Genomic DNA, 141212 nt, shown 5'->3' on the forward strand with positions numbered 1-141212 from the left:
TGTGAGCTTGTTTCTCTTGAACCCATTCTGCAGACAATGCAACTGAGGCTCGGGAGCCCTCAAGACTGGCCTGCACTCGCCTGCTGTGGGGCAGCCGTTAATATTTTACACCATTGATGTTTCCATAAAGGATGAAGACAGCGTGGAATGTGAAGAGAAAGGACTGATAAAAAAGCAAAGAGCCACTTTGGACTGCTCAGAGGCGGAGAGGAGGAAGGTAAGCTTACCAGAAATTCAAAATACTGTCGCCCACAGACCTGAACATAACTTGCTTCTGAGCTTCCAGCAGCTCTCGCAAAAAAGGGAAGCGTGGAAAGTTCCCTGAGGACCCGACAGGCAGTGCCAGTTCCCCAGGCACGCCACAGAAGGCCGTCTGTCACTCGCATCCTTGCTTATGGGTCACAGAGGAACAGAACGGCCGGGGACTTCTCTGTAGGAAGAAGCTTCCACCCCATGGAAGCCTCGGCCTGGCGCTGGCTGGGGGTAGAGCAGGCCCGGGAGGTGACCTCACAGAGCACAAGGACACCAGACGTCTCTGGGACAGGCGTGTGCATGAGGGCACCTTCCGAACCCCTCTCCCTTCGCCTGTTGCCCGTCGCCCAGCCCCCTCCTCCCGGCCACGTCTTCAGGAGCAGCCAAGGGTGCAGAAAGAGGAGGCGGGGAACCTTGTCATTGGGACCAAGTTCTGTGGCCCAGCAGACAGTGTGGTGCCTTCAGAAGGCGCCAGCACCACTCCCCAGGGCCCGCGTCAGGCGAGGGAGCCTGCATTTTGGGAGATGTCTCTCTCTCGAGGGTCCTGTGAGGTGAACATTCGCCGAGTGACCACAGCACTGGGGGCTGTGGACCCCAAGGCTGAGCAGGTGAGGCCCTGCCCTCAGCGCCAGGCCTGCGGGGAGGTGCGGCCATGGGCCCCAGAAGGGAGGGCTCAGATAGTCTGGGGGGAGGGAAGGGCAGCCCAGGGAGGAACAGGCACCAGGCAGGCAGGTGCGAGCACCTGTGGGTCCCGCAGCCTGACCCCCTGTGCCCGTCCCTACCCTCCACCTGGATCTGTGCCTGCCTCTGTGCCTCTGCTAGGGCTGTTCCCTGCCTGGAACACGCCCCCCACCACCACCATGGATTCCTCATTTGAGACCCCCTCAGGTGTCTCCTCCTCCCATCTCCCTGCCTCCTCAGCAGGCCCAGCGCCTCCTCTGAGACCCCCAGAATCTGTGCCTTCCTCTCTCACGGTGCAGTGCACAGGCACGGCTGAGGTCCCGCTGGGCTCAGGGTCCTCAAGGTCCAGGCCAGGTGTGAGGCCCCCCGTGTCCCCAGCACCAAGCCTGGCCCAAGGCGGCAGGGAGTGTGGGCTGACTTCCCTCCTGGGTGGAGAGCTCTGAGCGTCTCAGGCGGATAGAGATGGGTCTGCCCTCCCGCACACCAGGGTCTGCACCAGGGGGACCCTGCAAGTCTCTCGCCTCCACGTTGCAGGCGTTATCATCCTGATTTTACAGAGGGGAAACTGAGGCTCCCATCACCTGCCTGAGGTCACACAGCTCCAAAGAGGCTGAGGCCACATTCCCACCCAGGTCTGTTTGGGCTGGTTTTGTTGCTCCCCCAACCCTGAGTCAGCTGTCTCCTGGCACCCTGCGTGGTCCAGGGGGTGAGTGTCACAGTCTGAGTGGCAGGACCGAGGGAGGGGCCCCGCAAGGGGAGATGGGGCCCTGGGCCCTGAGTACTGAGAACCAATGCCCACTGAACTCACGGGAGCCAGGGCCCGGGGCGGCCACGTGGGCTGGAAGCACCTGCCTGAGGCTGGCATCTGAGGTGGCCCCTCTTCTTACCCAGCAGCCACATTCCCAGCCCTGACCCCTCACTCAGGGCCTGGCCCAGGCCTAGCAGCTCCCAGGAAGGGGGTCCGCAGGGCGGGAAGAATGCTGAGTCCAGGCCTTAGGACCTGCGGGGACCGCTCTGACATGGCAAGTCCCCGCCCCCTTCTGCCTGTGTCAGCAGCAGTGGTCCTGGCTGAGAGCCCCAACTTTTAAGAGGAATTCAACAAGTTCACCCCTCGGGATTTCTGAATCATCCATAGGAACACTTGCATTTCTTGACTATTTCTATTAAACAAAAAATCCATATTCTTAAAGAATGAGCAAAAAAAAATATTAGCTCTGGAAAGGAAATTTGTTCAAGAACTAAACCCTCCTGATGGCTGTAAGGATTTCCCGAGACTAAAACACTGACTACAAAGCTACGTACTAGGGCAGAGAAGAATCCGACGGCAGCAGTGCGGACATGCCCAGGCACCTGAGTTCTACTCAGCGGACAGTCAGAGCACCTGAAATAGCCTGACCCCAGCCAGATCCCAGAGACAACGGGAGGACCAGGGTCTCTCCCACCCCGAGGAACTCCCAGGGGAACAGACCCCTACACGAGGGATGGCAACCCGGTGTAACGGCGCCATCCTAACAGTTCAGCAAAGGAGCCGAGGGAGAGAGGCCTCCCAGAGCGCTGGCCTCATCTGGATTTGGGACAACAGGAACGCGCCACACGGAGAAGCAGCGTCTTCCAGACAGAGGGAAGAGCAGATGAAAAGGCTCGGAGGCGGGAAGTGCACCAGAGCAGCACCTCTCCAACTTCAGCACCCACAGATGCCACCTGGGGAGCAAGGAAACACAGCGGGCTGCAGCGGGCTGGGCCCAGCTCAGGGATTCGGATCAGCAGGTCTGGGGGAGCGGCGGGGGCCAAGAGTGTGCATTTCTAACAAACCCCCAGGCGAGGCTGACACTGTCAGACCACACTCTAGCAGCAAAGGTCTGGAGCTCTCTGTCCAATGTGTTTAGCCACCAGCCATGTGTGGCTATCTACATTTAAATTAGACTTACATAAAATTAAAATTCAGTTCCTCAGTCTCGACAGCCACATTTCAGTGGCTGGTGACCAGCGGCTGTCATGCTGGCAGTGCAGATCTGGAACACTTCCATCATTGCACAAGGTTCTACCGGGCTGCGCAGGTCTGGAGAGGTCAGGAATAGGCAGTGGTCTGAGCTGACGTCTCGAGGGGTAAGACCAAGTGGGGCGAGATGAGCTTGAGAGCTAGCCTGACTTGGGGGCGGCTCAGCCGGCCAGCCAGGGGAAGGAGTTTAGATTCATTAGTGCGTCTGAGGAAGATTTTCAGGTTTTAAGCTGTGGAAGTTGGCCACCAAGATGGGAGAACAGATATGGTAATTGTTTCCTTCAAAGCTCATAGCACAGGATTCCGGCTTCCAGTGCTCGTGGAGTAGCTTGTATAGGACAAACTCTTTGTTAATAACAACTACAAACCTGGACAAAAAGAAGGTTGAAAGCCCTAGAGAACGCTCAAACACTGGTACGAACTGGAGGGGAGTCTTCCCTGAGAGAAGGGTGCACACAGGTGTGATCTGCACATGCACAGCTCTCCCCGGAGGATACTGCTGACTGTGCAGTGCACGGAGAAGGGGGGTCAAGCCGAAAGCTGCTGGCTCATCACCTGAGGAGTCAGTGGATAGAGTTCAGGGCTAGGGCTGCCAAAACAACCAGAAATTGAGGGGAAAATCCTGGAGGGGGAGACACAAAGAGGGAGGCACTCCAAAATCCGCAAATAAATCCCCCTGAAATTCTTGGCTGACTCCTAAATTGCACAGGAGTGGCTGAGAGTCCAAAGGGCCTAGGGCAAGAGCCAGAAGGACAGCTGAGCACAGCGTGCAGTGCTGCGTGCCACAGGGGGACAGAGTTTGGAATTCAAGTTCTGCAAAGTTAGAAAAACTGGGGAAAACGTTGGCTTCCCATGAAAGCCCAGAGAGCCCACCTTAGAAGTAAGGACCTGTCCAGGACTGCAGGGACATGGAATAAGAAGTCGGAATAAAGGCAAAACAGAGACAGATCTGCCTCAACAGAGCCCAATGCCAAGCCTCCGCCAAGCCAAGTGATTCGCTGATAATTAAATGAGCACTAAAACAAAACTCAGCAATCTTCGTGGGAAAATAACAGAATTTAGAACCTCTACAACATCTGGATATCCGCCACAATATCCAGAATACAACACCAAAATCTAATCATATGAAGAAACAGGAACATGTGACTCTCAGTCAAGACAAAAACAGTCAATAGAAATAGACCCACAGGTGACCCAAACGTTGGAGCTGGCAGAAAAGGACTTGAAACTTGAGGGATAATGACTGAAGAGATGGAAAATTTCTGGAGAAAGTACCTGTAAAAAAATAACCAAATGAAAATCCTAGAAAGGAAAACTACAATATCTGAAATTTTAAAAAAATATATCATTGAATAGGATTAACAGTAGATTGGATGAAACAGAAGACTAATGAACTTAGAGACAAGTCAAAACAGAAATTATCCAAACTGAGGCACAGAGATAAAAAAAAGACTGAAAAATAAATGGAGCCCCAGTGATCTGTGGGATGGGGTCAAATGACCTGGGATATGGATAATTGGAAGCCTACAAGGAGAGGAGAGAATGGAGCAGAAAAAAAATATTTATGGAATAGTGGCTGATTTTTTTCCAAATTTGATCAAAAACGGTAACCCAGAGATTTACAAAGTTCAGCAAACCAAGCAAGATAAAAAGAAAATCACCTCTTATGAATAATATACAAAACTGCTGAAAACTAAAGACGAAAAAAAATTCTCAAAATCAGCCAGAGAAAAAGCATACACTGCATAGAGGGTATAACAACAAAAATCATGATTAACTTCTTATCAGAAACAATGGAGTTCAGAAGACAATGGAGTAACAACTGTAAAGAGCTAAAAGAAAAATACAGTCAAGCCAGAATTTTATAAGCAACTAAAATGTCTTTCAAAAATGAAGACAAAACAAAGACATTTTCCACACAAACAGAAGATAGGAGATTATAATGCCAGGAGACTCACACCACAAGACATGCCAGAGGAAGAGCTTCAGGCCGAGGCAAAATGACACCAGACGGAAATTCACACGCACAGGAAGCAGCGGAGAATACAGAAAATGGTAAATATGTGGGTAAATATGAAATTTTTTCTTTTAACATTTAAAAGTCAATGGACCGTTTCAAGCAAAAGCAACAACGTGCTCTTAGGTTGCTTTCGGGTTCTCTGCGAAGCGGTCTTAACATCCATCCACGGTAGACGCTGATACACAAAGGGCGCATTCGGAAACCCTGCACAACCACCAGAAACCCAAGTACAAGGAGGGACAGCGATCATACCTCAACTTAGGGTTGGTTGTATCACCTTTTCTTTCTCTCCAAAGCCCCAGCCACCCAGGACACCCCTCTGTCCCTGTACTCTGGCCTGGCACAGCTAGGCCCTGGGCCCTGCGCCACCACTACTGCCCACCTGTCGTGATGCCCGGTGCCCGCTGGGCATTCTGGAGGGCACCAACACGTTCCCAGCCACACGGTGCTCAGCCCACTCCAGGTGCTTAGTAAGTATTTGTTGAACGCATGAACCAAGGTGATGCTTTTAGCTCCAACCGAGCGTGCAGTTCCTCCTCCCTGCCCCCAAGGAGTCCCTGGCCACTCCAGCAGCACCCCCAGCCCTGCCCGCCATCCTGGCCGCAAAGCTCCCATTCTCCGTGCTGTACAGATGGCTTGGAGGGGTAAAGAGCAGAAAAGCCCGAGTGAGCAAACGCTGAGCCGCCCCTCCCTGGGACAAATCATCTGATGAGAAGGGGCTGGAGCCCCACGCAAAGGCCCACTGCGGCCTCTCTGGATTAAAAATCACTAGACTCCAAATTACCCAGGCAGTGGAAATCTCCTGGCTGCCCTGGAGGCCACATCCTCAAGCAGCAACAGAGGCTGCAGGAATTAGTACGTGGTTTTGATTCACCTCTGCTCCTCACAGAGGAGCTGCCTGGGAGGAGCAGCCCCGAGGTCCTCTCTGGAGTCAGAGCACAGTCAACCACACAGCTGAGCCCCCAAAACCCAAACCGGGGAAGCTAAGGCGCTGCCACTGCGGCCCACAGCGGGATGACAACAAGATCACTGGTTTCTGTGTGCAAAACGGTGAGAGAGGTGGATGCTGCCTGACCTTCATTCTGAAAGAAGTCAGAGGGCAGTGATTTCCAAACTGGGGTCATTCGAGGACCACCTTTGTGATGCTGGCCCCATCCATGCACCAAGTCAAGAAGTAAACCATCATCTATTTAATATTTTGTACTAAATTCACTTGCTTTTTTATTGAAATGGATTCATTTTGAAAGTACACTTCACGTCACTACCGACGATCGGCGGCCAGGACCAGGTGCCCACCTGCAGGATGAGAAATAAACACACGCCCAAATTAACCCCCATGTGTTCCCTCTGGTCAAGGGCCTCGCCAGGAAAGAGCCTCCTGGGAGGTGGCGGTGCCAGGTGTGAATCCTGACTCTGGCAGTTGCTAACTGTGTGACTTTGGGCAAGTCACTCAACCTCTCTGAGCCTCGGCTTGCTTTCTGTGGCACCAGATCACCGACACCCCACAAAGTGGTGAGATTTAAATATGACACTGGATATACACTGTCAAACGGAACAGGCCTGAGGGACTGACAGGCAGCACTCACCTCCCGTCCGGATGGGGGCAATCTCTCTGCAGGCCAACCCAGCCTCCCCCGGTCCAGGGCCTCCCAAAAGTTCAGTCTCCCTGATGGGACCGAGCTATGGTAAAAAAATCCCATGTTGACAAGAGGGCAGCCAGGAGATGGGAAACCCCCTGTTCATCCATTCTTAATGCACTTTCTTGTGAGCAGCCTCTCCCCCTAACGACAGAACCCACAAGAAAAACCAGAAATGAGCTGGATGAAGGTTAAGGAGTGCTCTTGGCCTCTGTGCTGGCTCTCCCCAACACGGGGTCTTCCTGCAGGGGCCGGGTTTGTTTGCTCTGTCTGTGGCAGCTGCGGCCCTGCATGGTGACCCTCGGTGGGCGGCCACCCCAGGAGCAGGGCCAAGAGGAAAGGCGCAGCACAGCCTTAGCTCCTCACCCCCTTTGAGGTGACAGGGAGGTCTTTCACAGGAGAGGCAGGTGGGGGGTCACATCTGAGGTGGGAGTGGACCCCTGCCAGCAGGAGACAGAGCAGCGTGGAGAGGCGGGCACATGGAAGATGTGCCACAGGACTTGAGGTCACTCCCCTCCCCATCCCCCAGGACCCTCTCCTCTGGGTCTCTCCTGCCCTCCTAGCACCAGACACTGACTCACACATGGCCTCTAAACGTACCTAGCAGGCTGCTTCCCACCCGCCACCAGGAGAACGTCTGCACAGCCCTTAGGACACTCCATGATCACCTCCCACCTTGCCAACCCTGACCAGCCCCAGCTGGTGTCAGTCTGGTCACTACGGTAACCACTCCGTGCTCCCCGAAGAGTGCCTCCTCTGCGGCAGACGGGGTGAGCTGGGCTCTGGGAAGGGGCAAGGGCTGCCCGGGCGGTACAACTACGAGCCCACAGGGCTCCCTGGGTTTTTGGAGGAAATGCAACTTCAGGCCAGGCTGCCTGGGCACAAAGGCTGTCTTTCGTGAGCCCTGCTGCCCGCTAGGCAGGGGCTGGACTGCTGCGTGCCTGGCTTAGTTCACCTCACAACCACCTATGAGGTTCCCATGAGGTCCCACTTTCCACACAACACGCCCAGGCTTAGAGCTGCCACCTGGCGAGTTCTCAGGGCAGGCCAGAGCCACACTGCCGTGGTCAGCGATCATCTGGCCGTGTACCACAGACACGTGGTGCGCTGCTACGAGGCTACAGGGTGTGTGATGCCTGATGTTACCCTGACCTCTGGGCAGGGGGCACAGTGGTGCTGGGGGCCAGTGAGAAACGGTGCCTGGAACCCAGAGGGGGGATCCAGCAACACGGCCCACCAAGGCCGTCTCTGCAACACTGGTTGGCGTAGAGGCGAGTCTCCTCTCAGCACAGCTCTCAGCCTGGCAGGACCCCACCAGGAAGGGAAAGACCATGGCCACTGGCTAGGGCAGGTGTCTCCCAGGGGCACCTGGGAGAGCTGAGGTCATCCAACACCCTCTGCTGACCCCAACTAGGACGAATCCTTGGGGCTCTTCACGGCAAACCGCCCGTCCCAAGACTCAGGGGGCAGCTCATTTCCCAAGGGCCACCCCATGCCCCAGGACAGGCAGCTCTGGAGCTCTGGGTTCTGAGTCCAGGAGCATGGACCACAGACCCAAGCCTCTGTGGCTGCCACAGCCCGTCTCCCTCACAGTGGAAAATGAAAGCAGGTGCTAGTGGGCTCAGGCCAGGCCAAGTGCCTGGAGTAACCCTGGGTCTGGCTGGGCTGCACATCCTTGCACATGCGCAGGCCCAGGGCAGCCTCGGGGCTCACACCTTACCCCTTAGGAGACACTCCCCTTCCAAGAAGAGGAAGAGGGAGGCTTCGAGGGCTGCTCTCAGGGCAGGGAGGCCAGGGGGCTTGTCTTGAAGGGATCATCCCAGATGTGCTAGGCACCAAGTAACAGGAAACCTCGGCCCACTGGCTTCACCAGTGAAGACACTTCTCTGTGAACGACAGAGGTCAGAGGTGGGGAGGCGCAGCTCCAGCGCTGGCTAACCCAGCGACTCGGAGACATCATGGGAACCTGGGCTCCTTCCACCTTGCTGCTCTGCCACTCTCATGGCTTCCTACACCAGGCATCCCTGCAACGGCAGCAGCCAGGGCAGAAGGGAGGCTCCGCAGCAAGGAGATTGTCCCCAGGAGCCCCAGCAGTCCCCTCGCGCCTCACTGGTCAGAACAGCTCCATCTGCACACAAGCCAACTGTGGCCAGAGTGGCATCTCTGTGGCCACCCAGACCAACCAGGACTTCCTCCCAGGGGCCTCATGCAAGGGAGAGGCTGGGCGAGTGGGAAACACATCTATCACAGGGGGTTTGGGAGGGAGGCACAGCCCCTGCGCTCCCACCCAGACGCTGGCCAGGCGCCTCCTGGCCCATCCCTGGCCTGGGGTCTGGGGCCCCCGGCAGGGCTGCACTGAGCTGAGGCGCCTCCTAGAGCAAGGGATGAGGTTGTTCTCACTACTCATGAGTGAACCAAGAAGCCCCACACCACGCGATACTACACAGGAAAGGTCGCCTGGATGCAGCCCACGGAAACCCACAGGCAAAACTGTCTATCGAGGCAATGTTCCGGGTAAAAGTGTAAAAATAATTTTAAATAGAAATACATTAGGATTTTTTTTTTCTGGAATCAAAAGAACTAACAGTGCTTGCGGGGAGATCCGGAGGAGAAGGCAGGAGAGAGGGAGGTCAGCACCCAGAGCAGCGGAACTCCGCTCAGCCAGCTGCTGGCAGGAACGGCTCACCGCTCGGGGTCCCCTGCTCTTCTCACACCCCGACGCGACGAGTCAGGCGAGCCAGATGGTGCCCAAAAGGGCTGGCTCAAGCACTTCCCACGTGTTCTGGACTCCAAGACACTGCGAGAACTTTCAGACTCACTTTCTAGGAGTGACAAGGAGTGACTCTAGCTTCCCATGAACATGTCACGTAACTACGTTACCACGGAGATCAGAGGACAATAGGACCGTCCAACTGTGACCACCACCAGCACAGCAGCTGCAGGGCTCAGAGGAGCCAGGACATCTCTCTTGACGTGGCCTCCCTGCACCAGGGCAGGCCTCCACTCGCAGGACAGAGCAGCTCACAAAACCCGCTCTTTCTTCCTGGTAGCCGGGGACGGCCGCAGCTCCCCAGGCCCGTGGGCAAACGGGCAGCAGTGTGAAGGCAGAACACAACCATCAGGGTGATGAGTGAAAAACCAACAGATGCGGGTTTTGAAAGCTTCAGGAACCAGTCTCCGTTTTGCTTCTGGTTGCCTTTTCTTCTGTAGCCTCTCTTCTCTCCAGTCGCGAATGTGAACTCTCCCATCCAGAACTGTGGTTTGGAACAGAGAAAAGACACAGCCAAGAAGTTAACCTGCAAGTTTATTAACTCACCAGGATCTGGGGGAGGCAGCTGTCCAGGGCTGGGGATGCAGCGACACAAGACCAGAGTCCCCACGGCAAGCTGGCGCCCAGAGGGAAGGAGACGAGGTGCTGAGACCTCAAGCAGTGGCCAGTGGCCACCACCCGCCCCAAGGCTGGCAGTCCCCACCTAAAGGGTGAAGTGACAGAGGCACAGGGCTGGGCGGGCAGGGGAGCAGGCAAGGAGCGGGGGCAGGCATCCTGGGGTGAGGGAGTGTGGAGGGGCTAGCACCAGCTGGGCTGGGAGCCGTCAGAAGTGGGCTGGACACTAGGGGAGGGGTGAAGAGCCCAGTGTCTGAAGCTGAGGTTCTGGGGATGACAAGGTCCAGGGAGGGACCACAGGACACAGTGGCTGGGACAGCCTGGGGGATGGGCTTGTAGGAAACAAAGCTGAGGCCCTGGAGACCAGAGCATAAGAACGTAAACGTGGTCCCTGATTCGGGACGTGTCGGAGACTGTGCTCTGCATCACAGGGAGAAAACAGAGTGAGGCACCAGAGGTCATTTCCAGGCAGGCAAAGATGAGGGGCTGCTGGCTTTAGGCACCCCCACAACCAGGGCCCCCCAAATGTAAACAGGGGTGGGGGCTCAAGGATTCACAGCCACCCGCCTGGAGCAGAGGGAGGCTGAGAGATGCAGTGGGAGGGATCGGGGTGGCCGGAGTGACCTCAGAGCTGGGTAGCTGGAGGACCCCAGAGCAGCAGAGGAGTGGGCAGTGTTCCCATCAGCGGACTGGGCCCCCCACCCAGCTGCCTCCTGAGCCGGTCACCCCTACTCAGCTGAGACCCCCTGCCCCCGCTCCCAGAGCTTCCACTTGGCCGTTCCATCCCAAGGAGCCAACTCCATGTGAAACGCGGCCAAAGCAACCAAATCCATCCTGGCTTTCCCGGGAAGCCGTGAAACCACCTGGAGACAGAGAGGCTCGGGGAGACATGCAGGAAGCTTACTGAATAAACCTGGCTCTCCGACTTCTAAGGAGAACTTGAAAGGGTGAATTAAAGCTTGAATTCCGCTTTCAAATTGCCTTGTGTTATGGCAGTTAACAAGACTGTTTGTCTTCGCAGGCCGACATTAAATACTTTCCCTTGAAACTGGAGAAAAGGGCTGCAGAGGCGCCTCACCGCACGGAGGGACACAAAGGCAGGATTCATCCTCACGAGGCAGACGAGAAGCACCTACTAACGGCCAGGCCCGGTTCTGTCCCTTCCACGGAGCCAGCCTCCTGCACTGCCCCCCCAAACATGATGACACTCAGCTTTCTTAGCCCGAAAGCCCGGGTCAGGGAAACTTCGCTGTGTTCCACAGGATAGTCCCACAGCAGCACCTCCTGGTGCCGCACAGGACGACACGGCCCAGCCAGTGGGGTGGGGAGCTAGACTGGGGGTATGTGTAGAAGGAGCCTCGGAGCAAGACTCCCACCAGACTCCTGGAGTGTGCTCCCCAGAAAGGTGAGGAGCCCTGGCCCGGAGGAAGTCCTGGACGGTTCAAGGGAAATCTCGGGGACAGGGGAGGGGGCTCGCCGGGCCTAACCTGGGCATGGACCACCCCCCTCCAGAGAGGCCAGGCCAGGTCCCCTCCCTCAGGACAGCCTGGCTTGCAGCAGGCCCTTCAGGGCAGTTTTGTAAAATATGACATCTAGCCACATTCTGCAGCAATACCACAAGGTTGAGGAGGGCCGCCAGGATCTCTAAGGCCTGGGGAGTGGGTGCTAACGACAGAGGGGCGACCCTGGATATGGCAGAGGCCGGGGCGCCCTGAGGCTGGCCAGGACGGCCGACATGCGCCCTCCCCCTCAGGACACAGGGCAGATCTCTCCCATCCCCCTCCTCACACCCCTGGCTCCCATCCTAGGCAGGCCTGTGCCAGGCACACAAGGGCATCAGCCTCCAGGGGCGCACACTCCAGCCCCAGGGTGCAAGACGCTCCTCGTGTAGAAATATGTCCTGATTTTACAATGGAATTATAGAAACAACATACGCTCTCCCAAAGTTCACCTCTCACCCGACGTTTCTGAACAAGGTTCCTCCCGCACGTGAGCGCTCCCTCGGACCTGATGAACACAGCACACGAAACCTCCTGTTGCATCTCCTCCTGCTTCTGACAGCAGATGTCACCTTAACCAAGGTGTTCTGAGGAACTGGTTGAAGATTCTTCCAGAAAATCACTATGGACAATTTACCAGAATGGTGCTGTACACCCAGGAGCGCTTGTTCTGGTCAGATGCAGCCTGGGTTGCCAGCCCAGCCCCTCCACCCGATGGAGACCTTGGGCAAGTCACCGACCTCTCTGAGCTGCATCCGAACCATCAAGGCCATGAATGCAGGCATCAGAGAGACCACACTCACAGACCACTCAGCACAGTGCGGGCACCCACGCACCCCACTGGCCAAAACCTCCTGACCATGTGCACATGCCAGGCCGTGCAGACCCTGGGGCGGGGTAGGCCACGAGAGCGGGTGCCGTGCTCACGGCCTCCGTGTGGCAGCCCCGGCGATGCCCGGCACACAAGGCGCTCAGCGCTAGCTGAACTGCAGGCATCCGAAATCACCTTTACTTCCTCGCTCTTGCAAACATTACTAGAGACTGGCTACGGTAGTGTAAAAACCCCTCACACAAAGAAAGACCCAGCTTCAGTGCATATTTTTTGCATGACTGGAAGCAGAATGTTTACTTGGAGCTCAACCCACAAGCCTCCTACTCCAAAGCGTTTCCAAGAATCAATGTGCCCTCTGACAGAAAAGCAATCACAGACATGCATATTTATAACGGGAAAAAAGATACTATTTCATGAAGTCACACCAAAAAACGTGCTGGGAAAAACAGAAAGAAGAGCAGCCCCTGGGCTGCAGTCAGGATTGTAACCGACAAAGCTTCGTGAGACGGAGAGGGACTGCAGGCAGCCCGCGCCAGAGCCGAGCTGCAGCGGGACCTTTCGGTTCAGGAAGGCCGCCCTCCTCCGCTTCTCCACTCACCCGGGCCTCCGCTTCCGCAACCACCCCCAAATATGGAGGCTCCAGCGCTGCTTACGGGCTTACTGCCACCATAACAGCAGCGTTTACCCAAATGAACTCAAGTTTAAATGAAAGCCAAGTGCAGCTACACAAGGGCAACAAGGCCACCCAGAGGCACCGCAGGCGTGAACGCCCGAGCCCTGGCGCGCACGCGTGGGGGAGGCGGTGCGCACCCGGGCCCTCGTGTGCACGCGTGGGGGAGGTAGTGCAGGCACGCATACGTGGAGGCAGGCAAGAGAAGGTGGCAGCTCTCAACACCCTTAGGAGGTTTACAAGCTGAGGGAGTGGACAGACGTGCCTCCTCCAGCCGCATGGCCCTGTGGAAGCCTCCTTCCCTACCACCTGCCCTGCTGACTCACTGCCTGACCACCCTACTCGGCAGCAGCACACTGATGAGGGTGGGGGGACTGGCTCAAATCCTGGGGTCCAGATAGCTGCCCATGTCCCTAGACAAGGCCTTCGGGCCCAGTGTGTGCCCACGCCCCCGTGTTGGGCCTGGCACGTGCGCGCATTCCTCCTGTGGGGCCTGGCAGGTGCCAGTATCCTCGGGTTGGACTTCAATTCTGTGCTTCCATGAAGGCTTCCCTCACCACTAGAAAGGCCCCCAGCCCAGCAGGGCCAGTTACCTCCTGCCCCACACAGACCCCATCAAGGCACCTGTCCTGCTGTGCTGGACTCATGGCTTGGTGTGCCCATTTCCCCTGCCAGGTCCTGAGGCAGGGAGAAAGAGGCCGTCATCTGTGTGCAGCCTCCAGCAGAGAGCACACACGTGGAGAGCCGTGCCCACAGATGGCATCTTGTGGGTCGGGGACCCTGGGACCCAACAGTCTTCCCCCCTGTGAAGAGGGGTCAGGTGACTGTGCCCTCCCCACTGGGCCACTCATTTCTTCATCCTGTGACACATGCTAGCACCAAAGCAGTGGGCTCCGGGATGGTCTCTGGCTGCAAAGCCAGACCCGACCCCACCCCAAGGAGCTCACTGTCTAGTAGGGGCAGTGACGTGACTGGTGCAGGTCATGTGACAGACGCAGGTGCAGAGACTGGGGGCCCAGAGAAGGCAGAACTGGGGAGGGGAGTGGACGGGAAGCTGTTTAGGAAAGGTTTCTTGGAGGAGACAGCCCCTGAGCGACATCATCAGAGAGACCAGGGCACTGAGGTGGAGGCAGGAGCAAGCAGGAAGCCTTGGGGGACACGATGTAGGCCCCACAGAACACAAGCCAGCGGGCCATGCAGGACGAACTGAGGGGTTAAGTCTGGCAGAAGTGGGTGCGCTGGGCTGGGGTGGGTGGAAGGAAGGCAGGTAGCATATGCAGGGCCCCTGAGCCAGGCCAGCATGCATCCCACCCTCGCAGAAGCCCACAGTCTCAGTGGATCAAGGGTGGGCCACGGGGCCTGCTGGCAGCCCCTGCTAGCCTGGTCTTCTCTGGAGCCATGTCCTCAGCACATCTTCACACACCATCCTGCTCGTCTACCATCTGCCCTCCCAGCACCACCCCCCAGCCCCCCGCCTCCAGGAAAGAAGAGCTGGTTGAAGTACACAGCTCTAGCCCAAACCCAGCCTTCATGGGACATTTCACAGCAGAAACAGCATCAAAATTGCTTCCACTTCTTAAGTACCACGGGAGCCAGACGCCGTGCTGTGGGGGACTTGAACACGGCACTTGACCCTCATGGACCCAACATGGGAGAGAACAGGCAGCCTGGTGACTTATGGGTTCAGCAGGTCACACGGATGGTGACAGTGCAGCCAGAGTGGAAGCCAGTTTTGCTCCTCCCCACGGTCACATTGACGTCATCACTCCCCTGCTGGTCAGAGCCCCGAAGCCTTCTCACAGCCGCGCCCACCTTCACCTCCTGCTCATCAAGCCTCCACTCCTCCTTCCCAACTCAGACCCTTTACACCCCCCGTTCTCTCTGCCTGACATGCTTTTCCTTGTCCTCTTCACCTAGCTAACTCCTACTGTTTTCAAGTCCCAAGCCAAATACCATTTCCTAAGTGAAGCCTTCCTGAGTCCTCTCCAGCACTAGGCTAGTCTCCCTGCACGCCACGACTCCAGGGACACATGTGCCTGTGATGCTATTGTGATGCCAGAAGACACCCGCTAGTTTTAAAGATGCACACCGAAGTGCGCAGGGGTGAAACAGCACGCTAGCTGGGATGTGCTTTCAAATACTTCCATAAAAAAAGGTGGAAAAGCTTCAAGAAGCAAATATGACGAATTATTGACCATCTGGACTATGGGTAGACAGGAGCTCCTTTGTGTGTGCTTGAAAATGTCAACTAACGGAACTTCTTTTAAACCTCAGGTGCCCGTGTAAACCTCTGTGACACTTCCCCCTCCCGGTCACTGTAGACTCCAGGGGGGCAGGGACAGCGCTGCCTCGCTCTGCAGACTGAGTGAGAGCACACGCAGGCGCCTGGGCCCTTCCACCCCCGCAGTCCTGGAATCAGAGCACCAGTGCAGGAGGGCAGTGTGCGCCTAAGTGCAGACTCACGGAGGCCCAGTGCAGGCACACAGGGTGGGGGAGCCGGCAGGAATCTGGGGCTCCCTCCTCTAAACTGCCCAGGGCCTGGCTGCGAGCTCAGGATGCTCCTAGTTTGCAGGCAGCCAAAGCAAAGCAAATCAGGAACCCTCACCCAGGAAAGCTCTCCAGGCAACAGGAGGCACCCAGCCGGTAGCTTTCGGACTCACTCTTCCTTCTGTGTGAGGAGCGAGCACATCACAGAAGGGTGACACCAGGCCTGGGGGCACCGAGCCAGAGGAGATGTCGGAGAGAATCAAAGGGCAAGTGTGCCCAATGTCCTATCCTGAGGTGAGAGGCTCACAAGCGGAAACTGGGTGGGGGACAGACGGGAACTCTGGTCTCTCTTCCCAACTCTTCTCTAAGTCTAAAACTACTCTAAAAGAGTTTATTAGTAAAAAAAAAAAAAAAAATGCGGCAGGGGGAGAGTGATACCAAGATGTGTAGCAAAGACAATGCTCACTGACTCAGGGAAGGTGGAGCTGGCATCACACGCGGTGAGAAACACGCACACTGCAAGGCTCACCCCCTTACCTTCAAACACCTGATGGTTGTTTTTAAGCAGCGTCTGCAAGCCTCCACATTCTCGCTTCAGTCTCCGCAGAGTCTCCCTGCCCAGCTCACCAGCTACTTCAGCCAAGGAAAGGCTCTCTGTTGAAAATGGGGTTTTCCCCCCAAAACAACAAAAAGGCTATTACGAACCTGTTAAACTCTAGTTCTATAAATTCAAATCCCTTACGTACGTCGGCAGGAAAGATCCCGAATATTTAACGTAAATGTCATTTAATTCAGTCTGCAGCTCCAAAAGCTGGAACTGCGCAGGCAGAGCTGTCACCACCTGAGATTCACCACCACCAACTTCCACCTGCCGGGCCCTGCACTGCGGGTCCCACTCACGCCGCCCAGCCAGCCTGCAGGTGAGCGAGGCTGACCACGCCCCCGGCCACGCAGAGTCAGCGTGCCCAGCCCTGGAGACCCAGTCAGGCAGCTGCTCCTGCAGCGATGCTGCAATTCCATCTACCAAGGCCCAGACCACCTCAAGGTCCACCTCTCCGCTGCCTCTAACTCGTTCCGAGAGGAAGCAGGAAGACTAAGGAAAAAGTTAAATATTGGCCCAGAAAGCCTTCCCTGTCCCTGCCCAGGTTCCGGCCCCCATGACTCCTTGACGCTGACTCACACACCAGCCTGGCCGCCGCCTCTTAGCTGCTCATCCCTCGATATGTGAGTGTCCTGATCCCACGGCGAGGGAGGGACTACCTCCTCTCACCTTGTGTCCCCCAGCCATGCCTCTCAGAGGGTAGACGCCCAGGCCTGAGATTAGTCAGGTCATGAGGACAGACCCACTCACGCATCATGTAGGGCTCAGAAACACGGAGGGTCCTGTGCCTAGAGGCAGGCTGGGGAGGGAGTCACTAACTCCAGTGACCGAGGGAGCAGACCACCTGTGGGTGGAACCTCTGGCTGAGAGGCCAAGAACACACCTCCACCTCACTGGAGCACACCTCACACGCAGTAGGGCAGCTGGAGAGCCTCAGACAAGCCCCAGACGGAGGGAGACCAACCTGGAGAGGACAGCACCCCGGCCCCCAGACGTCTCCACCAATGGTTGGGCAGGCCTGAGACCCGATAATCAGAGCCACCCCACTATCTCCCTCTGAGCCTAGAAAAAGATCCAGCCTTTGCTCACTAACAGGGTACTCCAGCCCAGGCAGACTAGCAACCCCTGCACTCAATCATCCCCCAAGGCCCCAGTAGCAGAAAGGGCTGTCCTGGGAATTAAAGGTCAAACTCCATATTTTTAGATTCACCCGAATGTCTCTGAGACTCTGTGCCCTTCGAGAACCCACTAGGAGCCCCCACCGAGCTTTCCTTCCTCTCCACTCTGGCCTTGCCTTAACAGGGCACACCTAGGAAATGGGGTGCCAGCCCACAGCACACCCCTTGGGCCTTGGGGATGGTCCACAGTTACACGGATGGTCAGCCACCTGAACCAGGGCCATGGTGGCCAGGGCTGCCACCAGGTCCCTAGAGAGGCTCTCCAGATCAGACCCTAACAGGCTGGGGTTTTTCCTGGAGATGGGAGACACGCTTAACAGCGCTGCCACATCTCAGGCACACGAGAGACGGAAGGGGTGTAAAAAGATGAAGACAGTAACTAGAGCATGACAGCTTCATGGAGGAGGAAGACCAGGCTCGGAGAGGTGGACCCATCGCTGCCTCCTCCCTGGCCCCTCCCACCCACAGGGCCAGCCAGGCCACAGTCCCTGACAGGCCGAGGGAGGGGTCCTTAACTTCCTCCAATGATCCAAAACCTCAGAGAGGCAAGTCCCCAGCTCTGCCCAAACGCAGACAGCTCCCAGTGCCCTCTGGCCGCTGACCGACGTGGGCGCTGACGAGAAGCAGAGGCAGGAAAGAAACAAGTTCTTCATCCAGTAGCCCCAGGAGCTTTCCACACTCATAATAACCCATAAAAATAGTAAAACTCATGCTTTGATGCCTAGCTCTCTTGAGTGCCACTAATTTCAACACATTACTCGTCCTATGAGAACAATCAGATACAAATGTCTCCCTTTTATCTTGTCTGATTTTTGCATTTTGGAGATTTCGAAGAAAATGAAATTATCAAATCACGACATCTCTAAAATCTTACCATATATTTAAGGCAACAGTGCACTTTTCTGGCATTCAGTAACCTGCTTTCTGTTTAGATAATTTCTATAGACTGAAATGAGTAGCTCTAGACCCTGAAGCCTGACTGTTTCTGGAAAAGTTAATTAAAGGCCCAAACGTTACCACTCTGACCTCAGTTTTCTCCTCTGAGGAAACAAAGTCCAGTATGTTAATAGGAACTGTAAAGAAAATTTTAAAGAATGAGCTTATAAGTAGCCATTTATTACCACGGTTTCTTTAGAACATATTTAATTAACAACGACCACGCCATTTTAAATTGCTCATAAAGGAGAACTGAGTCACTGCCCGAAACCCAGCAAGTACTCAGCACCCCTGGGATGGTGGATAGTTACCTCCTCGATTCCAGGTCTTCAGACTGCCACCTGGAGAACTTCCTGTGGTTAACTGCTTCCCACCTAATAACAAATCTGCCACTTGCAAAACCACTTGGTCAATAAAGTCTCGAGGGAGGGCAGCACAGTTCCTTACGCGTTGAGCTTTTTCTCTGGGGTGAAATCCAGGCAGCCAGAGTCCTGCGGCCTGGGCCTGGGGCCTGTGCCCAGCCTCAGCGTCCAAGGCTCTGTGACCACCAGGGTGATGGGCACCGCCGGCAGCAACCCTGGGGGGACCAGGGGCAGGCTCCTCACCAGGTGGGCCCACAGGGCAGCCCCGCCTGCTGCTGATGTACTGGGTTCTCTGCTCATCGAGGGAAACTTCTCCGGAGGGCGGGTATGTTCTAGACTTCCCAATGAGACAAACCTGCATTTGCGGAGAGCAGAGGAAGTATTTTAGCAGGCTCCTGCAGTATATCTCAATGTTCTCCACAGAATTCTCTTGTTCTGGAGTACAAATTACATAAAAGTTTTGATATTTGTTATGAAGAAAATCCTTATTTTAAAAACTAATACCGACATCAATGACTTAAAAATAAACAACTAACAGCAAAAGCCAGGGAAAAATCCCACCACTCAGATTTCCAGAGCTCTAACAAACGTACAAATCAGAGGCCACCTTTACCGGACTCCCAGCGTGCCCCATAATCGTGTCAGCCCTCCTGCAACCCCGCCTCTGTCCCACGCGCAGACCCTGATGGGAACCCAACGAGCTCTGAGATGAGACTTGAAAAGAATGAGGCGTCTTTCCATCAACCTCGCCAGAGGGAGGGCAGGCATGTGCGGACCAGCAAAGCACTTGGCAGAGCACAGATGCTCAGTTCACACCATCCCCTTCCTTCGTCGTACACCCAGACAAAGGACCCCTTCCAGAGCCCCCGGGAGAGCCAGGCCCAGGCCACCAATGCTGCCGTGAGCACAGCATCTCAGAACTTCCTCCTTGGGCATTAACTACAGAGCCAGGTAAGAGGCGAGGAAAGAACGCAAATCTACTTACACCAGAGCTACCCCTTATGACTCTCCATCTCTGCCACCTGCTAAATGTGTGACCCTGGGCAGGGGACTTGACTTCTCTATACAGGGACCAAGAGGGCCTGGCATGTGATCAGTCCTCATTAAACATCCACTACGTGTGGACATCCCTTTGCATCTGACCCCCAAACCACTCAGTTATAAGAAAGCTGGGGCTCAGAGAAATCAAGCAATAGTCCATGGCTCCAACAGCTAGTGATGGAATGACAAATCAAAGAAATCAAAACTGCGGGGCCCACGTGCCCACCTACATGACCTGAACTCTAGCAGTTTCCGAAAATCAATTCCAACCTCAGAAAACTATGACTTGCCAAAATAGAGGGCATTTAAGAGCATGACATGAAGGCTCTGAAGATGAGTCCTAAAGGACATTTTCAACATGATTTTGAGCAGTGTCAGTACTGACAGCAATGATGTCCCTGAAGCCCACCGCGGGGCCCAGTCACTGTCAGTACGTGAGCGCCTGGGGCGAAGACACTGTGTTGTCTGGTCCTCAACGCAAGCCGCGGAGAGCTGCTTCTCCCCACCTGACCGACGGGGACACGGGCTGGGGCATCTGCGATCTGCCCGCGAGTGCACTGCTGGAAGGTAGCAGAGCCGAAAGTGGAGCCCAAATCTGTCTTGGATCCTTTTCACCACATGAAGCAATCAAGCTCTGTGACTGCTATGAAGATATGAAGGATTCCTGTGTTTTCTTTTTTCAAAAAAAAAGCACAATCACAGCCATAGTCTTGTAAAAGAAAGTTATCAGAGATTAATACAAATTGATGTCAATACCGCCTCCTTTCAAAGCGTCAAGCCCTTGGAGCAGTAACCACCCGGCAGGGTCACAGAGAGGGGGCTGCTGTTTTCACAGACGGTGCAAGGACCAATTTCTGCCTGGACAAATTGCATTTCAGGTAAATCTGACTTAGCCTTTTAATAAAAAAATCTGAAATCATTTTGAACTTCTGAAACAACTTTTAATTTCAGCCAATTATTTGGGAATCCGAGTAGTCGAACTTAGAGCGTTGCAGCTCAGACAACACTAGTCAGAAATCTCTACACAAGTTAAGCTGACGCCTACTCTGGGAAGGTCCCCTAGGGCCACTCATGGTTTCTGGAAAGAAAACGAAGACCTGGTGAGGGTTCTTGCAGAGCTGCTACAGGCCTGGAGAAGGAAGTGCCAAAACGTCTCCAAAGGAGGGGGCTGTATGGACAGAACAAGCCCTCTGAACCCCATCAACGACTGAGATGTTGGAACTGGCACAGACACCTTCTGGAACATTCACACTTTCAAACACCACACTGTTGTTTTTGGTTCTGTGACACGGCCCTAAGCTTTCCATCTAAAGGCCAACACGTCGCCAAGATCACCCAAGGTGGTCAGGACGTACTCTCTTGGTAGAAGGAATTCTCAGGCAGTCCTCCTCTACGTGAAATCCACAGGCCGACCCCACTTCTCTAATGAAATCAAGGTATCCCCGGTACTGAGTCTTCTCACTCTGCCTCCGCTGGTACTTTCCAACAAAGTCAAAGAAGCAGCAGGGAAGGACGAAGAAGCAGCAGCTGTAGGAGGACCTGCAAAAATAATCAACAAGCACAGAAACCAAGTCTTGAACAGACTCATTAAAGAAAATTCAGCAGAAAGCCACACGGCAATAGTGTATCAGGGTAAAACATAAACATTAGCTGCTGGCTAATTTTGTTGTTTACATAAAAAAGGAATTATAGCCTTCCCCAATTTAATTTCTAGAAACAACTCAGCACAGTACATCTTTTCAATAAAATAGGAATCTAATTACTTTTCTAAAAAATATTCTTCCATTGCAGTTATTCTTGTCAACTGGAATCTAAAACTTTCTGAAGTGCTTTGAGATTTCAGCTGTGAATGAGAAATTTCAGAGGCAGGCACAACCAAGATTAAGTTAAAATTTGCACCTTGACCTGTGTTATTCCTTGAGAGCTAAAATAGCTCAAAAGAACCCTGGGTGAAGGAGACGTGGCGACAGCAAGATAACTGGCATCCTGATGACGTCTCCTTCCGATTCAGAGGCATAAGCCATCTCCGACAGATGCATAGAGTGCCTACTTTGAAGAGACAGATATTGCTGTAAAGCGTCTTTATATTGACAGATTTTCCCTTTGAAGACAAACCTTCCTGTTACTAGAAAAAAACTTCCAAAGAATGGCACATCTTTCAACACCGGATAAAAATATCGTAGAAGTAATCACAGTTTCGATCAGCACTGTCCAACGGAAACAATGTGAAACATAAACGTAATTTTATACTTTCCAGTAGCCATATTTTAAACAGTAAAATAAAACAGGTGGAATTTACTTTAAATTTAACCCAACATACTCAATATTTCATCATTTCAACACTTTGAAGCAGCTACATTTGAAGTGCTCAACAGCCACACGCAGCTAGTGGCTCCTGTGCTAGAGAGCGAGACTTAGGCAACAAGATTCCCAGCCATTCACCACGCCACATCTCTACTTACTCACCTGGCTGCCATGACAGGTATCCATGGTGTTAGTTCATCGGAATGGTTACCAATTAACCAATCAACGTCAGGGAAAAGGGTCTTATCATTTGGTGTGATCGCACCTTCCTAAAAGAAAAACACAAAACAGGGCTAAATGTTTAGTAAATAAATGCAGACTCATGAGGTAGCAAGACACAGTGGGAGGGTAGAGGCCCTGCGGAAGCACAGCTGCTGTGGGCCTGATCTTAGCCCCTCTGGGCCTCCTGTGTAAAAGGTGAAACCAGGAGAGAGGAAAGGAACGTCCCTGGCCCTGCATCTGCCCAGAGCACACGGAGTACTAGCAACTCTTGGCGTCAAGACTGGAGAAACTAATGACACTTTTCTGAGCGCTGATGTCCTTTCGATAATTAAAAATGTGTTTCTTTACAAAAACATAAAAAGGAGCTACAGTAGAGATGGGCCATAGGAACTGCTTCATCTTTGGCAGAATATGGAGGAAGAAATGGCCTTAAGAGTGGGTAAGTGGAGAGCAGCTGGGTCCGAAGTTGATTTAAGTGTATAACACAACGCACTCACACAACCTGGAAAGTCTACGCTTCATTCCGCGTAATGAAGCATCTACAAAAGGATAAAAGATGGGAAGAATTTACATATATAAGTATGCATTAATTCTTTGATAATATGCCATTATCTTTTGTAAACTCTCAGACAGCAAGTAAAAACCGCATGTTAATCATTATGATAATTTCTGTAGTTAAGCTAGAAACAGCTTGCTTTTATGATTTAAGAAATTTAAATAAAAACCCTATCCTTTCTGCTAAATAGCAGGCCATCATTAATTATTGAAATCAACAGCCTTAACTGTGAATCTGTCAGTAAAAACTGGAAAGAGAAAAGACACTATATAACCACTCAAAATCCTCTTAAATTTAAAACTGAAGAATGAATCCCCAAGGGAGGTAAGCATTAAAGTGTTATTCCCTGATCAGAACAAACGGGGAAGACGTTATGACAACACTCACTTTTCAAGGCCGTTCCTTACAACAACAAAACACAACACAAGAGTCCTGTAGATATAATGTATACAAAAGCAGAATTTAAATTCTACAATCTTTCTGGGTCTTAAATAAGCATATGTGCTTCTATCTACAAACATACTAAAATACTGGAAATAGCACTGCTCACCTTGAATAAGCATAATCGAAAAACAAACCTATGATATTATTTATTCTTTATTCCCACCCACTCTAGATTTAAATTTGCCTATTTGTCTCTTTAAACGGCTTGTATTAATAAAAACATAATTTACACTTAGTGATTACCACAACAACAATCACAGTTATCTTGCCAACAACAGCACACTAGACAACAAAGCCCCACCTGTTTTATGAAAACTTTTAAGTGACATTTTGAATATAGCAAATTGCAATATTCCTATTTCATATACAGCTTCACAAACAAAATTAAGACACTTTGTGATCATCACAATGCTGTTATTAGAAACACACTTTTTTTCCTAACAGGCTCTTACTTATAAGGAAACGAGGTTTTTGAAAGAATGGAAAGAAGCTGTATCCCACTCGGCCTTCGAACGTCCAGATTGTGCGTGGAAATGACTAACTTACTAGGCAACACACAAGCACCGTGCACTTGCCAACAAAACACGCTCATTTCTGGCATGTTCTTCTAGGGCAGAAGGCCTAACAGAAATGTGGTCAGCTTCTACCCTCGTACTTAATACCCAAACAAGCAAGACTATTCTAGCACTAAGACTGAGGTCCAGGTGCAATGAGAAGAAAATACACATCAGAACACAGAACTCTTACTAACTAGCAGGCCTTGACAAGGGGTTGGGTAGGGTCTCTCCCACTCCACAGAAAGTCTATGGCAGGTTGCTGGGGAACCTCAAATAAAGCACTAGAACCTTCTACCTATTCTCTAAGAGGCTCCTCACGCCAGGCAGCTCTTCCTTAGGGTCTCAACTTAAACAGAGGGTTCATTCAACTGCTGTTTGAACTTCCTACCCAAAGAAATTATTTTGCTTTTTCACAAAACACAGGGACACAGAAAATTTTGAAATCAACATGTTATTCCTTTTGCTTAAATCATCAACCTCATACCTAAATTTAGAGCCCAATTTTAACTGTGTAGTAATATATGGTCTGCATGGATGTCTGCAGAGCCTCCCTGGTACATCGTCTGGCTTACCAACATATTCTTCAAACTTGAGCTTTCTAAAATGTTTTAATTTACTATAACGTATGAATATATAAGCAAATGCAAATCCTTGTAGCATAAAGCAAAGCATAAATATATAATGAAAAAAATAAGCAAATAAAGAGCTGTCAGGCAGCTGCAATGAACTTCCCTTCCTCCAATCTTTTATTTTTTGAAATATCATTCTCAACTTTAAAAGAAAGTGAGGCAGAGAGAAAATATAAAAATAGTCTCAAAAATTTTATTTTCTATTTAGAGATGAAATGATACACCTGAGAATTGTTTCAAAGTACCAGCAGAGCTAATGTTTGGGGGGGAAGGGGGTTGTGAGACAAAAGAGTCATCGCTGAAGCTGGCTGATGAGTTTCTGGGGTTCGTTACACTCTTCTCTCTATGTCTGTATATTCTTGACCTTCTCCATGATGAAAAATAAACACTCTTTTCATTTCTCAAGTCAGCATTCTGCCCTCTGGTGGATGAGAATATGTCCTATCACACTCATGCACTTTAACTCCAGGCCTAAAGTCTTGAGGCGATCCGGACAACTGGGCAGCGGAAGCCGCGTGGAGGGAAGGGTCGCCACGCGCCCAGTGCCCCAGAGCCAAGTACTGGACCCCACTGCTGAGTGCTCCTGGCTGCTTGGAGACCTCCACTAGGGACCAACACTCGAAAACATGTGACAAGGGCCCTGCTGTAGGAGTGCTGCTGAGGAGGAACCCATCACTTCCCTCCCTTAGGGGACATTCCTCTCTGACAGGCAGCAGGACAAGCGAGCGCGTCTGGACCGAGGCTGGACTGACCCGGTTCCCTCTAGCCCCACAGTCATGGGCTGAGACCAGGCTGCCAGCCAGCTCAGAGCAAACACGCTGTCCCTCTCCGCAGCTCCACGAGGCGTGTGCACACCTGCAGCCAGGCCAGCTCCACCTCACTCTCCTTCACCTGACTCCTCACCACCCTGCCCTCTTGCTGGGGGGCTGCCCCAGCCACTCTACCTACAGAGCAGGACCTGCCGGCCCGCAGCGGCAGCACCCCACCCCAAGCCCCATCTCTCCCTAGCACTTGCCACCACCTGGCACGCCACGTGCCCACTCGTGTGTCTGTGGGCTGTCTGTCCCACAGCCCCACCCCCACGAAGGCAGGAAGTTTTTGTCACTGTTAAATCGTCAGCACCTAAAAGAATGCCTGGCAGGTAGCAAGCACTCAAATATTTGGCAAATACGTGAATCCCTTTATTGTTTCTCCTGTTTTTTTGGATACATCTCTCACAGCATTCAAGATCCTTCCTGAAATGAAAGTATATTTGAAGTAAACCTTTCTGAAAAGCATCATGGCAATATTATCAAAAATCTTTTGAAGTCCAGCCTTTGAAAAAGATTTTTCTTAAAGGGGACTAGGATTTATACACAAAGATCGAGGCAGTGTAATTTGTAATTTGACAGCAGATGGTCCAGACAATGAGAAGAGGAAATAACCACGCTGTCGTCACCTGCTGTGTATGTGAGCTAACCTCCCCAGCATGGGTTCCTCATCTGTAAAATGGGCGCAAAATGGAGGACCGACCGCCTGGGCCTGCGTGAGGATGACAGTGAGTTCAGACAGAGAGAGCTCTTGGAAAGAGCACACGGCACTCAGGGGGTCACCATCATTACCAGACTCGGTGCACGGCTGTCACGTGCAACTCGACGGAACGTAATTCAACCACTAACAACGTTTACAAGTAAGTGTTAAAGGCTTTGGAAAATGCCAAGAATGAGATGCCAATGAACAAAACCCAGAGTCAAAATTCTATATATAACATGGTCACAAGTGTAATTTCTGAAAGTGTATATATTTATATCCTTAAATAAAAAATAGTGATTATCTCTGGGTAGGGGTATTAAGAAAAATGAGAATGGGCCATTTCAAGGAAATGTGAAGGGTAAAAAAATATACATATGTGAGAAATCGCCTGGGACCACATGGTCCACTCTACCCCTCACCTCCTGCGTATCAGAGTCAGGAGGTGACGTCGCCAGGTGGGCATCTCAACTCTGTGCTGAGCACCTAGCTACGCCCCTCTCACCCCTGAGGATAACACTCCAGGAGGGCTCTCCAGGAAGCACTCTTGGAGTTTCAAGGTGGGGGTGACTCCCTCCTCCAAGTCCCTTGGCCCCTAAATCTCCTCTGTATCAGCCCCAACACAGCACTCTTATTTCACGACTCATCTGTGTGGGCCCCATGATGTGTGCTCCTTAAAGGTACCCACAGTGCCCCCATCACTGGCTGGGAATGGCAGGGTGGGCAGCCACTGCTAAGTGGATGTCTGAACAAGTAGCCTGTCACAGGCATCAGAGAAGATGCAGAGAAGCTTGAGGGTCTGTCTTCTGCCCCCAAAGCAGCACCCGAGCACCCACACAAGATGCAAACCGCCTGCGGCAGACCCAGGGGAGGAAACAGCACCTCCAGCTCCAGAGGTCAGCAGCCGTCCTTCAACTGAACCAGAAGGCTTTGGCAAGCCTACAGGGTCACCCTGTCTTCACACCTCAGAGCACTTAGACTAACATGGATTGTTACAGCTAACATTTCTGATTGGCGTACACACAGAAACATACCCACGGAAACAACCGCCACCAGGGAAACCACGCTGAGATCAAACGAACAAAGCAAGCCAGTACCTCCAAGCAAGTCTGTGGTCCATAAAGGTCCCAGATTTTTCTTCTTCGGACATCAATCCCTCTGCCTGGATGCTAAAATGATAAATTTCAGAAATCAAAGGTTACGTTCAGCACATCATAACAAATTAGCGAGAACCAGTTACACTCTGCAGGTATTGCCCGCAGTGTGAAGTGCAAGGACCCTCAGCATTCACGGATGGTGCCAGCACAGCTTCTCAGCCATCTAGACACTCACGCTCCTACAAGGCGCAGATAAGAACCCGTGCTGCACTAGTGGTTGCTGTGAGTCTTCAGGAAGGGGAAGCGCAGTCAAGCTGGGAACAGCCCGGGGCTGGAGCCCCAGGAAGCACACCTGGGAAGGGGGCCGGCCCTCCTGGTGCTCAAGCAAGCTCAGGTGTGGGGCACGTCTGCCCTTCCAGCCTGCCAAGCGAGACCTGACTTGTCCCGTGAGGGCACGCCCTACCCAGTGCAGTGCACCGTGACAGCATGTCAGCTTTCACAGGCAACCGCACTGACTGCACAAGGCACCCCTCCCCAGCCCCACCATGGCTACCTGCCAGCCTCCAGGTCTCCACCCGATGTGCTAACACTCCACAGCCAACCTGTTTACAGGTACTGCAGTTACAGGCTCGTTCTTTCATAAAGCAATTCAACAAGTACATTTCAACAACTCCTTTCCAAGTTCCCAGCTGAAGACAAATATGTCGATCCCATAAGGGAGAAAGCCATGGTCAGAAGAAAATCAGCCTGGGGTCACCACGACTGGGCTTCAAATCCCAGCGGTCACCCTCAAGCGTGAAGTTGCTGAGCTCCAGTCAGTTTGCTCAGCCCGGTGAGGGGGTAACAGCACCTAACGTACTGGATTTGCCGGGAAGGCTGAGACGATGGTGGAAAGCTCCAGGCACGCCAGGGACACCATGGCTTACATTTACTGTACTGCCCTGAGGGCCCAGGTGCTGTTTAAGCTCTTACTGCCTCTACTTGACCAATCCAGAAAACGGCTGCAAAAACTAGCATCACCGTTTTACACTGTGGCATATGTGTACGGGACTGTCCTCTGAGCTAGAATTTAAGCTTCTTGAGGGCAAACCCACCCTGCCCTTTATTCCCCCTGCAGTGCCTTGAAATGGTGGGTTTCCCAAACAAAATTATTTGACAGCAAAAACCCACGTGCTTTTGAAAGTCTGGTTTTACAGGTACACATCACGTGTCCCCGAGAACCCCTCTTCTAGTCTAATGAGATCGCTGTCTTTCCTTCCTGTTTTACAAGCTGCCCGTTCTACAGAGCAACAGAGCCTATAATCAGTCACTATTCCAACAGCCAGGCTGACCCTGAACCCAGGTCACACCAGCAGAAAAAGATCTCAATGAACCTTGCGCTGGCCTTGAAGACACTCTAGAGAAGATACTAGGAATGGCCATGAACCATGCTTTACCCCCTCACTGCTCAGTATATGGACCAGGAGACCATTTCCACATCCTAAGTCAACAAAGGACTGCTTAGCTGTCACTCCCCGCTCAGCTCTTTCTTCTTCCCATAGAATCTAAGTAAACAGAAAAAAACAAAACAAAGTCAGTTTGTAATTCACTCTATCCCAGAATAATTCAGATACAAACCCCACGAGACTACAAATCACACTCCCAAACAGGTGGAGAGGCCTCATCTGAGGCCCTGGGCTTCCATGCAGATGACACATAGGTAAGCACAGGGTGGTTAGACTCGGCCCACTGCTCTTGTCTGATGCTGCACGGAGCAGCAAAGCTGTCTTCTTCCATCAAGAGTCCACATTAAAGTGGTCATCTCTGGGCAAGAGCTTTACAGGTTATTGTTAGTTTCTTCTTGCTTTCTCTATATTCTTTAAGTTTTATACACTTTGATAATCAAAATATGCTATTTCTAAAAAGACAAGAGAATTGCAATTGAAAGGAAATTGGAAATTATCTAGTCTAAACATTTTATATTTAATATGTTAACACCTTAAGGGGCAGTTGGGGCGAGTCTTCTATGAATAGAGTCTATCGATCCCAACTGACTCTGTTCGCGGAAGACTCACCCTAAACTGTTCAGAGAAAATTGAGAACAAGGGAGTGCTACAGAGGGATAAGTTTGGGAGGGTCGGGGTGGAGGGGGGCCAGGTGGGGACATGTGTGTGCACCTTGATAGCTGTTTCGCGCCATAAAATGTAACTGTCTGAATGTTTTGAATTAACCAATCATGTAAAACCGCGCCAACCTTTTCCCGCTTTATGCTCCCAAATCCTATAAAAGAACTTGCCCCCTAAGGCTCGGGGTCGACCCCTCTGTCTCCTGCGAGGGACACGAGTCGACCCGGAGCTCCGCTCAATAAACCTCTTGCGTTTGCATCAAGTTCGGTCTTCTGTGTCTGTGGGCCCGCGTCATCCCGAGACCTGGTGAGTTGGGATTTCCCTCCCCTTCCCCTTGGGAATCCAACATTTGGGGGCTCGTCCGGGATCTGCGCGGTCACCCCAGACTCCGAAGACCCCTTGGAGGTAAGCCTGAGTGACTGGGTGTGTGAGTGTGTGCGGCGCCGCAAAGTATTGTTTTGGTTTCAGTATCGGGCAGCCGCCGCTTCGGCCCGTGAGGACCGAGCGGCTGCAGTGGCAGACGTGCTGGGAACTGCAGGCTGCAACCCTGGGGGACGCCCCAAGGGACAAGGGGAGTCAGGAAAGCCTGACTACCCCCTTTCAGGTAGAAAAAGAAATGGCACTCTTTTTCCCAGGGAGGACACGAAAACCCCTCCCGTCTGAAACCGCCTTCGGTTGGCTTGTACAGACACCAACCGGGCAAAGTTGTTTTTGTCTTGCTGTGTTTTTGATGTTCATTGTTCTGTTTTCGTTCGTTACGTGGACCTCATTTGACGGGATGGGACAGACTATGACGACCCCCCTCTCTTTGACCTTAGACCACTGGACTGAAGTGAGAGCGAGAGTGCACGAATTGTCGGTAGAAATAAAAAAAGGGCGTTGGCAGACTTTTTGCACCTCTGAGTGGCCCTCCCTCAATGTGGGTTGGCCCCCTGAGGGGACGTTTAATCTAACTGTTATCCTTGCGGTGAGGGCTATTGTTTTCCAGGAGAGACCGGGGTCCCATCCTGACCAACGACCATATATTACAGTGTGGCAGGATCTGGTGCAGAACCCACTCCCGTGGGTTAAGCCATGGGTAAAAGCAGAAAAACTAAGCCCCCGAGTCCTGGCGCTGCAGGATGCGGAGACACGGCAAAAATCGAAATCAACTCGAACAGCGGAGTCGGAGACCCCTTCGGCCCCCCCCGGGGTCTACCCTGAGATTGAGCCTCCTCCCGAATGGCCCCCTTTCTCGCCTCCCCCTTACCCCTCCCCCGCTCCAGGATCGCAATCAGGACGGAGAGCGACTGGCTCGGGTCCCTCCGCTGGAACCCGAAGCCGCCGCGGAGCCACTCCGGACGGGCCTGATACCACGGTGGCGCTCCCGCTAAGAGAGTATGGAGCTCCTGCGGGGCCCAACCAGCTGTCACCCCTCCAGTACTGGCCTTTCTCTTCCTCAGACCTGTATAACTGGAAAAATAACCATCCCCCCTTTTCAGAAAACCCCGCCGGATTAACCGCCCTGATAGAGTCCCTAATGTTTTCCCATCAGCCCACTTGGGATGACTGTCAACAGCTCTTACAGGCACTCTTCACCACGGAGGAGAGAGAAAGAATCACACAGGAAGCAAGAAAGAATATCCGAGGCACCAACGGGCAGCCGGCAACGATAGCTGAGGCGGAAGAAGGGTTTCCGCACAACCGACCCAACTGGGACTATAACACGGCTGAAGGTAGGGGGTCGCTGTCCGTTTATCGCCGGGCTCTAGTGGCGGGTCTCCGAGGGGCCGCAAGGCGGCCCACCAATTTGGCTAAGGTAAGAGAGATCCAGCAGGGGCCCACTGAACCTCCCTCCGTTTTCCTAGAACGATTGATGGAGGCTTACCGCAGGTATACGCCCTTCGACCCATCCTCGGAAGGGCAAAAGGCCTCTGTCATTATGGCCTTTATTGGACAGTCTGCCCCAGATATAAAAAGGAGATTACAAAGGCTAGAGGGGCTGCAGGACTACGACTTGCGGGACGTGGTAAAGGAGGCTGAAAAGGTGTATCATAAAAGAGAGAGTGAGGAAGAAAAGCGAGAGAGAGAGAGAAGGGAGGCTGAAGAGAGGGAAGATAAGAGAGATAGGAGACAAGAGAAGAAACTGACCAAAATACTGGCCGCAGTGATAAAGGCGACAGGGCCAGATCATAGGCAGTCAGGGAACCTGGGCAACGCCCCACGACCAGGCTCGCGCAGACGACAGCCCTTGGACAAGGACCAATGTGCCTATTGTAAGGAGAGAGGACACTGGGCAAGGGAATGCCCCAAGAAAAGGGCCACACCCAAGGTGTTGTCTTTAGGAGAGGACGAAGAATAGCGGGGACGGGGCTCGGGCCCCCTCCCCGAGCCTAGGGTAACCCTAACTGTTGAGGGGACCCCTATGAGTTTTCTGATTGATACTGGGGCTGAATATTCAGTACTGAAGCAACCTTTGGGGAAATTAAAAACTAAAAAAACTCTGGTTGTTGGAGCCACTGGGCAGAAACAATACTCATGGACTACTTCCCGGACAGTGGACTTGGGAAAAGGAAGGGTGTCCCATTCCTTCCTAGTGATTCCTGAATGCCCGACCCCGTTGCTAGGTCGAGACCTTTTAACCAAACTAAAAGCCCAAATAGATTTTGCTCAACCTCGGCCTACAGTATCCTGGTCCGCACCTACTACTATGATATTGGCCTTGGAGCTAGAAGAAGAATACCGGCTCCACCAGCAGCCTAAACCTAGAGCTCGGCTTGATGCCGATAAGTGGCTGATCAAATTTCCAACGGCATGGGCTGAAACCGGGGGACTAGGGACGGCTACGAGAATTCCCCCAGTCGTAATAGATCTTAAGGCCGGAGCCCTCCCGATAAGGGTGCGTCAATACCCAATAAGTAAAGAGGCCAGAGAAGGAATCCGCCCCCATATCCAGAGGCTGCTCCAACAAGGAATCCTGGTTCCTTGCCAGTCTCCTTGGAACACCCCCCTCCTGCCTGTAAAAAAGCCTGGAACTAATGATTATAGGCCGGTCCAGGATTTGAGAGAAGTAAATAAGAGAGTGCAGGATTTACACCCTACCGTGCCAAACCCATATAACCTACTCAGCTCCCTCCCCCCATCACGAAAATGGTATACTGTCCTGGACCTGAAAGATGCATTCTTCTGTCTGCGGCTGCACCCAAAGAGCCAATTACTTTTTGCTTTCGAGTGGCGCGACCCTGATATGGGGATCGCTGGACAACTGACTTGGACAAGACTGCCTCAAGGGTTTAAAAACTCCCCCACCCTGTTCGATGAGGCCCTCCACAGGGATTTGACTGACTATAGGGTTAAAAACCCTCAAGTGACTCTTTTACAGTATGTAGATGATCTACTGTTGGCGGTGGAAACCCCGGAAGACTGTGAAGAAGGGACCAAGCGCCTCCTGGCCGAGTTGGGTGAGTTGGGGTACCGGGCGTCGAGGAAGAAGGCACAGCTGTGCCAGGAAAAAGTAGTCTATTTAGGCTACACACTAAAGGACGGCCACAGGTGGTTAACCGACGCACGGAAAAAGACTGTGACCCAGATTCCGGCCCCAACCTCCGCTCGCCAGGTAAGGGAATTCCTGGGGACAGCCGGCTTCTGCCGATTGTGGATCCCTGGGTTTGCTACCCTGGCTGCTCCACTGTACCCATTGACTAAGGAAAGTGGGAACTTTGTCTGGACTCTAGAGCACCAAAAGGCTTTTGAGACTCTAAAACGGGCATTATTAGAGGCGCCCGCGTTGGCCCTACCAGATTTGACTAAGCCCTTCACCTTGTATGTAGATGAAAGAAAGGGAATCGCCCGGGGAGTCCTAACTCAAGCCCTTGGGCCCTGGAAGCGCCCAGTCGCATATCTATCAAAAAAACTGGACCCGGTAGCCAGTGGATGGCCCTCCTGCTTAAGGGCGATCGCGGCCACCGCCCAGCTGGTAAAAGATGCAGATAAGTTAACTCTGGGTCAACAGATAACCGTAGTAGCCCCCCATGCCTTAGAAAGCATTATCAGACAGCCTCCAGATCGATGGATGACTAACGCCCGGATGACTCACTACCAAAGTCTGCTCCTAACTGAGAGAATTACCTTCGCCCCACCGGCCATCTTAAACCCGGCCACACTACTGCCCGAAGCAGATGATGAAATACCTGTTCACCAATGCGGCGACATCTTGGCATCAGAAACGGGGACCCGACCCGATCTGCCGGATGAGCCATGGGCTGGGGCCCCTAATTGGTACACCGACGGCAGCAGCTTTATGGCAGAAGGTAAGAGGATGGCTGGGGCTGCTGTGGTAGACGGGAAAAAGACTCTGTGGGCAAGCAGCTTGCCGGAAGGGACTTCTGCACAAAAGGCTGAGCTTATCGCCCTGACACAGGCGTTAAGGTTAGCTGAAAATAAGACTGTGAATATATACACGGACAGCAGGTATGCCTTTGCTACTGCCCATGTTCATGGGGCTATTTATAAACAAAGAGGGCTGCTTACCTCGGCCGGAAAAGATATCAAAAATAAAAAAGAGATTCTGGGCCTCCTAGAGGCTATACACTTGCCTAAAAAGGTGGCAATCATCCATTGCCCAGGTCATCAGAAAGGCGCCGACCCCATAGCTCAAGGGAACCGCCTCGCGGACTTGGAAGCCAAGCTGGCGGCACTAGGACCTATGGTCCTGACTCTCCAGGGAGCTAAGGTCAACAAAACTGTCTCCGGTGGGGAACTAACTAAAGAAGAGAAAGTCCTTTCCGTAGCAGAAGGGCGAGAATATCTATCACATCTACACCGGCTAACCCACTTAAGCCCCCAGAAACTAATTAAAATTATTGAGGCCTCCCTGTACCAGGTGCCAGACTTGAGAAAGGCGGCTGAGGAAATTTATAAGGATTGTAGAGCTTGCGCTCTCACAAATGCTGCAGTTACCAAATACCGCACTGGACAGAGACTCCGGGGAGATAGGCCCGGAACCTTTTGGGAGATAGACTTTACTGAAATCAAACCGGCCCGGTATGGAAATAAATATCTTCTAGTATTTGTAGATACCTTCTCGGGATGGGTAGAGGCTTTCCCCACCCGAAAGGAGACTGCTTCTGTAGTAGCCAAGAAGATATTAGAAGAAATCCTCCCAAGATTCGGAATCCCAAAGGTAATTGGATCTGACAACGGTCCTGCATTCGTTGCCCAGGTAAGTCAGGGATTGGCCAGTCAACTGGGGATCAATTGGAAATTACATTGTGCTTATAGACCCCAGAGTTCAGGCCAGGTAGAGAGGATGAATAGAACAATTAAAGAGACCCTAACTAAATTGTCTATGGAGACCGGCGATAGTGACTGGACAGCCCTCCTGCCCTTTGCCCTGTTCCGCGTCCGGAACACCCCACAGGGACCCTTAAAACTTACACCCTTTGAAATCCTCTATGGGACCCCTCCCCCTTTGGCACAAATAGGGATACATGACCCTGACATTATACCCTCTATACCCTTGTTAGCCCGCTTGAAAGCACTCGAAGCTGTCAGGCGCGACATCTGGAGCCAACTAAAGGAAGCCTACCAGCCTGGTGACCTGCTCATACCGCACCAGTTCCAGGTTGGGGACTCTGTCCTTGTGAGACGACATCGGACGGGGTCGCTAGAACCACGCTGGAAAGGGCCCTACGTGGTGCTCCTCACTACGCCTACAGCAGTTAAAGTGGACGGTATAACTTCTTGGGTTCACGCCACACACGTGAAGAAGGCACCCCAGAATGCAGCAGATCTTTGGAAGGTGGAAAAGACTGATAACCCTCTTAAGCTGCGTTTGCGTCGTGGGGACGGCAGACAGACCGTCCAATCCTAACCCCCACGCTCCTCAACTGCTCACGTGGCAAGTCGTCTCCCAGGTAGGAGATATAACCTGGTCAATCCAAAAAACTGCTTCCCCTTGGACATGGTGGCCAGACTTACACCCTGACCTTTGTAAACTGGCTATAGGAACCCCCGACTGGGATTTCATGGGTCGACGAGGGGGGGCAAAACAAGCCGGAGGATGCCACTCCCCCCATCGCAAGGGTAAACTAAAGGCATACCCCTTTTACGTGTGCCCCGGTCACCACAGACCTCGTTCAATTGACTCCTGGTGCGGGGGCAAAGAAGACTTCTACTGTAAAAACTGGGGATGTGAAACCAGTGGGACTACTTATTGGGAACCCTCCTCTTCTTGGGATTTAATCAGGGTTAGAGCAAATTATAGCCACCAGATGAGTCGGGGCTCAGAATGCAATACCTGGTGCCACCCCTTAACCATTCAGTTCACAGGGAAGGGAAAAACAATTAAAACCTGGATCGGGAATGGTCATTCATGGGGAATAAGATTGTACAAAGAACGGTACGATGATGGCCTGACCTTCTCTATTAGATTAAAAATAGAACCCCTCGCCAGCAGACCAATAGGGCCAAACGGGATCCTAGCCGATCAGAGGTCCCCTCTGCCCCAAAAATCCCCCGCCAGCAGACCGATAGGGTTAAATAGCCCCAAACCCCCCCAGAACGAATCCAGATCCCTAAATGGGACTGTAAAGATGGTCACCCGGTCTGCTCTGCGGCCGCCATCCACACCACCTCCCGCAGTACCTACTGGGCAAAGATGGCACAGACTGTTTAACTTAGTATGGGGAGCTTACTACGCCTTGAATGATTCCAACCCTGAAATGACTGAATCATGCTGGCTATGCCTAGCGGTCAGCCCCCCTTATTATGAAGGAATTGCCACCATGGGGGTCTATAATAACACCCCAGACCACACGACTTGTCTTTGGGGCAAAGAAGGGCGGCTAACCCTAACGGATGTGTCGGGGACCGGTTCAGGACTATGCTTAGGAAAAATTCCCCCAGGCTACCAGGCTCTATGTAATAAGATTGAAGTCAGCCTTCCGACTACTCCTGGTCATTTTTTGGTACCAGGACCCAATAGGTGGTGGGCCTGCACCACGGGCCTAACCCCCTGCATCTCAACTAGCGTATTCAATTCGTCACAAGATTTTTGCGTGCTTGTGCAGTTGGTGCCTAGAATTTATTACCATACTGCCAATAGCTTCGAGGATGAATTTGACCAGAGATCCAGACTATGGAAAAGAGAACCAGTATCCCTTACCCTAGCGGCACTCCTGGGACTGGGAGTTGCCGCGCGCGTAGGGACTGGCACTGCAGCCTTAGTTGCAGGAGAAAGGGGATTAACTGCCTTGAGCAGTGCTATAGATGAAGACCTCAGGACTTTAGAACAGTCCATCTCTAAATTAGAAGAGTCCCTCACCTCCCTGTCTGAAGTAGTGCTCCAGAATAGAAGAGGATTAGATCTGCTGTTTTTAAGAGAGGGAGGACTCTGTGCAGCTCTTAGAGAAGACTGTTGTTTCTATGCAGACCACACAGGGGTGGTCCGAGATTCAATGCAAAAGTTAAAGAAGAGATTGGACATGAGGCAGCGAAGCAGGGAGGCCCAACAAAGCTGGTTTGAATCCTGGTTCACTAAGTCCCCCTGGATGACGACCTTACTATCCTCCCTAGCAGGACCCTTGCTGATTCTTTTTCTACTTTTGGTTTTTGGACCGTGTGTTTTCAATAGAATTACTGCTTTCATAAGAAAAAGAGTCAATGCAGTGCATGCTATGATGCTCCAACGCCATTACCAAGCTCTCCCACGCAATGAGCCACTAATAGTAGACACCGAAAACTAAGTTCTAAGATTAGAACTAGGGACAAAAGAAGAAGTGGGGAATGAAGGATGTAAATTATGTTAAAAATTTAATATGTTAACACCTTAAGGGGCAGTTGGGGCGAGTCTTCTATGAATAGAGTCTATCGATCCCAACTGACTCTGTTCGCGGAAGACTCACCCTAAACTGTTCAGAGAAAATTGAGAACAAGGGAGTGCTACAGAGGGATAAGTTTGGGAGGGTCGGGGTGGAGGGGGGCCAGGTGGGGACATGTGTGTGCACCTTGATAGCTGTTTCGCGCCGTAGCAATTCGCGCCATAAAATGTAACTGTCTGAATGTTTTGAATTAACCAATCATGTAAAACCGCGCCAACCTTTTCCCGCTTTATGCTCCCAAATCCTATAAAAGAACTTGCCCCCTAAGGCTCGGGGTCGACCCCTCTGTCTCCTGCGAGGGACACGAGTCGACCCGGAGCTCCGCTCAATAAACCTCTTGCGTTTGCATCAAGTTCGGTCTTCTGTGTCTGTGGGCCCGCGTCATCCCGAGACCTGGTGAGTTGGGATTTCCCTCCCCTTCCCCTTGGGAATCCAACATTATAGATAAGAAAAATGAAGACTACTGAGTTAAAGGGCATGTCCAAATTTAGGTGGCTAGCAAGCTAGCTAAGGAAAGATCTAAAACTAGATATACCAAATGCTGGGAATGGAAGGCATGTGCTAATCAGATGCACTCCCAGTTGCCAACCAGTGTCTCCATGTTGACCATTAATTATGAAAGAACTGGTTTAGTTGAATTCCTGCCGTTAATTTCACAATTCAAACTCGTTCTACACTCATGCAAAAGCACCATGCAAAGTTAAAAAACCATTACATGTGTAACAACCTTGGCAAAGAGAACTATCAAGACCGTAGTGATGAATTTGGTCAATGTCGCTCACTAGCAGTAGCATCTGCCGGCAGCAACCTCCCCCCACTCCACACAAGCTCAGATTATACACATTCTCACCAGCAGGTAGGCCGCAATAGCCACATCTTCATAAACAAACTTCTCAGGATCAGTTACTTCAGGCCACACCTAAAACATTTTCAAGAGCATTCGTAAATTACTCTCCATCTCCCCACCATTTCACGACACTTCAAGTACCCCCATAGGGCGTAAGTCAATCTGGACTAACCATGTAATAAAATAACAAAAATGAGCTTGTTCCAAAGGCAAAAATTCATGACCAGTCTCCTACAATAAAAGATGTGCATAAAGACACACAAACCTTTCCCATATCTATGAGTAACAGGACGCGTCAACAGCAACGCAGTCCACAGTAAGATTCTGCAATAAAGACAAGGTACGTAAGATATTTAGATGAGGCAACTAGACATCAGAGAAAATGCTCAGCTCTGTCTTCCTATCTTCAGCTCTTCCTAACTTCATGGTTTACCTAGAGGAAGCTAATGAACAAGGACACATGCGCGGTGGGGGGACAGGGGTCAGGAGGCCAGCACTCTAGCCTCCAGTCTGTCAGTGACTAGCTGTCACTCATCAGGAGAGTTGCTCAGCTATTGTGTCCATCTCCCTGTTTGCAAAGCAGGGATAAAGCCGTAACCACCAGGCAGGATGACCATCAAGGTGCTTTGAGAACTGTACAACACTGGCTACACAAGTGTGAGGTCTCATTATTAAAATCAGTCACGTGCAGAAGAGGAAAAACTGGTGGCCAAGGCCAAAGGTTCCATCTCTGTTTCCAGTTACGGTGGATTAGACAGTTCAGACTGAGGACAATTTTAACAGCTGGGAGAATGTACAAGCCCCTCCCTGAAGGTACTATGCAGTTAATAGGATAACAAAGTAACATAAGGCCAGGATCTGGGAGAGAAGGGGAGCCAGCCTCGGTCAGCTGACCCAGGACCTACACACTCTTCAGCAAAGATGAATGTTACTACTTCAAGCCTGTGACTTTGGGGTGCTTTGTTATACAGCAAGAGGTAACTAACAAAAAAACACGTGGAAAGGATGAATCGTGGTTACTTCTAGAGGAGGGAGGGAGACGTGAACTAGGAAGAATACAAAGCAGGTTCAACTATACTAGTAAGGCTTTACTTCTTTATTTTTTTTTTCTGTGAGGAAGATCAGCCCTTCCTTCTCTTTTTTTTGCTGAGGAAGATGGGCCCTGAGTTAACATCTATTGCCAATCCTCCTCCTTTTTTTTTTTTCTTTTCCCTTTTTCTCCCCAGAGCCCCAGCAGATAGTTGTATGTCGTAGTTGCACATCCTTCTAGTTGCTGTATGTGGGACGCAGCCTCAGCATGGCTGGAGAAGCCGTGCGTCTGTGCGCGTCCGGGATCCAAACCCGGGCTGCCAGCAGCGGAGCGCACGCACTTAAACGCTAAGCCATGGGGCCGGCCCCTGGTTTTATTTCTTAAGCTGGTTGTGAACCCACAGATGTCTGTTACCTTCTTCTTACATCTTAGATATAAAGTTAAGGACATGTTATGAAATTTATCTCCTTTCTGGAAGTATATTCTTTTGTACTTTAATTTAGCATATATTTTTTAAAAATATCTTTAAGTTTATACTAAAGAATTATGTTAATTTAATAATTAAATGTTCAATTATTTTAAAATTAAATTAAACATTTCCCTTTTGTTCTCTTGGGAAAAAAAACAGAGTAAGGTGCAAAAAAAAAAAAGTATCAATCCTTTTCCATAACACATCTGCCAATGCTTCTGTGGTTTGCATCCCTAAGTATGTCAAAGTACAGCCTGCAACAGGGGACCTTACGTGGGTATATTAAGACTTAAGTCTCCAATCTGTATAGAACTAGCAGGTGCACAGGAAAAACAATTTTTACCTGGTGTAGTCTGGTCATACTACCTCATTTAAGTGAGGGGGAGTCACACACGTTTTTCCCCAGAATTACCTTGACCATGTCTTTATACTTCTCCTTAAGCTCCTGGTAGGTCCTGCTGTACTTCAGAACGGAAATGAGGGACAGCGTGCTCTTAAATCCACTCTTCCCGCTCTCCACGGACCACCTGGCCAACCTAGCCAGCAACTCCTCCCCAAGCCAGGTGGGTTTGGGATAAACAATTCCATCTGAATGCCATCTTTCTGGACAGAAAATTAAAATAGATATGAACCTTTGAAAATAAGAGAAATATGAATAAGTAGAGCTGACTTCAATTCTGATTTTTAAATTATATGTTTATTTACCAGAAAAAGAGAGAAGACAAGACAGCTACAATTACAAAATATTTTACCCAAAACACAAAATAATCTGGCACTAGTTACAGAATTTTCATCTAATAGAGAAAAACACATTTAAAAAGCAGAAAGAATTCTTCTTCTCTTGCAAAAATTGTTATAAAAATGCATTTACACATCCTACGAAGCCCATCAGAAGGATGGACAAATAAATTCCTTTTACCTTCTGCTTCATGCACTAATTAACCAGATTCTAAAATGTCTACGGATTTTCCTAACACTTCTATTTTGTATATATTTTCACATGTGCAACTCAAATGTGAGTATACTGGTTCACCAAATATTTACTGGCCAGAAAGTTGAGCACTCAGTCACAGAGCTATGGATACGCACGCCATCCCTGCAGTTTACAGGTTCATTTTGCCTACTGTCGACTGCCTGTCTTCCGCCATGAGAAGGCAGTGAGGCCGCAGCTCGTCTGTTGTGTTCACTGCTCTGCCCCAACTCCTAACAGCGCCTGATCCAGGGCAGGCGCTCACTATCTACGTGGTGAGTAAGTGGATGAAAACTCACAAACCGTGGGCCCAGATCATGACAACACACTCTCCGCGGCTGCAACTCGGGCAGCACGACGAAGGGGAAGAAGCATCAAGTTTGCCGGGCCACAAAAAAGGAGGTGGCGTTCAACGGGGGCCCCAGGAACAAGCGGCAGCACAGGCGGCTGGATGAGAGGGGCAGGGCTGGAGACAGGCGGGGACAGGGCAACTGGTCAGTCAGTCTGGCGAGAGCTATGACGTCAGGCTTTCTGCCACCACATGCATCAGGGGGACAGAACTCACTCCCACAAGTCACGGCACTTCTCCCCACCCCTCACCCGGAAGCTCTCCTCTGGGGCTAAGGCACCTCGGCGGCCTTTCTCCTGCTCTTCCTGGGCCTCTCGCTCTTTCCGCAGGTGTCCCCCAGCGGTCACACGGCCTACTCCCTCATCTTCTCAGACCTCTCTTCGAGGTCCCCTCCTCAGAGGCCTTCCCCACCCATCCTACTGGACACAACACTGCCTTTGCTAACGAGAGACATGGGAACAGAGACTCGCTTTCTCTTTCCCTTCTCTTCAGGGTACTTAGCACTAGCTGGCATGAGAGCGCGTAGGCGTCTGTCTCCCCGATGAGACTGCACGCCACTGCGTGCCCGGGTGGGCACAGAACAAGCACTGCTGAAACCACAGAGGAGGGCTGCGCTCCACAGCAGCCGCCCTGTAACGGCCATTTAACCCATGCTCCGCTTAAAGGACAACACATCTGACCCCAAGGTGTGACCACTTCCCAAAGCAATGTGAGGGACAGCTGCCCAGAGGGGCAAGGACAGGAAACGCCAATCTGGAAAGATGGGGAGCAGCCAGCCAAGTCCTCAGTAACTCGTCACAGAACAGGGAATGTGATTCCAACACATGGAATGTGCTGAGTGCCGGCCACGGCCAGGCCCCGTGCCAGGGGCTTCACAACATACTAAGCAGACAGACACGGCCTTCAGTGCTCACCTGCAGCTCCAGGAATAGCCCCACCGAGGTGCCCACCGCAGGCAAACACGGCTCTCCCCACGGGGTCTGCTCTCACTCCCCGCACACCAAGAGGGAAGGGCCTTGGGCAAGGCACCTCTTGACAATTCACCTAGGGAGACCCCAAGTATTCCCACCAAGCTTCTAATCCTACAACGGGTCCCTGTGAAGCCCAGCCCAGACCCCTCCTCAGAGGCTCAGTAATTATTAAACCCATTTCAGAGAGAGAAGACTGAGGGTCATGAAGGCACCGTACCCAAGATCACACTGCTGGTTAGGAAACCCAGGTCCAGCTGACTCCAAAACCAAGCTCTTCCCACTGTACCCTCTGCTTTCTACGAAACCACGGGCAAAGTTCATTCCACGTCAACAGACACGATCCCCACAGTTGTTCTACAAAGTACAGACCAACTGTGGCTCTCAGGAAAACATCAGCAGGAGAGTAATGAGTGAATTTACCCTCCCTCTGACTTTTTTATTTAAAAGATACCAAATGGAAATAAACCAAATTCCACACTTTCCATTGAGGCCCAAACACCATATGGAACTAAGGGAGCTTACTAAACGGCTACTGTTATAATAAGCATCACTGAACACCCACTATGTCTAAAACCACATGAGCCTCCAGGAAATAAAAAAAGAAGCATCACCTACTCCCTTAACCAAGTTGTAAGAAACAACAAAAAATAAAGAGATTTCATGTTTTTTGCATTTGATGCTAAAACTAGCTGCTGCTAACCTTGAAGGTCACATGGAATGCAGAGACTTCAGACCCCGGCCAGGCTGTGACCATCCAGACGCAGGCCAGGCCCCAGAGGAACAAAGACGTGTCATGGCAACGCCAACAGAAAGCACATTCCCACACACCCTAACCGCCTGAGAGGGCATCCCTTTAGCTCTTCAGTGACCCAGAATCCTGCAGCTACCTAAAGAAATAATCAACTGCAACCATAAAACACTGAAAGAGGAATCAGTTTTCTACTTCTTACCATTCTCCTTTGCAACGACTGAGCTGAACTTGATACACATTGCTCATCTTGACCTTTAAATTCCCTTCATCATCTTCTTCCAAAGGCAAAAAAGTTACAGTTCCATTGAGAACATCTGGGGAAAAAAAGATAAGGATGATAAATTAAAACTGCTCAGTTCAGTGTCTTATCAGAAGCAGTCCTAAAACTAGTAATGAACCAGTTCTGGTGCCTTCCATGTCCCAAGGCTTCCCCCAGCTATTTACAGCAGTGCCCAGGGGACAGACATGTTTTTCTGTCCTACTCACTGCTGCATCCCCGCGCCTACTCCATGCCAGGCACGCAGCAGCAACGCTCAACAGGAGCTGAACTAGGAAGCAGTCCTAACAACAGCACTCTCTGCTAAGAGGAGTGCTGCTCACTGAGAGAGGGAAGGCTGAGCTCTGCCTCCCCTTCAGTGAAGCCATCTGAGAATGCCATGTCTACACCTGCAGGCCACAGGGGCACCGAGCCACTAATTCTCTGGGTCTAGGGGAGGGGAAACGTAAAACATGGTCATGACATGGCGGCTAAAGGCTGGAAGGGCTCCTAAACTAGTCTGAGCACGGCAGGGTCAGAGAGCGTCCTGGAGGAAGGACACCTTGGAAGTCCTGCAGGGGCACAGAGGCAGACAGTATTGGGGGGGCGGGGGGCAGGGAGCGGGAGGGTATGCACCTACCAGCAATTTCACTTTGCTGCTTGTGGTAGACAGAACAGCCTCCCCAAGGTGCCCACACCCTAATATGCAAAACCTGTGACTGCGCTGTGTTACGTGGCAAAAAGGGACTTTGCAAACGTGATTAAGGAACAGACTGGAGAAGAGGAAGAGTATGCTGGATTATGCTGGTGGGCTCAATCTAGTCACACGAGCCCTGAAAAGCTGAGATCTTTCTCCAGCTGGGGGCAGAAGAGGTGTAGCCATAAGGGAAGTCAGGAAGATTCCAAGCATCAGAAGAACTGGCAGGGCTGCGGGCTCTGAGATGCAGGGAGCCATGTTCAAGCACTGAAGGGAGGCCTATACGGGGTCCTCCAGGAGCGGGCCTTTCCACTTACCTCTTCACCTGCTACACTAGTATTTTATCACTGAACACCCAGCATTCCTTCACCTTCTCCCTCAGGCCTTCCAGACACCGCCCCCATCAATGACCCCATGCTCTGTACTAAGGACACACATTTCCACATGCCCCTCAAAAAAACAATCAAAAATCTACAACCTCTCTAGGACACCACAAAGGAACTGACATAGTGGTACCTGTAGTGCCTTTTCAATGACCTGAGGTTCCACGAATGCTTTTTAATCTAACTGCATTCTCTGCCAGATTCTCTTCTTGTCCCAACTCTAGCCATGCTCCTCTGAGCCCTGTTTCAACTAGGCTTCAACTCTGGCCTATAAAAACCTGAACAAATACTAACATAGCTCCTAACAGCACACGGCCACATCCCTAGGATGACCCTAGGTCCCCTTAAAGTGCCTGCCTGAGAAAATTCAACTGACAAAAGAACTGACTGTCCCAGCCCACACCTGAAGATGAGGCCCTGTCTCCCGGCCTCTGCGGGAGGGAGGAGCCTTACTTCATAAGCACCAGTTAGCCAACCCAGACGGGTGTCACAAGGACCAACCACCCCCCGCTTCCTGCCTTTTGTTAATTTTTTCACTTCCCTGACTCCATGGAGCCCACTCCCTCCCTAATCCTTCACTCTCCCTTGAAAACGCCCGGTGACCTCTGCACAACTCAGAGCGGAGTTCAGTTCACACTGGACTCCTCTGCCCACCGCAACAGTGTATTACTAATTAAAATCTATCCCTGCCGCTTTCACTAGAGTCCGGCCACCTCCCACTAACAGACACACTGCTACCTTGCACGACCATTTCTCTCCGCGGAGCCAGAAGCGGCTGGCGCGGGCTCGTTTTCGGGATGACGGTTCTGAGCACCAGGTCCAGCTCGTGCTGCGGCCCTGGCCGCGCCCCCGCCCGGGAGCCGGCGAGGAAGGCCGGCATCTCCGGACCGCCGCCGGCGAGGCTCCGGGAGAAGGCGGCCCAGAGGGCGTCCAGCGCCGCGGCGGGGACGCCGCGCTCCCCGACTCCAGCCGCGCCGGACCGGCCGGGGGCCCCTGCGGGCGGAGGCGCCGCGGCCGCTTCCGTCTGGTCCCCGCCCTGTTGGCGGCGGCCCCGGGGCTGCTCGGGGCCTGCGCTCGGCCGGGCGCCGCGGTCCTCGGCCCGGGGCAGGACGGCGCTCCGCCGCGCCTCCAGGCGGGCGCCACACAGCCGCTTGTTGGCCACCTGCGGCCTCTCCAGCCACACGGCCACCGCCGCCCAGAAGCCCCCCGGGAGCAGCGCGCCGGGGTCGCGCACCGCCACCCGGCCCACCTCCGCCATGGCCCCTCTGAGCGCAGACAGCCGGGTGGCGGCGCGCCGCGATGACGCACCCCGGCGGCGCGGCGTGTGGCGTCATAGAGGCGGGGCGCTGGGGCGGGAAGCGAAGGGGCGAAGGTGCCCCGAGCGTCTTCCCTGCCGCGATGGCCCCGGCGGGCTTCGCCTGTGGCGTTCTCGGCTGAGACGTTAACCTCTGCTTCTTTCTCTGGGGGTCCACGCAAGCCGTGCTGGTGCCTGATAGAAACACGATCCGAGCTGGGTAAGGAGGAGAGTTCTAGGCGCTGTGCTGATGGAATCGGAAAGCTCGTGCCGCGTCCGACGTCCGGTCGCCTCCGGTCCCGGTGACGGAGCAAGTCGCGGCGCCCCGGCCCTGGGGTCAGCACGACTGCCTGAGGGAGGCCCGCTCTTCTCCCCTTTCGTCCTGACGCGCTCTCCGGGGGGGACAGTGCGGCGGCGCGTCCTGCGGCCGAGCGCAGCCCTGCTGCTTCTGTGACAGGTGCACGTCAGCTGTCACCTGCCTGTCCCCAGGAGGAACGGGGAAGGTTCGGTGCTGCCACATCAGGCCAGCATCACCAGCACAGTCTGCAGAATCTAGTGATGTTCCAAAATCCTGGAGGCTTCTTCACTCTTGCTGTACCTTAGTCCCTCCCTTGGGATTTGGCCATTCCATAAGGGGTCTCTGTCAGAATGAGAGAGAAGTGAAAACGAACTCAAATCATGTGATTTATCAGAGAGGAGAGCATGGACCAAATGTCTGTGGAATTAAGTAAGAGATAAATAGTGACACGACCTCATAGCCACTCCTGTTATGCCAACCCTTTCAGGCTTTGATCACGTCGTTGATGTGTACGCTGTCCGTATTCGTTTCCTAGAGCTGCCATAACGAGTTACCACAAACCGAGTGGCTTAAACTATCAGAAATCTGTTCTCTTACAGCTCCGAAGGCTCTTACTCCCTGCCTCTCTCAGCTTCTGGTGGTTACCAGCGATTGTTCGCTTGGCTGGTAAGCCACATAACTCCAATCTCTGCCTCCGTGGTCACATGGCTGCCTTCTTGTGTTTCTCTGTATCTTCTCCTACAAAGACTCGATTTCCAAATAAGGTCACAGGTACTGTGGGTTAGGACTTTGGCATATCTTTTGGGGGAGGAGGACGTAATTCAATCCCCAACTCTGTCCAAAGATGTTTAGCCTGGTTGGGGCAGCCAAAAGACTAATAATTATAAATCTTACTAGTTGCTAACGTGTGAGGGGACCTCAGCTAAGCACTGAGGGTGCAGAGGTAAATAAGATCCTGCCCTTGAGAAACCTTCAGGCCAATAGTGGAAGCAGACAGAAGAACAAGACGATGATTATACAGGGGTTAGAGGTTGCAGAAAGAGGGAAATTTTTTACTCTCTAAGGTCCCTCCTGTCTTGAAGGAAGGTGTTTTGAAAGGAGGACTCTGACAACTGAGTTAAATAGCACCAACATTGTAAAAAAATCTGCAAGGGAGTCCTGACTTCAGAAGTCCTGGCTGTCTAAATAAAGGGCACAGAACAAACGGAATCTTTCACAAGGGTGTACTAGTTTCTTCACCATGGAGAAAAACAAATCTTCCCATTGTTACCACACAAAATTGGGGTTCTCTTGCCAAATGCACATAAACAGCCAATCAATCAGCCTTTGGGAAAAGAGATCAGCTTTATTCTGTGAGATCAATCTGCATGGAGGCAGGGAGCATGTGCCCTCACATCTGTCTTCCCAATTCAGCATTTGGGGCAAAATTTAAGAGGTTAGGGAGAACAGGCTGACACATGGATGCTGGCAGGACAAGTTTTGATTGGTAGGCTTCAAGCATTTATGGTAAGGTTTTAAACATTTATGATAGGGTTCTAAACATTTATGATGAGGTTCTAAACATTTATGACAGGGCTCTAAACATTTTTGATGGGGTGGGGAGGGAATTTTAACACCAGATCTTCCTGAATGAGGGACCTGTCGCTTCTGATAAGAGTCCAACTTTCAAGTTCCAGTCATGTCCCAGTCCTTGGGTTCCATGGGAAGGAGGAATTGGTTCTGCGTTCATTTCAGGTCAAGATTTCCTCTTCTTCACATGCTCTGTATACGTGACTTTGCAGATTTTCTGAAAGGCAATTCTTCATCACTGTTGATAAAGGATGGGGTCAGCTGAACTGGTCCTGGAGGGCCCACAGTTACAAATCCTTCCTTTTTGTTGTTCATTCCTCAATCTTGAGGGATATAGGGTGACAACTGCTCTTGCTTCTTCCTGCTGATAAGGGGCTTAGGTTGTTCCATCTCATTGAACCAGTCTCTTAGTAAGACGGTGATGAAGGTGGTCTTCCAAAGTTGTGGCTACATTGTATAAGCAAGTAACCAGGTATTTAATAAGAAACATTTCTAGAGAAATAAAAAGAAAAACAAGTTTAATGGTTGGAGCAAATTATAAACCAGCTTCTGAGCCCAGGGGGCAACCAGTCAAGAAGATTTTAGATGTCAGAGTTGAAGCATTTTTTGCGGTTTGAAATGTCTTTGATGACATCATTGGGTGTTCAGGTGTCTTTCTGAGTAGCTTACACAGCAACAGGCATGAAGCTCTCTTAAGTTTATATCAAGTTGTCCAGCTGCAGTTTTCAGGGCTTCAGGAAAAAGGGCAGGTTCAGTTCTCAATGGTGGAAAAAAATCAAAAACGTTAGTTTGGAGATTTGTAGCCAGATATTTCAGGAGACTAGAAGAATTCAGGATCCAGTCCAGTTTACAGATATAAAACAAAAATCTCAAAGACAATTATCAGGGGCTGGCCCGGTGGCATAGTGTTTAACTTCGTACGCCCCACTTCAGTGGCCCAGGGTTCGCATGTCCGGATCACGAGTGTGAACCTACACATCGCTTAATCAAGCCATGCTGTGGTGGCGTCCCATATACAAAATAGAGGAAGATGGGCACAGATGTTAGCTCAGGGCTAATCTTCCTCACCAAAAAAAAAAAAAAAAAAGACATCAGAACTAGAATCTAATATCCATGAATGTGTACTATATTTTTTATTAAAACATAATTTAAAATCACTCTCATTTTTACTGAAGATAGCCAAATTAAGGTCACTGGTTTGCAAAATAAGTCTAGTTTCAATAAACTGGACCAATTATTTACATATGTACAGCAAGAATAGCAATTGATTATATAGGCTTTTTCAAATCTGCTTTAATGGAACTTTTCATATGGAATCTCAGATTGAACTCTTGAGGCCAGGAAAACAAACCAAGGACTTGTCATCAGACTCTGCCTGCAATACCTATAGATTTGGGTGAGTTCCTCTCTTTTCAAGGTCCCCAAAATATCCTGAGGTTCTTTGCACCTGCCAGGGAAGTGACCTTCTTTACTCACCTGATAAGGTTGCTGGGAACCTTGTAAGCAAGGTACCAGGCCAATATTTCCAAGTGGCTTTATTCCATAAAGTCAACCTTTGTTCCTCAAAAGCTGTCTTGTCATATCTGAGTCTGAATGTTTCTCTAAAATATGACATTCCAGTCAAAGCCTTGGTAATATAACCAATGTTTCCAATTGTGTCCTGCTATGAGAAGAACAGATTCTTATTGAACTTATGCAAATAACTGTATTGCGATGAAAATAATACTCACTCACTAAGAGTTTCCAAATTCTGGAGGAATCAGGTAGGGAGAAAAAGATAAATGTTTCAATTCTGCTTACCAAGGTATAATTTACCAAACTGCTATAAGTTATAGTTAGCTTAAAAGAAAAGAGAAAAAGCTTTCCTTAAATATGGAAAAAACAAAACAACAAAAAATCAGCAATATCTCAAATGAAAAGTCATAAACATTATAATTATGCTCATCAGTTCATTCAGTCTTGTGTAATAGATTCTTGATCTTAATCTTCTGTTACCAGTTTTACGAGGCCATCAGTCTCTCCATTAGAGTTGTGTAATTTCTTACCCAGTTCAGTTTTATAACATGAAAATTTATCAGAAACCTGCATTCTAGAGCAAGTGTGAGAGTCCTTTCCATGAATCTCTCTGAGGATGAAATACACCTGCAAAAACATCAGAGTAAAACAACTATTTGCAAATGACAAAAGACTCAAAAGGGCAATTGACAAAGAAATGTGGCTATTTCTGTGACATACAACACGTCAAGATAGTAAATCTAATTATGGCTGACAACCAGGACAGATCAGAATTTTAAGAATGTTATATAATTTTTAAAACACTTATATCAATAACATTTACCCATATAATATCATAGGTCACTGTGAGATGATGATTAGTTACCTGTTTAACCTAAGTGACAACAGAAGATGTTAAGGCAAACAAAGAGAATTAAACAATTTTTTTAAAACCTTCATTCTCTTAATAGAGAGACCTCAGCTTTTTGAACATAGGAAATTACTGCGACAAAACATAGAATTTCTGCTTTTTAGGTAGACTTACTCAAAGGTAAAGAAAAACCTTTTATAATCTCTTTATCAGGAGCAGACTAAAAGTTCAAGATAATTATCCTTTTAAGAGAGAGAAAACCAAATTCTAATTTTTGCACCAGGTTACTTTTTATATTAAAACTCATTTACTTAGTTAAATTCATTTTAATCCGAGCCAACTTGATCATGCACAAAATTCTTTCCTTAGGGTTCCTCTTCCACAAACCTTCTATAACTTTCTTTTTACATTCAGAATTTTCCCATACCTTCTTTCTTCCCTTCTGGTACTTTAGGACAAATTTATATTTCTTAACAAAACAAACAAAAATATTTCCATTCTTATACCTTCTTTACTGAAAACATTCATCTTATTTTCCTTGAATACAAAGCTATTTTCCTTATTAATTTTTAGTAGCTTTAAATACATATATTAATTAGAATTTTTAACCCTCACAGAACTTAATTCTTAGTGAAAACTAAAAAGTAAGCTATTATGAACTGTCTTGTACATTAGCATTCTGTGGCTTGGCAAGTTTATGAACACTTTTCATAATTCCTAGAAACATGTTACTTCATAGTACAATTTTTAATAAAATACAAGACATGTTTACTAATAGACCCAAACATATTTTAGTTTCTCTGTAATAAGAAGCCAAAAGTAGATAAATTTAGACATTTTCGCGATAATGTTTCAGTATTTTATCTTATTTGAAAATAACCCAGATATTCAACGAATTTTTTTATCATTTCATTTGACCTCGCAAAACTTCAAAGTTTCAAGTTAGCAGAGAGATTTTGGAAGTTATCTTAAATATACATGCCATAACACATAATTATTGTTTAAAACTTCACCCAACATTTTTATCTTTTTCACATATGTTTAGTTTAATTCATTTACAATAATTATTTAGATTGCCTATAAAACTTCATGAGACATTCAACAAAATTAGCTATCATTTTAAGTCAGTATTTTTGCTAACCAGATTTGTAATAGAGATAACACCAGCTTATTTGACCAATAAACGTAGAATAAAGGCTGCATTTCTGCACCATATTCAATGCTGATAACTCTGAGGACATGTCCATTTTAATCAAACCAACAATCTTAAATAAGCTTTCAGTTACCAAAGATTAATTTATATCATGTTAACTTGAAAGACATTTGGGTTAGTTTCTATTACATTTAGAAATAATTTATGTAAGTGCTTACTTTAAGCAATTGAGTAGAGCTCTTTAGAAACTATACCATCTAGGGGCCGGCCCCGTGGTGTAGTGGTTAAGTGCACACGCTCCACTGCTGGCGGCCTGGGTTCGGATCCCGGGTGCACACCGATGCACCGCTTGTCAGGCCACGCTGTGGCGGCATCCCATATAAAGTGGAGGAAGATGGGCACAGATGTTATCCCAGGGCCAGTCTTCCTCAGCAAAAAGAGGAGATTGGCATGGACGTTAGCACTGGGCTGATCTTCCTCATACACAAAAAAAAGAAACTATACCACCTGGAGGTAAGATATCACACACACATATATACATAGACATGAAACTGAGGATCAAGGAGTCAAAATTTCCCTAGATTAGGGTGAAACTGTGCCTTGTACCCACAAAGTTAAGGTGGGAAACAAAATAATCAAAGTTTCTGAGCTTGCCGTGCAGAACAGGAGGACTGCTGATAAGAGAGGAACTCGCTGACAGCCCCCTGCCTAACTAAGCATCTTGCAGGAGCATTGAGAAGCTAAAATGACTGATTGTAAACTTTAGATGTCACAGACTGAAAATCCACCACATGCAACACATAGAACAGACAGTCATGCCTGTGCAGAGGACTCTTGGACCTTCAGCCCACAAGGCCACGTGCTCCCCTTCCCCTACCTAAAACCCCAAATAAAAACCCTTGCTTGTAGCTTTTCAGGGAGTTAAGGATTACAGCTTTAGCTGCCCATTCTCCTTGCTCAGCACTTGGCAATAGAATTCCTCCTTTCTTCTACTACACCCAGTGGCAAAGACTGGCTTGCTGTGTCATGGGTGAGCAAACTCACTTCAGGTTTGATATCAGACACACATACACAGAGACTCCACAGCTATTGTTTTAAAATTACTTCCATGAGTTAAGTAATACAAGGCTCCCTAGTTATGAGTCCAAATTTTGTTTCAAGCTTTTTACTAGTATTTGTGGAGAACATGCTCAAGACGCTAGATTTTTTGTGAGGGTGCTTTTATGGCCATTTTTCTTTCCTTTTTTCCCTTCAGTCTTAGGAATTAGTGATGGGCTACATAGTTCCTGGAGAGTTTGCAAGCTCTGTGAGATAAGGGAACTTGGTGGAATCCGAACTGCCTGTAGGGCTGCATTTCCAGTCTTGCAAGGACTTTTTTTTTTTTAAGGAAAGTTGCTCTTAATTCCTCATAAATTGGGTTGTAACTTAAATAGCATTATTGGTTGATCTACCTGTCCAGCTACCTCACAAAGGCACAGAGAAAGCATTCAAGTTTTCTCCAAGATGGAGTGTCTGGGGCATATTTGCCTTATCAGTTTCTTCCTTTCTTCCTTCCTTCCTTCCTCCCTTCCTCTCTTTCTTTTTTTTTTTTTTTTTTTGGTGAGGAAGATCAGCCCTGAGCTAACATCCATGCCAATCCTCCTCTTTTTGCTGAGGAAGACCGGCCCTGGGATAACATCTATTGCTAATCCTCTTCCTTTTTTTGTTTTGTTTTTGTTTTCTCCCCAAAGCCCCAGTAGATAGTTGTATGTCATAGCTGCACATCCTTCTAGTTGCTGTATGTGGGACGCAGCCTCAGCATGGCCGGAGAAGCGGTGCATCGGTGCGCGCCTGGGATCCGAACCCGGGCCACCAGTAGCGGAGCACGCACACTTAACCGCTAAGGAACGGGGCTGGCCCCCTCTTTCTTTCTTTCTTTTCTTTCCTCCCTCCCTCCCTCCCTCCCTCCTTCCTTCCTTTCTTTCTTCCTTCCTGAGGAAGATTGTCCCTGAGCTAACATCTGTGCCAATCTTCCTCTATTTTGTACGTGGGACACTGCCACAGCATGGCTTGATGAGCAACGTGTAGGTCCATGCCCAGAATCCGAACCCGCGAACCCCAGGCTGCTGAAGTGGAGTGCACAAACTTAACCACTATGCCACTGGGCCGCCCCTGCCTTGTCAGTTTCCAACATCCCAATATCTACAGGCATTTTGAGAGGCCTTTTGTGGCTTCTAAGAGGCCCCTGAGCAACAACTTTCACCTTATGCATATACTTAACCTACAGCAAAGTTTACTGAGGGCCTGCCCAGACAACAGGCTTATGGAGATGCCTGAGTCTTGCTCTGTGGTTTTTCCCTTTTTATGACACGAAAGACAGAGACAAGGAAAAATCCAAAACCATCTCTGGGAGGAGAAAGATCAATAAACCAATGAGTATTCTAACCAAATTTCCCAGAGTCACTGAGTCCAAGAAGCTAGCTTCACCAATATTTTCTCCTGCTAATCTAAATTTAGAAAAGAAAAAAAAAAACTCACTACTCTCACTTCCATTGGACCCTGCAGACAGAGATTAAGGAGAGGGATGTGGTAATAACTCTTACCTCATGCTGGCTCTTGTCAGAGGTCCAGGATCTCTCAGCTGCAGTAGTCCAGGAGCGAGCAGTGTCTAGCCAGTGAAGTTTTGTCCCATCCTGGCCACCAAACTGTAGGGGAGGAAGACAATTCCTCTACCCTCTAGGTCCTTCTGGCTGCTCTAAGAATTAAATTGACATGAGACAGAATAACAGAAGAGAATAAAACAAAGTTTAATAACACGTATACATGGGAGAAACCAGGAAAACTGAGTAACTCACCAAAATGGCTGAAGCCACCACCTTAAATACCATTTTCAGCTAAAGACAAAAGAGAATGTTGGGGGTAGTGATTTGGGATTTCAAAGGGGAGGAAGGCAACTTACATGGAGATGGAGAAGCAAATGTTTGATAAACAAGTGTTTGGCCATCTAGAGACACTGTGACCCAAGAGACAGAACTTGGATAAAAACGGGCTTAGCAAGGACCCTCCCAGTCTACCAACACCCAGAGTTATCTATGATGGTGACCCATCCTGGGGACAGGACTTTTATCTTGAATTCTTTTAGGCAGTAGGGGGAAGGTCAAAGTCTCTTTCAGAGTCTTTGTCCTAAAAAAAAGACACACAGGGGCGGCCCCGTGGCATAGCGGTTAAGTGTGCGCGCTCAGGTGCTGGTGGCCCGGGGTTCAGATCCTTGGCGCACACCGATACACCATCCCATATAAAGTGGAGGAAGATGGGCACAGATGTTAGCCCAGGGCCAGTCTTCCTCCGCAAAAAGATGAGGATTGGCATGGATGTTAGCTGAGGGCTGATCTTCCTCACACACTCAAAAAAAGACACACAACAACACACAGCAAATAGGAAAGGCTTCACTGATGTAGGAGGCTGGTGTTAGACTGGGCATTCTTGCTTATTTTAGTTGATCTCAGGATGCAGAGTGTTTGTGTTTTCATTCAGCTTGGTGTGTAATGTCCTTAATCAAAACAGCTGCAAGATAAAGTGTCCACTTTGATTTCTCATGTACAGCAAGAGTACTGTTTCATTTAAATGTGGGCTCAATTCCTCAAAAATCTCTTGTCTCTCAAGCTCTGTACTCTTATGCTTCCAGGTCCTTTTGTGGCTCTGAGTCTTTACCCTGTTCTGGCACTGACTGATTTAGTCCCTGTGGCTCTGCTGCATGTCACACAGGCATAGCAGGGAGCTATTGCTGAGCAGAAGCCTGGAGGCCTAAGACTCTGGAGTGAGAGGTCATAAATCCCAACGTTTAGGAGGGGAGGTGGAAAATTTCAGTTCGCTATGGGCTAGTATCCTTGCATAAGGTCATGTCAGTTCCTTGCTGGAAACCTACTCATTGAACCAAGAATACTGTACGGTTAATCTGCCTCTTGGCTCCTGCCCCCAACGCCCCACACCTGGTCTCTGCTTCCCTTTCCAACCTCATTTCCCTTCTCACCCGCTAAGCTTCTATCCCAGGGAGCTCCTTTTTCTTGGGACTTGCCAGGCTCATTCCCGCATTCCCACCCTAGGGCTTTTCTATAGGTGTTCCCTCTGCCTGGAATGCTCATTTCCCATTTTCTCCCAACTAAGAATTTGAAGTAAGGGGCCAGCTAGGTGGTGTAGTGGTTAAGTTTGTGTGCTCCGCTTTGGTGGCCCAGGGTTTGCAGGTTCAGATCCCATGCATGGACCTACACACCACTTATCGAGCTGTGCTGTGTCGGCGTCCCACGTATAAAGTAGAGGAAGATGGGCATGGATGTTAGCCCAGGGCCAATCTTCCTCAGCAAAATGAGGGACTGGCAACAGATGTTAGCACAGGGCTGATCTTCCTCACCAAAAAAAAAGAAAAGAAAAAGAAATTGGAGTAAATGTCCTCTCCTCAGGCAGCCTCTGACACACAGCCCCCAGATACTTCGTATCTTATTGCCTTGTTTTATTTTCTTAGAATTACCCAAACTTTGTGTGCTGTCTCCTCCTTCTAGAACACAAGTGTCCACAGGTCAGGAACCCTGTCTGGCTTGTCTGTCACAATAGCCCTGGCTTAGTTTTTGGCACATGGGAGACGCCCAATGAATAATTGCTGAATGAAAATGTCTCCGAGCGAGAGAGTGCGGCAGGCAGGAGGAGTGCGTGGACGGCAGGGCTGCCCAGACTGTCTCTCTGGGGAGAGGCAGGGCCCCAACCACAGGCTGCTGAGTGAAAACTGGCAAGATCCAGGCTTAGGTTAAGATTCCAACCCATTGCCTGGGGTTGGGAGTGTTCTTTAGATAGTGGTATCCTATAGAACTTTCTGTGAGCATGGAAATATTCTATGTCTGCATTGTTCAATACGGTAGCCACATGTGGCTACCAAGCACTTGAAATGCAGCTAATGCAACTAGGGAACCGAATGCTAAATTTATTTAATTTTAACAAAGCACATTTAAATTAAAATAGCCACATGAGGCTAGTGGCTACTGTACTGGACAGTGCGGCTCTAGAGACCCAAGTGGGACACCTAAAGCCCCTCCGTGCTGGGTCCTTGTCACCCAGGTGCTGGAAGCTGGGTGGAGCTGGGGATAGCAGGGCTGAGGCTTCAGTGGGAAGGCCCCTATGCCTGAGCGTCCTAAGTGCCAGCCCCATCACGCTGATTGCACGGGCTTCCGCCCACTTCAGCAGCAGCCCTGGCCTCCCCATTGCCTTCCAGGCCCTTGGCCAGACACTCCCCTGATGCCAAGACACCTTCAGTATTTAAACCCTTTGGATTGAATGTGTTGGGTTTATAGTTAAAAAAAATTCTTTCATTGACTCCTGCCAGTAACAGCTGCCATGAAGATCAAAGCTTTAGCTCTTTGTATGTGCATCTCATACAAACTATATTTATATTGCACAACTCTTTCCCAGTGCCATTCTCATCTGCCTACTACTTGACGTAATTTTACTAGGGGGAAGGAGGTTGGTGCTGGGTGCCGGTGGCCAGGGCAGAGCTGTGACAGGAACATACTTAGCACCCACCATCATGGCCCATCCCACCAGTGACCTGTGACTCCTTTCCAACCACTCTTGTGTGAATTCTGAACCAGTGATGGAGGTGATGGTGGTGGTGGGAGAGAAAGGAGGAAGGGGATAAGGAGAGACAAATGGCCAGAGTTTGGGAGGAAACTTCACTGCTAACAATGTGTTCAAATAATTGCAATGACAGCCAATAGAGCAAATGACTAACAATGAGAAGGGAATGGGTGTGCCAAACGGGTGGAGTGGGACAGACATCAAAATGAACAAAAGCGGGTGGGTGGGGACTGATGGCAGAGCTCCAGTAGGGGACTGCCAGATCATTGTCAGCTGAGTTACCAAAACAGTGCTCATCCTCCCATCCTGTTCCCACCACCGCCGCTGCGGCTCCGGGCAGCTTTACCAGGAAGTAGCTAAAAAAACATGTACAAAACCAAACTCCCTTTCTTTTCCCCAAAGTTGCTCCCCTCATGCCTGTCTCAGTGGCATCTCCATCCACCCAGGTCCCAGCAAAACAACCCACAGAGTAGTGTGTGACTCTCCCCCTCTCCCCCTATCTCACCACCATCCAATAAGTGTCAATGTCCACCCAATTTTACCTAGAGACATCCAAAGCACATTCCTTGTCAGACACAGGCCAAGCAGCGTCCTAAGGCCAGGGAGGAGACCAAGTTGGGGGTACTGGAGGACTGGCAAGCAAGACCAGAAGGTGGGTCCTGAGGTAAAGCCAGAGTGGGCTTTACTGGGAGCTAACAACAGTCTTAAAACCAGTTACCAGTTCAGGAAACTAAATGGAGAGAGTGAAGTAACGAGGCCAAAACTTGCTCTGAGCCAGCCCCGACAAGCTGGGAGGTGCAGGTAGACCGTGTGAGAAGAGGAGGGAGGAAAGAGAAAGGCAGAGAAGGGAGGGGGGCCTGATGACATTTGCAAGGCTGCAAACATCTGCTCTGTATGGGGTCTCCATGTACATTCTGTGGTGACACCCTATCTTTTACAGAACCAAGAATAAAAAGTCACTCAATTCCCTCCCCTGCTCCAACTCCACTGCCGCAGGCCTGTCTCAGGCTTTCTCGCTCACCTGCAGTAGTTCACCAGTTGTTCCTGCATCTTCACCTTTAGCCTGCCCTCCACTGTCTGCTTAGAAATGTGTACTCTCTCCCTCTCCTGCAACAGACTCAAAGGATTTCCAAGCAGTAAGATGTTTTTCTAATGTCAATAAAACATGTGAACCTGACTTGCTTTCTAGTAGCTATAAATTTGGCAGAAACTGTGACCTAAAGGAGGTGTGAATTCTGTCATGAAGGAGTATTTTATTACTCTCGAAAGTATCTCCAAACATTTGAAAAACAGTAGCCCATATTTTTATTAGACCACTGTTATTTGAGGTGCAGGCAGTTCCGGGTGCTCCCATGGACTCAAGGACCCCTTGCAACAATGCCACAGACCTCTGGCTGGCAACGTGGGCCTAGATAAAGGACCAATTCTGACAGCTTAGCATGGCACGTGCAGGGCCTGATAAATAAATGACAAGCAATAGGATATATCGGAGTATATGAGGAAGCCATTTGGTGTAAAACTAATTTGGCCTGACCTTGTTTTTCCAAAAGGCCCTGACTGGCCTGTTGAGCACGCATTGTACATCTGCTTGAAATATTTACAATGTCCCAAAGACAAGAATGATGTCCTTAAGGATAAGGATGCAGCTTCCCCTCACATCGCCATTTCTTTAAAGATAAGCATTTCTTCCTGGAAACTAAGATTAATTACCAACCTGTTGTCCTTGCCTTGTGACCACCAACCTGCTGACCAGCTATCCGCTCCACCAGCTAAGCAGCTTGTGACAGTAGTAAAACAGATGTTCCAGTTGTATGTGATGTATGTTCTTTGTTCCAAGATGGTATGTAACCACTCTGTACACCTCACTCCTTTGGTGCCCGTCCTTCCTTGGGGAAGGCAGGCCCTGGGCTAGTCCTCAGACCTGGCTCATAATAAACTCACCCCATTTTGATTTATAGATTGACTATGGGTTATTTGTATCGACAGGCCCTAGTTTGTTGATGAGTCTCTTCCTTCTGCTTTTGCACCAGGAAAGTCCCACTGACGCCCCTAATTATACGTCTGTTTTGAATAAGGGTCACAACTATGAAGGAAAATGTTGTCATGGAATGAAGGAGAAGACATTTCATAGCAGAATAGGAGTAGAGAGAGAATTTCCGGACATCAGCTGAGCATCTCCGCCCAGACGTCCTACCAACTTCGAAACCCGACACGTCTCGAGCTGAACTTGTCATCTGTGCCTTCCTCATGACTGCACTGTCCATCTTTCAGTTCCCTTTAAACGGAAACCTTTTGACTCCTTCCTTCTTCCTTATATGGTAAATTGCCAAGCCCAGTTGATTCTCTCTGTAAATTCCGTTTGATGTGCATGTCTTGGTTTGGATCCCCCCAAACAGAGCCTGAGACAAGGATTGGCATGTCGGTGTTTAAATGTGGAGCTGACCCCAAGATGCAGGGGGAGGAAGTGGGAAGTACGAGACAAAAGAAAGAAACGCTAGTAAACGCTAGTGCATCATCGAGTTGGGGACCGCTATGCGCAACCAGGCTCAATTCCACTGGACCCTCAGGAACGGGACAGAACCGCAGGGGCCTCAAACTTGACCGAGCGGCTCACTGACGGAGCGGCTTACTAACCCGAGAACGCCCAGCCCCGGCCGAGGGCCCGGAGCCGGCCGCTCTGGAGCGCGGCCCAGGAATCTGCAAGTTAAACCAACATCCGGGACCCTCACGGCTCGGCAGCGCGGGCGCCCGGACGCCTCCCGCGTTTCCCGGGCGACAGGGGCGACCTGCGCGGCGTGATGACATCAAGGGCGGACGGAGGCCGAGAGGGGCGGCCGGCGGCCCGTACGGCTGCGCGCGCACTCCGCTCGCCCTGGACGTCGGCCGCGCTCACGCCGACATCTATTGAGTGCGTGCTGTGTGCGTCCGCAGTGCGGAGACACGGCGAACTGGAGGGAGCGCGCCTTTCCAAGGTCGAGCCCGCGTCAGCACCGGGGCGAGGGGGCCGGGGGACGGAGTGCAAAGGCCCGGGGGCGCCCTGGGGGTCCCCGCGGAACTGCCCGGAGCAGAGGGGGCGCGGGCTGGCGGCCGGCTTAGCGCGTGAGACTTTTTGAGGAGCTCGGACATTGTCCCCCGAGGCCAGCGGACAGCTGTCCCCTAAAGGGGGAGTGATCAGATCTGTCTTTGAGAGCCACCTCTTGCCCCGCAGAGAGGGAAGTGGACTGAGGGCTCTAATAATGGCGTCGAGGCCGCGGCTCCGTGCCGGGAGGTGTTCAGGTCCTCCTGCGAGTTCCAACGGCCGAGAAGGCGGACTAGCATTACCGTGTCGTCATAACCACGGAGGCACAGAGAGGCGAAGTGACTCGCCCAGTTCACCCCACTCGTCAGCTCTAATATTGGGGTCTGATGCCGCAGTCTGGCTTCAGAATCCTCGCTCCCAACAGCTGTGCCGTCATGCAGTAATGTTGGTGACCTCAGGTGGCATGGGGCGATAGGGACTTACTCGACAGGATCGTGGGGTTTGGGGTGAGATGTGCCTGATAACAGCCGTGTGACCTTGGGCAGCTTTCTTCACTCTAACAAGCTCGTTTTCCTCCCCTGGAAGATGCGAGTACTGATAATACCTGGAGTTGCCAGTACTGTTGAGGTTATGTAGCTGCTTAACATATTCACTGGCACTCAGTGATTGCTCAGTCATTGGAGGTTATTATGGCAGATTTAATAGGAGAGGGGAGAAATGGAAGGATTGAGTAGGCATTAAAGAGGTGCCGTGAGGGGCTCAGTAACTAATTGGGTTATGGGGCATGATGGAGAAGGGAATCCCGGGATGACATTTGGGTTTATAGCTGCAGTAACCCTTGGGCCGCTGGCGGTGTGGCCCTGGGCCTGCAGGAGGACAGGCTGGGTTGGGGGCTCAGGGTGAGCCCATTTTGAACATGCAGAGTTTGAGGACCTCGGGAGCATGAGAGTGGAGGGGTGTCCAGGAAACTGCTAAGCAAGCCATGGGTCTAGAGGTCTGGATTGGGAGCCCTCCATGCATTAGGGAAAATTTAAATGGATACAAGAGTGGCTAAGGCCAGGTTTGCGAGGAGACGGAAGAGGAGCAGCCAAGGAAGAGGCGAGTGGTGTTCTGGACCCCGCAGGGAGGGAGCAGGAGGAGGCACAGGGATGGGGCCGCATGCGGGCAAGTCCAGAAGGATGCAGAGTTCCCCTTGGACTTTACTTCCTAGTCTCTGCCAAGAGCTGAGCCTTACTTTTTGAAAAAAAATTGCGTTATTGAGATATAATTCACATACCATACAATTCAGCCTTCTGAAGTGTACAGTTCAGTGGTTTTTCATATATTCCAGAGTTGTGCAACCATCACCACTGTTTAATTCCATAACATATTTTCATTACCCTGAAAGAAACCTTGGACTGGTTAGGAGTCACTCCCTGGGCCCCGCCCTCCCCAGCTCCTGGCAGCTGCTCATCTACTTTCTGTCTGTATTTTTACCCATTCTGAACATTTCGTGTAAATGGAATCATGTGATACGGGATCTTTCGTGTCTGACTCCTTCTCACTTAGCATAATGTTTTCAAGGTTCATCTGTAGCATGTGTCAGTACTTCCTTCCTTTTTGTGGCTAATAATATCTCATTGTATGGATACACTATATTTTGTTTATCCATCCATCAGTTGATGGACATATGTGTTGTTTCCACTTTTTGGCTGTTACAAATAATGCTGCTATGAACTTTCTTATATGAGTTTTTCTGTGGATGTATATTGTCGTTTCTCTTAGGTATATACCTGGGAGTGGAGTTGCTGGGTCGTATGGTAACTGTATATTTAACCTCTTGAAGAACTGCCAGACTTTTCCAAAATGACTGCACCATTTTACATTCCCGCCAGCAATGTACAAGGGTTCCAATTCCTCCTCATCCTCATCAACACGTGTTATTATCTATCTTTTTGATCGTGGCCATCCGAGTGGGTGTGAAGTGGTATCTTTTTATGGTTTTGAACTGCATTTCCCTGATGGCTAATGATGTTGAGCATCTTTTCATGTGTTTGTTGGCTATTTGTATATTTTCAAAGAAATGTCTATTTGAACCCTTTAAATTGGGTTATTTGGCTTTATTATTATTATTATGTTTTTTTGAGGAAGATTAGCCCTGAGCTAACATCTGTTGCCAATCTTCTTCTTTTTTGCTCAGGAAGATTGACCCTGGGCTTACATCCGTGCCCATCTTCCTCTACTTTATATGGGATGCCACCACAGCATCGCCTGATAAGCAGTGCATAGGTCTGTGCCCAGGATCTGAACCTTCGAACCCTGGGCAGCCAAAGCGGAGCATGGGAACTTAACTGCTACGCCACCGGGCCGGCCCCTATTTGGCTTTATTATTGAGTTTTAAGATTCTTCATATAGTCTAGGTACAAGTCTCTTATCAGTATATGATTTGCAAATGTGTTCTCCCATTCTCTGAGTTGTCTTTTCACTTTCTTAATGGTGTTCTTTGCAGCAAAGTTTTTAATTTTGATGAATTCTGATTTATCTATTTTTTTTTTATTTTATTGCTTGTGCTTTTGGTGTCATATCTAAGGAGGCATTGCCTAACCTGAGATTATAAAGATTTACTCCTGTATTTTCTTCTAAGAGTTTTCTAGTTTTAGCTCTTGCGTTTAGCTCTATGATTCATACTGAGTTAATTTGCGTGTGTTTGTGGAAAGAGTTCAGCTTCATTGCTTTGCATGTGCCCGGTTGCCCAGCACCATTTGAGAAAAGACTGTTCCTTCTCCGTTGAATTGTCTTGGCACCCTTGTCAAAAAGTAATTAACCCTACATGTAAAGGTTTGTTGCTGTCCTCTCGATTCTAGTCCATTCGTCTAGGTATATCTGTCTTTATGCCAGGACCGTAATGTCTTCATTGCTGTCACTCTGTATTAAGTTTTGAGATCAGGAAGTGTGAATCCTCCAACTTTGTTCTTTTTCAAGGTGGTTTTGCCTCTTCTGGGTTCCTTAAATTTCCAAATGAATTTTGGAATTAGCTTTTTAATTCTTGCAAAGAAAGCCAGCTGAGATTTTGATTGGGATCACATAAAATCTGTAGATCAATTGAGGAGTATTGCTATTTTAACAATATTAAGTCTTCTGATCCATGGATATGAGATGTCTTTCCATTTATTTAGGTCATAGATTTCTTTCAAAAATGTTTTGTAGTTTTCAGAGTATAAGTTTTGCACTTCTTTTGTTGAGTTTATTTCTACGTATTTTATTGATTTTGATGCTGTTGTAAATGGAATTGCTTTTGTAACTTCATTTTTGGATTGTTCATTGGTAGTGTATAGAAATACAATTGAGTTTTGTGTATTGATCTTTTACCCTGAAAACTGGCTGAACTAATTTTTAGTTCTGATAGTTTTTTAGTGGATTCCTTAGGATTTTCTATATAGAAAATCATGTCATCTGCAAATACAGATAGAAATGGATCATTTTCTTGCCCAATTGCACTGGCTAGAACCTCCAGTACAATGTTGAATGGTAAAGGTAGAGCTGACGTCCTTGCCTTCCTTGTTCCAGATCTTAGGGGAGAGGCATTCAATCTTTCATGTTTCATTATGATGATCGCTATGGGTGTTTTGTAGAGGCCGTTTATCAGGATGAAGAAGTTCCCTTCTCTTCCTAGTTTGCTGAGAGTTTTTGTCACGAAAGGGTGTTGGATTTTGTCAAATGCTTCTTATGCATCAGTTGACGCGGTCGTGTATTTTTGTCCTTTATTCTGTGGTGTATTATATTAACCGATTTTTCAAATGTTGAACCAACCCACATTCCTGGGATGAATCTCACTTGGTCATGATGTATAATCTTTTTTATATGTTGCTGGATTCAGTTGGCAGGATTTTGTTGAGGACTTTTGCATCTATATTTATAAGGGATGTGGGATTTTATTGGGATCACATTGAATCTGTAGATCGGTTGGGGAGTAGTTGGTCTGTAATTTTCTTTTCTCGTGATGGCATTGGCTTTGGTTTCGAGGTGACACCAGCCTTATGGAATGAGTTGGGAAGTGTTCCTTCTTCTTCTATTTCTTGGCAGAGTTTGTGGATAATTTGGTATATTTCTTTAAGTGTTTGGTAGAATTCACAATTGAAGCCATATGGCTTTTCTTTGTGGGTAGTTGATGGATTCCTCATTCAATCTCTTTCCTCGTTAGACGTCTGTTCAGATTTTCTATTTCTTCATGAGTCAGTTTTGGTAGATTGTGTCTTTCTAGGAATTTGTCCATTTCATCTAAGTTTTCTAATTTATTGGCATATGGTGGTTCATAATATTCCCTTAGAATCCTTTTTATTTCTTTAACGTCAGTACTAATGTCCCTTCTTTGATTCCTGATTTTAGTAATTTGTGTTTTCTCTCCTTTACTGGGTCAGTCTAGCTACAAGTTTGTTAATTTTATTAGTCTTTTCAAAGAACCAACTTTGGTGTTGTTGATTTTCTCCATTGTTTTTTCTCTTTTCCATTCCATCAATTTTTGCTCTAATCTTCTCTCTTCTGCCTTCTGCTTGCTTTACATCTCGTTTGGGCTTCTTTTTCCAGTTTCTTACATGGGGCTTGAAGAGCATGACTTGAGGTCAGACATTGCTGGATTTAAACCCCTTCTGTGCCACTTCTCAGCTGTGGGAGCTCTGGAAAGACAGCCCCTATGAGCTTCAATTTTTCCATCTTTCAATAGGGACAATATTACTTGGCCCACAGTTTTGGGGAAGGTTAAATAAATACTGTCTGTATAGGGCATGGTCCCTGGCACCCGAGCAGGGGCTCAGACATGCTCCTTCCCGTTCTTTCCCCTCGCCCCTAGAAGACAGAAGTTCTGTTACCAGTAAAAGAGATCACTTTCCCATTGCTTATCAGCAGTATTGACCAATCATACTCAATCCAACATCCTAGACTATTTCAACATTCAACTAAAAGGACTTAAAGGCTCCTGTGGGCCTCAAGGAGCTAAGCTGGGGGTCGAAATCCAGCACTCAGTTCTCCTGGTGTTCCTCTGGCTCAGGGTTCACAGGCCACTCCCATCCAATGCCTTGAGTAGCCAAGGGTCTGTGGAAAAGGAGCCAGTCTGCTCAGAAAATTCCAGAACCATTCTTTAGTTGAGAGCTGGTTGCGGGGGCTTGCTCTGTTAGTGGGAAGCCAGATATCCATTTGTCAAGTAGAGTCTGGGACAGAAGCTTGTGTTCACAGGCTCTGTGGCAGATATCCCATGTCCAAGTGAGCTGGAAGGGGACCTTAGGTACGGTCGTGTGTGGCCGGAGTGGACTGGCCAGCATTGGCTGGACTTCAGAGAGAAGCTTCTGGCCACAGGGTCCAGCTGAGCCTCAGGGGAGGGGTCTGGGTCGCCCAGGTGCCCCGAGAGGGCCAGGTGTTCTCAGGCCAGGCTGTAGCACACAGAACCTCTGGACTTTCCCCCCAGACCTCTTGCTTCACCACAGCCCATTTATCTTGGGGCTTCACAGTGCCAGCCCCGGGCTGCCCTTTCCTCTTGTCTGTCTCCTCGTCATCCTTGTTCAGGGGTGAAAATGAGGAGATCTCACCTCACTTTCTGTTCTGGGAAAATGGACGTTAGCTCTTCGTGCAATAATTCTCTTTAGCCATCCTTTCGGAGTCAGAGTTGTCTAACTTATAACACGTTGCACGTATACAGTTGTTCGTGGACAGTGTGAATAGAGAGACTGAAACAGGTGGACTCAGGTTGTATCTCTTGTGCAGATTGATTTTGAGCCATGGCGTCCTCTTCGGAAGGAAGTGGTGATGCCCTGCTGCCAGATTTCCCCAGAGGGCCCCTGCACGCGTACCGCGCCCGCGCCTCCTTCAGCTGGAAGGAGCTGGCGCTGTTCTTGGAAGGGGAGGACATGCTGCGCTTTAAGGTGAGGCCAGCGGCTATGCGGTGTTGGCTGTGCTGACCAGTGTGGGCTGGTAGGCATCTCGGTTCATTGGCAAAGATGGGGCTTTATGTTCTTAAAGCCACGTGGCCTCCCTAGGCCTCGTCTCTGCCTCTGTAAATGCAGCTAGTCCTGGGCCCAGCACAGGCCAGTCTCCTCTTGCACCCCCGGACCGCGGAGCCCCCGGATTGTTGAGGAGTCAGGAAAGAACACAGGCTGTTTAAGCTCTCTAAGCCTCAGGTCCCCCTGCTTTCCACTGGGAAGGACTGTCATCTGTCCCTGTGTTTTTGGGTTGGACTGCGTGTCCAGTGTAGCCAGTGGCCTTGCGAAAAGCCATGTAAGTAAGGGCGTAGCAAGATTCCATCCTTTGACTCCAAATCGGCCATTCCCCGTCTCCTGTGTTTCCAGAAAACCATCTTCTCAACTCTGGAGAATGACCCACTCTTTGCGCCTCCCCGTGGAGGCGATCTGTCAATGGAGAAGTACCGGGAACTGAACTTCCTGCGCTGCAGGCGGGTCTTTGAGTATGACTTCCTCCCAGTAGAAGACATGCTCCGGAGCCCTCTGAAAGTCCTGGTGCTGATCAACTGCCTGGGCGCGTATGACTGGTCCCTGGTATCCAAATTCATCCTCCATATGTTGGTAAGTAGGCGGGTAGGAGAGGATGGGAAACAAGTCTGTCGCGGTTCACTGTCAAGCCTTAGAATGGCTCTGCCCCAGGGCCAGGCAGGAGGAAAGGACACTAAAACTGCAGGGACTTGTTTCCCTAGAAGACACACAGCGTAAGATTCGGACAGTTGGGGCCAGCCTCGTCGTGTAGTGGTTAAGTTCAAGTGCTCTGCTTCTGCGGCCTGGGTTCATGGGTTCAGATCCTGGGCACAGACCTACACCACTCGTCAGCCATGCTGTGGCGGCATCCACATACAAAATGGAGGAAGATTGGCACAGATGTTAGCTCAGGGACAATCTTCCTCACACACACACAAAAAAAGATTTAGATAATTGCCTTTGTGGTTTGGTGGGTGTTGGTGTTTGCTTTTATTTATTTATTTATTTATTTATTTATTTATTTTTGTGAGGAAGATCAGCCCTGAGCTAACATCCATGCTAATCCTCCTCTTTTTGCTGAGGAAGACCAGCTCTGAGCTGACATCTATTGCCAATCCTTCTCCTTTTTTTTTTTCCCCCAAAGCCCCAGTAGATAGTGGTATGTCATAGTTGCACATCCTTCTAGTTGCTGTATGTGTGATGCAGCCTCAGCGTGGCCAGAGAAGCGGTGCATTGGTGCGCGCCCGGGATCTGAACCCGGGCCACCAGCAGCAGAGCACGCGCACTTAACCGCTAAGCCACGGGGCCGGCCCCTGTTTGCTTGCTTTTAAAGTTTTGTGGGATTTTATGTGTTTGGGAAATGTTTGTTTAAAGAGATTTCTAAAAAATAGTACAGGAAACGAAAGCAGAGATTAGAATGTGTGGGCAGATCTTGTGATTTTGTCTGTGAAGTCCAATTTTTTCCAGCTATCTATGCAAATTTACACACGTAAGTCCTTGAATAATATCCAGTGCTGTGAAAATTAAAGCCCCATAGAAGAGGAGCTTTGGGACATTTTTTGCTTTATACCAAAAAACTCAACAAAAAGGGAAAGTAGGTCTAAGGAGAGGCCTGTGTCCCCTTCCTCTCTGGCACACGGGTGGAGACGAATTCGGAGAAGGAGGCTCGGCCTTGTCTCAGCACGTGGTGGGTCCGTGTGTTGTCAGATGGAAAGCTGGGCTCACGCTGCCCGTCATGCACCCTCCTTCCTTCCCTTCCCCACCCTCCTTTCCTGGCTCTCTGCTGCCTCAGGATTTCTTTCAGGCATCATAAGCTCGAAGTGATTCTGTTTAACTCACATAAACTGCTTGGGACAGGGACCCAGGTCCCACCACTCCCTTGAGCTCAAGGCCAGGGCAGCCGGGTCTCAGGGGACCCTGGGCCCCGGACACTGGTGCTGTCAACTACCTCTCGGAGCTTCCTTCTCCCGTCTGAAGAGGCGTGGCAGTGAGGGACTGCTGTGGGGTAGGTGGTCAAGTGCCTGTCAGGTAGGACGTCCTGGAATAGTGGTACCCGTTAATTCCACCTGTTTCTGTGACGTCATATTTTCAGATTTTTGGATCAACAATTTACCACTCTGGCTCTGAAAGACATTTCAAATATATGCCAAAGATCTTCGGAATGGAGGTAAGTTGAGGTTAGTGGTGAATGGTGAGCTCCTGTTCTCTTCCCTGTTCTCCTTTGAGATTTGTGACCAGGGCAGGTTGCAGACAAGGGTCCCCAAGGGGGCCTATGCTCGTCTTAGTTCCTGGTGTTCTTAGGTTTCTCACCAAATAGCTGGCACTGTTCTTTACCGAATAGGGTTTGGTCAGTTCCTGGCACTGTGTGAGTTGAGCTTTTTCTTATCAAAGCTACTGCCTTCCGTCGTCTTCTACTGCCTGGGAGCAGTTCTGGCCGCTGTGCTGACTTAGTGGGGCTGCTGGCAGCTCATGACCCGCTGTTCTCACAGGCTGGGCGGGGTGGCATCCTGCTCGGCAGGATGACTCAGGGAGGTCACTAGTCAGGTAGATGGGTAAATGGAGATTTGGGGCTTCCATCCGTGGTTTAGTCCTTAAAGGGAAGCTGGTGTCAGGTTGCTCCAGGAACGTGCAGAAAGAGCCTTTCTTGCTCATCATTTTGTGCTTCCGTGTAGATTTTTGGATGTTTTGCTTTGACTGAACTGAGTCACGGGACTAATACCAAGGCTATCCGGACGACTGCTCACTACGACCCCGCCACTGAGGTAGGCATGACCTTCCCGTCTGTCTCTGGGCCTTGAGCACGTGGAACGTGGTGGTGCTGTGAAAGAGTCGCCGGACTGAGGGACCGGCCTTGTCCCGGGTGCTTGTAAAGTGCATGCTGAATCCAGCAGGCTGTGCAAGGGGACTGGGGAGACGTGGGGTCTGAGAGACAAAGCTGCTCCCCCCAAGAATTTGATCACAGTTTGGACTTGTGTGTCGTCTGAATGCCGTGAAGAAGCTGTCAGTCTGTAAAATGTGTTTCTGTTTCTCAGGCAGCCTGCTGGGGTTGGATCTCTGACAGGTCAGGTTGCTCATGCTTTATGAAATGAGCCGTGTGAGAGGATTCTCCTTGACCCTCATCCCTCTCTCATCCCTCTCTAGCTGTCTGTCTGCTTCCCCTGCCTGTGGCCAGGCTCTTTTGGCCAGTGGCCTGCCTTCTCCGTCCCTGCCCACGGCAGTCTAGCCACCTTGACCCTCACCATCTTCCTGCATCCTGTGGCCTGTGCTCAGGCCTCGTCCCGTGGACCTCTCCATGGCATTTGCGCTGTTGGCCACTGCCTGATGCATTCATTCAGTGCATCTATCAAGCACTGCCCTGTGCAGGCACCGTTCTCAGTGCCATGCGTATGCGGGCCGTGTCGTTGCTCTCAGCGAGCGGACGGACTGGTGGAGGGACACGGACCGTGAACAAAAGGATTCGTGATTTATTGGGTGGTCGGTGCTAAGGAGGGAAGTGAGGGCAGGGAGAAGAAGGGGTGTGCAGGCCAACGGGGCCCTCCTCACTCCGTGACCCCTGTGCCTCTCCCCCGTTCTGCTGCCCTCTCCCAGTCCTGGCGTCGGCCTCCTTCGCCTCCGTTCTCCCAGAGGCCCATGTCCTTCCACCACTCGTTGCTCACCTGGCTGGCGTTTTGGGAAGCTTTTGCCTTTCCCCCATTGTAGTGTGGTTTGGAAGAGTCTGCAGCAGAGAGTAAAGCCCTGGGCCTGCGTATTTGCTTGTCGTTCATTCATTCAACAGCGAGGGCCGAATGTGGGCTGTGTGGCTGGGGTGCTGCGTGCCGGGAGCACAGGGAGGAACAAACCCCAGAGGAGTGGAGCGGGGACGAGGGAGAGGTGGTCACGGTGCAGCGCCCTGTGGGCTGCTGTCTTGGGGTCTGGGAGCAGAGCCAAGGGGCCTCACTCCAGAGTAGGGCTGAGAGCAAGCCGCTCAGCCAAGCCCCTCTTGGCTTTTTGTTTGTTAAGCCAAAGATGCCTTCATCTGAACCCAGGTCTTTGTGGCTCTATGGCCCGTTCCCTTTCCACTGCACTCAGGTGCCCGTGGGCTCCCAATGCGAGATGGGGAGGCCAGTTCTGACTCTGGCAAGGGAAGGTGGTACCCACATGGCCTCGGGCCTGTGCGAAGCCTGGACGTCCATGGGGTGGTCTTTTTCTAACCCACTTCCTTTTGGCATTTGGTGCTTAAATGAAGGTCAGAGCATGACGTCAGGTCAGTGGAGATCAGGAGCCCAGAGGCTTTCACAGGCTGCTGGTTATGCATTCCTCTAGACAGTGATATTTGTTGAGTACCTACCATGTCCTAGACAGTGTTGTGGAGACTGGGCGCAGAGCGGTGAGCACAACAGGTAAACCTCTGCTCTGGTGGGACTCTCCTGCCAGAGGGGAGACACAGGCAGACGCCAGGAGAACCCGGATGTGCCAGGGGCTATGGAGCCTCGAGAGGGTGGAGGTAGAGTGTGATGGGGCACAGGGAGGGCCTCTACAGAGGTGACAGGCTGAGACCGAGTGGCTCGAAGGAGACTGCCGTGTGAAGACTTGGGTGGAGGGAGCACCGAGGCCCTGAGGGAGCTGCCTGGCTGGGTGCCTCCTGCCGGGAACAGCAACAGTGGCAGCTGAAGCGTGGGCAGCGGAGAGGCGGGGGTCCCTCAGAGAGGGGAAGGGGAGGCATGGCTGGCAGTCTGTTTTCCCACCCACTCCCACTTCCCTTTAGTGAGATCTCGACTCTACAAGGTGCCACACAGCACACTGACCGTTTATAAAATCGTGCACGCTGCCCGATTACAGAGGGAATTCTCCCTGGCGTCCTTCCCGCTTCCTACCCTGGAGGAAGAGGGAAACCTGAGAATTTGCCTGTGGTAGCGACTCACTCCTGGACACTGCTCTCTGTCCAGTTACCAAGCAGCCCTCCCCTCTGAATAGTCCGCATCCTTCCCACGCCCACCTCATTTACAGGTCCTCCTGGTGGGCGCCCTCCCCAGGAGCAGCCCCACCCCCCCAGCACCCACCCCTGGTTCCCTCTTGCTTTTCTGCCTCACTGAGCGCCCAGCTGTGTCCTCGGGAGACCTGTCCACGCCTCTCAGCTTGGTTATTAATGCCCGTGTTCATTCGCTCCACGTTTTGAGTGTCTGTCTCGTGCTCCCAGGCGTGTGGGATCTTACTCTCTCGGAGGAGCTTACAGGTTGGAGAGACGGGCAGGAAAAGGAATGTATGTTGTTAATTGGAGGTCGATGGGGGATAAGATAGGAGTATGGGGGATCCACTTAAAGGCTGCAGTCAGGGAAGCCTCCCTGGGAAGACAAGCGCTCCCTGCAGCGTTGGCCAGCTTCCCAAATGTTTTGTGTATGTTTTATTTGATATATTAGTCATCGTGTTCTATAGGAAGGTGCTTCTTTAAGTCATAAGACCCCGAATATGCTGTTTAAAAATAGACCCACTGCTGCCGTTCGGGCAGTCAAATGTTCAGTAAGTTCTTAGTCCTGCCTCAAAGGTTTTGAGCAGAGAAAACCAAATGTATCAAAAAGGAAAAGAAAGTCTGCATGTGTTTCAGTTGCTAATTTTAACTTTTAACTTTTTTTTCCCTTGTGCAGGAATTCATCATACATTCCCCCGATTTTGAAGCTGCCAAGTTTTGGGTCGGCAACATGGGCAAGACTGCTACCCACGCGGTGGTGTTCGCGCAGCTGCACACGCCGGGGGGCGGGTGTCATGGCCTGCACTCCTTCATCGTGCAGGTGGGCTGCCTGTCATGTTGGAGAGCTGAGGTTCCCAGCTGGGCCAGCATTACCCTAGGCGACACCTGGCGGTGTCTGGAGACATGTTCGTCACAGTTGGGGGCGGGTGCCTCTGGCATCTAGTGAGTAGAGACCAGGGATACACTGAGCATCCTGTGGTGCACAGGACAGCCCCACCCGCCCCTGGGAAAGGACTCTCCAGCTCACTGTCGGTGCTGCCGCCCCGGGATCGTTCAGTGGAGGATCTCTCCATCCTCCTAGTGGCCACGTCGGCCCCTTCTCAGACACTTGTCACAACCTGGATCTCCTGGCCCCACCCTCCCAGGCTGCTGACGTGGCAGGTCTGAGGTGGGCTCCAGGAGTCCTGGCATGCAGTCTGACCTGGGGGCCTTGATGTAGCCCGTGCCTGGGTTACAGACAGGGAGCTTTGCCCAAGGGGGGCATCTGAGACTGATGGCTGGGCCAGGGCTCCCCGCCTCCCCTGTGGGGCCCATTTCCCAACTGCCCAAGGCAGACAGTGTCCCCAGACCTGGAGCTTCCAGAAGCCTGTCCCGAACCTGTCTCTCTGGGCTGGCTGGATACTGAATGAAGCCCCACTTACCCGCCCCCACCCCACCCTGACCCATTCTGGCATTTTTGTTGTTTAAGACTTTTCTGGTGGGGGTGGATCTCATGAGAAAAGAAAGTCATCATAGTTTTTTTTTGATTGAGGGGAAATTCATGTGACATACAATTAGCCATTTATTTTTTTTAAAGATTTTTTTATTTTTTTAAATTTTTTCACCCAAAGCCCCAGTAGATAGTTGTATGTCATAGCTGCACATCCTTCTAGTTGCTGTATGTGGGACGCGGCCTCAGCATGGCCGGAGAAGCGGTGCGTCGGTGTGCGCCCGGGATCCGAACCCGGGCCGCCAGCAGCGGAGCGCGGGCACTTAACCGCTAAGCCACAGGGCCAGCCCCACTTAGCCATTTAGAGTGAACAGTTCAGTGGCTCTTGTGCATTCAGTGTTGGGCAGCCACTGCCACTGGTTTCGGAATGTGTCGTCCCCAGAAGAGCACCCCACACCCTGAGCAATCACCTCCTGCACCCCTGTCCCCGCCCCAGGCAACTCTTGTCTCCTTCTGGACATTTCACATAAGAGGATCGTACCATATGTGACCTTCCACGCCTGGCTTCTTTCAGTTAACATGTGTTTGAAGTTTGTCCAAGTTATAGCACATGCCAGAACTTCTCCTTTCTGGGGCTGAGTTAGCCAGTGTGTGGGTAGACCACAGTTTGTGTGTCCATTTGTCTGTAATGGACACTTGGGCTGTTTTCACCTTTTGGTAATTGTGAGTGTGCAGCTGTGAGCATTCATGAGCAAGTGTCTGTTTGAACACCTGTGTTCAGTTCTTTGGGGCGTATATCCAGGAGTGGACTGCTGGCTCGTAGGGTAATTCTGTGTTTGACTTTTTGAGGAATCATGTTGTTTTCCACAGTTCCCACCATTGTACATTCCCACCAGCAATGTGTGAGCCTTCCAGTTTCTTCACATCCTCGCCAACATTTGTTCTTTTCTTTTTTTTTTGAATAATCACGCTAGTGGGTGTGAAGTGGTATTTTTTGTGGTTTTGATTTGCATTTTCTTGGTGACCAGTGATGTCAAACATCTTTTCATGTGCCAGTTGGCCGATTGTATATCTTCTTTGGAGAAATGTCTGTTCAAGTCCTTGGCCCTGAAGCAGAGATCCCCCCTCCACGGGAAAGGCAGAGGCTGCGCACTGGGAGCTGCTGTAGCAGGGGCTTGGCCACCGTCCCCTGAGTTTGGCAGAGACTCAGAGGCAGGCAGAGGAGTGGGCGCTTCACAGAGGAGAAAAGGGGGCTGAGGGGCCTCCTGACAGGGCTGGGGGCCTGGGGGGGGGTGGCTCACTAGAGGGGGCGTCCAGGAGACTGTGAGGGGAAGGTCTGGCTCTCCCGGGTTGGTCCTGAGTTGGAAGCAGGACAGAAATTAGGGAAGCTGTGGTTATGATCGAGTCCTGGCTGATGGGCGCAGGGTTACTGTTTGGCTCCTGGGCTGGCTGCTGCAGGCGATGGGTCAGAGCTCTACTGTTACATGATCTGGCCGTTGTCTGTACATTCAGTCCCTCAGTCCATTTCTTAATTGGGTTGTTTGTCTTTTTGTTGTTGAGTTATGAGGGTTCTTTATATGTTCTGGATACTAAACCCCTATCAGATAGATGATTTGCATATATTTTCTCCCAGTCTATACGTTGTCTTTTCATTTTCTTGATAATGTTGTTTATGCACAAAGCTTTTAATTTTGATGACATCCAGTTGATCCATTTTTCTTTGTCGCTCATGTGCTGATTTTTCAGTTTACGTTTGAACTACTGCAGACTGGGGGTATTTTTCGATACCAAGGCCACCATTCATGGCTCCTGTGAGTGCGGATTTGTGCCTGAAGTGAACTTCTTTTTTTTCTTTCTTTTTTGCTGAGGAAGATTAGCCATGAAGCTAACATCTGTGCCAGTCTTCCTCTACTTTATATGTGGGTCACTGCCACAGCGTGGCTGATGAGTGGTGTAGGTCCACACCTGGGATGAGAACCCGTGAACCTGGGCTACCAAAGCGGAATGTGCCAAACTTAACCACTACGCCACCGGGGCTGGCCCTGACGTGAACTTCTGATGGAGATTGTCTGGACTAGAGTTCCACGTCTTTCAGTGTTTCTGGTTCTCAGACTATAGAGCCACGGTGTTTTAGACTCTAAAAGTTAAGCTTGAAATCCTCAGTAGGATCTTGCCATTCCTCCGTCCAGCTGCTGGTTCCTGTGCCCGGTGTGTACCAAGTGTGGGCTCGAGGGCAGCGTGGTACCCTTTCCTTGAGGGTTCACCGCCTACTGAGAGGGACTGGGACAAGGAGCCACAGACCCTTGTGACACGTGCTGCACGTCGTTAGCCGGGAAAGTGGAGGGTTATAATTTGTTGCAGGTTTCTTGTATCAGGTTGGCAGTGTCCAGATGTTGTGGGAAATGTTGTATGTAAATTGACACAATTAAATATTTTTGAGGTAAGTGTACCATCAACTAGTTCTGCTTTTGACTTTGGTCAGCGTCTTTCCTGGATTGGAGAGGTTGATACATTCTATTTGTAATGACGACAGTACCGTCTACTTCCAGGTGAACTGACAACTTGCATTCACGTTATTTTTCTGCTTGATTACTTGAAAATCACCAACTTCCTTTTGAATGTCTTCTCCTCTCTCCGTCTCCACTTTTTAAATTATTTTTTTATTTCAAAAGGCTTTTAGAAGTTTGTGTCTGAATCTTTACTGAGCCTTATTGAAGGATTTTAGAAAAAAGGAAAGACCTTTGGGCTCCAGCCTTTTATTTTAAATATCATTATCATCAAGTTCAGTTAAGTTAGATGATAGTTGCACTGAAATAAACAAAAACTAGCAATTCGTACAAATAGCTGAGTTCCAAATAGCACAAATCCAGTAGTTCTGTAAAGCAGTTTCTTGACCTTGGTGCTATTGACATTTCGGGGGCAATAATTCTGTGTGGGGCTGTCGTGTGCACTGGGTGGGGGGTGTGTAGCAGCTCCCCTGGCCTCCACCTACTAGATGCCTGTGGTTCCCCTGGTTGTGACACCACAACTGTCCCAGACATTGACAGGTGTTCCCTGGTGGGGCGGGGAGGGGGGCAGAGTCAGGCCTGGGGGGGGGATCGCTACTTAAGGGTATTCTAGAAGGAAACTCCTTGTCCTTAGTGGAGATCTCACATGTGAGGAACATCAGCTAGCAATATCTGTATTTTTTAGGTAAGTATACCTGTTGGAAACTCATTTTGAGGAGCAGAGATTTACAGAAATAACCGTAGGCTCTCTCTCCCACAGCACATATGTGTACAGCCATTTTGTGTTTATTAAAATCCAGCGGGAAGTCCTATATGTAGAACATGGATGTGACATCCTGAAGTCCTCAGGCAGCAGGTACTAATCAGCTCCTGCATTCGCTTCCCGAGGCTGTCGCAACAAAACAAAACACCAGAAACTGGGGGCTTCAAACAGCAGACGTTTACTCGCACAGTCTTGAGACCGGTAGTCCAAATCAAGCTGTAGGCAGGGCCGCGTCCCCTCTGGAGGCTCTAGGGGAGGGTCCTTCCTGCCTCTTCCAGCGTCTGGCGACCACCAGAGCCCCCAGGCTTGTGGCCGCATCCCTCCCATCTGCCTCCATCTTCTCCACGTTCTCTCCTCTTCTGACAAGGACACTTGTCATTGAACCTGGGCCACCTGGGTAATCCAGGAGGCTCTCATCTTGAGGCCTTCAGCTTAATTACATGTGCAAAGACCCCCATCTCCAAATCAGGTCACGTTTGTGGAGGACAGTTTAACTCACTGCAGCTACCCAGAGGGATTCCGTGGCTCAGTCCCTGGGGTTTTTGAATGAATTCACTTTGATTTCCGTGTGGTCTGATAGTTGCCGTTTGTTGCTTTCTGTGGTTTGTAGATTCGGGACCCGAAGACCCTTCTCCCTGTGCCAGGGGTGATGGTTGGTGACATAGGGAGGAAGCTTGGGCAGAATGGTCTGGACAATGGGTAAGTGCACACTGCGAACTTGATGGTCCCGGTGCACTCCTCCGCGGGGTTGTTCCTCAGGGCTGCTTGCTCAGGACCTGGATTCCTACCAAGTCCAAGGCTGCATGGCTGCTCGAACTGTGATCTCACTGGGTCCCTCAGTGCTGTCCCCTTACCCTCCTGGACTGTTGTGGGTGTGCACCCGAGAGCCACGTGGGAAGGGCTGTCTCCTGCATGAACTCCAGTGTCAGGTGGTGTCAGTAGACCCGAGTACTGAATGAGTGAACTTCTCCCCGGGCAGGTGGCCACCCCCACTCTCAGATCAGGCCCAGGGCAGGTAACCTGCAGCCTGGGTGGAGCTGAGCTGTGCCTGGCCCGTCTCCCCCGGATGAGGTCCTCAGCATCCTAACCCTCCCGGAGCTCGAGCATCCAGCTCATGTCCACACTGATTTTGGGGTGGAGCAGTGTTCCAGGTAGAGGGAGCAGAGTGGCATGAGATGAGGCTGCAGGGCTGGGGAGGGTACACTGGACTGGGGGCAGGGCGGGTGGGGCGAGCCACGTCAGGAAGGGCCCTGACGTCCCCCTGAGGGGTTCCAAGGGCCAGTAATGCAGGAGCTTTGAAACCTGACGGGTTTGGATTCAAGTCCTGGTCCACCTCTGACTCTGGGTTCTGTGGAGCAGCTCTCTTGGCCTGTTTCCTCATCTGTAATGTGGGCGTGACGACTACAGTTGCCGTGTGGGGCCCTCGCACAGCCTCCTGAGTGGGCCAAGGGCAGGTCTTCCGCCTATTTGCTCTGTGTCCGTGCTTCCCCCACCTTGCACGTGAGACTCCGTATACTGTCTCCGGGAAGCCTGGCTGGGAGGGTTTACGCCCCTCTGTTTCTGTGAGACAGTTTGTAACTGGGGAGGAAGCCAAAGCCAGGGCTGCTCCTTAGTCGTGTGTCTTGCATTATGTCTGGAGAATGTTTATATACTTGCTGCTTTGTAACAAGGCAGAGAACAGAGGAAGCCGCCTCTTGGTAGTTTGAACTCACTGGCTATCCTAACCCTGGCCATTTTGGGTATAAAGCAGGAGGTGGGTCAGCTCCAGAGAGAGAAGCTGGACCAGGTGGCCTCCAAGGACCCCGAGCGTGGAGAGACCTCCTTTTGTCTGTCCCTCCCAAGAATAAGGGGGGCTGGGGGTACAGAGACTGTCTCCAACCTCTGCCTGGACCCTCAAAACGGTGGGGCCCAGACTGTACGAAAGCGGGCTGGGCAGCCATTAATTTTACTCAGTGTTAGTTTGAGACAATAGAAGGATGTTAAAAAGCAAAACCAAACACACGTGCGCAAAACCCTTCCAGCCAGTACCTGCCTCCCAGGATTCTGAGTGCCTCTCTCGCCAACCTGTGAAAGACCCTGTTAACTAACGTTGGAGCCCAGCGGGGAGGAGGGCGCCCCTGATGGGGCCGTATATTCCTTTAGATCCCTGCTGTGTGCAGCGCGGGGACCCTGGCGCGGACGTGCCATGTGGCTCGCCTTGAGCTTCCTCTTCCTGCCCTTGTCCTCAGGGCAGTGGGGAGGCAGTGACCTGCTCCAGTCTGTTTGAGAAGGTCGCTCTGGCCGCGGGTGAGGAGACATCAAGGAAGGCGGTGCAGGAGGTCAGGGTGGAGGGGACTGTCTTGTTCTGGACTTTGAATCCTAGCGTCATTTTATTAGATCCACGCGTCCAGTTTGGGGCTCAGAAAATACGTGTATCGTGACTCCATCTATGGAAAGGTCTGTGCGTGCATGTAAGGCCGGACAGGTGTATCCTCAGGTGTGTGGTGGTGGTAGATTACCCTCTAGCGGCGAATAAATGCTACCAGGTCACATCCGGTGGACGGCACCAGGTGTGGTCACGGGTCTCTCCTCACTGTCCATTTGGTTTGACTAATCAGAACCTTTAACATTGTTCTGGAACTTCACCAAAAACCCTGCACTTGTTTCCCCCCGGTAAACTCAGATTCCTAGAGACTGAGCACTCGTCTCCTGTTACGATGGTCCCCCCAGAAGTGTTAAGCAGAGCCACTTACAGTGAATGCATCACGCCGGTGTAGAACAGGCTCTCCTAAATCAGCCTGTCACATCGCTGCGTCGCTGGAGCAAAGGCTCTTCTAAGATTCAGAGATGCCAGTCGCCTCCAGCATTATCATGGGCAGTGTGATGACCACCCCGTGAAGCAGTTTCACAGCGGCTCCCCCACACCAAGTGTCACTGTGCCCCGCAGAGCTGCTCAGTGGCAGGCCAGTGGGACGTTGGAAGCAGCCATGTGGGTCCCTGAGCCTTTGAAGGTTCAGTGACTTGCTGGGGCTCGGGGTCCGTGGCTCATAGGGCTGGTGCTGGGATATGAGCCAGGTACATGGTGCGGGCAGGCCCCACCCCCTGCCTCCTCCCCAGATGCTCTCTCTGTCCTGGCCATGGGGGCGCGCACAGCCAGCAGAGGGCGCCTGGGTTCTGAAGCTCTGGGCTGGCTGTTAAGGCCACACCGAGATCCTGGTGGTCTCTCTGCTCGGGTGCTGGCCGAGTTCTCCATCTAATTCTAACATCAGTGTTCTAATTTAGTGATTTTTTTCCAAGGTCACTTATTTTGGAAAAAAAGGTAACAATTTGTAGGTTAGATTTTGTCACTTCACAAGAGTTCCCAAGTATGTGGGATGACTGTCTAGAAATCAGAGGCAAACGTGAATTGTGTGGATAGTTATAGTCAAATGACTCTAAAAGCCAAATAACAAAGACCCTCTCAAGTGAGATTTTCAGCCAAACCTTTAAGGTGGGCTGCAGGCTCTGAGGTGAGGCAGGGCCTTTAGGCCTTGGGAATCCATCTCAAAAGTGGCCGGGAGGGGCCAGCCTGATGGCGTAGTGGTTAAGATCACACACTCCGCTTCAGCTGCCTGGGGTTAGCACGTTAGGATCCCAGGTGCACACTGACCACCACTTATCAAGCCATGCTTGGCTGCATCCCATATAAAGTAGAGGAGGATTGGCACAGGTGTTAGCCCAGGGCCAATCTTCCTCAGCAAAAAGAGGAGGATTGGCAACAGATATTAGCTCTGGGCTAATCTTCCTCAGCAAAACAAAAACAAAAAAAAAGTATCCGGAAGGAAGTCCCAAAAGGTGCTAGATGTGTTTGGTCCTAGGTGGGGCTGGAGGGTGGCCTTGCGGGAGGCCCCAAGGAGGAAGGAAATTTCTGGAACTTAGAGCAGGAGGCTGAGGGCAGAAGGGTATATGCAGTACCTGGGAGCAGGGTCTGTGGCCTCCAAGCTCCCAGCACACCCCATGCCCCCTGCCATGTTCACATATTCCTTATGCCACATACACCCCTGTGTCACACACACCCCCATGTCACATACACTCTGTGCCACATCCATATCACACACCCCATGTCATTCATCCCATGTCACACACCGTGTCACACACTCCTGTCACATACACCCCGTGTCACATCCCACATTGCACACCCCCGTTGTCAGACACACCCAGTGCCACCCATACCCTCTGCCCTCTGGGGACACTGGGGGTTCTGGCCTGCAGGCTGGCCCACCAGTCTGGCCACCATCTGACTGTTTCTGAACAGCGTTTGTGGTGTCGAAGTGCTCAAAGAGAATATGTGAAATTTTGCTTTCCGTTAAACTCAAGCGAATACTTGTACAAGTGGAAATATATTCGTGCTTGTTCCATCTGTGTATGGCAAGGAAGGGTGAAGATTTTCCACTCCTTAAAGAGGGCACTTTGAGTTTACCAAATTGTGCTTGAAAAAGCATTCCTTGGCTTAAGCTGGAACACACCAGGGGTGCTGGCACCGAGTCTGGGCGTTCTTGAAAAGTGGGCCTGGGCGGGTGTTCCCCAGCCTCTGGGGCCACCACTGCAGCCAGTCAGAGCGATCCACAAAGGCCCTGGCTCAGCGGCTCCCTCCTCGGCAGCTCCCTGAATGGTCCGGCAGGGCCTGCTGGGGAATGGTCTGCAGCGACCTCTGTTTCCCACGCTGCTGCTGCCACCGGCTGAGAACTCAGCGTGTCTCCTAGGCTGCCTGAGGCATTTGGGAGGGGCCTCCTCCGACCTCTGTGCCGCCCCAGGTCTCTGCTCCTCCCGGTGCCGCTGAATCTTTCCCCCAAGGCCGTCTCCGGACCAGGGTTTTGTGGAAATGGCACCAGTGCCCACAGGATGTCTCACCCACTGTGGGTTCATTCCACAGCACTTACTAAGTGTCCGGAAGGTTCCAGGCACCGTGGCCCTGTTACAGCAGGGTGAACAAGACCCCTAGGAAACTGCCAACACACAGTGTGTGGCTCAGTGAGGAACGTGGACAGTGGCTGGTCGCCGCAAAATGGGGCCACCCTCTAGTGGTGCCGTGGGACTACCTGGTACTCACTGCGGGGTGGGCGGAGAATCGTGGCGGGCATCGTGGAGGAGGTGGTGGCACTCTGAGGGCCGACTGCCTAGAGATCAGGAGAGAGCCTGGTCAGTCTGAAGGTCACTAGCAGATACAACCTGCCTGCAGGCTGTGAGGAGGACAGTGCTGTTGGAGCAGTGGGCAGGGGTCCTGTCTGAGGGCCTGGCCTGTGTTTCTAGGGGTTAGATTCTGTCGGTCCTGACATCTCATGAGGGCGTGACCCTTCTGAGCTGAAGTTGGGAAAGGCCTCTGCTCCCGTGTGCAGGACAGGCTGACGAGGTGGGGTCTGGAAAGAGCCACGGGGGAGACTGTTGCGGTAAATCAGACAAGAAGAGGCGGGCGCTGAGCGAAGATGGGGATAGAGGGGAGCGGACGGTCAACACAGCCCAGGGCGGGGTGGGCGGCGGAGGTGGGGTGAGGGCGGTGACTCGGGACGGCGTGGCTGGCGTGCCGTCCGCAGGCTGGGGCTAGAGGTGGTTCTTTGAAGAGCTGTTTGTGTGGTTTAGTGGGAGAATATTCTGTATGATATTGAAAGGGCTCTTAGGAATCAAACAGGTTGCTTTGGGAACTATTGATATCTTTAAGATGGTTGGGGTTTTTTTGCACAGCTTATGTAACACCCGTTACTTTGCAAAACCTTGTTCCCTAGGCTATTGCGAAATAGGTTTTCCTGAGCTGACAACCATAGAAAATATCTTTGGTTACTAACACGTAAGGGACCCGTAAGGGTGTGAGTGTACCCCTGCTCTTCTCTGCAGTTCGAGAGGAACTCATCCGCCTGCCTTTGGGGCAGTGGTATAATAACGCAGTTCTTTTGTTTGACTTGAGAGGTTTTTTTTTTTTGTTTGTTGTTTGGTTTTTTCTGTGAGGAGATCAGCCCGGTGCTAACAACTGCCAATCCTCCTATTTTTTTGCTGAGGAAGACTGGCCCTGGGCTAACATCTGTGCCCATCTTCCTCCACTTTATATGGGACGCTGCTACAGCATGGCTTGCCAAGCAGTGCGTCGGTGGGCACCCGGGATCCGAACCAGTGAACCCCGGGCCGATGCAGCGGAGTGCACACACTTAACCACTTGCACCACCAGGCCGGCCCCAAGACTTGAGAGTTTTAAAACCTCAGTTTGCTGATTTCACCGCATCACACTGTGCTTTCTGGTCTGAGACTGAAATGTGAGAACCAGAGATTGTAATCTCTAAAATAACATTTCCCGTCCTGTCCTTTCTGTTGAGTAACCGGTTCCTCAGTTGTATGCAGGGGCCGAATCCTCGCCCTGCAGCAAGGCCTCCTCTTCCCAGCGTCCCTGGGACGAGCCCTGGTGGGAGTGAGGCCCCGGGCCTCAATAACTACCACTCCGTGGACCGTTTTGTTCACAGAGGACCCCACCACACAGACACCGCTTTATTTTTAAACTTACTCTTTTGGATAGAAAGATTTGTTGAAATTTCCTGTCTACTGGTGTCTTCTCTCCCGTTTTCTTTGTCTTTTGGGGCTTATGTCACCTTTTAAGGTGTCCTTTGCTTTCCCTTGGCTGAGTTTCAGGGGGAGAGGAGAGAGAAGGACTGGGCCGGCCCCCCGTTTAACCACAAGTCCTGCCGTATCTCCACAGATTCGCCATGTTCCACAAGGTTAGAATTCCTCGCCAAGACCTCCTGAACCGGATTGGAGATGTCACCCCTGAGGGCACCTATGTCACCCCCTTCAAGGTACAGGCATCACCAGGCAGGGATGTCTGTGGGTGGCAAAGCCCTCCCCTCCACCATGGAACACTCCTCTGTGCTCAGCAGGTGGAGCCGGGTTGGCAGGTGGGCAGACCTCTCTAGCTTCCGGTTCCAGCACCACCAACAAGGAAGGGGGCCCTTGGGTCATCCACACCCCCGGGATCCCAGGCATGACGACAGATGCTGACTGACAGCTGCCCGAGGGCGTCCACTCCCCTGCACCACCTGCCAGCCCTCTGGGGTTACATGAGGGATGCTGCCCCCGCCAGTGTGGTTTCCCTGAAGGGTTAAAAGGTGAGGGGTCACCTGGTGGAGCATCCAAAATGAGGGTGACAAACAGTGTTCTCTGGTGTCTGGGGCTCCCCACACCCCTATTTCTTGCGTGGTAGAGACATGATGGTGTGGCCTTGGGCCCTTTGCAGACATGGCCCAAGTCGGAGTGGCTGGTTGCCCTCCTGTGTCCTGAGCTCACAGCCGGGGTGACCGTGTCCCGAGGAGCACACACACTTGCAAGGACTCTGTCTGGACAACATGCGTCACCTGACAGGAGCCGAAAGAGCAGGGCTTAAAGTGAGGGTGACAAGTTCCCTGAGAGCTAAGGAGAGAAGTGAGCACCACGCAACTGGAAGTAATTTAAGAAGGAAACAGTAATACAGAAAGTTAGTTGAAAGTTAATGTGGCAACAAAATAATTTGAAAGAAAGCTCACAATAGATGGGACAAATATGGTGGGAGAATGAATTAGAGGTTGGAAAATCATAGCGAAGGAGCCTTCCAGAAGGCACAGGAAAGGATGGAAGAAAACGAAGTTTGGAGGAATAATGACAACAAACGTCCCTAAATTGAAGAAAGGAAGAAAACCTTGATCGAAGGACCTGTGGAGCCCAAGGAGGAGAAGCCAGCAAAGCACGTCCCCCAGGCACACTGGAGAGAAATTTAAGAATTTCAAAGAGGAAATTCTGAAATCTTCCTGAGAGAGGCTGCAGATCTGACTCAGGTGGAATAACACCCACTGTACCTTCAGATTCCTCGAGCGCAGCGCAGAGTGCAGGGAGGCGGTGGAACGGTCCCGTGTACGACCGTTGGGGGATAACCTCACTCGCGTGCTGTGAGAGCCCGCTAAGCTGTCGTTCGTGCCTGAGGACAGGAGAGGTCTTCTTCGGCGTGCAGCGTTTTGGAAGGGTGCCACACAAATACCACAAGGGACATAATTTTGGAAGAAGAGCCCAGATAATAAAAAGAAGTGAACCGGGAGAGGCAGCAGGAGGTGAGGGAGGTCAGGTGATGGGATAACTCGGTGAGGCTGTGGGTCAGGTGTACCCGCTGTGCTGCCAGTGGTCCTTAAAGACAAGCCGGGCGCTGTTGGCAACAGTGGTACGTACACTGAGATTTATAACAGAAGATCAAAAGTAGGTGTGCGAAAGAGTTACCCGTTATAGGGGGGCCGGCCCCCTGGTGTAGCGGTTAAGTGTGCGCGCTCAGCTGCTGGCGGCCCAGGTTCGGATGGATCCCAGGTGCGCACCCATGCACCACTTGTCAGGCCATGCTGTGGTGGCGTCCCACATCAAGTGGAGGAAGATCAGCATGGATGTTAGCCCAGGGCCTGTCTTCCTCAGCAAAAAAAAAAAAAAAGGATTAGCATGGATGTTAGCTCAGGGCTGGTCTGCCTCACGAACAAACAAAGAAAAAAAGAATTAGCTGTTATAAAAGAACATGAGAGCAGGTGACATCACACTCCTTAGAAAGGTTGTCTTTGATGGGGAGAGAGGGCTTCTGGGGCAAAATGGATCAAAGGGATTCATTTTGTAAACAAAGCCTTGGCACCAGCCATGGCACATGGGTCCGAGGTTCCCCACCTGCGCTCTGGGCACAGGCTGTGTCTGACTTTCAGGGGGGTTAGAACGGGGCTGTGGTGCCTCCAGGGGGGCAGTGTGTGGCCCCGCAGAGGGGCACTCCTGCATAGTGCTCTCCCTCTGCCCAGAGCACCTTCCCCTGGTGCCTCCCCACACCATCCTGGGAGGAGGATTCAGTAATGATACCTGCACCCCTGCTGCTGGGCCTATCTCCTGTCCTGCACCTGGAGGTCTGTGTCTGGGCGCCCTGGGGGCAGGGCCTGACGGGCCCTTGTCAGCGTGAGTGACTGAACAGCCGCACCCTCCTCTTCCTCCTCACCCCTGCGGGTAGCCCGAGGAGGCCTGGCTGCACTCCTCATCCGCCTTGCTTCCGTAGGATGACAGGCAGCGCTTCGCAGCGTCCCTGGGTAGCTTATCCACTGGCCGGGTGTCCATCATGAGCATGTCCGTCGTTAATCTGAAGCTGGCCATCTCCATAGCACTTCGCTTCTCTGCCACTCGGCGTCAGTTTGGACCGACGGACGAGGAGGAGATACCGGTTCTTGAGTATCAGGTGCAGGTACGGGTTTCGCAATTGCACTTCTGTTTTCCTTCTGTTACACGTGTAAGTGGACTCCTTTCAGGGAGCCGCAGTTCGGTTCCGGGAGTTGATCAAAGCTCTTACGGTGGTTAACAGAGCTGCTAACGGAGTCCAGGGAGGAGAGCAGCGTCGAGGGCAGGGGCTCCTAGCGAATGGTCTTGGGTAAGAGGGGGCACGCACGGCTAGCCTGGAAGGGAAAGTGGAGGATGTGGTTCTGGTGAGGCTCTGGGGACGCGGGTGCACACGCTGCTCACACATGAGGTCACTGCGGGCTCTGGCAGGCAGTCCTGCACGTCCGGGGCCACTACCTTTGACTCGTTCATCCCATCCCTAAGAAATGAGCCCGAGGAGACAACTGCTAAGAAGCAGCCGAGTGTGCCATGCTGTGCATTGTGACGTCATTTAGCAGAAGGAACGCTCGTCCTCTGGGTCCTCGGAGATGGGCCAGCCATTGATGGCCAAGACGCAGCACGGAGAGTCGACGTTACCACTGGGAAGCGAGGATGAGAGTGTGTTTTATCACAGCGGGCACCTGTACGGTGCTTGCGGGTTACCAGCCTTTCCGTCCACACCACAGGTCTAGTCTCCACACGGGCGGGTTAGGTTATTATTCCCAGTTACGGGTGGGGGACTGAGGATCCAACGGGTGACACCTGTCAGAGTGCAGTAGCTGAATCTGACCCTGGGTGTGGGCCACGCTCCGTGTAAGCAAAGGTGTATTTGAGTGAAAGTTGGAGGAAATTGTGACAGAATCATTTCTTTAATATTTCTTTTACTATGAGCCCTTTTCAATAATAAATAAATAAGGCAGAGCAGAATGTCCAGTTACGCCTGTGTGGCACACATTCCCCCCCACCACTAATCTTGTGGCCTTTGTGAGGTCAGTGCATCTGACTGCCTGGGCGTCCAGCGTGGGTCAGCAGTTACGAGAGCCCACTCATGCACAGTGCTTGTTCTCCCGCCCCGGGTCCACCCCTACTGGCTGTGTGCTCTTGGCAAGGCACTAAACCTCTCTGTGCTCTGACTTTCTCATTGTGAATTGTAACTGATGGTACTCGCTCTTCATCGGTGGCTGTAAGGATGAAGTACATTAGCACATGAGGAGGAGGTGGCAGTGTCCGGCACGCAGTAATGATAGATGGTGGTGGTGACTGTTTGCCAGGTCCCTTCTCCCTCTCCCTCCTTCCATCCCGGCAGCAGTGGATGTGCACAGGTGAATGAGACACACTCCCTGCCTCCGAGGAACTGCTGGTTCTCCACGAGCCTCAGTTTCCCCATCTGGCTCTGGGTGATGGCTTCGTCCCTTGAGGCTTACAGAGCACAGGCTATCAGCCGGTCAGCCCCTGCTCTGGCACAGCGGGCTGGTTTTTGTAGTTCCCAGGTAGACGGATACTCAGTTGGTTGCAGTGTCGCCTTGATGAGACAGCAGGGAGAGGGGCGTGCAGGGAGATGCACTGAGAGCAGTCGCACCTTTGAGTGCGGTTGTCGTGACGGGCGGGAGAACTGGCTGAGTGGAAAGAACATCGGGGGGGACGGTTTCATGGAAGGACCAGGGGGCGTTAAGTGAGGAAAGTGGGCAGTGAAGGCCTGTGGCTCCTGACCTGCCGCCCACACTCTGCATCTGGTCGTCTTGGCCACCTGGGTGTCGGGGGATGTGTTTACGCTGGTGTCTTGTTTACTTTAGCAATGGCGCCTCCTTCCGTATCTGGCAGCTGCCTACGCCCTGGACCACTTTTCCACATGGCTCTTCCTGGACCTGGTAGAGCTTCAGCAAGGCCTCCTGGCGAAAGACCCCAGTGCCAGGCAGGTGAGAGCTCACTGTCTTTTCTCCGCTGTGTTTATATTATTATTCAGATTTTACTGAGGCTGAACAGCAGGGATTCAGGCTTTCTTTCAGGACAGCGTGAGTCTGTTGATGTGGGGATGCAGCTCTGACGCACTCCTTCCCTGTGTCCACCCACTTGGACTCCCGGAAGCCTGGCTGTGATGTGAACAGGGTGGGCACGTGTCTGCATCCCTGTTTCTCAAGGGTGTGCTGACAGGACTTCTAATTCCAGGCTGTGATTTCAGCTGTTGTTCTCCTTTTGAGAACATGATGGTTTTGCAAAATCCACATTACTGGCCCCACAGTAGATTTCATGGCTTGATCCTTTCATAAACAACCCTACAAAGGTCTGAGTCCAGCTGACTGTATTTGAGTTGACAGTTAAGGATTTGTGCCAGAAATGAGTGTGCAAATCCATTGAGATCAGCCACTACGTAAAAAGAAGTCCTTTGCTAATTTCCGTGTGGATGGTTTACGAATTGATTTTCCATAGCCCCTCGCGCTGCCTCCTGGGCAGGAGCGAAACGTGAGTCACAAGAAACGCATTTGAAAACAGATGAGAAATGTTGCAGATTAGGGTTGTGTACAACACCCTAAAAAGCCTGTATCCCATTAGCGCGTTTTGGACTATTTTAGCATAAACAGGAGTCAAGTGATGGTAGACAACGTGGGGATGGCCAGCAGGGTGCACTGCTGAGCAAAACGGGTCGCCCCAGTCTACCAGGGACCCTTCTTCCGGAGCGAAGAGGTTAAATGTGTTTTTCCCCCTCGTGTGAGTCACTGAAACTTTTGCCAGCTGACATTGGAGTTGTTCTCCTGCTAATAATGCTACAAAGTTTAATCATGCTTTATTTTTGCTGAAACTCAGTGGTTTAACCCAGGTACAGTAGGACCTAAAAGTAGCCCTTATTTGGAGTTGAAAACACTGGTAAAATGGATCATCTTATTTAGCAGGTGTATGTGCATCTCTTTCTCTTAATGGTTTTTATTAAATGTCAAGTAGAAGCAAAAGGACGTTTATAAGACGTGTAAGGCCCAGGGCGCTGGAGGGAGAGCCCCTCGGGGAGTGGACTAGGAATGGCCCCCGCCTTCACAGTCTCCTGGGACCCGTCCCTGCATCCCTCCTTAGGGGAGCAGCGTCTCAACGTTGTGTGTGATCTCTTGCTTCTCCGTGTAGTCTCACCACAAACTAGTGGGACCTTAGCACATTGCTTGGTTTCACGCTTGTGAACTTCATATAAACTGAATCACACTGTATATTCTTCTGCGGTTTGCTTCTACCATCAGCCCGATGGCTATGAGTTTTATTTGCTGTACAAGCTGTGGTCCATTTGTTTCATTGCTGTGAAATTGTATGAGTGTACCACAATGTATCCATTCTTAGATGAATCCTTTTTTTTAAGCTAAAATTGGGTTTCCTTTTCCCGTAGTTGTTGGGTATCCTGGATTAGATTGGAGGACACAGGCCTCTGACGCTAGGGTTGAACTGACCCCTGACCTCTGGTGTCAGAGCCTCTTTTCACCTGTTCTTGTTGGATTCCCTCTCCCAAGGCAGAGCTCGGCCGTGAGATCCACGCCTTGGCATCCGCTGGCAAGCCCCTGGCCTCATGGACTGCCCAGCAGGGAATTCAGGAATGCAGAGAGGCATGCGGAGGACACGGCTATCTGGCCAGTAGGTTTTGGAGAAGCACATAACAGTTTCCTGTCCTTACCCCTACCCTTGACTCAAGACCAGGGGTCAGCGAACTATGGCTGCCTGCTGCTCTTGTGAATAAAGCTTTATTGGAACACGGCCACATCCATTCATTTACGCATTTTTCTATGGCCGTGTTCATGCTGCAGTCACAGAGTTGAGTACTTGCAACAGAGCCTAAAATATTTCCTGTCTGGCCTTTTCCAGAACATGTTTGCCAGCCCCTGCCTTAGACAGATCCCTCCGCTTTCTGATGCCCCTTGTTCGTCGGTGGAAATCTGGGAATGATGTTGTAGGGTGCAGAAACTGCGAAGGAGCCCGCTGAAAACCAGAACGAAAAGTAGCTTGTTCATTTGAATTGTAAATTTCTGATTAGTGACTTGGCAGTAAACTGGCACCAAGTTTTGTTCTGATGAAAAATTCCTAAACTTAGAAAGAGAGAGCCCGTTTTTATTGGCATTGGCTGTTGTTTGGGCAGCTGGTGTATGGCTAAGGGAATGGGCACCCCGCAGCCGGGCCAGATCCTGGCTCTGCCCCTCACTAGCTGTGTAGCCGTGGGCAAACTCTCCAGCCCACTTGCCTCAGTTTCCTTCTCTATAAAATGGGGGTGACAATAGTGTACCACGACACAGGCTCTGGCCGTGAGGCGGTGAGTTAATACGCATGAAGTGCTCAGCACGGGGCCGGCATGTCGCTTACCTGCCAGGCTCGCTGTGTGTGATCTTGTGTGACTGATTGGTGGTTACGCACAGATGGCCACAAATGCATTCAGGACAACAGAACTGGTGGCAGGCTTACTGACGGGTTATGCCGACAGAAGCATTTTAGGCTCTTGCCGAGTTTGACGCTTTCAGTGATGGGCTTTAGGTGACTGTGTCCTGTCAGTGAGCGTCTGTCCCAATTTCTGCTCATGCGGGCAGCCAGCCAGCACTGCGGCCCCCCACCCCGGCTCCTCCGCCCTCTGTCTCTGACGTATGGGTAACCGTGGCTCTGCATCAGTTGCTCATTTACATGTTTTGTTCTCCATGCAATGAATGCTCTTTGTAGTTTTTGTTTGTTGTGAGAACTCATAGCGACGCTGTAAATAGGTTGAGAATAAGGAAGTTGATTCATGTGCCTCTGCAGACAACAAAAACGACTGAACCAAGAGTCATCACATATAAAACGCTGGGCTGAAACCAGCAAGACTGAACTCAGCAGGAGTAAACGTAAAGGCCTTCATCTAGGTTTAAGTATCAGTTGCAAGTTATCTCTCCAAGGTCGCTCCCAGCTGTTCATGTCCAATGGCCTAACTATGGCATGGGCAGCGAGTCAGGGGAAAATGATCAGGGTGTTATAGGTGACCACAAGCCTTGAGGCCTCCACAGAACATCTCATACCCTCCCGGGCTCTGTTCCTGACAGTATGTGAGCTGGAGAAGTTAGAGTCCCACCCCTTCCCCATCCCAGCGTCACATTCGGAGACCCTTCTTCATCACAGGGGAGACCCAGATGATGAGGGTCTGGGAGGCATACCTTATAAAATATGCAGAGGAATTGGGTTCTTCAACTGGCAGGAGAGATCGCAAAAAGAAAAGGAGAGTTGTCTCCAGATATTTGAGATTTCTTGTGTAAAAAGAAGGATTCATTCAGTTGTAGAGGGAAGCAGGGTAGCCCCCTGGGCAGTCAGCCCCCCGAAGCATTCCATGTCTCTCAGTGACACCCTACCTTTCCCCAGGCAGCTTCTGCCAGGGCACCTTGTGGGCCTCGATGATGACGATGGGGATGCTGGTGACAGTGCCTCTTTCTCGAGTGCTCACTGCTCACCAGCGCTGCCCCAAGTGTTTCACGGGGAGCCGCCGCTGACCTTCCCGACAGCTTTCTTGGGCGGTTGCTGGTACATCTGGGAAGGTGGAGCCTGGGCTTCACAGAGGATGCCAGGGCGCGCGGCCACTTAAGAGGTGCAGCTGGACGTGAGCAGGGTGGGAAGTGCCTGGTCTGCTCAGGCGGGCCGAAGACTTGAGGTCCCAGATAGTGGTGAGGGTTTCTCACGAGCACCCTAAGTGATGAGAACGCCGTGCCTTCGTTGCAGTGAACCGGCTGGGCGACCTCCGAAATGACAACGATCCGAACTGCACGTATGAAGGTGACAACAACGTCCTGCTGCAGCAGACCAGCAGCTATCTGCTCAGCCTGCTGGCCCGCCGGGCCCAAGGTGAGCCCCACTGCTCGCTCGGCGGGTGGCCCCTAGGCCTCAAATGGGGAGTGGTTCTCTGGCCCCTGTGGCATTAGCTGTCCTGTCAAAATGTCTCGTGTTTCCAGGAGGAAAAACGTGTTCTTAAATGGTGATTGACCAACTTGGGAAATGGTCAGGTGGGAGAGGGTCGCCCCTCTGGGACAGCGCTGTGGTTGGGGTCCCCTGGCTCCTCCAGCTCACTGGGTGTGCTCCTAGGTGGTGCTCGCTGTGAGAGCCCTCTGAAGAGTGTGGACTTTCTGGAAGCCTACCCCGACATCCTTGGCCGGAGGTTCGAGGTCCCCAGCCTTGAGGACTACTTGGACTCCTCAGGTGAATATGCTCCCTCCCTGTCCCTGCTTCCGTCACGACCCTGGGAGGTGCCCGGTGCCGAGGGGGGGCTTTGGTGGTTACGGCTGGGGCAACAGTGGCCTTGGAGACCGCTGGAGGCAGCGTGTGGGTTTGTCCCTTCATTCATTTGTTGAGCCATCCGTCGAGCATCTCCCTGTGCCTGACGCTGAGTTAGGCACTGACTCCAAAGATGAGACTCAGGGAGCCCACTTCCTGCCCTGGCTCTCCCTCTGCTAAGGATAAGGAGGGCGAGGCCTCTGGGGTCCCGTCTCTGCCTCGCTGGGTGCCTCAGCTCTTGCCCACTACCCCATGGCAGCCGTCATCACAGGAAGCTGGGGGCCGTCCTGCTCATGGTCCATACTGTCAGACATCTCTGGGCCTTTGCACGGGCCAGGCTTTTTATTCTGGTCATGGCCTCACCTCTCGTCCCTGCCCACCAGCAGCCCCCTGCCAGCTCTCTTCAAACTTCAGCTGCTCCAGCTCCCCGTGCCTCCCCCAGCCTGGTAACCCTCCAGCCCTCACCCCCCAGGCACCTCGTTGGCTGCCTCTCTCAGCGCCTGTCGCAGTCTCAGTTGCACTTGGCATTCTTGTCTCCCACTCGGCTCACTTTGGTGTGATTGTCTCCCGGCCCAGCACAGAGTTCACCCTGGGAAGTCTGCTGTGCTCGCTGGGGAGCAGCTGCAAGCCCCTTTCACCCCCACAGGGTCATAGGAACGAGGGCCGGGCCCAGGAAGCAGAAGCATATTTCATGGCAAAACGTGCTTGGTCTTGGCCCTCAACTCTTCCTACGGAGAGTCCTGGCTCTCCGTTGTTCCTGCATTAACTCTGCAGCTATGCATGGAGCACTTACCTGTGCAGCTCTTGCTGGGCCTGTGAAGGTGACTGAGACCTGTTCCCTGCTCTCCTGGGCCTCTGCAGTCTAGATGGGGACAGACCACCCACGAGCATGTCAGGAGGCTGGTCAGAGGAACAGGAGCTCTGTGGCCCTGCCAGGGGCTTGGCTGGTGGAGACAGCCTCTGAGGAAGTGGCCTGGCAGCTGAGGTCTCAGTGGAAGGAACGAGCCAGCCATGGGGGCACTGAGGGAAGGCTGTGAGCACTAGAGCACGAGTGTCATTCCAGGGCCAGGGAGATGCCGAGATGATTCTGAGCAAGACAGCAGCTGACTGGTTTGGATTTGTGTGGTTTGTTGTGACAGTTCACGTTAAAATGTTACTCTGAAAAAAAGAGGCTACAGATGGAGGCGAGAGAGGATGGTGGCCTGGGCAGGACAGTGGTGGCCACGGAGAGGGGACAGATCAGAGCCTGGGCAGGATGGTGGTGGTGACCATGAGAAGGGACAGATCAGAGCCTGGGCAGGACAGTGGTGGCCATGGAGAGGGGACAGATCAGAGCCTGGGCAGGACAGTGGTGGCCATGGAGAAGGGACAGATCAGAGCCTGGGCAGGACAGTGGTGGCCATGGAGAGGAGACAGATCAGAGCCTGGGCAGGACAATGGTGGCCATGGAGAGGGGACAGATCAGAGCCTGGACAGGACAATGGTGGCCATGGAGAGGGGACAGATCAGAGCCTGGGCAGGATGGTGGTGGTGGCCATGGAGAGGGGACAGATCAGAGCCTGGGCAGGATGGTGGTGGTGGCCATGGAGAGGGATGGATTAGAGCCGTCAGGACAGGGACGGAGTGGCTGCTGCATCCCTGTCTGCGTCCCCATCCCCATCTCCAGGGGCTGTGTTCCGGGGCATCCACCCCCCTGAGTGTGCTTACGGGGGGGGGCACACGAAATGCTCCCTGGGTTCTGGCGGCCCAGGCTCTGGGAGGTCCAGTGGGTTGTCCAAGGTGGACACACAGAGCCCAGGTTTGGATGCGAGCCTCTTGCACTCCAAAGCTCGGGATCCTCCACTACAGCTTCCAGAAGCTTCCTGATGAGTGGTCAGGATGAGACTTCACAGAAAGAACAGGGTTGGAACTTCTGCACTCAACTCCATGCCCCTCACCTACCCCCAGTGCTGGTGGCTTCTGAAAGAAGCGCCTTCCTCCACATGGTCCCATGTTCTTCTTTGTCAAATCCCACGTCAGCTTTAAGCCCCAATGGAAACGTCACTAATAGTGTTATCACCTCATCCGTTAGTAAGTGCTGAGCATGCTTCCCTTTGCCACCCAAAACGTCTGTTTCCAGTCGTCTCAGGGACTTACTCTGGGGCCTTGGAATCATGGAGCTCGCGTCCTGGCAGGCGGAGCAGAGGCTGACCCTTCTGGTCAGACACTCAAGACACTGGAAGGGCAGCCCACCTGCCACAAGAGCGAGGCATCGGGCCCCCCTAGGCTGCTGGCTCTGCTCCTGGCCCCTCCGTCCAGCAGCCCTGGGACTCAGGGCAGGTGCCTCACCTCTTGCTCGGCATCCTCGTCTGCTCCCTCGAGGTGATGACATGCCTGCCTCGCTGGGCTCTCATGAGGATGGATGAGCTGGTGCATGTGACGTGCTCGCACGGGCTGGACACCATGTAAGCACCTGGTAATTGTTGACGGCTGTCTTAAACACACAACCACGTGTGGTTCTGGTTTCCGTCACAGAAATCACTGTCAGATGCCGGATGTTCCACTGACCCTGTTAGCAGAGAGCCTTCGGTGGGGAGGAGACCCGAGTGTGAATCTCCCCTGGGGACTGGGGGCCGCTGGGTCCTCTGGGTAAAGGAGCCACCGCCCACCCTCACTCAAAGGACAGAGGACAGGTGGCATCACGGCCTCAGCAGCTGCAGGCGCTCTGCACGTGCTGAGCAGGGCTGCGTCTGCTGCTCACATCTTCCGGAGAGCAGACTGAGGCAGAGAGCGCGCGGGACCCACCCAGTCCACCCCAGTCCACCCCAGCAGCCGGAGCAGGAGTGGAACCCAGGGTGGGCTGCCTTCCCAGCCCACCTTTCCTCCGTCATCGTCGTCTTGATCAGCCAGAAAACATTTCTGCTAGTAATTGCTTTGTTTCTCATTGATCACCGCACTTTGTTACACTTTTTCTGGCAATGACGACCCTTCTCACGGTTCCCCACCTGCCTTTTCAAAGTGCTGACGGGAAACAGGGGCACCTTGAAACTCTATGTCTGATGGCGGGAGAGCTCCCCAAATGTTGCTGCAGAAAGCACTAGAAAATGACCTAATCATTCTAAGAACATCAACCGAACCAGAATTTTTTCCCTAAAACCATGGCCTGTTGTAAAATCAGAAAGTTGCAAGTGGGGCGCCAGCTTCTTGTGTTCCGCACTCTCACTGACACCGAGAAAGCAGAAGCCTTCTCTATACCGGCATCGGAAAAACGCCGGGCAGTGTTTTTCCTATGAGTGCCCTAATTTTTGCAAGATCCAATAAAGTGAAAACGTTTTCTGGAAGAAAGAATGCAACTAAAGCTCATTTGGTGAAAGTGGCTCGGCTTTGGATACTGATGTAATTCTCCTCACAGAGAAGGGAGCGCGCAGCCACAGCCAGGCCTCGTCTCCAGGGCACTGGATCCTCGAATCCCAGATCCCGGACTGGCTCCACAGCCTTCGTCTCCGCCGGATCTTTGGTACAAGTTACGTAAATGACTGACGGCCGCAGGCTCTGTAGGACTGAGGGCACGGCCTTTCCAGTACTGAGCGTAGCCCATTTGGCAGGTCAGGAGAGGGGCCAGGCATGCGCTCTGTCCAGGTCCCCTGGTTCCTGCGCAGCGTGGGAACTGAGGATGGTTGAACAGACGGCCCTGCGCACTTGAGGACCCGCACTGTCACCTGGTGACATGAGGCCCATTTCTTTTCTCTCGTTGGCTCGTTTGCAAGAACATTAGGTAATTACAGCTCAGCGTGTTTGCTGCTCTGACAGCCGTGTAGATACAGGGGGTGGGGTCCCATCACATGTGTGTCCGGTGGGTCCTTTGGTGTAGTCAGTGCTCCCAGGGCCCGGAGCTCAGGCCCTGAGTCAGTGCTGCCCCCAGTGGTGTGACTTGGGCTAGGTCCTTAACCTCTCTCAGCCTCAGTTTCCCTTGTAGCATACTGGGGAGGGCGCACACTTATCCCCGTGCCGTGCCTGGTAGGAGCCTGGCCCGTGGTGCGCCCTCGCTGGGGGCTGGCCGCCATGGAGGGGGCGGCGCTGTTCTGAGCGCTCCCTCGCGCACAACAGATGCAGAGTGAGCTCTGCAGGGCGAGCTTAGCTATTTCCCAGAAAGTTGGCGCGCAAGATGGGCCCTGGAGTTTCAGAGGAGCGCGTTTGGGGAGCATCAGCCCTACGGGAGCCAGGGTGTGGTAGGGGGTGTGGGCAGGGACAGAGAGCGGGTGGCGCCCAGACCTGGAGCTGTGTGCTAGCCAGGAGCTGGGTCAGTTGTCCAAGCCTTGCTATCCGGGGTGCACCGGGTCAGAGCCCCCTTTAGAAGGCGTGCTGTGGTGCCGACACAGAGCCGGACTGGACTCGGGAGATCAGCCAGGAGAGGGGGGCCGCGCAAGAGAAGAGAGGGTGGGAGGGCAGGGGAGACAGTCAGAGGTGGCACACTGGATGGGGGCCAGGTGAGCGTGAAGCCCGGCTGCCTTCCCACTTAGGGGTGTGGTGGTGCTGGAAGTTCAGGGGTCACGTTGAGTCGAGTGCCCAGTGGCCATGACCAGAGCCCCTGGACGAAGAGCTGGGCGGGAGCCGCAGACCTGGGAGTGACTGGAGGGTAGTGACAGTGACAGCTGTGGGGAGTGTGTGTGGGTGGGAAGAGGCCACATGTGGGGAAGTGCTGGCATGGTGGGGCAGGCAGCCCCAGGGCCAGCTGTGGGCTGAGGGCCCGTCGAGGGTGCAGAGGGGACAGTTGGGGGAGCACGAGGAGTCCCCGTGGGTGGCACATGAAAGGCTGAGGTGACCCGGGCCCCAGGAAGGTCTCGGGGACAGAGGTTGTTGAGCAGTGCGTTTGTCCTCGGGCCCGTAGCAGCCCCCTCTGCCCCCTGCCCAGAGCAGGAGCGCCACTGCCGGACGGCGCCAGCTTCCCACCCGGCTTCCCACCCGGCTTTGTCCACTGGCGGTGTCTCACTTCCAGTGGGTTCCAGGAATCGTCCACACAGCGCCCCTCCCGTTATTAGTGTGCTTTCATACGCTCACTGGGGCCTCTTCTCCCTTCTGTGTGAACATGTTGAAGCAACGTGATGTACTCTTTTGTAAAAAATTAAGAGCTAGAAGTGGAGTTTCTAAAAATGTTCAGACAGCTCACACATCAAGCTTGCTTTCCGTTGGAAACATAAAGGAGACTCTGAACTGGCCACTGATGTTGAGCACGGCGGTCGCCTCTGCTGTGGAAACTGCTCGGAGAATCCGGGTGACTTCTGCAGTGGCGTGTCCACGCAGAGGGACGCCTTCTAGGGCAGCATGTGGGAATATCTGGGCGGGCCTCGAGGGACAGCAGCCGCGGTGACGCGTGGTCGGACAGCAGGAGCCTCCGGCGTGGGTAAGGAGTTAGCACCCGTGGGTTCTGGCCCTGGCTGCTTCCTGGGGTTTGTTGCTGTGTAAATAGATCATGGAAAGTGTGAGTCTGCAACGCCCACCTTCCTCTGTTGGTGACAACCCGTCCTGCTGGGAAGAGCTGGGGAAGCGGCAGTGTCCCAAAGACCCCAGAGCAGCTGTCCTCAGAACGGGCTCTGTGGCCTCAGCCTTGGTTTCCAGGGATGGCCTGCAGGGCCACATCTAAGGCTCAGGAGAGCACCCGGGGCTCCCTGGCAGGTCAGTGTCCTGGGGCACACACTGGGTGCCGAGAACAGCAGAGACGTACTTGCTCACAGTTCTGGACAGAAGCCCGAAATCGAGGTGTGGGCAGAGGTGCCTCCCTCTGAGGCTCTAGGGGAGGGTCCTTCCTGCCTCTTCCAGCTCCTTGTGGTTCCAGGCGTCTGGGCTTATGGGTGCATCACCCCAGTCTCCGTCTCACTGTCGCATGGTCTGCCTGTGTCTCTGTCTTCTCTTCTGCCTCGAATAGGGAGACTCATTGGATTCCAGGCCCACCCTACTCCAGGATGATCTCATCTTGAGATCCTTAATGAATTACATCTTCCCAAGTAAGGACACATTCACAGTTTCTAGGGGTCAGGAGGGGGACATGTCCTTTTGGGGCCCCCATTCAAGCCACCACACCTGGCAGGATGCTGGGCGGGGTGCCTCACCCCAGTCCCGTCTCCATCTGCCTCACTGGGCTCTGGGAACAGCTATGTGGAGGGCGCTTCAGGCCTCCGCTGCCCAGGGTGGCAGAGAAAGCTGCGTCTCCCTCCAAGCTCTCCCTGTTGGTGGCTGTGTGAGCTCAGGCAGGCTGCTTGCAGTCTCTGAACCTTGGTTTCCTCAGCCTGGTGAGACGGTTTGTTTGCTCTTTGATGGCATCTCAGTCGTGCTGAGGATTAACCGGTGTAACAGCTGTGAAACCGTCGGGTGTCTGTGGCAGGACCCCAGCCAGTGCTGCATGTGTTTCCCCAGGGGATGGGCTATGTGACAGAAGGACATCCCAAGACCCACTTTGTCCAGGTCTCGGGCCCAGAGCCAGTGCTGCCAGATCCCCTGTCCCCCCCGGGAGCTCTGAGCCAGGAGCAGCTGCCAAGCGGAGGGGCTCCCCTGCAGCATGCAGGCCCTCTGTGCCTGGGCGGGGGTGGAGGCGTGGCCTCAGAGCCACATGGCCAGGTCAGACCCCTCCTGCTCACTCATCTCGTGCCCCAGGTGCCTCCTTGTGCCCTGTGTCCTCGTGGGAAGGGGTGGCGACAGCCCTGCTTGGCAGAGTTTTCTGAGGATTGCCAAGTTCTCGGAACCAGCCGAGATGTGACGAGGAGCCACAGGTGTGGGCACAGTGCCAGGGACAGGGGGACAAGGGGGCCATGCGCCTTCCAGTCTCTCCCAGTGGGTCTGCCTTCCAGCCTGCCCTGTCTACGTCCTTGTCGTGGCGCTTCCCTCTCTGCAGCTTCATCTTGTCCCCGCATCACCTCAGAGCTCCTTGGGAGGGACGGGCATGTAGTGAGCCCTGGAGAGAGCGGTGTGAGCTCCCAGCTCAGCAGCCCATCCACAGCAGGAAGGTCAAGGTGGGCCGGCCCAGTGGACGGGTGCCCCTTCTTCTCACCACTTGCCCGCCATCCACTGTAAAGTTGTCCTGCTGTCCATGCAAATCCCCGGTGACTGAGGGGCTGTGCCCCCATTTCATCCAGACTGAGACGTGAGCACCAGTAGAACGTGCAGCCGTCACAATGAGGGGCTCGCCCGAAAGATGGCTCCGTGTCCCTGCAGCCTCCATGGTTGCTAGAATAGAGTGGAACTCGGCACGGCATCACAGCAGAGCCAGGAAGCGCCCTCACCTGTGCCTGTCCCGGCCTGGCCGCCGCCCGCCGTGGGGTCTTGGGCAGTCCCCTGCCCTGTACCTCAGTTTCCCTGTCTGTAAACTGGCCCCACCTCACAAGCTCGTTGTGAAGATTCCTTGTACGTGCAAGATGCTCACAAAGCCATCTGTCCCCGGGTAAGTGCGACTGTCAGATGCTCTATTGTTACTTTGTGTTCTGTGTTTTCTCTCGTCCTGAAGTCCCCCTGGCAGCATACGAGTGGCTGGTTTGTTACCTGCTCCAAGAGAGTGACCGGAAATTAAATCAAGAGAAAAGATCAGGAAGCAGCGACTTTGAAGCAAGAAACAACTGTCAGGTATACGTTTGTCTTAAAAATTGCTTTTTTGTTATTTGCTCCTAATTCTTGCGCTGTCGTGTACCTGGGAAGCTGTCTTGGCGGTGGTGGCCCCATGACCTCCGGGGTCACGAGGTTTGCTGGAGAGCCAGTGGGGCCTCCCTTGCGGGGCGTGGGAGGGGTCGTGGGCGTCATGTTCCTGGTGCCCGCCGTGCCCGCCTGTCAGCAGAGCTATGATTAATGGAGTCGGGATGCTGGGTTGTGGGAGCCTCAGACCCACGTGGGGCCGGGACTCCAGCCCGGGGTCCCTCCTGACCAACCGAATGACGGTCCCGTGACCCATGTGAGGTCACGCCAGTGTGCGTTTGGTTTTCGGAGTCCTTGTTGCTGTCCCCGAGATTTGTGGGAAGGGTCCCAGGGTGGCTTTGGTTCTCACACGTGGACAGGGCCGTCTCTGGTGTTCGAGAACCCACGGCCCAAACCCTGCCCTAGGATACCTTGTTCCTCTGCCTCTGCTCTGCTGTGTCCGTATGTCCCGTATGTCTGTAGTGATCTGTGTCCTTTGGGAGGCCATGGAGGAAGGAAGCACAGCGTGTAAAACTGGTGTCATCCTTCTGCTTGGTGTCGTGTTCCGAGGCTCTGTGTCGCCCGAGACCCGGCATCCACGTCTGCCGTCTCCTCCAGAGGCCCCGGCCCCGGCCCCTGTGCTGCTAGGGGCAGCTCAACCCTCAGACAGATGCGGCCAGAAGTAGAGTGAGCAGTGTCTTGAGGGACCTGCTGGACACACCTGCCCAAGCCAGGAGACGGGGAACAAGGGTCTTGACTGGAGAGGCCCCTGCCGAGGGGGAGCAACCAAGACCAAACCTGGAGCTTCAGAGGACTCAGCAGATGGCTGAGGCCAGTAAGACCCAAGTTCAATGCCACTGTGACCAGAAGTAGGAGGCGTGACAGTGGCCCTTCCAGAGTGGGCTGGAGTCACAGCAGGCTGCCACTCAGACACTGGTGGCCTCGAGTTGGCTTGTCCCACGTCTCTCCTTCTCTGCTCGTCAGGTCTTCATTCTTGAAATGGAAATGGAGCTGCTCCCCTGAGTTACAACCCAGGACCCTGGGGAGAAGAAGGGCACGGAGGACGCCCACTCCCACCACGTCCGAATCCCACCAAGTCTGAATCCTGTAGAGTTGCCCCGAAGGTCGCTGTAGATCTCGTCCGAGCTGTCCTTCTGCACCCCCATGCCAGCCAGCCCGTGCCTGGCCCCTGGCACATGCAGTCGGACGACGGGGCCCGAGTGGTGACTCAGTCGTTTGAGAAAAATTTCACCTTTCTACCTTCGTTAAAGAACTTAGTGACAGCATTTCAGAGAGTCACGTGGCAGAGAATGACGGGGGCAGCCGGCCCAGCCTGGGTCCTGGGTCCGGCTGAGATGAGTGTCCCTGGGGAGAGCCGCGGAGCTGACCACACGCGTCCACTGAGGGGCAGCCACGCGGAGCGGCCATGCCTGTGGACGGGAAGGTGGCTGTGAGGCCTGGAGGGGAGGTAGTGCCCCGCGAGGGGTCTGCATTTCCCAGACCTGGTCTGGGTCACGGAGCATTTCAAGAGTGAGTGCTTGGTCGTCCTGACAGCCAAGAGCTCTCAGCTCCTCCTAAGGAAGATGCGGTCCCTTCCCCGTGGTGCCCAGAGCAGCAGTAGAGCGTGAGAAGACTTCACGGAATGTTTACGTAACCTTGGCGTGGGCCGAGCCTTCTTAAATCACGCAGGAAACTCAGAAGCTGTGAAAGAAGAGAGAACTGTCAGCTCTGACTGCGTGAACGTTCCCCATCTCTGAACAGTGAGAGACACTGTAGACAGAGTCCGAAGACGGAGCACAGCCTGAGGCACACGTAGCATGCACCGACGGGGTCGTCCCCGCAGGGAACGAGCTCCTCCAGACTGAGAGTCGGCCTGGCCTGAAACCCGGCACAGCGGCCCCGCCCGTGAGCCAGGGGCCTGGGACATGCAGTTGAGGGACGGCATCTCATGGACAGCAGCCACTCCAGATACCGTCGGTGGAGAGTGAACTGCCGTGTCCTTCTGGGGCACGTTACCGTTACCTGCTCGCTCCCGCCAGTAACAACTGCATTTCCTGTTTACGTGCTGTTAGCCGGGCGCACACAGTAGGTTCTTTAAAAAAAACAAGATGCATTTATCGCATTTCTTGGCTGGGTAACACCCTCACACATTCAAAGCGAGAAAATAGGACAGGGTGGGATGCGGAGTCATCCCCCCGCCTTCCACCCCCGGAGCTGACTGTCCGAGTCCCCAGGACTCCGTACAGCGATATCCGTGCAGCGGAAGTGAGGCAAGGATGATTTGTCTCCCTCCAGCCACACCGGGCTCTTCACCCGTGCCGCCTCATGCCATCTTCCTTGACGGACAAGGAAATGGAGGCCAAGACAAGTGCCCCAGCTCCCGGCTCCCCTTGGGCAGCGTTGAACCCACGGGCTGACCCCAGGGCCCAGCTCCTTTTCCCGTACCGCACAGCTGACGTCTGAACTTGAACAATTCGTAGTCTCTTTTTTTGCCTACAGTATCTATTAGTTGTTAAAATGCAAATGTCCTCTGAAATTAGAGCACACCAGAAATTAATAGCTGGATCTGAATTCCTTTTCTGGAGCTGGAGGTTTATTGGGAGTGGGGGGTTCATGAGCGAGTGAAGGGACCAGTGTGGAGAAAGGGGCCCGGGCTGGGCGTGGGGGACCAGCCAGCTCTGGCTAGGAGTGTGCTCCCCCTTCAAGCGTTAGTTCCGGGATTTACTGCTGTAGGTAAGAGCTGACCCTCAGCTGCTTCAGGTCCAAGACGTGCCTCATCAGACTGCTGACGGGGACAGTTAAACAGCCTGGCTCTGAGGGTTAGCTGAGACTGCCCGGAGACTGGGCACAGGGCTACAGGCTCCCTGCCTGGTCCCTGCCTGGGGGGCTGGCAGGGCTGCAGGCTCCCCTCCCCGTCCCTGCCAGGGGGGCTGGCAGGGCTGCAGGCTCCCCTCCCCGTCCCTGCCAGGGGGCCTGGCAGGGCTGCAGGCTCCCCGCCCCGTCCCTGCGACGGGGGGCTGGCAGGGCTGCAGGCTCCCCGCCCCGTCCCTGCGACGGAGGCTGGCAGGAGCAGTGGGCTCTCCATCTGGTCCCTGCCCGGGGGCCTGGCAGGAGCATCAGGCTCTAGACGCCTCTGCAGATGCCCTGAGCGTTCTCGGCTGGAGCTTTCGTCGGCCGAAACATTTAACTGTGGAGAAGCTTTTGCAGGGAGTGGGAACCACACTTGGGGTTGTTTCTGTCCCCCCACAGCCCCTGAGTGGGTACCATGCAGGACACCTTGGGGCCACCGGCCCGTTTGTTAATGCCGTGGTCACGTCTGTTGACTGCAAGGACAGGCTGTTCAGAACTCAAGGAAGGAAGCTGAGGGCGCGGGAACCAGAGCAAGGTCCTCACCTCGGCCCTGTGGACACTTGGGCCGGGTAATTTTGGGGACCTGTCCTGCACATTGTGGGGTGCTCAGCAGCACCCCCAAGTTATGCCAACCACGAATGTCTCCTGATGGGTCCAGGTGCCCGGGAGACTTACCCCCAGTTGAGGAGCCCTGGGTCAACTGTGGAGGCCTCTTGTCTGGATCTGGGAAGCCGGTGGGAAGTGGAACCACTCTCTGTGGCTCGTGGAATCTCAGGGGCCACGGGGCCTTTTCTGCTCTGCCACGCCTCTCTTCAGACAAGCTTCCTGCCTGCCCACAGCCCAACGTGGCTGACCCGTGGGGTCCACATGACCATCTAGGCCCAACACATAACTGCCCTCACCCTGTGGTCTCTCTAGCCGTTATTTCAGATTCTCAAACGACAGTTGGGTGGCCTGACAGCTGCCCAGGAAAGCCATCCACCCAGCCCTTCTCATCCAGTCGGCGGGACCGGGTGTAGACGTGGGCTCCTGAGCCAGCTGCTGCATCAGACGCCCCGGACAGCAGGTTGCAGGGGTTGACCCCAGAGCCCGGGCCCCACAGGTGTCTTATCTGAACATTTCCCAGAGGAACACTTGGCAGCTGCGTGCACATCCGGTTCCCGGGACTGAGATGACGGGAGAGTAGAGGCCGCCGTCGCCTCCACGCGAGAGCCCGTCTGAACCTCCTCCCGGTGCACTGGGAGGTTGGTGCTGTCGCCGTCCCTCTTCACGAACCCAGAAGCTCAGGCTTAGGACGTAAGCCATTTGCCCACACTTGCACACTCGAGAAAGCTGCGTGGGTTCGGAGGCGGACTCTCGCTGACCCCAGGGCCAGGCCGTGAGCTGCGGTGCCAGTGACTGGAACTCAGTGGGACTCAGGGTGTGTTTGTTTTGTTTTTTTTTTTTGATTTTTTTTTTGATTTTTTTTTTTGTGAGGAGGACTAGCCCTGAGCTAACATCCGATTCCAATCCTCCTTTTTCCTGAGGAAGACTGGCCCTGGGCCGACATCCATGCCCATCTTCCTCTACTTTATATGGGACGCCGCCACAGCATGGCTTAACAAGCGATGCGTTAGTGCACGCCTGGGATCCGAACCTGCAAACTGCCGGCTGCTGCAGCAAAGCATGGGCACTTAACCACTGCACCACTGGTCGGCCACCAGGGTGTGTTTTTGACCATGGCAAGGTCACAGGTGGGGCTGCCTTTCCAGGCCTGTTGCTAGCCTGTTCCCTCACTGAAATTGAAGTGTGCTGCTTTCATGGGAAATTAACATTAAAACACTGTGATTTTAATACTGGGAAATCCACGTGGCCGAGGAAGAGAGTATAACAGAGCCCAGAGCTCGGGTTTAGTTCTGAGCCGGGCCTCTCTGCTGGGGTCAGCCTGGCCTCGGATTCACGAGGGACCCACAAGGAGAGGAGCCCGCAGCACGTGAGCACTTTCTGGGGGTGTTGGTGGGATTTAATGTATTAACGGGCTCTATTGAAGTAGTTAAGGGGCGGACGCTGGGCCCAGGCTGCCTGGGGTCAGGTGAGTCTCTGCCCCTTGCTAACTGTGTCCAGAGGGATCCCAGCAATGTACTGGGGGCTGTGGGCTCAGCGCCTGGCCCGGGGAGTGCTCACTGCCAGCCTGCGTCTTCAGCCTTGTGAGCTTCCTCCCCGTGAGGTCCCAAGGGCTTTGGGTGGGTGCCTGAGGGCCTGCACCACCCACCCCTGCACCCAGCAAAGGCCCCACCTCCCAGCCCTCACTTGCCAAAGCCGAGGGGACACACGCCATAGTGCGCGCAAGAGCAGAGGAGGCGCGGACAGCGGCGGATGAGATGTGTGCCCTCTCAGCAGGCAGTGGCCCAGCAGGGTCTTGGGGTGGACCAGACTGGCCCGAGGCAGAGGGAAGAAAGCCCCCGGCCCCTGGATTCTCTCTTGAGGGCTTGTGGTCTTGGGCGGGCCCTGGGAGAACCATGGCCCCGGAAGTGCTGACCTGCGTCTGCTCTGGAATGCAGACCAGGTCTGGAAGACGGAGCCCAGCCCCTCTCGGTCATCAGTTTCACCCTGTACTCCGCGCCCCGCCCGGTTGAGGTCTGCTAACGTTTTGAGCAGTGTGGTGCCGGGCACTTGACCAGGGACTTCCAGGTCAGGTTTTCTTCTCTCTCCCCATTTATCACTTTGCTGGATTATTTTTTTTTAATTTCAAAACTAACACATGCTCATTATAACAAATCAGGCAATACATGCATTATTTTTCTCATTAAATAATCTGGTAAAATGATAAATCGGAGGTGGGGAAAGAAACGCTAATAGGGGCCGGCCCCGTGGTGTAGCAGTTAAGTGCGCGCACTCCCCTGCTGACGGACGGCCCGGGTTCCAATCCCGGGCGCGCACCGACACGCTGCTTGTCAGGCCATGCTGTGGCGGTGTCCCACATAAAGTGGAGGAGGATGGGCACAGGTGTTAGCTCAGAGCCAGTCTTCTTCAGCAAAAAAAAAAAAAAAAATTGGCATGGATGTTAGCTCAGGGCTGATCTTCCTCACACACACACAAACACACTAAATGAATAAATTAATTTAAAAAACACGCTAATAAGTGAAGCTAACAATTATCAGCAGATGTTTTGGATATTGGTTAAAAAAGACGAAGTGGGGACCAGGAGACCTGCGTGACTTCCTGCTTTCACAAGCGAAGCTGACAACAGAGCTCGTTCTGTACGTGCAGCCCAGCCGGGTGGGCTCACGCCTTGGCCTCTACTCAGCTATTCCCTGGACATGATATGTGAGTGGGACAGAGAAACTGTCAAGAAACTTGGGAGGAGAGGAGAGTGGTCCTATCCTTGGAGAAGCTGAAATCCCCCCAGCTGAGTCCCGTGAGCAGCTCGCCAAGCGCCTTCTCTGTGGCCCCAGGGGCAAAAGAGCATAGATCTCGTGCCCTCGGGGAGCTACCCGCTGGGGACGCCCCGCACTGCAGTGCCGGCCGGCGCTGGGCAAGCACCGGTGTCCTTGTGCATAGGATTCCGGGGCCAGCCCTTGTTCCAGACGGGAACTGAGCGGTCAGCGGGTGTCCGAGCTCCAGAGCCGGCTCCAACCCCAGGTCTGTCTGCATGCACCCTTTTCTTTTGTGTTTTCACGAGCCCTGCCCTGTCTTCACTGCTTCACTTGGTGCTCTGTCCTCCTAGGACGCGCCCTGGAACGCGGACCTTGGTCATTGTCCCCGATGATTTCTGCACCGTGAGCGGTGGCTGTGCCTGGGCCGCAGCTGCCTGCTCACGGAGGGGTGGTGGCTGTGTGTCGTTTGAAGGTGTATTACTGCCGCTCCTTGGCCCTGGCGTTCCTGGAGCTCACGGTCTTGCGGAGGTTCCACGAGTACACGCACCAGCCCCGCGTGCCGCCCCCGCTGCGGGCTGTGCTTGGGCGGCTCAGCGCGCTCTACGGCCTGTGGTCCCTGAGCCGGCACACTGCCCTGCTCTACCGAGGTGAGGCCTCCTGCAGGCACCTGCCTCCCCCGCCCGCCCCTTCCCACCCCACCCCACACCCGACCCCTGCTTTATGTGGGAGACTGTGCTTTCCTGCGGACTTCCCTGGGATTTACTGAGCACTCATGCTGAGTGAGCCTGTGGACAGATAAGGAGCCCAGACACCACGATAGGAAAGGCACGAGAGCCAGAGCAGCGAGGGTGCCCACAGCTCGCAGATAGACATGAGCCCAGGGTGGTGGGGAGGCCCCCCAGGAATGCCCAGACTGGGGACCCAGGCGGGCTTCCTGAAGGAGGTGATGCCTGGGTTGATTCTTGCAAGACTGGTGGGAAGAGCGTTAAGCCTGAGTTTCTCAACCTCTTTTTCATTATTGGCCCCGTAAGGAGCTTTTTTAGACACTCTTTCCTGATCGACCCCATGACATGTTAGTACTACAAATATTCTGTGTATCTGTTTACATCCTGGGTATATCCGGGCTTTATGAAGAGTGAGGTTGTTGCCCCTCCCCCTCCTGAGAACCCACGTTTTCCCCCTGGGGCCTGGTGTTGCTCGGAGGAGGCCATGAGAGTGCACAGTTAACAAAAGAAGGCACGAGGGGTTGTGGGCAGGGGGGCGGCGGGGTTGCAGGCAGGAGACCCGCCTTCTCTGAGAAACGGCAACTCTGGGTCAGTGGACGTAGTTTTCTACAGCAAAGATAACAAAGCAGGCTGTGCAGCAAACGTGTTCTCCAACGTGCAGGGCCAGTGCCTCGGGCCTGTTAGCACAGCAGAGCCCGCAGCGGGGCATGTGGAGGGGGAGCCTGAGGGGGTGGCCCTGTGTACCCACCTGCCGCAGCTCTGTCTGTGGCCCTGCCAGCCCCTAGCCCCAGGCTCCCACTGTGGTCATTCTGGGTGTCCCGAGCCACCATCCGTGTGTTGTTCTGCCTAGAACCCTGGTTTTCGCCTTTGGAAGGAGCCCAGCCTACTCCCCGCCCGCCTCCCCTGAGCCCCTCCACTCGGCCCCACGCGGCCCACTCGGCCCCACGCAGCCCACCCGCCCCCGCCCGAGCCCCTCTGCCCTGGGCCCCGAGCAGCCCACCGGCCCCCCCCAGCCCCTCTGCCCTGGGCCCCACGTAGCCCACCCGCCCCCCTCAGCCTCTCCGCCCTGGGTCCCGAGCAGCCCACATGACCCCCTGAGCCCCTCCGCCCCCCCCCCCACCCTGAGCCCCTCCACCCTGGGCCCAACGCAGCCCACCCGCCCCGCTGAGCCCTCAGATCTTGCGTTCCTCACACCTGGGCTCTTTGCTTCTGCATCAGCTCCTGGCTGTGACCTCCTGGTTCACGCTCAGGGAGCCGGTGGGAAAAGAGATATGAGAACCGCGGCTGGGCCAGGTGTTCCTGCAGAGGGGTCGCTGCTGGGCTCGGGCAGCAGCAGTGAGACGTTTTCACGTTTCAGGATGATTGCTATTTGTGGGTGACTTTGGACCTGGGTTATCTGACCCCAGGGTAACCGACGCTGTGCTTACAGGTGGCTACTTCTCTAGCGAGCAGGCAGGTAAAATGATGGAGAACGCCATCTTGGACCTGTGTTCCCAGGTGAGTGGCGGTCAGCTTTGTGTCCTCGTCTGACTTACGCATCACAGGTGACCTCTGGGTATCAGCGCTCTCTGACTTCTGCTGCCCACGTGTTCTTGTGCCGGCAATGTTTAGCAAATACAGGAAAATTAGCGAAAAATATGCTTCTGTCAGAAACGTCAGGAAAGAGTAGCTTGTAGGGAGTATCTTAGAATCTGTACACGTTCAGCTCACTCTCACCCACTTGCACAGCCACGTTGGTGCTGCTTCTCTCGAGCATTTCAGGTTACTCAGCCTCCAGTTTAAATTCGTTTCATGGTGTTTCCTTGTGTGTTGTCTTCTGTTGCCTCCGTCACCAGGAAGGTCAGACGGCCGAACCCCACTCTGTTCCGGCCGCGCTCTGTCCAGGACTTCCTACAGGGCTGCCCTGTCCCGGAGCTGCGCTGCCCCTGCAGTCACCACTAGCCACGCGGGCTGTTGGCCGTGGACACGTGGCTGGTGTGACTGAGGATTTTTAGTTTTAATTAAAGAGCCACATTGGGCAGTGCAACTGCGATTAGTTGAGTTGTTACTCTACTCCTGATGGTGGGAAGTGACCCAAAGCCCCGCCAGCATCTTATCAGATGTCCCGATGACTGGGGACCTGCCACTTCATTTCCCCCGTCCGTGCTTCCAGAGTAGAGAGAGCACCAGGTCAGGTCTCTACTGGTTTGAGCCTCTGCCCCAGAGTCCCTTCCCAGGCGCCCTCGCTCTGTCTCTGAGGGTTCTGATGAGGGTGTGTCTTAACTGCAGTGCACACAGACGGCCACGTTTGCCTTTCTCAAAGCAGAACCAGTGACAGAAAGGACTTTCCTTTGTGTGCTCCACAGCAATGAGTTGCCGTTTATAAAAACGCACGGTTGTCTCCCTGGCCCTCAAACACGCTGTAGGCAGCACCCCCGGGACTGCGGGGCTGGCAGCTGTGGCTGAGGCAGCCGGTGGTCGCGTGCACGGTAATGCAGCCCACGCTTGTCTCCATCTGCCATGTGGCAGACCTGGGATCTGCTCTCCCTCGGGGAGGCCTGGGGCAGCCAGGCGGAGGGGCGCTAGTTCCGTCCCCTAGGCCCTGGTCGGCAGAGGCCTGCACTTGTGCATCATCTCTGGGTGTGTCCGAGCTGCCCCAGCAGAGGTGAGCGGTGAGACAGGCCCTGTGGCCCACAAAGCTGGACTGTTTCCCATGGGCCCTTTACGTTAAAGGTTTGCTGACCCCTGGTCTAGACGGGGCCTGCTCTGCTGGTGGTTCCATCCGAGGTGGGTGGGCTTGTTCATCAGAGACCCTCAGTGCAGAGGGTGTGCGAGCCTAGGCCCAGGTGAATGTGTGCGTTGGGGAGCAGCCCCTGGGCCGGGAAGACGTGCCCATTTCCTATTCGCTGTGGTCCTGTCACTGCTGAGCGATTGCTCTTCATCCGCATCGTTAGAGTTGCCCCCTTCCAACGTTCTGTCCAGCACAGCCTCGGCGTTTTACCATTACTGTAGAAAAAATCTTTTTTTCATTTCAAGAAAATTCTTGAGAGTCTTTTCATAGAAATTCCAGTTGTCATATTGAAGAATAATTTGTATAATGGGACGAGAGAGTAATAAAACCACTGAGAACCAGAGGGCCTGCGTATTAGGACTTTTTCAGGTGCTCATAAATGCCTTCTCTATTACATTTCTTCTGGACCTATTTTCCTGTGTTAGAACAGCAGCTGCCCAGAGAAGTCAGCGTTCAGAGACAGATCTCTGAAGACAGTTGCCAGTTAATGAGCCGCGGAGTCGTCACTTTTACAAGCAGTCCCTACATTGTTGAAAAAAAATAAAACATTGGAAGTCTTGAGTGAATAGCAACATGGTGAAAATATTCAAACTCACACTGAGAGAATCTGTAATCCAGGCCAATGAAAAGATAATGAGTTAGCAATCGAGCTGCGTGTGCCTGCGGGGGTTACTGTTGCTAGTGGGTCGAAGCAACAGACGGCTGGGGCTCTGTTACTCGGTGGTCGCCATGGCGATTTTGGGAGCTGCCAAGTGTGTGGACTTTGTTTTCCAACAGCTGAAAGATGACGCGGTTGCCCTGGTGGACGTGATCGCCCCTCCTGACTTTGTCCTGGACTCACCGATTGGCAGAGCCGACGGCGAGGTAAAGAGCAGCCCCGCTCCGTGACCCGGTGGGGGACGCGTGCACCCGAGCATGAGCCGGGGCGCCCTGGCAGCTGATGGCAGTTCCTGCAGAGCCCGTGTCGACACGGCCCCAGAGTCTCCAGACGCCCTCCTTGTGGGCGGCAGTGGAGGGGCAGCTTGAAGAAGTCGGGGGGTCTTGGGCGAGTCAGCCGTCCCCCAGCCTGCCCTCCTCCGAGAAATGGGTGGCAGTGCCGCCCCCACAGGGCGGTGAAGCCAGGGTCGGCGCAGGCCTGTGGGACGCGCGGGCCCCGCAGCCTTCTCCCTCTTCTCACCCTCCCCAGGGCCCTTTCCCGTCAGGGTCTCTCTGAGCGTCGTGCAGGGTCAGCTCTACCCCGTCAGTGGGCCTCTCGCCCCTTGTCCTGCACTTCCCAATGGCCCCCACGCGGCTCCCCGGTCTCTGTTGCCCCTGGTGCTCCAGAATGGTTTCTTAAAGAGCAGGTCTTGAGAAGCCGCTCCCCTGATTGAGCGCTCCACCAGTGTCTCCCACACCTGAAATACACCCACGTCCCCTCCTGTGCCCCAGTGTGCGCCTGACCTCTGCCTGGTTCTCCGGGGTCGTTTTGTGCGTGTTCCTCCTGCCCTCTGGACTCCAGCCTCGCTGTCCTCCTCTCTGTTCTTTGTCATGCTGGGCTTATTCCCACCCCAGGGCCTTTGCAGCTGCTGTTCCTGCTGCCTGGAGCACTCCTGTTCTGTTGGGTCTAAGGAGATTGCTGCCTCTTCAGAGAGGTCTTCTCTGGCCTCCACTGAAGTGCCCCCAGGCGCCCCCACTTTGTTCTGCTGCGTGATCTTGCAGCACTGGTTACTGAGCCACATGTCCCCCTACGTGACTTTCTCCACCACGTGGAGATGGTGTGCTGGACGATGCATGCTGGTCTGCTCGATGCCCCGCAGCACCTCACTACCTAGGCTGGTTGTCCCTGTGTTACCGTGGGGAGGTGGCATTTCAGAGTTCTGCAGTCACGTGCCTGAGGTCTCACGGCTGTGAGCCATGAACAGGACTCACTCCCCCCAACCTCTGACCCCCAAGGTCGTGTTCTTTCTGCCGAGACACCTGCTGCCAGCCCAGGCTCTGCTTAAATGGAGACTGAACGTAAGGGGACAGGAGCCCTCCATCTGTCCTCAGGGGAGCCCTGGAATTGGTACTTGAGGAGACCATCATGAACGTATCCAGTGAGGGGGCAGGTGCCCTGGCCTCCACATAGCCCCGCCACACTTGGGGTGTCCCAGGCGCTGGTGGCGGGGGGGACAGGATGGAAGGGTTCCCCATCAAATCGGGCAGGGGTGGGGACAGTAACATCTGTGCAGGGCCCGCTGTCCTCTGGCTGCATAGCTGGGCACTGGGCATCCTCACTGCGTCCCACACAGTGTATGTGTGCACGCCTACTCTGCTGGGGAGAAACCCAGCGTCCAGAGAGCCCAGGAGGGTTGCCCGCGGTTGCCCAGCCAGGGAGAGGCAGAGCGAGGATCTGGGCAGATAGCTGCCACTTGCAGAGAAGACAGGAGGGCGAGCCTCGGTCCCCTCGTGTGGCCTGGGCCCCAGTGGGAGCACGGAGGAGAACGTGCTAAGCCCACGGGGGAGGGACTGGCCTCCGCCCACGGTGGGGCTTTACCAGGTGGACAGGACAGGCAGGTGGGCGTTTGAGGAGGAAGCAGCACAAACGTGCCTGTCACAGAGGGCCTGGCAGTGGAGTCGGACGAGGACCCTGAGCACACGGGGGGTCTGCCCTGGCCAGAGGGAGCCGGAGTGGCTTGAGCACTGTGCCTGCTCTGCAGAAGGCAGCCCTGCCTGCCTCAGGGCCTGTGGTGACCGGGAGGAAGGGAGGGCCGTCCTCGTGATGGGGCCCCTCCTGGCTCTGGATTCACAGAGCCGCGGAGGCCTCGCCTGATGGGATGGTTTACACAGACGTGTTTCTCCCGGGTTTAAGGATTGATGTCTTAACTAGGTGCTACTAGGTAAGAAGTTCATTGTACCTGAACAAACACAGCTGTAGGAGATTATTTGAGACAATCATTAAATGAAGTATAACACTCCAAACTGTGAAATGTAACCTCAGATTTATGACCTGTGTCGAGAAAGCCTGGCTGTGTCTCTGTGGGAGCCAAGAACAGCAGAGTGTGGAGGAGGAAGGGCTTAGCGTGTTGAGCAGGTGCAGGGAGAGTGATTTCTTAAAGGTGAAATTGGGCAACCTCTGCCAGATAGGAACCAGGCCCCTCGCCCGTCCCCGTGAGCTGTAGGCGGCTCATCTGTCCCCAGCCTCACGGCCTGGGCGCTGACCGTGTTGGGAGTGGTGAGGACGAGTCAGCAGCAACGTGGGATTTTCACCACCTTCCTCTTAGATCAGCTGCTCTCCCCGTTTCCCCAGTGAGGCAGCTCGGGGGAAGGTTCACTGTGAAAGTCCTGGAGGAGACGGCCAGTGGGCCCCGAGGGAGCAGTCTGATGGGGCAGGCAGAGAGAGGGCCAGGGGACCACACAGCACGGCCTTCTGCTGCTCGGCTACACCTCCACCGTGCCAGCCAGCGGCCGCGTGGGTGCGAGAGGACAGGTTTCAGAAGAAAGCACGTAGACTCGTAGAATCCCATGGTGGCCACACTTGATTAGGAAACAGAACATCCGCCATTGACAAGAATTTCCAAAGAAAAGGACGAGTGGGATGTTTTCATCATAAATGTACTTTATGGCACTTTATAATAGCACTTTAACTGTGTTCTACTGAAAAAGGGTTTATATGAATTAAATCTAAATCATCTTAGAATTTCTCTAAAAAGTGACACGAGAGAATCTCCTGTTTTAACAAAACTTATGAGGGGGCTTGCGTTTGCACACTCAGCCATCTGAGGAATCGTTTTTATTATTTATATATGTCTGTGTTTTTTGCAGCTCTATAAAAACCTCTGGACTGCTGTCCTTCAGGAGAGCAAGGTGCTGGAGAGGGCCTCGTGGTGGCCAGAATTTTCTGCCAACAAGCCTGTCATAGGAAGTTGGAAATCAAAGCTGTAGTCACGAGGTACACGTTCTGCTAAATCTAATTAAGCTAATGAGGACATTGGTCTCAAAATCTGGTTCCAGAAGTTACTGGAAATTGCTGCCGCTTTCTGAACACGCACCTCTGCCCTTAACTGACTGGTTGACTGTCCCTTACCTGACTGACAGGTGGCACTCGCCATCCTGGGCTGGGCTGGGCTGTCCTGAGTCGCCCTGGAGGGGTGTCAGCTGAAGTGCAGGCTCACTGGGATCTGTCGTGACTTGCTGTGTGAAGAGAGAACCTACATGATCACGTCCACCTGATGGACTGTCGACTCTGGTAATGAGAACTTTGCACATTCTGTTTCACGCACCGCATGTAAAGCTGACTGCGCATAATTAGGGATTTTCTGGTCAGACAGTATTTTGCGTTCATCTGAGATGTTTTACAAAGCTCCTCTGCACTGAGGGCCTAATGATGCCAATATGATTCTTTGTGAATGCCAGCTTGACTTTACCACGTAATTAAATTATATTATAACCTTCCTAGTTTGCACTGTAGACCATCTGAGTGACATAGTTTAAGATTAAGGGAAAGAGAATCAGTTTTATTACTTTCTCGTGTGGAACTAGAATTTTCCATCAAGGAAATGTTTCCAAAGAAAAAAATGCGTCACGGTTTGAATGTCTGGACAACTTAACGTCTTGGGCCTCCTGGTTGTGTGCATGTTACTCGAATCAGTTTGTTCTTCTGGCGGTAAATACCCAGTGCTGCTTGGCCCATGGAGCATTTGCTCAGCAGACTCGCACACACGTGCGTGTGTGTGTGTGTCTGTCCCCAGCGCGGCCCAGGTCTGTGAGCACAGGGCCGATCCGTGGAGACCAGACTGAGGAGGTCGATGAGCACCTCCCCGGTCACTCGAGTTTCCAAGGTCAGGACGACGGGCTGGTGGGGTGCTCTTACTGAGCGCTGTCTCTCTATCCCCTCGGCCGTCGGGTTATCTGATGGTCTGGTCAGTCCTGGGGGCCCGGCTGTTGTCATCAGCAGCCCCAGTGCCCTCCCGACCTCTGCGGCCTTGCAGCCCAGCAGGCAGACGTGACCCAGGCGCCCACAGAGTGCAGAGTAGAGCTAAGCAAATGAGGACCATTTCTTATTTTTCAAAATAGCCCAGAGAACTTCTGAGCCCGTGAAGGGCGTGGGCGAGAATCTGTTCTTAAAGGCTGGATTTCTAGCTCTGGAAATTACATGGGTGGTTCCTTGACTTCTCAAGCCTCAGTTTTCATGACTGGAAAATGAGTGCACCCCCCACAGAGCTGCCAGGAGCATCAGAGTGGGTAGGAGGGGAGACTTTTAATGAGCACATACTGCATGCTGGAACTTTCTGTCTATCATTGACCGCCAGACAACTGTGTGAGGTGAGCTGTACTGTCATGCCCGTTTTACAGATGAGGAAATGGACCCCAGAGGGCTAGCTTACTGCCCTGGGCCAGACAGCCATGACGTGGCAGAGCTGGACCAGGCTCTCCGGTCTGACCCAAAGGCCCTGCACGGCCTCAGTCCAGCACGTCCTCGGGGCCAGGCACACGTCGGTAGTCGCTGGGATCAGTGTTATGGCTTCAACTAGGGAGCAATCCCACCCGATTTAATATCTGTCTGGTTGGGTGGTTTCCTTGGGTTTTAAATAAACCCTTCACATTTTTTAAGGCTGTTTTGTCCATTATACTCTTCTTTGCCTGCTTTCAGAGAGAATGGGAACAACAAAGGTATTCCAGACCCTTAGCAATTTTGATGGGCCGGTTCTGAGCACAAATCCAAATAGTAGATCAGAGGAGCCTGTTGGTGCCAGAAGGAGGGGCTCGTTCCCCACAGGTCTCCTCAGGGGTCCCCAGGCCAGCCTTCCTGGTCCCAGCCCCTGCCGGCTGGGGTCACACCAATTTCTATCCATGTTCCCCGGAGGCCACTGCGGGCTGCGTGTTTGTGGACGACGCTGCTTTACCCAGACCCCGTAGCTTTCCTGAGCAGTGAGGAGCTTTCTCTCAGGTCCTCTGACGCCCCCGCTGCTGTGTCTCAGCCACGCCCTCCGCCCCAGGACACCCCCTTAGGAGCAGGCCTCGGGCCCCGCTTCAGGAGCGACAGCTTTATCTGGGCATGTCGGTTTTTGTGTTTTGCCTTTTGTCGTATGGGACCTTGGTTTATTGTCTAGTCTTGGGTCTGGAGCCACCAGTTCTACCAACAGGTCATAGATGTGGTCCCAAGTCAAGAGTGTGTTGCCTCTAGGAACATAAACGGGCTTGTCTGTAAGTGTCAGACGTGCCGGCCCCTTTGATTCAGGAAAGCTCTGTGATGTGTGACCAAGGCTGTCCCTGCACTGTTGCATTCTCACGTCTGACTGTTAGGAATGTCTCCATTCCCGAAGGATGGGAGCTGGCTCGCTCTGCAGGCAGGACGTGTCCTCGTCACGAAGGCCCGGAAGCATAGGCTGTGAAGCACTCGACCTAGGTGCTGCACCCCCCGTCCCCAGCCTCACCAACCCCCGCTGGTTCATCTGCCCCTGGCCCCCAGCTGCCTGGGCGCAGGGCTGCACCTGACGGCAGGAGTGGAGTCAGTTAAGGTGTGGAGAGTCATTAAAGGTCATTTTAAAAATAAAGCATCTGAAAACATTGTGCAGTAAAAACTGGAATAATTGGAATAAATTTTAAAAATTTAACCTCATTGCTTTCTACCACTTTTTCTGATTATAAAACCAACACGTGGTCGTTTGGTACTATTTCAGTAGTAGAGGAAAGTTCAAAGAAGACAGTGTCACTGATAACCCCACCCTCGGGAATAACCACTGGTCACATGATTTACTTTTGGGCCATAGGGCACAGAACTGGGTCCACCTGTAATCCTGGTTCCTGCTGGGTTTGCCCCATGAACACTGAGGCCAGAAGGTGACAGTGACTTGTGCCTACCCCATCCCTTGGTGGCCCTGTGGACCATGTCATCCCACCTACGGATAACATTCTAGCACACCCCATTTCGAATGCCTTCCTCCTCCTCATGTGTTCGTGTATACGTGTGTGTGTGTGTGATTTTCCTCATAGAAATGGGGTCGTGCTCTTGCTGGACTTCTTTTCCCCCCTAAAGGTACATCACAGGCATCTCGCCCGTCCAGCAGCATGGATTACAAGATGAACAGACCTCCTCTTCAGGGTTGTAGAGATTTAGGGTTTGTGCTTTCTATGGCGGCTCTGGGGTGGCCATTCACGCACATGCCTCTCGTGCGCCTGGAAGCGGACTTGGGAGCATCACAGGCGGGCTTGTGATGAGGTCCCAGGCCCTGGAGCAGGCCGGATGAGCATAGGATGAGAGCGCAGAGTCGGGGCCAGACTGCCTGGGTGGGTCCCAGCAGCCCTGCTGATGAAACAGGATGAAGGCGAGAATCTGCCTCCTTGGGCGGCTGTAAGCCTTAAAATGCGCTAATCTCGAAAGCACGCAGCAGAGAGCCTGGGTGTAGACGGCGCTCCGTAAGCCTCTTTGTTACGAGTCGTCCTCCCGGAACTGCGTGTGTCCCCCTAGGAGGCGGGAGTCTTTGTTCCCAGGCTCCCACCAGCAGTGTCCCCCTGTTCCTTACTGTTCTCTTACCATCTGAGAGGTTACATAGAACCACATGTCTTGGGTCCGTTTGCTTTTCTGTGCTCCCTACTGGGAACTGATCATGTCTCCTCATATGTTTATAGGCTATTTCTATTGGTTCTCCTGTGATAATTGCCTCTTCTTGTTCTTTGCCTAATGGAGCATTTAGTTTTTAAAATATTTTGATTTTGAAAATATTTTTATGTATTAATAATAATAAACCTTTGACGTCCATTGAAAATTATTTTTCGTCATTTATCATTTGCCTTTTGTGTTAATTTTTTCTCTTTGCTTTAATGTAACTTTTAAAATTTTAAATTATATATATATGTATAAATGAAAAAACTAAGAATTGCTTATGCTTCAGCCTTTGAGGTCATGCTCGGAACGTCCTCTCCCAAACTGAGATGAGTCGCATTTTCATCTGTCTTTCTTTGAGTCCACTGCAGTGTTTAATGGACTGGGGATTTACCTCGAGGTATGATGTGAGGTCGGGAGCTACGATGGTTAGCACAGTGAATAGCACACCAACCTGAAATGCCGCCTTACCAAATGCCAGAACCGTGTGTGTTCCTGAGTCCGTTTCTGCCCTTCTCTGTTTTACTGTCTTTTCTCACGTCAGCTTCTGTTGTTTCCATTATTGTGGCTTTCATACTTTTTAATATCTTTTGGAGGAAGTAAATAAAGCCTTACCTCTCATCTTTTCAAAAAATTTCTTAGGTGTGTGAACTTCGGTGTTATTTTTGTCAAGTCTGGGCACTCCCCCACCCCCAGATTAAAGAAAGATTCTTCAGAATTTGGGAATTCTGTTTAATTTATAGATTAATATCAGGAGAGTTTATATCTTTGCAGTAAGTAGTTTTCCCACTTAAGACCACTTTTTCAAGTTGTTTTTAATAAAAAGCTAGCTCATTTTTGTGTATTTTGTAACTGGTCACCTGTTTAAAAACCTTATTTAATTATAATAGCCCTTCGTTGATTCTCCGGTTTTCCTTATGTGTCATTGGCAAATAATGATGGTTTTGCCTTTATCTTTCCAAAACTTTTACCAGTCATTTAACTTTCCTGACTGATGGCACCTGCAGGCCCTCCCAGAGCAGTCCACATACTGGTGACAGCAGGCCCCACCGGCTGGTCTGACATTCGGGAGAGGCCTTCAGTGGTTCTCGTTAGCATGAGGCCTCGTGGAGGACAGACGGCAAGGACAGTCTCAAGGCGGAAGACCAGCCAAGAGGTCTCTCCTGGCAGCAGACACAAATGTATGCCTGTGGCTGGAAATCTCTGTGACCCGCCGAGGACGCTGCCTGCCGAGGGGGAACCGTGTCCCCTGGGTGTAAGAGGAGCAGCCTCCTGTGGCCGTGGGGCTGGTTGGAGGGACACGAATGGAAACCACGAGTATAAAGAAAAAGTCAGCCATACCCCATCATCGTCTTTGAGAGCCCACCTGCATCTCAGGATTGAGGGCTTCGGTGTCACCACCGAGGTTCTTGGTGGCAGTGGAGGTGTGGGCACTTCCCTCATGGCACATATGGTTGACACAGGGCAAACATTTTGGGACTGTCCCTTTTGATGTGCTTCTGACAGCCCCTCCCAACCCTAATCGTTTTTCCCCGTTCTTTTTTATCCCCCCCAAGGGATTTAAGGGGGTCCTGGCCCTTGGGCTGCCCCCCAGCAGGGATTTTTCACGCAGTCAGCGTCTGTCTGGCCGTCACCCGTCGCACCGTGCGAGGACAAGGGCACACTAAGGCCCACGTCCTTGTCACGAGGTTCATTTCCGCGTGGCTTGGCCCACACAGCTGTTCTGGACATTCTCCAGACTCCGCGTGGAAGGTGCCCTGCCAGACGGTGGGCCCTGTCAGAAAAGCGTGGGCCAGGCCCCAGCCACGGGCCCCCCGGAGGTGGGGTGGTCTTGGTTCCCCCCTCCCTTGTGGTGGGCCCCGTGGGTTTCCTGCCCAGCTTCTGAGCCCCTTCGCCCTCCCTAACACAACCCCAGTTCTGTCCGAGGTCTGCCCCAGGGCTGGGCCCATCATGGCTGAAGCACCTCAGCTCATTTCGTCCCTTTGCCCCAGTGGCTGGCTCCGTGACAGGGCCCCGCCCAAGGGTCCTGCTGGGTTGAGTGTAAAGGACCAGCTTGGGATGCTGGGACAGAAGTGGTCTCTGACTTTCACTGGACATTATGCTGGCCTCTGAGGAGCTTTGTGCTGCTTCAGCCACATTGCCACCTGAGCCTGAGGCTAAGCCAACCCATGGGGACGGCAGGGGACATGGTGGGCGCCACAGACAACAGGAAGCAGCACAGCTTCAGGCGATGGCCTCCAGGCGCGTGAGCCACCAGCTTCCTAATCACTCAAGACAGGTGAGCTGGGCCGAGGGGCCCCACACACGGAGCCCAGCGCCAGACTCGGCCCCTGGGCGCCTGCAGAGGAGCCCAGCTGTGGCCCCGGGTTACACTCATGGGAGGTCCAGGCTCCGCGGGGACGGGAAGACATCTTGGTCTCCCGGGGTGGGAACTCCTGGCCGCCCGTGCTACCCGGCAACCCCACAGCGGCCTCTGGTTTGCTTTCGCATTCCGCTCTCTGGCCACTGGCTGTCACTGGGACCTCCATCGGGAGGTTTCGCTTGGGCTTGGGGCTTTGATCCTGAGTCCAGGGGGTCAGGGAGGCTCCATGAGAACCCAGGGTTCCCACCGGCTTCCAGGAACACTCCCCCGCCTGTTCCCACTGAAGCCCAGGACTGACCTCAGCTGGTTTCCGTCCCGCCTCTGAGACTGCCCAGCGGCCGCCCCGGGAGGTGGCTCAGCTTGCTTTGTGACGCCCAGAGGAGGCGGTTCTGGTCCCACTGTGGTCAGGGGGGCCTCGAGGGACAGCGAGGGAGAATGTGAAAGGATGTGTATAGGCACGGTTACAGTTCCCCCTTTACACGCCTGCTCACGGGACTAGAAGCTTTGCTCGCTCCCAGGCGGCTCAGTCCTCAGCTGTCGCACGGGGCTCGGAGCGGAGTTCCCTTGGCCTTGTGTTGGGTTCACATGTCCCATTCGAACTCTGGAGCAAGGAGGCCCATGTGGTGCTGACCTCTTTCCTTTGCGAGAGAAAACATGCGTATCATCTTAGAAAGGCCGAGTGCTGAGACGTGAAAACAAAACCCGAGAGTGGTCCCTGGGTGTGTGAATTCAGTGTGCAGAAACTCCTGACATCTCTCAAAATTCTTCGTCCTTGTTCCAGAGCAAAGCTTGTGAAAACAAAATATGTTTTTAGGAACGTTTTCCTACGTCATTGTCCTTAAAGACCCTGGCCAGATGTCTCTGCTGGCAGCCTGGGGAGGTTGGCGGCCCCATCTACACAGGCTGGGCTCCTGAGCTGGGCCCGGGTTCCAGTCCTGCTTGGTCACTGGCTGTGAGGCCTTGGGCACATTTCTTCACCTTCCCAAGGTTGTTTCCTCCTTTGTAAAGGCCTGACACCTGCCTTCAGGGTCAGAGGAGCTGACTGCAATGCTGCATCATGCATTCCGGGCACGTGGAAGGGCCACAGCCCACTGATCTGGCCCTGGCACTGAGCCAGGAACCTGCACTTCCTCCAGCCCGGGCACAGCTCTGAGCCTACAGAGTCTGAGGACCACTGCCTCTGTCGTGGGCCTGAATTCTGGCAAGAACGCAGGGTGGTCAGTGGCCCTGGGGATGGGAGGAGCCATTCCGTGGCCCTTATGAAGATGCTGAGATGGTGAGTGACCATGTGCAGTCCCACCACCTGCCGCATGTGCCCAGAGGCAGCTCTGCTCCTGGCCCCCAGCACTCCTGCCCCGGCAGAGGGGCCTTTCAGGGACCAGAGTGGCCTCAGGAGGAGCTTCATGTGGCTCCAGGCCAGCCCTTCTCTGCGAATCCTGCATCCACACAGAAGGCCTGCTCCCTGGGGGAACCCTGCTCATGCAGTCTTTGTCCCTGTGTGTGCACCCCTCAACACCTGGCCATCTAAGACCAGGGGCCCCGTGGACAATTCACTCCATCCTGGGATGTGCCCACTGCCAGCTGCCCATGTGGCTTCCCAACCCCAGAATGGCTGCTGGGGTGCTGCACCTGAGCCTGGCTCTCTGTGTGTCCTTCCTTGGTGCTTCCTCGCTTCCCTGACCAATGGCCTCTGTGTGGACATGAATGTGGTGTCAGCAGCAGACTCGCTTCCCACCTAGCATCCAAGCCAGAGTGGCCCATCGCTTGCCCTGCCCAGCTACCATCCGTTTGACAGAAGGAATTGTGCGACATTCCTCCTTCACCACATTGGCTGCAATAGCCCCAACTCTCTGGACAGCACTGACTGATTTGTGGTCAGTCTTCCCACTGATCTGACATCATTGATGTCAGGGACGAAGTCTGAATCATCTGTGTGTCTCCAGCTCCCAGCACAAGGCCACACAGGAGAGTATTTGGCAAGCACTGGAGGGAGGCATGGATGGATGGATGGATGGATGGATGGATGGATGGATGGATGGATGGATGGATCGATGGATGGATCGATGGATGGATGGGTGGATGGGTGGATGGATAGATGGGTGGATGGATGATTGGATGGGTGGAAGGATGGATGGATGGTTGGATGGGTGGGTGGGTGGATGCATGGATGGATGAGTGGATGGATGGATGGATGGATGCATGGATGGATGGATGCATGGGAGGGTGGATGCATGGATGGATGAGTAGATGGATGGATGGGTGGATGCCTGGATGCATGGATGGATGGATGGATAGACGGATGGCTGGGTGGATGGGTGGATGGATGAGTGGATGGATGGGTGGGTGGGTGGATGAGTGGGTGGATGGATGGGTGGGTGGGTGGATGGATGGATGGATGGATGGATGGATGGGTGGATAGATGGATGGCTGTGTGGATGGGTGGATGGGTGGGTGGATGGGGCTGAGGGAGTGAGGGAGATGTGTCTCCAGGGAAAGCACAGGCCATGCGGACGGGAGGAGACATGTGCGAGAGGCTGGTCTGAGAGCCAGCGTCCAGTTGGTGCCTGACACAGCCGGTGTTCTGCTGTCTCCTTTCTCTCCCACCATCCATGGGGCGCTGGCCGGAGCGAGGATGGGGCTCTGAGAGGCCCAGCAGCAGTCCTAGGCAGGGCTGGGACGCAGCTCAGGTTCCCTGCTCCAGAGCGTGCTGGGCTGTGCTGCAGAGAGGCTGCAGGCGATCAACAGCTCAGGGGCTCTCTGAGACTATTGTGTGATGCAAGAGATTCATCCCCCTAAATGAGGCCTGTCCCCATTTTTCAGGTGAGGACGCTGATGTTTGGAGAGCTCAAGGAACCAGCCTGCATCCCCAAGTGCTTCCACAGTCCCCTGGCGGTGGGGCTCCCATGGGGTGTGGGAGAGAAGACTCGTGCCCTATGTTCTGTCTGGGTGTTCTGCAGTCAGCTCTTCCTTCTAGAAGGTTCCTTCCCTCCACCCTCTCCTCAGGCCCTTCCCGCCTCCTTTCTGAGGCCGGGCTGAAGTCCATGGAGATACTCAGGCACACCAGGGCTCAGAAGGCAGTGTGGCGGTTCTGTCTGCAGTGTTCGGGGCAGTGGGCCGGGGTGTTAGAGTCACAAGAATGACTGTGTTATGGAATAGGAAGCTTGAGTAGCATGGGGTGTAACCTTCACCAGGACCCTCGACAAAACGTGGGCGTCGGGTTAGCGGCCCCCAGGGGGTCCTCGCCGGTGTGCGGGCACTGGGACGCATGAGGTTTCTGCCGGGCAAACAGGTCCCCAGGGAGGGCGCTCGGGGAGGCAGGAGGAGGCCTGTGCCCGGGTCTCCCCTCTGCAGGACCCTCAGCTCTCCGCCCCTCCTCGGTTTCCCATCTGCAGCCACAATGACAGTGATAACAGCTTTGTCTGTGGTGGCCACCCCACCCCTGCATGGCTGGCCCACGGGAGGCCCGAGCGGCCGAGACAACGCTGTGCTCAGACAGCTGTGACACTGGTCCAGCCAGGGGGACACAAGAGCCTCTGTGGGGACAGGAGGGAAGCAGGCATGGGCGTCCTGCCCAGCTGTTGGCATCAGACAGGTGTCTGGTCTGTGTTTGTTCGCCATCTTCCCGCAGCCAGGCTGCAGGAATACCCCTGCGGATCGGCCGCCAGGGAGCGATTTCCTTCCCCTGTGCCACAGGACGACAGTGGTTTCAACAAGTCCTGGCCTCATACCCTGAGACTGTGCTTCCTGAAGCTGCCTTGAAAACTCCGGGATGATGAGCTCCCTGAGGCATGAGAGGGCTGCGGTGACCAACAGCCATCAGCTCCTCCATCCACCGGGCCCTCCCCCACACCACCTGGCCCCTCCCCCACATCTATCTGCCCTCTCCCTCCAGCCCCTCCCCCACACCACCCTGCCCCTCCCCCTGCACAAACAACCAATGTGTTGAACCACAATTCAACAAATACCAACTAAGCATTTGCACTGTGCTGGTCTCTGAGCAAGTGAGTCCTTAAGGGTACAACATGGTGTCCTGTGTTTGGGACCACCCAGTAGAGGGCTGGCCCCTGGGGGTGCTCACTGCTGCAGCTCCTCACCTCCCACTGACCAGCTCAGGTGCTGTGGGGACAGAAACCTGGGGCGCCAAGCGTGAACCCAAGGCAGTGCGCGTGGAGGGTAGGCAATGTGCTTGTCACCACCGTGATTGCCCGGCATTTCCCGTGGAGCCGAGGCAGCACCTGAACCAGGACAGCCATGAGAGGCTGCTCCTGCGCGCACAGCTCCCCTGGGTTGTGCAGTGCCCGGCCTGCACCGCTGCACTCTGCAGCTCTCGCCCTCCAGCCCAGGCAGTGTCTGTAACAGCTTGCGAGGAAGACAAATTAGTGGCTGCCCTCGGGTGAGAAGCCAGGTCTGCTGCTGCCCCAGGGACCCCCAGCCTCTCTGGGACTCTGACCTCCCCAAACACACCACCTCAAGGGGCACAGAGAGCACTTCTCATGCCAGAGCTCAGCAGGCTCCTTTCCTAAATGTTCCTCCTGGTGGTCCCGGGGCTCCGGGAATGTGAGTGTGACAATTGTCCGGTCCAGTTCTCCTACCCGTGGCCTCGGGATGCGCGGGCTGCGGCCTGTCCACGGCAGCTGATCCACCCCAGATGCAGGCCTCTCCATCCCTTATCTCTGAGATCCTGGTGGTTCGGAGCCACCCTGTGAGGTCACGGCTGTCCCGTTTATCAGCCTGACTGTGAGTCAGGCCCAGCCCCGAGATGCACGCAGGAGAGTCGGCTGGGCGGCTTCTGGGAACACCGGCCCCCAGGGGGAGTGTGTAAGAGAGAAAACACACTCCTTTGGCAGATTCCCTGCCTCCCCCAAGTGGCCTGTTAACCACTCCAGACGCCACCGGAGCGCTGCGTCTGGACCTGGGCTGCGTGAGTCGGGTCTGCCACTCGTCGAGCACCGACTGCACACTGAGACTGAGCCAGGCCCCTCATCTAAGTGACCCGTTGAGTCTCCTCACTCCCCGAATTTCAGTGAGATAGCTCAGCACGGTCACGAGACTCACCCCAGCTCATGTGACGAGGAGGCCGGGCCCATCTGTCCCAGAGGAAACAGCGCCCAGACCCGCTGCCTCAGGTCCCCTCCTCTGCCCCCTGCGCAGACCAGCCAGGTCTGTAGCCCCAAGCCCGGGGCCTGCCCGGGAAGGAGCCAGGGGCAGAGGGGCAGAAACAGGGTCAAGTGGGGACCAGAGAGACAGGGTGAGGTGAGGACCCAGTGCTGAGTGCTCCCAGAGAGCCTGGAGAGGCAGGCGGCCGCATGAGCAAGGCAGGACGGAGAGCTACGGAGAGCATCATTTCCCAGCCCGGCTAGCACTTAGGCCCTCGTAACAAAGCAATTTTATAAAAACTTAATTAAGCAACAACAACTGTGTGTTCACTCAGGCCAGGTGTCCGGGCGTATCCCCCGGCCTCCCTCTCCCTCCAGCTGCTCATGTTCTGGCCGAGCATCCCTCTGCTCCGCACTCCACTTCCCACAGCCCTGTTCAGACCTCATCCCTCCTCCTGAGATGCTCAAGGATTCTTGTCTGACACAAACCTGAGTGCACCTCCCTGGCAGAGTCTTCCCAAGGCCCCCGCGGCCCTTGGGTGAAAGCCCAAACCTGTAGCCTCCCTCCCACTGCTGCCCGCGGCCCCTCTGTGGACTAGGCCATCGTACAGCTGTTCCCCCTGCCTCAAATGCCCTTCCCGCTGGCCTCCAGGGACTCCCGTCATCATCCTGGATCCTGGGGAAAGCAGCTCTCTCAGACTTCCTCTGCCCTCCTGGCGCCGTGCGGGGCACATGCAGGTGCTCTGTAAACACCGGCGGAGTTTCAGGAGCTCAGCAGGCTCCCGCCCTGGTGAGGGAGGCCGCTGGGAATTTCACAACTTGTTACCTTTGCGTCAACTTCCCACCAGGGCAGCGCAGATGACCATTTCCCAGCTGAAACTGCACTGTAGCAGAATCTCAGCTTCAACAAGTACACAATGAGCCTCGAGAACATGGGGGCACACAGACACGCCGGGCGGGCACTCCCCTTCCTCCTTCGCACGTGTGTCTCACCAGCCGCAGGGCTGGTCCGCAGACCGGTGCGCATCGCTTACAGCTGTCTCCTCCACCGTGTGGCAGGCGCTGAATGCCCCATTTCCCAGCCTCCCTTCCAGCCGGGATGGCCGTGTGTTATGGCTGAGCTCTGTCCCCCCAAATTCATATGTTGAAGCCCTACCCCCAGCACCTCAGAATGTGTATTTGGAGATGGGTCTTTAAAGAGGTGATGAAGGTAAAATGAGGTCACTGGGGTGGGCCTGATCCAATCTGACTGGTGTCCTTGTAAGAAGAGGAGATCAGGACACAGACACACACGGAGGGGAGACCACGTGAGGACACAGGGAGGAGACGGCCGTCTACATGCTAAGGAGAGAGGCCTCAGGAGAAAGCAGCCCTGCCCACACCTTGATCCCGGACTTCCAGCCTCCAGGACCGTGAGAGAGTAGATTTCAGATGGCGCTTTGTTGTGGTGGCCCCAGAAAACTAGTGCGCCGTGCCTTGGGGTCTGGGCAGTGAGGTGTAAGCAGAGGTTTTGGGGATGGGCTTCTGGGAAGGCACTAGGAAAGTGATAGCCTCGGCTGGGGAGCCCCTTTGCCCTCCCTCCCTGACTGCCGGGAAGACCACACCCGTTCTGAGACTGGGGAAGCCCGGACAGCGATGAGACAATGGACGAGCGCAGCAGGGCCGCCCGAGTCCCGGGCTTCTTGCTGTGGGATACACCCCACCCGCTTCAGCCATTCCCGGCGGGTCTCTGTTCTGGCAGCATCGCTGGCGGACCAGCCCATGCTCTTGTTCTTTGCCCTTCTCCCTCAGCCTCGCCGTCCCTCCCCCGTAAGGGCCGGCCTCTGCCCCACGCCCCCATTTGACCGCTGGTCCATCTGTTGCACCCACACTGCAGACCCCCGGCCGCGAAGACAGCCGGCTCCAGAGGACCCTGCGAGCCGACCCTCCCACGTCTCACGCGCCGTTGGCGACCACTTCTGCCAAGCTGACACGTTTTGTGATAACTGTTTAGGGAGGACAGTAGGGACAGCGTGCCTGAGCCGTGACATTCCTTCCTCCTGCCTCACCCCTGACCGCCCCGTTCTTGGCTCAGGTCATGTGGCCTCGAATGCTTGTCAATGGAACCCCAGTTCCTTGCTGTGTGGTCGGAGGCGAGTCCCTGGCCCTTTCTGGGCCTCAGTCTCTCATACACAGCATCTGGGAGAGCCAGATTTCCAGAGGCCCTTTTGGCTCTGACACTCAGGGCGGGTGTGTGTGGACGCAGTGGACTGAGCAGCTCCCGGGCACAGTCCGAGCCGGTGGTTATTGTCTCGGGCCCTGATTTCCAAGGCCTCGGGGAGCCTCCCATCCCCAACCTTCAACATCACTGTGGACTCAGGACTGTCACTTTCGGCTGTTGAAAGTCACCCCAGTGTCTTGTTTTAATCTCAAGCTTATTTCAAGCTTTGTCTCCTCCCCTGTGCTCCAGGCGGGCTCGAGCTGGCTCTGGCTGCCAGGAGTGGAGAGGTGGGGTGTGAACTGGCTCTGACTCGCCTCCTCAGCTGCTGCCAGTGTGTGGGGGGGTGAGGGAGCAGGGGGAGGAAGGAGGGAGCCTCCTGTTACTCTACCCTCACCAGCTTCTCCCCCTGCGGGCTGCCCCCGCTTCTGCAGCAAACTCTACCGCTGTCCTCGAAGACCCCTGTGTGGCTGTGGCGAGCGTTGGAACACGACACCTCTCAGGGGTGTGTGTGGGTCCGGGGGGGTGGGAGCCCTGTAGGACCTCGCCGCTGCACGGCCCAGACCAGAGGCTGTGACTGTGGCTGACCTCTCCACCTTTCCCCTGTGCTCCTGCCCGCCCCCCACTGGCCTCTCGCTGCTGGGCTGGTCTGTCCCAGACCTCGGCCCTGCCAGGTGGGCACTGGCTCATGGGTCAAGTCAGCTACGTCTGTTATGACCCCTTGACCGCAGGAAGCCCGCGGTGCTTGCCTGGATGGGAGTGCAGGCTGCTCCTGGCCACCACACCGACCCCCAGACTCTCCTCCCTCCAGCTCCGTCCTGGACGGGCCCGGGACAGGGCAGCAGGGACCCTCCCGAGCAGGCACAGCCCGAGCACAGAAGGCCCTCTCCCTTTCAGCAGGCGTCTCAGGGGGAGGGGAGCCCAGGGGATGAAGGAAAAGCCTCAGTCTCTCCCAGGACCCGCAGCGCCCAGCTGCGACGACCCTCTCCCCAGCTCGCTGTCTGCCTCCTGCCTACAAGTAGAACACACACGTGGACGGGGCATGGATGGGGCAGCTCCAGCCGCTGCACAGCCCCCCACACCGTGTGACCCAGGGCCCGCTCTCTGCCCCTCCCGTCACTGTTCCACCCGAGGACGGCCGCTCTGCTCAGGTTGATGTGCCTGTTTCCACCCTGCTGTAAACGGGACACGCAGTGTCTCCTCTGTGTCCGGGGTCTCACTCAGCGTTGCATCTGACAATCCCCCTGTGACGTGTGTGGTTGCAGATCGTCCAGTGTCACGCTGTGCAGTTTTCCGTCCCGTGGTTGTAGTGTGGTTTGTCCGTGCTCCTGTGCATGGGCACACAGGCTGTGTCCACTCTGGGCTGTTGGAGCAGAGCTGCTGTGAACGTGTGGCGAGGGGGAACCTGGATTCCCGTCTGCGAGGGGTGCCCCTGGGAGCGGCCGTGGGGCGCAGTGTCTGTGGACAACGAGTGGATTTCCCCTCCCACGCCCTCGCCCGCACCGCGTCTCCCGTCTTGGCACGTCCTCCGCTCTGGGCGTAGAAAGGTGTCTCGCTGTGCTTTTACCTGTGGTTCCCTGGTGGCTGATGAGGGGAGCGTGCTCGGGGCCGTTTGGTATTTTCATTCTCGAGGCGCCTCTTCAGCTCTGCTGCCCCATTTCCTATTTGAACCCGAAGCAGTTTGGTTCCACGGCCCACGGCGCTGTTTCCCTACCGCAGGCTGGCGTCTCTGCAGAGGGGACCTCAGCCCATATTTGCTGTCTACTTAGGATTTCAAGACATAGACTTTCCTGTCCCTGGGAGCCCAGCTCCTGAAGATCCGGGGTGGGGTGTGAAGGAAACACGCGATTCCAGGTCACAGAGCATCACGGTCCTCTGAGCACCATCTCCACACCCCGCCTGCCCCAGGCCGTCTCCCAGTGCCCCCTCCTCTCCTGACCCTGCCGCTGGGTCCTCGGGACCCCCAGCTCCTGGCTCAACTGGGGGACCCCCTCGTGGTGGGGGCAGCACCACCACGAGTAAGGAGACCCCCTGTGCGGAGCCTTGGGCAACCACCTCCCCGTGCCTCAGTTTCCCCATCTGCTAAAAGAGTAAGTTTGAACTCAAAGCTCTTCACAAGCCTTCCAGCTGAGAGCATTTCTCTCAGTTAACAATCCTTTTTAAAATCATAAAAACATAAAAAACACATTACGTAAAATTCTAAAGTCAAGGAAGAGAATCACCCACTCACCCCAAACAAAACACGCTTCATTTGGAGTGTTAATTCCAGACCTTTTCCTGGAGTGACTTTTCTGAACTTACCACACGGCTAGCGCTCATATCATTTTTCCTCGTTTCTTCTGTTAATATTTGACTTGAAGTATTCTCCGTGGTGCCATACGGTATCACACCCGTCATTTTAAACGGCTGCGTACTGTTCCGTCAGACAAGCTGGAGCACATATTCCTCGGCCCTTTCCCTGTGGCTGGATGTGAAGGCTGCTTTTGATGGCAGATGGCACAGCCCAGGTGCACGAGCAGCTGTGCACATGTGCCTCCCTCAGGTATTTGGGATTATTTCTTTAGGATACGCTCCCAGAAGCGGAATTTCTGGGTTGAGGTCCATGAACATTTTTGTTGTTTAATGGCTGGTGTGTTTGCTTTTCAAACTGGATATCCCTGTTCATAAAGCCAACAGCAAAGCCACAGGGCACCGCTGCCAGCTCGCCCAGCGCGGGCACTACCCTTCCAGAACACGTTAACTCAGTAGGTGGAAAGAGACCCCCGCGGCTTTGCCTTGCCTGGTGTTTCCCGGCAGGCTGTGAAGCTCAGGGGAGCCGGGCTGAAAGCAGGTTTTATTCTCGGCTCCCTCCCGCGTGGTGACCCACCCTCATCCCCGTCCCACGGCCAGGCCCAGAGGGAAGGGCTGCCCGCTGTGCGTCTGGAGGCAGAATGGACGCGGAGAACGCTGGGCAGGCTCCAGGAGCCCTGGGTTCCCGTCTCACCCGCCCAGGTAGCTGTAGTCGGGTCCCGCAGAGCCGTAGCTTATCCCTCTCCGTCCTCCCCAGGGAAGGGCGCATCCTTGGGATCCCCCAACGGATCCCCAGGGGTCGCCCTCGGCCCCCTGCAAGCTGGTCGTGTCAAGGTTCCAGGGTGCTCCCTCCCTCTGGAGTCCTTCCCCTCCACACCCACCACCACGCCCCTCCGAGCCAGCATCCACCGCCCCCCGCGGCAGAGGGGTGGCCTCTGTGCTCCCTGTCACTCTGGGGGTCAGGTGGAAGCTCCTCGGACTGGCATCCAGGGCCCTGCTCACGCCGGTCTCCCTGGACCTCCCCCTTCTCCCCCTCCCCTCCCCTGCCTGGCACCAGACACCTCACTACCTCAGGCCACCCACGTCGCCCTCGGCCAGCCTCAGATTGGACCCTCTCTGGAACCTTCCCTGCCTCTGCCCCCGAGGCTCTCATCGCAGCCCCTTCTCGCTCTGCTTCATCTTAGAGCCACGTGGGCACCCTCGTGTCCTGCACTGGGGGCAGGGCAGGGTGGGCGTGAGGGGGGTGGGTGCTGCGTCTTTGTCCCGAGCCCTCCCCGGGCTGCTCTGACGTCAGAGCCCAGCCTGCGTGCCCACCCTCGGGCTCCAGGCCAGCGCCTTGCCCCAGATCCCACGGCTTCTTGTCCCTTTCCAGGCCAGACACAGAAATCCAGGAAAGAAAAGAACTCGAGTGTTGCTGTCAGAGCTCCTGGCCCCCACTCGGGGCTCAGGCAAGTGACACAAACTTGTGGTGCCCCAGTTTCCTCGTCTGTGAAATGGGGCAGCATCGGCTACATGGCAGGGCTCCCGCGAGGACTCAAGGGGACGACGGGCGGCTCCTATCAGATGCTCAGTGAATGGGAGCTGCCACTGCCGCCGCTGTTGTCACCCTCGTACAGGGGTCACAGTGAGGAGGATGGTCTGGGGATCTGGGAGCACAGAGGACGGGCCCCACGCCCAGCAGACGCTCAGCCCGGCCTGGCAAGCGGGGCTGCGAGGGCGTGGGAGACGCACTGAGCCAGCCAGCTGAGGCCTGGGCCCGCAGGGCCTGGTCTTGTCACGGGGGGAGGGAGGTAGAGCTGGTGCTGGCCTCAGTCTGTGGCCCGAAGGGGCGGGGCCGTCATCCTGCTTCTGGCCCTGGGCGGGCGGCTCAGCCTAGCCTGTGCATGGGACCGCTGCGGCCAGGCCGGCCCGAGGGGATCATGTGGGGGCCTGGCCCCGAGTGTAATAGGCAGGCTTGTAGTGTCAGAAGTTTCTCCAAAACATCCATTCTCTCTTGGCCTTGCAGCTGTTTTTCCTTAAAAAGAAAAACACAAACTAAAACCAAAACAATGAAGTGGGATTTCAGGGGCACGGTTGCCAGGCTGCTGTCGGACTTGTGAATGGCACGAACAGCTGGGCTGGAACATTTCAGCTTCAAAGAGCCCTGGCCCTCCCCTGGCTTGAATTTGCTGTGTGGAGGCCCAAGCGCTGTCCTCTCACAATCCCTTCAGGCCCCTCTGAGACGGAGGGGAAGCTGGGCCTCCTGTTCAGAGCCTTTGCGTAGGCTGTTCCCTCTGCCTCCAACACTGTTCCTGTCATTGTCTGCCTAGCAGCTCCTCTTCTGGGGGCTGTTCCCAGACCAACCCTCCCTCTGTGCCTCCCACCCAGCTCTGTGACCCAGGGGGCCTCTTTCTGTTCCATGGATGTGCTCTCTTGCCGGTGTGGGCTGGGCCACAGCCCTGTGGTTCTCCTGTGGGTCTCTAGAGCCTCCCACATATGACAACTGTCTGTTAATACTTGTTGGATGAAGGCCTTAATGGATCGGGTACCTGCTAGTTCCTGGGGCACTGTGATGGGTCACCAGGACCCAGGCCCTCTGCAGAAGCTCCTTTAAAGCGGCGTCAGATTAGCAGGGAGACGAGGCATCCTTCCTGAGCCCCCGCTGATGGGGGTCATTGCACTGTACCGTCTCTGAATGTGCACAGCCAGGCCGACCCGACCGAGCCACACCTCCTCCAGGGAGCCCTCCTGAGCCCTTAGGTAGCATCCCCTCCATCAGCGCACCCCTCAGGCCATCTCTCTGATCATTCTCCATGTAAAGCACAAGAAACAATGAACAAGTAGATACACAGGATGCCAGACAGTGGTAAGAGCTGTGGGGGAAGTAGAGATTGGGGCGCCAGGCTTAGGGGGAGCGAGGGCAGAGGCAGAGGGACAATTGATTGGAGACTTCCGCTGGGACCCACCAGATGGCGTGGCTCAGAGCAGGTAGGAGGACAGTGACTCTAGGATGGAGACCCCACAGAGGAGATTTGACTTTCAGGTGACACGGAGGCGACAGGCAGAGCCTGCTTCAGATGGACTGAGCCTGTGCTGGCTCTGCCGTTTGTAAACCTTGTGACCTGGGACAAGTGATGGGTCCCTGCCTCCGGGCTGCCAACGGAGCAGCGGAAACAACCCCCTGGGCGGGGCTGGGAGAGGCACCCCTGCACGTGGAGCCTTCCACCAAGGGATCCATTGTTGCTGCTGTTCTCGTGAAGGCTGCTCCCGGGCCCCGTCCCTGGGCCCCGCTTCTCTGAGCTCCCAGGCATCATTTGGGGTCACCCAGCTCTGGCGCCATCAGCCACACTTGCTCCTGCATGACTCCCAGTGGCTTCACCAGCCAGAGGCCCCAGCTCTGCACCCTGCCCAGCCTGGAGCCCCGTGTCCTTGGACCTGGGGACACCTCCACGTGGATGGGTCATCCCCTCACCCCAGCTTGTGGAGGAAGAGACGTCTGTGGGGGGGTGCCTGAGGAGGGGGTACCCGCAAAGTGGGAGTGGTCTGTGAGGAAAGGGTGCCCTGAGGAGGGGCTGCCCCATGAGGAGAGGGTGCCCCGTGAGAAGGGAGTGTCTTTGAGGAGGGGAGCCCATGAGGAGAGGTGCCCCATACATGGAGGGAGGCTGGGAGGAACCTGCTGTGTCCACAGGGGCCTGGGGTCCTTCCCGCCAGCTGAGCTGGGGTCAGCCCTCAGCGGTCAAAAGAGAACTTTCACTTCTCACCAACGTCCTTCGTTCGGTTCCTTCTAGAAGACAAAGGAAACATCTCACTTAAGGTTTGGGCATCCTTCCCGACTTTGAGGACCTGGCATCTGGTCCTCCGGGTGGGCGCTGGGCCCCCTCCTGCCCTGGCAGCCTGCTCCAGCCCTGTCCTCGAGGGTCCCCTGGTCTCCTTTCTCGCTGCTGGGCCCTCACTCCTGCTCCTCCTTTCCCAGGTGGTCTCAGCTTGGGAGGCTCCTCCTCCAGGAAGCCTTCCCTGAGCCCCCCTTGCTCCTTCTTCCCTCTGAGCTGAGCTTGGCTGGTACTTTTCTCTAATGTCTGGTTAACACACATACCTAGGGTGCTTGCTCTGCGCCAGGCTCCGTTGTAAGCACCCTGCAGGCGGTAACTCCTTTCATCTCCGGTTATTCTCTCATTCACAGAAGAGCAAACCGGAAGCACAGAGAGGGCAGGTCGCTTGACCAGTGTCACACAGCCAGCAGGCGGTGGAGTTGGGTGTCAGACAGACACCTGGCCCTCGCATCTGCGCTGCCGTCTGTCCTTGCCTGCCCCCAGGCAGGGCTATGTCTGACCCTCATAGGCCCACAGCAGAGTGGGGGCTCGTAACAGTGTGTGAGACGCAGGAGCCCCGGGTTCAAGGCCAGTGTTTACTCCTGGCTGGCGAGGGGTCAGTCACTTAGCTTCACTGGGCCCCCTCACGTGAAGGTGACACCAACCTTGCGTGACTGGGTGAGAATTAAGTCCTATAGGCCAGAGTGCCCTGAACTTCAACCTCCCCAGGTGTCTGCTTGAATGCAGGTCCTGAGGCGGTGGCTCTGGGGGTGCAGCTGGCGGTTGGTGTTTTCAGTGAGCTCCCAAATGACCCAAGGCTGCCCAACTGCTGCCCACGCTGAGCAGAAGTCTCCAGCGTATAAAATGCCAGCACGGGGCCAGGCTCCTCGAGCCCCCGAGCTGGCCCCTCGCCACCCCTGTCACTGCCTGGGGCTCAGGGACACGCAGGGCTTGGGGCGGATTTAGGGATTCGCCAACTGCACCCTTTGCGTTGGCCAAGGGGCTGACGGGAGAAAGCAGCATCCATAGCTGGTGTCAGAATTGCAGAATGTGCCAGTAATTTGGAGGCAAGTAGCCCAAAGCCCGGAGGACAGATGGGGCCTGTGAGCGTGATTCTGCACCATCCTCCGCATATCGAGGGCTTGTTTGTTCCCACACTTGGGGCAGAGGGACCAGACCTTGCATTTTTCTCAGAATACAGATGAATGCTGGCCCTCGCTCCGTGTGTTTCAAATGGGAAAAAATAAGTGTTGGCGTTACATCTGGTGGCGGAAGCTGAGGACAGAATCCCAGCAGAGCGTGAGGGCTGGCTAGGCCAGCTCACGGCGCCGAGCACCAGCGGTTCGCCCAAGCTGCGTCCACGGCCCCGCCTCCAGGGTCTCCAGTTACGGCCTGAGGGGAGGTGAGACCAAGGTGTGGAAGATGCCTCTTATGGGGTCCGCCTGCACGGCCTCTGCCACTGTGGCCTCCCCACCATCCCAGGGCACGCAGCCAGGTGTCTCCTCCCCAGCTGTGATGGGAAGGTGGACACCCCCCACGGAGTGGGGAACCCCCAATGACCTGGTGGTCCCCAAGATCTCCGCTCTCCACCGAGGCACCCAGGGCCCTGTATCTCATTCCCTCGCCCTCCCTCCCGCCACTCACGCCGGGCAGGGTCTCCATGCCCTTTTGGGGCTGCGATCTGAGCTCTCCCTTACCTACGACTCACAGGAAAACTGTTTCTTTTTAAATCAAAGTTGTCTGTGCCTGTCATCAAGGAGTTAAATAAGTCCTAAGACTTGTAAAAACAGCAGTCCGGGCCCTCCACCCCACCCACTCCAATTACTCTTCCCCAGAGGCAACTGCTTCCTTTTTCGTTTTTTAACTAATTCTTTTGGTATTTCTGTTGTATTCCCAACTAACATTCCTGTTTTGCTGTTTCTTGCTTTTCCAGCTTAGTCAATATCTCCTGACTTCCCCTATGGAGGAGCAGCCTTAGCTTTCCTCTTCGCCTGCCCCCACCCACACCCCTCCTTCCCATCACCCCCCTCCTCCTCAAGGTTCTGGAGGCTGAAAATCCATGGTCAGGGTGCTGGCAGATTAGCTGTCCCGTGAGACTGGCTTGCTCGTTCGCAGATGGCGTCTTGTCTTCTCGCTGTTTCTCACGTGGTGGAAGGAACAGGGGAGCCCCCTGGGGTCCCTTTATAAGGGCACTGTTCCCATTGTGGGGGCTGCACCCTCACGACCAACTACCTCCCAAACGCCCACCTCCTGATGCTGTCACATTGGGGCTTAGGTTTCAACACATGAATTTAGGGGGCACAAACATTCCGTCTATTGCACTGAGTGCAGAGTTCTAGCTTGGAAATCATTTTCCTGCAGAAAAAGGTGAGCAGAGGCCAATTTTGCAGGAATTGCTCTGTCATCTCCCGGTTCCGGTACAGCCATCGCCAAGCCCAACGCCACTCCGGGTCCTACTTCTTTCCATGTGACCTTCCCCTCTTGTATTACCTACTCAAAAACTAAAGTAAAAATAAATTAACTGTCGAACGGTCTCCTTTGGCCCTCGCACCTGTGTCCTCCAAAGAGGAAAAAGCGAGTCTTGGTCTTACCTGAGGTCGTAGAGGCTGGGCTACGAAGTCCCAGAGTCCCCTCGGGGCTTAGTCACGGCCTTGTTTTCCCTCAGATCCGTCTAGTGTGGCGTCGCTGGCGCACTAAGTTGTGGGGGATGAATCTTCCTGTCACGACGCTTAACGCCTGTTCCGTCTGTGTGCTGCGGGGACTGGCTGCAGAATGCCGGGCAGAGCGCCTGGCGCACAGTGGGCCCGCAGAGCTGGAGCTTCCAGCACCACCGTCCCCCGCACTGGGGCACCTGCACCCTCCCGTCCGCCCCCTGGAGCAGGGGGCTCTTCCCAGCACACTCTGCCCTGGCCGCCCCTGCATCAGCCCCCTCCCGGGTCTCTGTGGCCATTTCAGGTGGCAAGAGCTGACTTGTGCATCTCTTCCCAGTTCGAGGTGGAGTGGGGGGCACACGAGACCCCAGAGGCCCCCGATGCTACGGGTGACCCTCCCAGGGAAGCAGACTCTGTCTCCTCCTCCTGTCTACCTTGGGTTGAGCGGGAGTGGCTTGGCTACGAGCACGGATCACAAGGTCAAGATCACAGGGCCACATTCACAGCTGTGTAAACCACGGTTAGGGGCTTGGTCTGGGCCTCAGTTTCCACATCTGTGACACGGGGAGAAGAGAGCTATTTTGCACATTAAAGCAATATGAGATGTGGTTTGATGAGTTCTTGGTGGCACACAATAGGTCCTCACGTTCGCTGTGGAACTGTCTGCCAAAGAGCCGGGGGCCCTTGTTGGGCCGGGACACTCGAGACACAGAGGTCGCCTTGAGGCTCCACCTGGAGAGCCCCAGGCTTGTCCCCACGGAGCCAGAGCTGATGCAGACGGCAGCCCCCCTGGCCCAGGCCCGGGAACTGTGGCATTCTGGGACGCGGGGGACTGTGCCAGGAAAGGCTGCCAGGTCCCTCTGGTTCTCATTAGGACTTGCCACCTCCCCTGCCCAGCCCCCTCCCGGTTGGGCAGCGTCACTTTTCACAGTCCCCTTGGGACCATCACGGCCCCACAAGTCCTGTCAACACACCAGGGTCAAGCCAGGGAACCGGTGCTGTCCAGAAAGGAGGGGGAGAAGCCACACTGTGGACTCTGGGCCCGTGAGCCAGGCCCGGGCTGAGCCCCGGGTGCTGTCCAGCCACCAGCAGCAGGTGGCCTGAGGGCCTTCCAGCCGTGGGCGAGGATTGCGTTTGAAGTCTCTCTTGCAGGCAGGTGAGCATGGCTGGGGAGGGCGGACCCCGGGCAGAGCCAGCAGAGACTGGAGTGCTGGGATAAGGGGCCACCGGACCCCGAGTGCCCTGGGCCACCGCAGGGCGTGCATTTCCTGGAGGGGGAGCTGGGGGAGCAGCAGTGTCCAGAAAGGTCTCAGGGTGACTGGGAAGGGGCGGGGGGCTGATGGATGGAGGTGTCTGGAGGTCACTGGGTAAGGATCAGGCCTCTCGGGTCTCCATCCTCGAGGACTTCCCTCCTCGGGGCTCCACGGGTCTACGCCGGCCAGGTTCTCCTGTACTTGCAGAAGTTTTGAGCAGGTTTCCAGCAGCCCTCCTGCCCCCTTCACGAGCACGATTTGCCAGGAGGGCAGTTTTCCTCTGCGGCAGCGACGCCCTGCATTTGAGGTGCACTGCCGGGCGAGTTCAGCTCCCGGGTCTCTGACGGGGGACACGGCACACTCAGGCCCGAGGGCCCATGGGGCTCCTGGCGGTCCCTGGAGGTGTTTGATTTTAATTTCTTCTAAAATCAGAAGAAAAAGTGAAGATAATAACAAGGAATATATAGTAATGAATCCAGCCCTCCACGGCCCTGGGAGCTCCTGCTTGACGGTGAGCGAGAGCTCCTGTTCCCTGTGCCCTTGCAGTAACTGGTGTCGGGCCTGGTGCACACATGGGGCTTGAGCCACGTGCTTGGGGCTGCAGGACGTTGCTCTACTCCGGGGCCCAGTCAGCCTGCTCCCTTCCTTCTGATCGCTCTGTGTCAACCCAGCTAGGCCTCGGGGGTCTTCCGGGGGCTGCCTCCTAGGTTCTGACAACCAAGGGCCAGAGGTGGCTTTGTCATCTGGGCCATGAGGACAGGTCCGGACGTCCTGCTGAAATGGACCTGGAGTTGTCATTCCCCTCGTTGGGCCATCGGAGGCTCAGAGTCTGCGTGGGGCGCGGTGTCAGTTGGCGGCTGGAGAAGACTCCCACGAGCTGAGAGGGAGCCGCCCGTGCGCAGCTGCCCACGTCTTCCGGAGACTTGGACTGCAAGAGTGTGTGTGTGTGAGTGAGTGTGTGTGTGTAAGTGTGAGTGTGAGTTCAATGGGTGTGTGTGTGTGTCACACATGCTGATGACCCCTGGACCACCCCCTAGTCCCTCTCCCAGGGCCGCAGGTGATCCCAGGCCCCAGGCCAATTTCCTGGTCACCCCTCATTCCCACTCATCATGCTTTGGTGGCTCCATTTAAAACGAAGGGGTTGACCTCTGTGATCTGGTCCCCCGGGTGCCTATAGGGGGACCGAGGCCTGTGGTCCGCAGCTCTGCCCCCCTCTGCCCCACCTCCCTCTGCGGCCCCCGGGGTCCCCCGTCTGTGCGTCTGAGGAGCACGGCAGCCGCGACTTCTGCACAGTTCTCTTGGGGCCACGGGGCTCAAGCCCACAGCAGTGCCCTGTGCTCACGTGTCACCTGTGTCACATCTTCACTGTCTAGAGCCTTTTGCAGACATGCTGGCCAACGGCTGAGGTCTCCCTGCCGTGACCTCCTCACCAGGCCTGCCTGCCCCAGCCCCAGGGCCTCCGGGGACTGCCCTCTCTGCCCAGGGGCTGTCCCACCATGGGACCGCACGTGACTCTCCACGCAGTGGCTCTGGCCGTGGCTGTTTTACTGTAGACAGTGACGCCCTCTGTCCCCATGACCTCATCTTTCCACAGCTTCCCTGAACTGTCCGGCTGGCAGGACTGCAGGAGCGCCGTGGGGACCTGAGGACCACCCAGCCACTTCCCGCAGACCCTGGGCAGGATGCTCGCTCAGGGCTGTCTCGCCCGCTGCACAGGGGGCTGTGGTCCGGAGTGGGGAAGGGGCTGGGCAGGCCACCTGGTGCCCTCCGCCCGGCTCCTGCCTGGGAAAGCCAGCTCGCTGTGCCATGTCTCCCCAGAGGCCTGTGCTCTGACCGCTCAGCTTCCCTTCTGTGCCCTCATCACGCGGGCACTGGACCGGGCCGGGCACAGACACTACCTCACCCGCCCGGGTCTGCCAGCTGCGGGACCACGGCCATGGCCAGCCGGCCAGTCCAGGAGAGGGGACAGAACTTCCTGAGTTCGCCTTGAACAGGCTGTGGGATCCGGGTTAGTGCATGCCGTCCGCGTCTCAGACTTGTCCCAGGATGGTGGCCCTGCTGCTCGTGCCGGGCAGTGGGGAGGCGCTTCTGCTGAGAGGCAGACACTGTGCACAGTCCTTGACCCCTTGACCGTGAGTGGTCTCAGAGACTCTTCATAACAACTCTGGGAGGTGGAGACCCCTGTGCCCATTTGACAGATGGGGCCCGAGAGGTGGACTGACTAATTCAGGGTCTCACAGCTGTGCGTGGGGAGTTGGACACCAGGCCATGTCCGTCTGGCTCCAGAGCCCTCCCCTGGGCCATGCTGCCTTTCTGAGGACAGGGAGCCCGACGACCTCCTGAAGTCCTACAGCAGGCCTCGGGCTGAGTGCAGAGCCTGGTGGAGCCTTTCACACGGAGCAGGTGGAGAGGCCACCCCGGGGTTGTCACTGTTCTGTCCCGAGGGCTGGGCCACCTTTGTCCTCTTTCTCCTCTAAGAACCTGATGCTGGGGCCTCCTGGAGCTTTGGGCGGAAAACTTTCCCCTTTTCCCAGGAGACCCCAGGCCCTGTACAGAGATCCGACCCTGGTGGCCTGCCGCTGCCCCCAGGGAGCGTCATCCTGACGTGGCAGGCTTTGAAGCAGTGGTGGCATCATTGGTGCATTCATTTGTTCCTGACCGCTACGTCAGCACCATCCCGAGACTGGGCTGGAGTGAGGGGCAGGCTCGCTGGGGAGACTGGACCCAGCTCAGGCAGGGTGTGACCTGGGCTCAGTGACAGGGAGGACAGAAAGGAACACATGGGAATCAGGAACCAACACTGGCAAGACCAAATTTACGCAGGTTTGGTTGTTGGATTGAACAACAGACAGATCTAGTCTGTGCGGTTAGAACTCAGGAGAGGCCAGAGCAGGGCCTCCAGCCTCGGCACCCTGGGCCTGTGGGGCTGCACAACTCTCTGCGGCGGGGGCTGTCCTGTGCATTGTGGGATACCGAGCAGCATCCCTGGCCTCTGCCCACTCGATGCCAGCAGCACCCTTGGTGACAATCAAAAAGTCTCCAGACATCGCCAGATGTCCCCTGGGAACAACACTGCCCCAGTGGACAGCCACTGGACCGGAGGTTACCCTTGGACATTCCTGGGGAGCTGGGACTCTTCTCTTTCAAATCTAGGGGTGGGTATGTGGTATGTTCACATTGTGAAAATTCCTCAAGCTGTGTACTTATGATGCTCTGTTCTGTACATGCATTATAGCCAGTAAAAATTTTGTTTAAAAAGTTCATTAAAAAAGTTCAAAAAAAAGCAGGAAAATAGGATGAAGGACATAAGTTTTCGGGGTCTTCATCAACAGTGAAATCTGCGGGTGTCAACAGTGGGATAGAGTCTCAAAAAGCCCCCACAGGAATCAATCTGAGGCTGCTTTGAGAAAATATAGATCTACGCCAAGAAGGCAGCTAGCCCCGTGCACTCGGGCTGGTGGTCAAGCGTTGGTGGAAGGGGTTGCGGAAATTGAGGAGATGCCTGTGCTCTGAGTCTCCCAGGGCCCGGCACACAGCAGGTCCCAGTGATGGCACGGAGTGGGTGCAGCTTGCACGGTGATAAGGACAGCCGAGTGTGCGTGAGCTGTTTTCTGAGCTTTTTGCTGAACTGCTTCCAAGTTCCAGGGAACTAAAGACAAACATTTTTACTGTTATTATTGTTAGTACATTTAACAACAACCCTGGAAATGACCTAGAGGCGCAATAATGGGAGACGATTAGGCACCGTATTGTGTCTCCGCGTATTGGAAAACTAGGCAGGAATTAACATCCGTGCTTGGAGAAAGGCTTAAGGTTACACGATGTGAAGTGGGAAAGCAGGACTGAAATTCACCGACAGCGTGACCTCACTGCCACGAGACACAGACATAGAAAAAGACCGAAACATCAGAGAACTAAACACGTGCTGAGATGCTACACGTTCGTGGGCAGGAAGCCTCAGTGTTGTCAAGATGTCAGTTTTCCTGCTTGATCTACAGATTCAAAGCAACTGCAATCAACAGCCCAGCCAGCGACCTGGCGGCTGTTGACGAAAGCCTGGAAGACACCCCCTCCAACGTTGGCAGGTATCGTCCCTGCGTGCCGACGTGACGAGTGATTTTAATTTTGTTCTTTGTGTTTTTCTGCAATGAGCATGTGTTACTTCTAACATTAGAAAAGAGAAATAAACTTTTTTTTTAAAGAAGAAATGAAGAAAGAAAGACGAGCGAGCAGAGAGGGCCGGGTGGGTGCGTTTAGCAGCAGAGCCTTTTTGGAGTCGGCTGGACGGGGCCCAGAGCGTCACTGGGGCCAGCTGTCACCCATCTCCTTCCTGGCGCCCAGCAGCCCCTCCTGTCCAAGGACTCTGATGGGGAGACAGGCGGCAGTGGAGTTGGCTCAGGCTGGCCTGGAATCCGGGCCTCTCTGCATTTTGCATCTGCGGAGGGAACGCCTGGGCAGCGGCCCAGTTTCTATGGTCTGGATGGGCTGAGAGGGGATTATTTCTCCAGCTGGGGTCCTTTCTGTTAAAAGGCCTTTGAAATAGATGATGGAGCAGATATTGTCAAGAAACCCAACTGCAGTTCCTCACGGTCGAGTCCCCGCTCACTGAGCCTGCAGTGGGAAGGCCCCAAGGAGGCCCAAGGGCAGCTAGGGGCTTGCTCCTCACACTCTGCTCAGCCTTCAATGTCTGGCTCTGGTGCCACCTCCTCTAGGAAGCCCCCCTGACTTCCTGGGCCCACAGTGCTCACTCCCTCTCCTGCAATCTTAACACAGTTGACCTCTCCTGTCCTGGGTCCCCAAACTCCTTCTCCCTCGTGGAGGAGCCCAGCGAAGGCTGACTTTAGGAAGCCCCGGCAGAGGAGTGGGGAGGGGAGGGAGCATCAGGGAGTGGGTCACAGCTGTGGGCGCCTGGGGCTCCGTCCCAGTGGGGATCCCTGGGAAACTGTGTGGAGCTCACCTTGAGTAGCCCCACTGAGGCACGAGGATGCTGGTATTGTCCACAAGCGGCCGTCCCTCGCTGGCCCAGGGCTGCTCCTGGGTGTTGCCTCCCTGGCATATGGGACCTGCCCTGGGCACCAGCTAGCACACCCCAGGCTGGTCCTCTGGCCTGAACTCGCCACAGGCAGACACACAGAGGCAGCCCCTGGCTGCAGTGATGGGCAGTCCGCAGGTAAGCTGGCCAGCGGGTGGGGGCGGGGCACCACTGTGCCTGCTGTCGCGCCCTCAGGCGACCGGGACCTCTGAGGCTGCACCCCCTTGGCCTGCACAGGAGGGGCATTTCATGAGCAGCATGTACCCAAGACCCAGGGAGGCCGCCTGCCTCTTCCCCAAGCCCTCCCTCCTCGGGCCCGGAGCAAGCACGCGGGACGTTTGATGAAGAAAACAGAGAGCCAGGAGGGCCCGTGCCAGCTGCGACCCAGTCCTGGAGAGGGGACAAAGTACTCATCATTCAACAAATATTTATCGTCAGCCCTGAAACTGCCTGGCCCTGAACCTGAGCCTGTCACAGAGGCTGGTGTGGCTCAGAGACCCTGACTCAAAAGCAGGACACTTGGTCCTTGTCAAACAGCAGAGGCTCAGGCCAGGCACGGGCGGTGGCTTTGCAGGCAGCGTGGCAGAGCACACAGCCTGCCTGGAAACAGACAGATCCAGGCTTTCATTGCAGCTCCGCCACCTTCGTGCTGTGTGGCCCCAGCACACCCCTTCACCTCTCTGAGCACGTGTCGTCGTCTCAAAAGTGGGAAACAAAGTCAGTTACAGGGTCATCAGAGGATCGATGACAGCCCTCTGAGGGATATCTGCCGGGTGGTGAGTGGTCATGGTCACCACAGCAACGCTATGGTAACGGGCTCCCTGCCCAGAAGTTGCATCTGAGAACAAAGGTTGCTACATGCCCACCCCTCCTAAGGAAGAAGCCAGAACCTCTCTGAAGTGGTGACTGTTGGACGTACCAGCCTTAGCCATCACCCACTTTTGGTGAAGGTGGTCGGGACACTGGAGGGAGGACATCTAGGGGAGAGCCAGCAGGCAGCTGTGCATCTTCATCCCGGGTGGGAGGAGAGGATGGAGGAGGGGGAGGGGCCAGGGGAGGGGCTTGGAGGGAACCACTTGCTCACAGAACGATGGTCGCGTTGACAAAGAGATCGGCCCTGGAAAAGTGCAAAGGCCCAAGGTGAGCAGGGAGATGGGAGAGGAGCCCCGACACTTGTACAGTATGGCGGGCAAAGCGCCCGCGTTCCAGAGTGGACACCACGAGGGTCCCAAGAGTCTTCCTGCCAGGGAAGTGGCTCCAGGGCCAGCGTCTGGGGGTACGGCTTGCCAGAGGCAGGAGTGGGGAGGTGACAACAGTGGTCCCAAGGTCACTCTCCCCCAGGACAGGATCTGAGCTCAGCCCTGAGAGGGTCTTGTTAGCCGTTAGCTGCAGACTGAAGGACCGCTCAGTGAGCATGTGCCTATTTCTGCAGGGTGAGTTTCTAGGAGCGGAACTGCTATGTCAGAGCGCTAAGCATTTAAACCTCTAATAGACACATGGAGCCAAACTGCCTGCCGGAAGGTCACCCCCTGCAGGGTGGGAGTGGCCTGTGTCCCCACGCCCAGGCCTCCCTCTAAGCTTTGCCCAGTGACAGAAGAATGGCACCTGGTGGCTGTTGTCACTCACCATCCCCAATTCCGGGCCTGCCCACTGCACTGTGTGGTCGAGACCAGCAGTGACCATCCTTGGAGCTTCGCAGGAAATACTTGCTGGGACCACTTTCTTCCGAGGAGCTTTGTGGACACCCTCCCCGGCCTGCCTGTCACACATCCTTCCAAACCTCA

The 141212-nt window shown here is 53.6% G+C and overlaps 2 protein-coding genes across 11 annotated transcripts; one reads left to right on the forward strand and one right to left on the reverse strand.

The window, feature by feature from the left end:
• Positions 1-9097: 9097 nt before the first annotated feature.
• TRMT44 (tRNA methyltransferase 44 homolog) lies at positions 9098-45340 on the reverse strand (the record flags this gene model as incomplete). Its single annotated transcript, XM_058547628.1, is given in 12 exon segments — positions 9098-9843; positions 16000-16116; positions 18489-18894; positions 20936-21119; positions 22047-22153; positions 26899-26970; positions 28335-28442; positions 37713-37781; positions 39621-39840; positions 42449-42563; positions 44324-44861; positions 44864-45340. Coding segments are annotated over 12 exon segments (2646 nt in total), but the record flags the coding sequence as incomplete, so codon positions are not given.
• Positions 45341-58718: 13378 nt separating this feature from the next.
• On the forward strand, positions 58719-114841 carry ACOX3 (acyl-CoA oxidase 3, pristanoyl). Of its 10 annotated transcripts, none has more exons than XR_009220922.1 (20): positions 58719-58837; positions 64618-64775; positions 65199-65432; positions 66931-67005; positions 67511-67600; positions 70460-70603; positions 75093-75181; positions 81180-81276; positions 83520-83702; positions 85408-85530; positions 87100-87220; positions 89312-89434; positions 89672-89785; positions 97335-97450; positions 103886-103966; positions 104174-104348; positions 105856-105923; positions 107974-108060; positions 110980-111403; positions 112510-114841. XR_009220922.1 is itself a non-coding variant. In XM_058546638.1 (20 exons), the coding sequence occupies exons 2-19, from the start codon at positions 64632-64634 to the stop codon at positions 111097-111099; spliced, it is 2184 nt and encodes a 727-aa protein (XP_058402621.1). In that variant the 5' UTR covers positions 58719-58837; positions 64618-64631; the 3' UTR covers positions 111100-111106; positions 111253-111609. The 10 variants fall into 10 exon arrangements, 8 of the variants coding, with proteins under 8 accessions (XP_058402621.1, XP_058402620.1, XP_058402624.1 ...); XR_009220923.1 differs by having other exon boundaries at positions 113481-114841; XM_058546638.1 differs by lacking the exon at positions 112510-114841 and having other exon boundaries at positions 110980-111106; positions 111253-111609.
• The last annotated feature ends 26371 nt before the right edge of the window (positions 114842-141212 follow it).

Source organism: Diceros bicornis, chromosome 8 (assembly GCF_020826845.1).
Source record: "Diceros bicornis minor isolate mBicDic1 chromosome 8, mDicBic1.mat.cur, whole genome shotgun sequence".
Taxonomy (NCBI): Eukaryota; Metazoa; Chordata; class Mammalia; order Perissodactyla; family Rhinocerotidae; genus Diceros; species Diceros bicornis.

Coding starts and splice junctions, on each gene's coding strand:
- ACOX3 (XM_058546637.1), top strand. CDS start 64,632: ATGGCGTCCTCTTCGGAAGGAAGTGGTGATGCCCTGCTGCCAGATTTC. Junction 75,182..81,179: donor CAGAATGGTCTGGACAATGG/GTAAGTGCACAC, acceptor GTATCTCCACAG/ATTCGCCATGTTCCACAAGG. Junction 81,277..83,519: donor CCTATGTCACCCCCTTCAAG/GTACAGGCATCA, acceptor TTGCTTCCGTAG/GATGACAGGCAGCGCTTCGC.